General features: G+C 41.6%; 12 protein-coding genes, 2 long non-coding RNA genes and 2 pseudogenes across 18 annotated transcripts; 9 read left to right on the top strand and 7 right to left on the bottom strand.

Annotated features, from left to right (window-relative positions):
- Positions 1-1,567: 1,567 nt before the first annotated feature.
- Positions 1,568-3,613, top strand: LOC130140579 (uncharacterized; annotated as a pseudogene).
- A 2,459-nt stretch (positions 3,614-6,072) lies between these two features.
- On the bottom strand, positions 6,073-14,117 carry LOC115683689 (GDP-mannose 4,6 dehydratase 1-like; annotated as a pseudogene).
- Positions 14,118-21,839: 7,722 nt separating this feature from the next.
- On the top strand, positions 21,840-25,387 carry LOC115683688 (uncharacterized). Its single transcript, XM_030608267.2, has 5 exons — positions 21,840-22,423; positions 23,793-23,945; positions 24,056-24,197; positions 24,496-24,737; positions 25,028-25,387. The coding sequence occupies exons 1-5, from the start codon at positions 21,959-21,961 to the stop codon at positions 25,232-25,234; spliced, it is 1,209 nt and encodes a 402-aa protein (XP_030464127.2). The 5' UTR covers positions 21,840-21,958; the 3' UTR covers positions 25,235-25,387.
- Positions 25,388-27,911: 2,524 nt separating this feature from the next.
- On the top strand, positions 27,912-29,233 carry LOC115683731 (FCS-Like Zinc finger 17-like). Its single transcript, XM_056320527.1, has 4 exons — positions 27,912-28,107; positions 28,351-28,647; positions 28,746-28,903; positions 28,989-29,233. Exons 2-3 carry the CDS (start codon positions 28,391-28,393, stop codon positions 28,879-28,881), a joined length of 393 nt encoding a protein of 130 aa, XP_056176502.1. The 5' UTR covers positions 27,912-28,107; positions 28,351-28,390; the 3' UTR covers positions 28,882-28,903; positions 28,989-29,233.
- A 2,528-nt stretch (positions 29,234-31,761) lies between these two features.
- LOC115683709 (GDSL esterase/lipase 5) lies at positions 31,762-35,130 on the top strand. Its single transcript, XM_030608298.2, has 5 exons — positions 31,762-32,144; positions 32,409-32,530; positions 33,327-33,557; positions 34,070-34,325; positions 34,562-35,130. The coding sequence occupies exons 1-5, from the start codon at positions 31,835-31,837 to the stop codon at positions 34,804-34,806; spliced, it is 1,164 nt and encodes a 387-aa protein (XP_030464158.2). The 5' UTR covers positions 31,762-31,834; the 3' UTR covers positions 34,807-35,130.
- Positions 35,131-35,605: 475 nt separating this feature from the next.
- On the bottom strand, positions 35,606-36,506 carry LOC130140614 (uncharacterized). The gene is made up of 2 exons (XR_008818624.1): positions 36,128-36,506; positions 35,606-36,022 (listed from the first exon to the last, which is right to left on the bottom strand). It is a non-coding gene; the product is annotated as an uncharacterized LOC130140614 (long non-coding RNA).
- Positions 36,507-42,702: 6,196 nt separating this feature from the next.
- On the bottom strand, positions 42,703-46,103 carry LOC115666592 (mediator of RNA polymerase II transcription subunit 6). The gene is made up of 5 exons (XM_056320452.1): positions 45,781-46,103; positions 44,265-44,439; positions 43,932-44,001; positions 43,617-43,726; positions 42,703-43,120 (listed from the first exon to the last, which is right to left on the bottom strand). The coding sequence occupies exons 1-5, from the start codon at positions 46,029-46,031 to the stop codon at positions 42,965-42,967; spliced, it is 762 nt and encodes a 253-aa protein (XP_056176427.1). The 5' UTR covers positions 46,032-46,103; the 3' UTR covers positions 42,703-42,964.
- A 9,043-nt stretch (positions 46,104-55,146) lies between these two features.
- Positions 55,147-64,224, top strand: LOC115683721 (phosphoinositide phosphatase SAC2-like). Of its 3 annotated transcripts, none has more exons than XM_056320372.1 (16): positions 55,147-55,626; positions 56,054-56,258; positions 56,343-56,508; positions 57,187-57,409; positions 57,859-57,935; positions 58,295-58,479; positions 58,563-58,660; positions 58,814-58,947; positions 59,042-59,176; positions 59,361-59,721; positions 60,782-60,903; positions 61,041-61,127; positions 61,681-61,860; positions 62,089-62,265; positions 62,594-62,687; positions 63,664-64,224. In XM_056320372.1, exons 1-16 carry the CDS (start codon positions 55,540-55,542, stop codon positions 63,763-63,765), a joined length of 2,433 nt encoding a protein of 810 aa, XP_056176347.1. In that variant the 5' UTR covers positions 55,147-55,539; the 3' UTR covers positions 63,766-64,224. The 3 variants fall into 3 exon arrangements, with proteins under 3 accessions (XP_056176347.1, XP_030464172.2, XP_056176348.1); XM_030608312.2 differs by having other exon boundaries at positions 55,148-55,626; positions 59,042-59,170; positions 59,355-59,721; XM_056320373.1 differs by lacking the exons at positions 55,147-55,626; positions 56,054-56,258 and having other exon boundaries at positions 56,365-56,725; positions 59,042-59,170; positions 59,355-59,721.
- A 1,483-nt stretch (positions 64,225-65,707) lies between these two features.
- On the bottom strand, positions 65,708-68,287 carry LOC115683722 (40S ribosomal protein Sa-2). The gene is made up of 5 exons (XM_030608314.2): positions 68,007-68,287; positions 67,024-67,286; positions 66,692-66,889; positions 66,219-66,420; positions 65,708-66,041 (listed from the first exon to the last, which is right to left on the bottom strand). The coding sequence occupies exons 1-5, from the start codon at positions 68,164-68,166 to the stop codon at positions 65,920-65,922; spliced, it is 945 nt and encodes a 314-aa protein (XP_030464174.1). The 5' UTR covers positions 68,167-68,287; the 3' UTR covers positions 65,708-65,919.
- A 204-nt stretch (positions 68,288-68,491) lies between these two features.
- Positions 68,492-78,743, top strand: LOC115683720 (protein SLOW WALKER 2). The gene is made up of 16 exons (XM_056320289.1): positions 68,492-69,304; positions 70,407-70,482; positions 70,829-70,948; positions 71,485-71,560; positions 71,931-71,999; positions 72,123-72,203; positions 74,052-74,123; positions 74,645-74,737; positions 74,909-75,061; positions 75,155-75,238; positions 75,357-75,504; positions 75,985-76,070; positions 76,486-76,568; positions 76,673-77,032; positions 77,386-77,608; positions 77,760-78,743. The coding sequence occupies exons 1-16, from the start codon at positions 68,569-68,571 to the stop codon at positions 78,432-78,434; spliced, it is 3,135 nt and encodes a 1,044-aa protein (XP_056176264.1). The 5' UTR covers positions 68,492-68,568; the 3' UTR covers positions 78,435-78,743.
- A 267-nt stretch (positions 78,744-79,010) lies between these two features.
- Positions 79,011-79,740, bottom strand: LOC115683732 (auxin-induced protein 15A-like). The gene has a single exon (XM_030608328.2). The coding sequence runs from the start codon at positions 79,625-79,627 to the stop codon at positions 79,202-79,204; it is 426 nt and encodes a 141-aa protein (XP_030464188.2). The 5' UTR covers positions 79,628-79,740; the 3' UTR covers positions 79,011-79,201.
- Positions 79,741-80,487: 747 nt separating this feature from the next.
- LOC115683737 (probable complex I intermediate-associated protein 30) lies at positions 80,488-84,271 on the top strand. 2 transcript variants are annotated; one of them, XM_030608338.2, is made up of 8 exons: positions 80,494-80,951; positions 81,055-81,131; positions 82,295-82,408; positions 82,648-82,698; positions 82,798-82,889; positions 83,037-83,117; positions 83,242-83,340; positions 83,773-84,271. In XM_030608338.2, the coding sequence occupies exons 2-8, from the start codon at positions 81,080-81,082 to the stop codon at positions 83,959-83,961; spliced, it is 678 nt and encodes a 225-aa protein (XP_030464198.2). In that variant the 5' UTR covers positions 80,494-80,951; positions 81,055-81,079; the 3' UTR covers positions 83,962-84,271. The 2 variants fall into 2 exon arrangements, with proteins under 2 accessions (XP_056176207.1, XP_030464198.2); XM_056320232.1 differs by lacking the exon at positions 83,242-83,340 and having other exon boundaries at positions 80,488-80,951.
- Positions 84,272-88,973: 4,702 nt separating this feature from the next.
- LOC115683744 (uncharacterized) lies at positions 88,974-92,015 on the top strand. 2 transcript variants are annotated; one of them, XM_030608346.2, is made up of 6 exons: positions 88,974-89,565; positions 89,911-90,004; positions 90,133-90,206; positions 90,527-90,583; positions 90,666-90,917; positions 91,499-92,015. In XM_030608346.2, the coding sequence occupies exons 1-6, from the start codon at positions 89,449-89,451 to the stop codon at positions 91,649-91,651; spliced, it is 747 nt and encodes a 248-aa protein (XP_030464206.2). In that variant the 5' UTR covers positions 88,974-89,448; the 3' UTR covers positions 91,652-92,015. The 2 variants fall into 2 exon arrangements, with proteins under 2 accessions (XP_030464206.2, XP_030464207.2); XM_030608347.2 differs by having other exon boundaries at positions 91,495-92,015.
- A 3,467-nt stretch (positions 92,016-95,482) lies between these two features.
- On the bottom strand, positions 95,483-96,315 carry LOC130140674 (uncharacterized). Its single transcript, XR_008818654.1, has 3 exons — positions 96,182-96,315; positions 96,008-96,075; positions 95,483-95,931 (listed from the first exon to the last, which is right to left on the bottom strand). It is a non-coding gene; the product is annotated as an uncharacterized LOC130140674 (long non-coding RNA).
- Positions 96,316-99,889: 3,574 nt separating this feature from the next.
- On the top strand, positions 99,890-101,864 carry LOC115665051 (dormancy-associated protein homolog 4-like). Its single transcript, XM_030586934.2, has 3 exons — positions 99,890-100,196; positions 100,935-101,031; positions 101,440-101,864. The coding sequence occupies exons 1-3, from the start codon at positions 99,938-99,940 to the stop codon at positions 101,465-101,467; spliced, it is 384 nt and encodes a 127-aa protein (XP_030442794.2). The 5' UTR covers positions 99,890-99,937; the 3' UTR covers positions 101,468-101,864.
- Positions 101,865-102,163: 299 nt separating this feature from the next.
- LOC115665050 (uncharacterized) lies at positions 102,164-103,074 on the bottom strand. Its single transcript, XM_030586933.2, has 4 exons — positions 102,970-103,074; positions 102,639-102,743; positions 102,385-102,504; positions 102,164-102,289 (listed from the first exon to the last, which is right to left on the bottom strand). The coding sequence occupies exons 1-4, from the start codon at positions 103,072-103,074 to the stop codon at positions 102,164-102,166; spliced, it is 456 nt and encodes a 151-aa protein (XP_030442793.1).
- Positions 103,075-110,091: the final 7,017 nt, after the last annotated feature.

The raw sequence follows: 110,091 nt of genomic DNA, 5'->3' as shown, positions 1-110,091 counted from the left end.
CCTTCACTTAGATCTATCAATTGGGTGGGTTGCGGTCGCGATCGGGTCATAAATGATCCGACTTAAATTGACCAATTTAATTCGTTTATGACCCATTTAGTGCAATGCAAATTTCTCTACCCATACACAATCCAATTCAACTCATATCGACCCGACCCATATTACTAAAACACTTTTATATCTAATCAATTATAGAAAAACTTATTTCTTATGATTTTTCAAAAAATCGTATTACTAAAACAGTTTCATGCTAGTTGACAATTTTATAGTTTTTTTTTAGTTTTTTGAATTTTTTAGTTTTTTTTAATTATCATATTTCTTTCTTTTTCTTTTTCTTCTAAATCCGGCGAGGGCCCCAGAGACCGGCGATGGCGGCCGGAAACTGGTGACGGAGACCGATTGTCGGCAACCGGAGACAGCGGCGACCCGGATGATCGGCGATGGCAGAGACAAGGGACCGAAGGCGGCGGTGACAGGTGATGGCTGTTCAAGTTAATAAATTATATTTGTCCAAAAAAAGCTAATAAGTTAAATGGGTCTACATGAGTTTGTTAAATGAATTGAGTTGCAAACCCATATATACTTAGACTTTAATGTTTCAAACCCATGTTGACCCATATTTAACTTGAGCCCACTAAATTTGAGTTAATAAATGGGTTTGTAACCCACATTGCCACCTCTGTCTTCACTATCCCGTTCGGATTCCTTCGCCTACGTCGCCTCCTAGCCGCGTCGGCCGAAGCAGCCTCTTAAGTGGCAGCCGCGGTGGCTCGAGATCGGTAAGAGGCCATGGGCTTCTTGGCATCGTCGTCTTGCTTCTGTGCGAGGCTTTAGCAACTGGCCTCCAGGTTCACGTCAACCCGTGAGCTCCATATTCTTTTTTCTCTTTCAATTTTTTTCCTTTTCTTTTAAGTTTTTGAGCTCTTTTTTGCTGACATGGCACTTGGTGGGCCCACATGCCACCCAAAAATAATAAAAGAATTACCTCAGTGTGGACAAAAATTAACAGAGGAACTTGAACGCATCAATTTGATAATTTTATGGCTTGATTGTATTTTCTAAAAATGACTCAATTGCATTTTAGCGTCAAGTTTTAGGACTTTCGACAACACTTATCCCTTCTTTCAAATATCAAAGATAGAATTTACGTTAATTGCATCCTCTAAAAGTAAGAGTTACTCTTGATCAAGGGGTCGTCTAGTCCAAGAGCCCACACGACGGAGTTCTGAATCACGACTTGCATCGATAATCTAATCTAGAAAAATGGAGAACTAATCGTTGATCCCATCTCGAGCTAGCCCGAAACTAAATCGGTCGGACTGGTTCCGATCCCCTCCTCCCTGGTCAAGTTGGTCCTGATTGGGAGCCGCGGCTAACATTAGCCAGACAAGCATACGATCCGGTTCCTCGGACGGTCCATGCCTTTTCGTTCTCCAACTAAAACGTTCGGAACGAACAGAACAGGATGGGGACAGTGAAGTAGGATCGTCGAACCTAGTCATGTACTGAGGCTCTTTGCAGGAGCTATTAAACTCCTCCGTTAACCCAATCCCGTAATCCGTCCCGTAATCACAAACCCCCGTTTCCACCGCAATCTTTTCCCCCACGGGAACCGCCACTTTCCCTTCCGCTTTCTCTCGGAAACGAGAAAATTTTCTCGCGAAAGTGCGACGGAAAATCTTTCGGTCGCCCTCGCCATTGTTAAATGTGGCAGAGATCGGCGTCCTTCATCCTCGACAAGGGGAACGACGTCGCGGCGCCCCACATGCCCGAGTCCCTCGCCCTCTCCCCGCCCCCGACCAACCCGTCCTCCTCCATGGCGGACACCCTCCAGAACCCTAACCCTAATGTCTCCGCCTACTACCAGACCCCAGACCCGCGCCGCCCACCACGGCGTCGTCACCAGCGACTGGCTCGCCCAGGCCCAGGCGGCGGTGGGGCCCCACTCGCCCGAGGGCGGCGACAGGTCGAGCTCCGCCGCGGGCTCGGGCGGCGGCGGCGGAGGCGGCGGGGGTCCGTTCAGCGTGATCGACGAGTTCAACAACTGGAGGCAGCAGCCCGATTTGGCCGAGGCCGTGGCGGCGATCCGGGCGCTCGCGGCGGTGATAAGGGCCAGCGAGGCGACGACCATGATGGAGCTCGAGATTGAGCTCAAGAAGGCCTCTGATTCGCTAAAGGTGCGTGCTTTCATTCGCTAAAGCATCGTTTTTTTTTTAGCTTTTTGGTTTTCTTCGGTTCAATTTATGCGGGTTGAGATGTCTTTTGCCCTCTTTCTGCAAGAAATGTCAAATGTGGGATTAAGCATCGGTTCCATTTGGAAAGTTTTCCTCTTGTGTGCTTCATGTCGTGTGATTCTCACCTAGTAGAATGATGGTTCCCCGTGACTATGTAGTTTGTTTTTCTGGGCTACATGGAGGGTTCTTTTCAGACGATACTTGCTTTGGTATCCTCTCAGAACTCGTGGAAGGCATTTGGATCAGTTTCTGCTTTGAAATGCTAATGACCACTCACACTCTGCAGCATTTTGATCTAAGCGGTTGATTACGCCAGTATTTGTTTTCCTCTTTGATACTCTGTTTCACTTCACAATTTGGATAGTTTGGTTTCTTGGGCCACTGCAGCACGCAGTTATCTGTTAGAACTCTTCTCCCATTTTACCTTTTACCTTTCCTTATAAATCCACCTGGAAGCTATATCTTAAGTTAAATGCTTTGCGTGCTTTTATAGTGTTTTGTAGGCCTTTTATGCACTGAATGGGCCAAAACTGATGTCTGTTCTCAGCCAATGTTTACGGTAATGGGAATAATTAATATCACAGTTTGTCATAGTCTTTGCCCACAACCTCGAGAAAAGGGGGGGCGGGGGATTAGAAGACAAAGTATCGAGGATCCATTTGATGAGTTTATGAATACAACCATGTGAAACGATAGTCAGCTACTTATTGTAGTTCTCTATCGAGGGGTAGGTGGCCTAAGTGCTTAGCTTAGCTGGATTCTCGTTTTTCTGGCTTGATGATGTCATAACAATATGTATTTCACCTTAAAGCTTGTGTATTAAGAGGCCAAGGTATCAGCAGACTTCTTAGCAGAAACATGAAGTCAATTTGTGATGGCTTATTGATTCTCGAGCACCCTTGCTGAACTTCAGCTAAGTTTGTTAGCTTATATTCTTCTCCAAAGAATGTAGTTTGTTGGCTGATGCAGTACTCTTAATACCGAAAAATGATATAGCAAGTCATTACTACATGTACTGTTCATGAAATATTTGATCTAAATGGTCATCAATGTGGTGTCCCAGGCATTCATAATGTATCTTTAATCATACGAGGCCAATTTTCGTCGAATAAGATAATCACAAATGTATATACTCTGCATTCTTTACCTATTTTTGTTCCGCTTTCGGATTATTAACACTTTACTCTTGCCAGTCATGGGACACAACCTCTATCTCTTCGACAGCGGGCTGTGATCTCTTCATCCATCATGTGACCAGAACTTCAGCCTTGGAATACGAGGAATTCAACTCAGCCAAGTCACGATTGATTGAGCGTGCTTAAAAATTTGGGGAAATATCTCATAAGGTTGTTGAACAGATATGAGAAAAGAATACGGTCTTGCTGATTCGGAGGTAATGTTTTAGCAGAGCAATGGCCGGTTGGTCTTGGTGATGACGACTCATGCATGGGAATTGACGACTACTAGGTCCAAAGTTCTTCATATTATATGGGAAAATTTTTTCCAAGAAAAATGCTACATATGACATGTACAGATTAAATGTTTGTCTTGGCCCCCCAAAAAGCATTTAGCGTTGTTGGGGAGATGAGTAGGAACTTTGGGGCAACAGGTCAGTAGTATTCGGGGTCTCAGTACTGACGATGTTCTTATGTTGAATCAGTCGTGCATCAAGGTCTATGATGAAATTGGGAGAGGAAGAAATGGCACCACTGTTTTTAGAGAGTGAGCAATCCGTGGCATTGATAAAAATCCCTCCTGGTCACGTTGTCATTGATAAAAGGGTTCTGAATATTTTATCTGGGAGACAACATTCAAATGTTGTTCACAATTTTGCTGCCTCCCATTACAGGGGATATGATTACATGGTTCAAGAACTCTGTCTATGTAGCCTACAGATCTGATCGAAGCCCTTTCGACTTTGTTAGATCATAGAATCTTAGATACTGATCTGCCCCCGTTTCGGCGTACAAGAAAAAAATTTTGAATTTAAAGAACAGGGTGAGGGATGAGCTATGGACACATGTCGAACAAACGTCGTGCACGTTGATAAAGTTGATGAGGTAAGCTTACATATGTCTACATGGCTTAATTGTCCTGATACAGTAAATTAATTTGTTACTTGTTTAATGACACAGAGATATTGTTCTGGGAATTGAACATTTGCACGAGCTAAATATAATTCACGGGGATATTAGACCAGAGAACATCATGATCGCTGAATCTAATAAGGGTCTAGTTGCAAAAATTTCAGATGTGGGGATGACGAAATGCATGCATGGACACAAGGCATGCCTAGGAAACATGACTCCCAGTAAGTGCTCGATAGCTAGCATCTATACCTCAATCTGTTTTTGAAAAAAGTAATCTGAGGGCTTTTTCGTTGATCTTTGTCTTGCAGGTCGTGTAAGTTTTGGGTGGCAAGCACTCGAATTGTATCTTATTGGTCGGCACCCTACCAAAGAGACTGACATATTTAGCTTGGGATGTTTGTTGTTTACTTGCCTGGAGGTTTATCTGAGCCACCAAACCTCTTCACTTATTGCAGAAAAAATTTTCGGTGTTGCATATTAGGTAGCTTATCCCTATTATGCATTTGCTACTGAGCAGGGGAAATGTTGTTTCATCTGATTTTAAGGATGTAGAGATATCGCTCCAGTAAGGCAAGTAAACAACAAACATCCCAAGCTAAATATGTCAGTCTCTTTGGTAGGGTGCCGACCAGTAAGATACAATTCGGGTGCTTGCCACCCAAAACTTACACGACCTGCAAGACAAAGATCAACGAAAAAGCCCTGAAGATGATTACTTTTTTCAAAAACAGATTAAGGTATAGATGCTAGCTGTCGAGCACTTACTGGGAGTCATGTTTCCTAGGCATGCCTTGTGTCCATGCATGCATTTCGTCATCTCCACATCTGAAATTTTTGCAACTAGACCCTTAATAGATTCAGCGATCATGATGTTCTCTGGTCTAATATCTCCGTGAATTATATTTAGCTCGTGCAAATGTTCAATTCCCAGAACAATATCTCTGTGTCATTAAACAAGTAACAAATTAATTTGCTGTATCAGGACAATTAAGCCATGTAGACATATGTAAGCTTACCTCAATTTTATCAACGTGCACGACGTTTGTTCGGCATGCGTCCATAGTCCCTCACCCTGTTCTTTACATTCAAAATTTTTTTCTTGTACGACGAAACGGGGGCAGATCAGTAGCTAAGATTCTATGATCTGACAAAGTCGAAAGGGCTTTGATCAGTTCTTGTAGGCTGCATAGACAGAGTTCTTGAATCATGTAATCATATCCCCTGTAATGGGAGGCAGCAAAATTGTGAACAACATTTGAATGTTGTCTCCCAGACAAAATATTCAGAACCCTTTTATCAATGACAACGTGACCAGGAGGGATTTTTATCAATGCCACGGATTGCCCACTATAAGAGGCTCTAAAAACAGTGGTGTCATTTCTTCCTCTCCTAATTTCATCATAAACCTTGACGCACGACTGATTCAACATAAGAACATCGTCAGTACTGAGACCCCGAATACTACTAACCTGTTGCCCAAAGTTCCTAATGATCTCCCCAACAGCGCTAAATGCTTCCTCTTCCGTCATTTTCTTTTTGTCTGGCGAATTTTCAGTCATGGTGTCTTCCTGGTGGAGCAATGTTTCAGGTGAATTTTCAGCCGTGTATCAACCCGCTTCCTGATGATCCCCTTTCTGGTGAATTTTCGGCCGTGGTGTGTTGTCGGGCGGAGGAGGAGGTGGAGGTGGAGCGAGAGAGAGGGTTATGATATGATTTCAAAAATAACAAGAGCGGGTGCTTTATTCATAAATGCTCTTGTGTTAGTTATTTATCGGTTAGAGAAAATAGTAATTGAATATTTCAATAATCTCTCCGACCTTGAGCGCTTAAGTCGCTGAAGTCGCTCCCTCCGAAACTTTCTGCATCTGTCCTTGCCCAAAAGGACCTGCAGCAGTATTAAGAGTTTGTGAGATTATATCGCGATTCCTTGTCATGCTACACACGGAAGAACGTCACGCAAAGTCCTTTTCATTCCTTCAATCCTCTTTTCTTTTTCTTATGTTTTGGTTTTTTTGGCAGAGGTAGGTAGATATCTGACGGTGCAAAGCCAGGAATATGAACCTAACTCACTTCACATGAAGCTGCAGGATATTTTACCAGAAGAAAATGTTCATCAAGGCATGTTTACACACTACTGTGAATGCACAATGGAAAGAAAGTAAAGTCAAAAGAAAGAAAAGCAGGGAAAAAATGTCTCGATGTTTATAAAAATTACTGAGCACATTGTTGACTCCGATTTGTTAAAATTAAAATTCAGTATAAACTCATGTGCATATCACCCTGTCCAAACCACATGGGTCGAGCTCTTGATGAAGTACCGAGGAGCTGTCCCTTTAATGCGACTGTCAACTTATGTATCCATCCCTCTTCATCTGAAATAGTAATGGGGATCTAAGAAATTTCTTGCCACTCCTAAACAGAACAAGGAAGTGCAACCATTTCAAACATCCTGTACATTAGCTCTTTAGGATAACAAAAAGAGAGGGACACCGTTAATATTCGGTAGAATGCTCAACACTGCTTAGTAATTTTAGGGTGAGATGGGATTCTCCAATAAGTTTCTCTGTTATTTTGCATTCTTGTTTGCATCACATTGATTTAGTACAAGAACACATTCATCTTTTCTTATGCTGTCCCCGACACTAAATATAGATCAAGGCCAGGCCAAACACTATTCCAAGTACAAGAGCACATTCATGTTTTCTTTACAGTGTCCCCACTAAATATATAATCAAATTCACGCCAACTAAAACTATTCCAGGTACTGCATATATTGTGCAATTCACCCCACGGCATAAATTAACTTCTTCGCAAGAAAAGCTAATCAAATGGAAGAATCATTGAAAAGGCCAAGACAGTAACTAAGAAATTTCTCAAATTCACCATTTAAGGTGTAGTTATAGGTCTGACAAAAAAAAAGGTGTAGTTATAGGAACGAGGAAAATAAAGCGTTAAGTTACGGATTATCATGACATAACAAATAGGTTGGGGACTCAGATTCAATAATTTTGGTGGCCTTCCTGAAGAAACTTTTCGGACAAACACTTTCTCAGCTCGCCAGAATTTAAGCAGATCTAAAGAAAGTAAACGCACAGGCTTCAACTCACCCGAAGCTCATCCGAACTTGAACAAGAAGGCAGCAACTTCAAATGAGGCAAACCAAAGAAGATGAAAAAAATCTAAATGTGCTAATTGAAAGCGAATGAATAGGGTATGTTGCAACAAATCTAACAGACATTTGAGCTCATTGATCGACCCAACAAGATAGACATTTAACTGGTGCAGAACTTATTACCCATCCCAAGAACATCTCAAACCCCTTAAACCTTAAAAAACAAAGGATGACACTGGTAATAGCTTGGAAACAAGAATTGTGTGAAGGTTGTTTTTAATGGTTTGACGAGAGTGGAAATTTTTGGTTTAACTTCGGTGAACTTATACTCCATCCCAAGAACATCTCAAACCCTTTAAAACCTCTAAAAAAAAACAAAATATTTACTTGCGTCCAGCTGATCTTCTAATGAATAACCAAGAAAGAGCACGGGGTTAAGAAACAGAGCGGCAAGAGATAAAGAAGTACCGAATTCTCAGGGCTGTTGCTGACATCAATGTACCCAGCATCAACAAGATCCTTCTCTCGCTTAGCCAATTCAATGTCCTCATCCACCATCATCTTCACCATCTCCTCAAACCCAACCTTGGGCTTCCAACCCAACTCCTCCTTGGCCTTACTGGCATCTCCCATCAAGTTGTCGACCTCCGCCGGCATGACATACCTCTTATCCATCACCACATGTTCCCTCCAATTCAGCCCCACATACCGAAACGCTGTGGCTGCGAAATCCACCACCGTGTGCCCCTCCTCCGTCGCGACCACGTAGTCGTCCGGTTTCTCTTGCTGCAGCATCATCCACATCGCCTCCGCGTAGTCCCCAGCGAACCCCCAGTCCCAGGAGGCATCCAGGCTCTCCAGATTCCCCAGGAACAGCTTGGTCTGCAGCCCCATCTTGACCGCCCCACAGCCCTCGTGATCTTCCGGGTCACGGAGTTCTCGCCCTGCCTCGGGGACTCGTGATTGAACAGGATCCCGTTGCACACGAACAGCCCGTAGGCCTCGCGGTAGTGCACGGCGTACCAGTACGCGGCGCACTTGGACGCGGCGTAGGGGGATCTCGGCTGGAACGGGGAAGTCTCGGACTGCGGCTGCGGGTCCCATTCGAGCGGCTTCACCTCCCAAGGATAATATGTCTCAGAACACCGCGGCGGCCGGCCAGATCCGAACATCTCCGAAGACCCTGTTGAGGATGATGTCTTGTATTCTGTTATATGGAAAAGCTAAATATTTTATGCTATGTGGGCAATTTTGTAATTTGTGTCATGTAGGGTTTCGCTATATATGTTTAGGGCGAAACAGGTCTCTAAGAAGAAGAGAATGAGGGAGTGAGAAAGAGCGGCTGTACACTTTTCTACGTTATTAGTGAAACAGATCTCATCTCCCCGTGGACGTAGGTAGGCGGAACATCTCCCCTACTGAACCACGTAAATTCTTGTGTTGTGCGAATTTCCATTACTTTTCTTGCATCATTGATAGGATCGAATTAGATATTCGACAATTGGTATCAGAGCTTGGTTCGGCAAGCTATCAAGATGGCAGGAAAGGGTTCGAGTGTCAAGTACGACATCAAGAGGTTTAATGGAAAGAACAACTTCACTCTCTGGCGACGAAGAATGATAGATCTTCTGATTCAGCAGGGCCTGTCAAAAGTGCTGCTGGGGAAAGGGAAGAAACCAGAAACGAGTGATGAAGATTGGGGGGAGATGGAGGAAAGGGCAGTAAGCGCCATTCGATTAAACCTATCTGATGAGGTTCTGCAGTATGTGGTGGATCTCAAGTTGGCTCCGCAGGTGTGATCGAAACTTAAGAGCATCTATATGACCAAGTCCCTAACGAACAAACTGTTTTTGAAAAAACAGTTATACTCTCTACAGATGGAGGAAGGCTCAGATCTGTTAGAACACATCAACACGTTCAATCAGATTCTGAGTAAACTTGCAAGTCTGGAGGTTTTAATGGAAGATGAAGACAAAGCCCTATTACTGCTATCGTCGCTACCAGCATCTTATGATCATCTGGTGACGACACTCTTGTATGGAAAGGAGACGCTTGAGACAGATGAGGTCATTGCTGCCCTATTATCTAATGATACGAGAAAGAGGGTTAACAGTGCTACGGCACAGGGTGAGGGTCTCATCGGAAAAGTCAAGGAGCAGGAACGGGGAAGAACAATCCAGCGGGGATCCGAGAATAAGGGTCGATCGAAATCAAGAGGGGGTAAAACAAAACTCTCTTGTTATTATTGCAAGAAGGAAGACCATCTGAAAAGAGACTGTTATAAGAGAAAGGAAGACTTGAAGAAGCGCGAGAAAACTTCTAATCAAGCAAGTGTGGCTGATAGCTCAGACGGTGATGATGGACATCTTCTCTCTATATCATCAGGTAAGAATCAGTTCGCTGATTCATGGATTTTAGACTCTAGATGCTCTTATCACATGTGCCCGAATAGGGATTGATTTGATTCATACCGGTCATACAGTGGTGGATCTGTTCTAATGGGGAATGATGCGGTTTGCAAAACCATTGGAATAGGGACTATTAAAATCAGAATGTTTGATGGTATAGTCAGAACTTTAGTGGATGTAAGGCATGTTCCAGATCTAAAGAAAAATTTGATATCTTTGGGTGCGTTTGATGTGAATGGGTGCAAGTACGCAGCAGCAGGTGGAGTTCTCAAAGTCATCAAGGGAGCTATGGTTGTCATGAAAGGAGAGTTGACTAGAAGTTTATACAGGCTCATAGGGAGTACAGTAAAAGGTGGAGCATCTGTGACTACAGCTGTAGAGTCCAATACAGATGACACTCATCTGTGGCATATGCGGTTAAGGCATATGGGTGAAAGGGGTATGATGGAGCTTCATAAAAGGAAGCTGTTAAAAGGTGTCAAAAGCTACAAATTGAACTTCTGCAAATATTGCGTTTTCGGGAAACAGAGCAGGGTTAGTTTCAGAACTGCGAAGCATACGAGCAAGGATGTACTTGATTATGTACACAGCGATGTATGGGGTCCTGCACCGATCAAATCAAAAGGTGGAGCCGAATATTTTGTGACCTTCATTGATGATTACTCAAGGAAAGTCTGGGTCTACTTCATGAAGCAGAAGAACGAAGTCTTCTCCAAATTCAAAGAGTGGAAGGCTGAAGTAGAAAGGCAGACAGGAAAGAAGCTAAAGTGCTTGAGAACGAGAAAATGGAGGGGAATACAGTACACACCATTCCCGGAACTATGTAAAGTCAAGGGATCACACGTCACTTCACAACATCGATACACCATAGCAAAACGGTGTAGCTGAGAGGATGAACAGGACACTTTTGGAAAGGGCTCAGAGTATGAAGCTGAATGCAGGGCTGAGTAAAAGTTTCTGGGCAGAAGCAGTTAATATGGCATGCTATCTCATTAACAGGTCTCCATCTACAGCCATTGAATGCAGAGTTCCTGAGGAGGTATGGACAGGTAATCCGATTGACTATTCTAGTTTGAGAGTATTTGGTTGTCCAGCCTATGTTCATGTACAAAGTGGACATCGTTCCAAGTTAGACTCAAAGTCTAAGCAGTGTATCTTTCTTGGCTATGAGAAAGGTGTGAAAGGATTCAAGCTCTAGGATCCTAATGCACGGAAGACCGTGGTTAGCAGGGACGTTGTCTTTGATGAATCTGACATGGTGAAGGCAAATAACAGTTCACATGCAGATGGCAGAAGTGAAGAAGGATCTACTGTGCAGGTGGAGTCAGATGAACCAGAAATAGCGGGAGGAAGGGAATCATCCAGTAACTCACCAGAATCACAGGAGACAGTAGAAGATACCTACACCATTGCAGAAGGTAGAGGAAAATGTACTCACAAAGCACCCGTGAGATACAGGTTTGAGGATATGGTTGCTTATGCCCTCACAGTAGGTACAGGCGATCCATCTTCCTATCAGGATGCGATATCTGATGCTGATAGTGATAAATGGATGTCAGCTATGATGGAAGAAATGGAATCCTTACAGAAAAATAGGACTTGGAAGATTGTGGAGAAACCTAAAGGGCGAAAGATAATTGGGAGTAAATTGATCTTTCGCAAGAAAGAGGCAGTGTCTGAGAATGAGCAGGTAAGGTACAAGGCTAGACTTGTAGCTAAAGGGTATGCACAGAAGGAAGGGGTGGATTATAATGAAATATTCTCTCCAGTAGTAAAGCACACTTCCATTCGGGTTCTACTTGTCTTGCTAGCCATGTTTGATTTTGAGCTGGAGCAACTTGATGTGAAGACGGCGTTTCTTCATGGAGACTTGGAGGAACAGATTTTCATGGAGCAACCTGACGGGTTCAAAGTGCCGGGAAAGGAAGATCACGTTTGTCTTCTTAAGAAATCACTTTATGGCCTTAAGCAATCTCCAAGACAGTGGTACAAGCGTTTTGACTCTTTTATGGTGCAAATTGGCTATTCGAGAAGTGAGTATGATTGCTGTGTTTATTTTAAAGTGTCAGATGATAATTCAATTATTCTTTTGATGCTTTATGTTGATGACATGCTCATTGCTGCTAAGGATATGCATAATATTGTCTCTTTAAAGTCCTTGTTGAATAATGAGTTTGAGATGAAGGATCTTGGTGCTGCTAAGAGGATCCTTGGTATGGAAATTCATAGAGATAGAAGTGCAGGTAAACTCTGGGTATCTCAAAAGAGGTATGTTGAAAAGGTGCTTGAGCGTTTCAACATGAATAAGGCTAAACTAGTGAGGACACCATTAGCTAGCTACTTCAGGTTATCTGAACAACAATGCCCCGCAAAACATGAGGAGATTGAGGAGATGACTCGAGTTCCTTATGCTAGCGCAGTTGGGAGTCTCATGTATGCTATGATGTGTAGCAGACCAGATTTATCTCATACAGTCAGTGTTGTTAGCAGATACATGAGTAATCCAGGGAAGGAGCATTGGAATGTAGTCAAGTGGATCTTTAGATATCTGAGCGGGACTGCAGACTTGGGTATTATGTTCAGTCGCGACGGAGGTTCGAAGGAGTTAGCGGGATATGTTGATTCAGACTTTGCTGGTGACCTAGACAGGAGGAGGTCTACCACAGGATATGTCTTCACATTAGCTGGTGGACCTATCTCATGGAGGGGCGATGCTCCAGTCCACAATTGCATTGTCTACTACAGAGGCAGAGTACATGGCAGTTATAGAAGCTGCTAAGGAAGGGCTCTGGTTGACTAGGTTGGTTCGTGAGTTGGGTTTAGAGCAAGGAGGTGCGGTGTTACATTGTGACAGTCAGAGTGCCATACATCTCGCCAAGAATCAAGTGTTTCATGCAAGAACAAAGCATATAGATGTGAAGTTTCACAAAATCGGGAGCTTGTGTCGATGGCAATTCACTTGAGGAAGATTCACACGAATAGCAATCCTGCATTGTTTTACCAAGCCGCCACTATTGAGAAGTGTGGGTCCTGTTTGGGCTCAATTAATATAACTCGCTGTTGAAGGTGAGGGACGCACTCAATAAGTGCGGGAGTGTACCTCTTATGGAGGTACGAGGATGAAGACATCTATATTTCATATTCTTTCACAGGTGACTTTACAGAATCCAAGCCAAGGTGGAGATTGTTGAGGATGATGTCTTGTATTCTGTTATATGGAAAAGCTAAATATTTTAGGCTATGTGGGCAATTTTGTAATTTGTGCCATGTAGGGTTTCGCTATATATGTTTAGGGCGAAACAGGTCTCTAAGAAGAAGAGAATGAGGGAGTGAGAAAGAGCGGCTGTACACTTTTCTACGTTATTAGTGAAACAGATCTCATCTCCCCGTGGACGTAGGTAGGCGGAACATCTCCCCTGCTGAACCACGTAAATTCTTGTGTTGTGCGAATTTCCATTACTTTTCTTGCATCGTTGATAGGATCGAATTAGATATTCGACAGACCCAGCCTGGAAGTAACGGATGTGGCGGCGGCCGGTGGTGGAGACGTGAGAGCGCACGGCTTGGAGGAGCCGGAGGGCGACCGTGGCGACGATGTCGGCGTTGTAATCAAGGATGATCTCGAAGGAGACCGCCACGTCGTACTGGTCGGCGAGGTTGTAGACCTCGTCGGGGGAGACCGCGTCGATGCGGCGGCGGAGGTAGGAGAAGTCGGTGAGATCGGCATAGCGAAGCTTCATCTGGGCGTCGTGGGGGTCGATGTAGGCGTCGTTAATTCGATGGGTGTTGAAGTTGGAGGAGCGATGGATCAGGCCGTGGACCTCGTACCCCTTGTGGAGCAAGAACTCGGCGACGTACGACCCGACCTGGCCGGTAATGCCAGTGATCAGGGCTAGCTTGCTGCGGCGGCGGCGGGGCTTTGACGTTGTGGGTCGCCATCTTCGCAGAGGATGGCGGCGAAGCGGGGTCTGCTCGCGAGACGATTGATGGTGGTAGTTTTCGGGGAGGTTTTTCAGAGGTTTAAGTAAGAGTAGGGGACAGGGACAGTTCAGGCGAGGTAAGATATCTTCCTCCCCCTCGCGCTTTACTTTAAAAAACTGACTAATGAGATCGCGCCACGTGGGTGGGTATGGGGAGGTCGGTATGGCCAATCTCTCTGTCGTGTGGTGAAGTTCAAGTCGGTGAGAACTCCGGAGATGTCCTGGAGATGTCGGGGATGATGCACATGCTCCTCGCGGACCGGATTTACCGTGCGACGGCAAGTGCGGTGCATTGTGAACCGTCCGATGAAGGCCCCTCGGTAAAATAATGGCCTAATACACTAAAAATAAGCCCAACTTTGGATTCATTCCTAATTTTACCGCATGAAAAACCCCAGACTTTAGGTCATGTCCAAATTCTACTGTCCAGTCCTAAAATTTATTCCGTTTCATAAAAAACAACCAATTTTTATTTTAATCACAAATCTATCCCCGTTAACTTTCTGTTCGAAATTTTTCGTTGACAACCGAGAGATAGAAAACTCTCAATCACGAGTTATTCGAGTGTCCCGTGGGCGAGCTCTCTGACCGCGAGAGATGGAATATTCCAAGCACGAGAGGTTGAAGACCGAGCGAAAAATCAAAGATCCCAAGCGAGATGGAGGGAAAACTCTCCCAAAAGTAAGAGCAATTGATAAAATCCAACCTTGATTGCTCTAATTTTTACCAAAATTTCATATCCAAGAAGATGTTATTTTCGCTAACAAGGGACTGCTCCTTGGATTTGAAATTTGGAGTAAAAACTATAGCATTGACGTGAAAATGTCACGTAAGATTACCAAGGGTAATTTTGGACGGAGGATTAACGGCAAATTTTGGACCTAAAGTAAAAGTTGGTGATTTTTTTATGAGACGGGAAAATTAGAGTAAAATTGGAACTGAACTTAAAGCTAAGATTTTTTACGAGACAAAAAAAGTTCAGCATAGAATTGGAACTAGACCTAAAGTTTATGATATTTTATTAGACAAAAAAAAGTTTAAAGTAGAATTGGGATTTGACCTAAAATTGAGGGTTTTTTATGAGACAGAAAAAGTTTAGGGTACAATTGGTACTGGAGTTAAAGTTGGAGGTTTTTTAGGATATTAGGCCGATTCCAAAATAGATAATTAATGTTTATCTAGTACTAATTAATAATTAATAGCAATTAATATTGCCTATGCAATTTTTTTATTAACTATTTGGTTAAAAAAAAGGAAAACGGGAAGCCCGTTCCTTTCAACCAAACTCCATGTTTGTAGTTTTAGAAACAAGGTCAAGTGATTCTAAATAGATGTTTAGCTTGTATTTGATGAAAAACCAAACTTAGATTCGAAAGTTATAATTGGAATGAAAAATATATAGTTGCGCAAAACAATGCTTTCATTCTTACGGCGCACAGGTATAAAAATCAAGCTTTTCAAACTTCAAGAAGGTATGAATTTTCCCTGAAACTCGAATTTCAAACAGATTAACGGGTTTGATCCTTCTCTTGTTCCAATATAAGATGATCCTTAGTTGATTTTGGTAGACTAATTTAGGACCATGCAGGAGCATTTCATACAGGGTAACCCCGAGCTGAACTCAACCGAAAAATCAGCTTTTTAAACTGCAGGTTTTGGCCTTGTTGCTAAGCAATGACATGAATGCAGATGAAAGGACTGTATTATGGGTTGGCTCCGTTTGAGTCCACGAACATCATGATAGAGTTTCTACACTTTCTCGGCAGCTCTGTTTGGTCAGAACAAGATGGAAAGACTCGATTCCATCTTCATTTTCTTGCCATGAACTGCAAGCAGTAGTTATGTTATTTGCCATCAGAATGAAGTTATAGTGCTTAAGAAGATTGACTGCTTAGCTTTTATTGATCTAGTTCATCGTACATAAGAAAGCATACTCTCCCGCTTTCTCTAGAACTTTAGGCCCTTTAATCTTCAGGCGTATATTTCCAACAAACACAGGCACTGATCCAACTAAATCTTATACATATTCTTAAGCTGGCGCATCGCCTTGATCTTAACAGAGAAATATGATTATCCAGATCATATGATCCAAACCCTTAATTCACTACCCTGCAGTCCTTCCTAACCTCCTCTCCGCCTGTGATGCTGCTCATCTTGATCATGGACTTGACAAACGTGTCGGCAAATTCCTCATGCGAGCTCGCAAACTTCTTGACCAGACCCTTCGTCTTGGGCACCGCAGGAGCACCCGGTCCGAGGAGAACAGGCCCTTCCCCTGGAGGATCAGCTTGTAGTACGTGTTGTCGAAGGTGGTCGAGGAAGGGTCCATGGTGGTCCCCGCGTTCTTTGGCCTGTTCTCGCTCGGGCACACGCCCCTCAGGCTCGCTGCAAGGGATGGGTCGACGTCGTGCGTGGCGTTGAAGTTGCGGATCCTGCCCACGAAGGAGGAGCAGTGGGAGAATCCTAGCGTGTGGCCTCCTACAAGTGGATAGAAGTTGAGATCAGAATCATCACTAGTAAAAAAACAAAAACATTGAATAAATCTAGCGGAGTGAATTTGTCAATGAAACACTGTTATATATTGGTATGTGTGATCATTTGCCTTACCCGAAAGAGCCACGAGATCTTCCATAGAGAGACCTCCCTGGGAGAAGCTCTGCTGGAGCTGAGAAATGTTGAAAACTGGTGCTGGGAGCTGTGTCGACTCGCTAGCCTTTGATGTTTTCTTCCATCCTTCCTTCCCTTGGGCACATCCTAGGTCGAACCTCCGGACATTTTTTAAAGCATCAGAAATGAAGAAAATCACAATCAGATAGGCAATATGCTGTGCAGAAGAAAAGTTTCTTGTCGAGAAATTACGGTAAAATTGCTATTAGAGGAAGGGATCTGTTCAGTGGTCATTGATCCGGTCATTGACCCTATCCATGCACGTATCGAGTGAATACATTTGTCTATCCAAACACTTGCAGTGGAAGCATACAATCCTTATAGTCGGTAGTTTAACACGGTCCTGTCTGGTGTCTGTCGGATAGAACTATGATATGGCGAAATATTTTCCAGGATCAAGACTTGCGTCAGGATTGTCCAAGACATTGCGTACTAAGCTCGGGATTGGACAGTAATCCTACACTTGACCCTAAGATGTTTCCAAGATATTAACGTTTAGGCTTTAACTGGTTAGGGTTGGAGCCACCTCCTCAACTTTCGAGGGCCACCTTAGATGTCCTACTTACCTGGTCGTTTCAGCGTTGCGGACCACCTCGGTGCTTTTAGTACGGAGCTTGTAACACCTCGACTCCCATATCGAATAGGACAAAGCTTGCGAAATGGTTCATAAGTACAAAACCGCACCGTTTGGTTTAGCTTTGGAGAAGGACTTTCGATCTCAAAATGTTGAACCATTTGATTCAACTTTTCGAATTTGAAAAGCCAAATGACAGCATTTAGGATGCCGGATCAGCTTTGGCCTTTTGACATTCCCAAAATACTGAATTTAAATTTTTTGCTCCCAAACTACTTTCACTTATTTTGGCTTATTCCTTTTATGCCCCTCTTATTACTGTTCATCTTCTTCTTCGTGAGGGCGGCCGACACCTGATCGGGCCGGCGAGGTCGCACGACCCAAGTGACGGCTGCCTACGTCACGCGACTCCAAGCGACAGCTGCCTGGGTCGCGCGACCCTTGCCAAGGGTCTTCCAACTTAGGGCGACGGCCGCCGGCGGCAGATCTAGCTCACCAACGGTTGTAGGCCTTCACCGGCTACGGTGAAGGGTAGGGTAAGTTTTTTTTTAATAAAAAAGAAATTCATAAAGCCCTTTTGCAAAAAAAATTTACCAAACATTAATTGGGCCAAAATAGCTTTACAAATGATTTGTTACCAAACGCCACTTACATTTCTCCAAGGGACTTTAACCTAAAGGTATTTGCATTCCCCCAAATAGCATTTCCAAAGTTGAACAAAACGGGCCGTGAATACTCCTTTCAGGGACTTGGCTCACGTGCAAAAAGGATCGGATCCTTTGATGGAAGATTTTTAGAAGCACCCAGCTAATCTCCTTGCTATTTCTCGCAATTCCATTTTTGTTGTTAAAACAAAAAATTAAGTCCATGATAACCCCCTCCGATAAGCCCAGCTTGACGTCTGTCCTCTCTTTGTTAACCTTATGAACAAAAAAAAATGCATGATCTATCTGGAGAAACCATTGCATAATAAAACAGGTTCAACAGATTCACATTTAAACTCCTGCAGTTTCCAGTTAGCACATGGTTTACGCATGTCAAGGGATCATCTAAAAATGGCGCAATATTGTAAATTCCCCAATACCAATTTACAGCATTAGATGCTCTTTAGTTTCTCACTAGAATATGGTAGAATATTAGAGGGAAATACGAAATATAAAAGAGATAAACGAAAAACTGCAGTATTACCTCTCACGGCGATGTCCAGATGCTATGCATTTTACTTTCACATATCCCCCAGGGTCCATTCCTTCCGTTTTGCTCATATCAGGCTTTAACAGTGTTGCAGCCTCCCATGACGGAGATGAAATTATCTCCAACCAACCATCTTCACTGTTTTCCTCGTCTGTATGAAGGTTCTCTACTTGCAGTAGCTGAGCTATCAAAGCTCTAGAATGCCCATAAACCACGTCCTTCATGACTTTCTTGTGCTCCTCACCTGATCGATCTTTAGCACGATACTTGCTGCTTCCAAAACTGCCGGAGGTATGTCGATATCCCCACTCTCCCGCAGCATCCCCCTCATCATCATCATCATCGAACAGAAGACCTTCCTTCTCATCTTCTTCATCTTCTGGTTCAGGAGGAAGCCAAAGAAGGCCATTGTTCTCAAAATCCACAGGCTCAGAAGCGACATCTTCCGCAGGATATAAGGAGGACTCTACCTCACATTCATCACTAATTAAATGCTCGTCATCCTTCTTATTGAGCTGTGGGACTTCATTTGATCCCTGTGAATCAAAACTTTCATGCAGAGGGGAGACACTTGAACCTTCTGTTTCAACTTGTTCTCGATGAAGATCCACCTCATATGAATCCACAGTATTGCCTAAACCGTGGAGATTAACTTGACTGTCAGTGTCATTCTCCAGCGGCAAGTGCCTTGCCTCATAGTCAGATTGGTATAAATCATGCCAATTTTCATCGTCATCACTCCTGATGCCAAAGCAAAAACAAACAATAAAGAATATTAAGCACACACATTCAGTCCAAAGCCTAACAGAAACATGCAAAGAGCGGACAGGTATCTACATAGTACAAAATAATGATGCTTGTGTACAGAGATCGATCTTTAGCACGATACTCACCGCTTCCAAAACTGCAGTTTTGGAAGCACTTTTGGAAGCGGTGAGTATCGTGCTAAAGATCATTTTAGCCTTATCATTCATTTTTAGCCACGTTGGCACCACGTGTGAGGAAAAAAAAAAAAAGAAGCGACGTCAGCATTTTCTGTTAGCCAATTGGATAAAATTAAAGGAATGACTTGGTTTTATAAATTTAATAAATTTTATGATTTGATTGCACTTTTCAAAAGTTTTATGATTCAATTACACTTTCTTAACAAGTTTCAAATATCATACTATTTTTTTTAAGACTTGGGTTGAATTTAAGCCCATCTTTCTTGGGCTTTGTTCTGTAAAACCCAATATGACCTATATTTTAAGTTTAAACTGACTTATATACGACCCATTTATATAATTGTGGGTCCAAATATGGGTTTGTGGCCCATTTTAATAGCCCTAGGCAACAGTTATGAATAGAATAATTATCTAGTAAGACCGATATTTAGAAATAATGTATTGGGTTATTATCGAGTTCTTGTTTGATGTTTGAATACAATTCGCCCATTCAAATACTCATTTGAGTTTGTCACATTGTGTCCAATTTTGCGTGCGGTTCTTAGAGGCCTCAGCATTTTTGGGTTGATTGGCTCCGGACTAGACTAGAGAAAGGAATCAACGGTCTTTGATTTTGAAAAAGAAAAAGAAATCAAGAATTGAATCAACTGGTTTAAGAACGTGCTGATTCTCGAACTGATGCTTTCCGGTTTCTACCGAGAATCCATCAAATTTGTTTTTGGGGACAAGTATACCAGAAATTCTAATAGTTTCAAAAATGCAATCGAATTTTAAAGTTTGTCAAATCGATGCAATCAAGTCCCTTTATCAATTCTGTTGAATTCTAACTAACAGAAAATACCGATTGACCGAGACACGATCGAATGTTCGAAATTGTTTCTTTTCCTGTGTTCATATTTGTGTAGTCAAATGTTAGTTTGTGTCTTGCTAGAGCTTTTTAGGAAGGTGGGAGTGGTTGCTGCAACAAAGTTGTTGAAGTTGTAGAGAGATCACTCTTGCCGCTGATAGGAGGATAGTTTTTCAAGTAGCTGAGGTTCTCCGAGCTCGCGGCCATGACTGCTATGCCCTTCACTTGGATTTATCAATTGATCAGGTCAGGTCAGGTCACAAATGGTTCGATCCAAATTGACTCATTTAATGCAACGCAAATTTCTCGACCCATACCCCGCTCAACCGAACTCATATCGACTTTATCCATATTACTAAAACACTTTTATATTAATCAAATATATAAAAACTTATTTCTTATGATTTTTCAAAAAGTTGTATTACTAAAACAGTTTTATAGTTTTTTTGAGTTTTTGAGTTTTTTGTTTTTTTATATTATTATATTTCTTTCTTTTTCTTTTTTTTCTTCTAAATTCGGCAAGGGCCCCAGAGATCAGCAATGGCGGCTGGAGACTAGTGACGACAACTAGTGATGGAGACCGATTGCCAGTGACCAGAGACAGCGGCGACCCGGATGACTAGCAACCAGCAAAGGCGGAGACGGGCAACTGAAGGTAGCAGTGACAGGCGACGGCGGTTCAAGTTAATAAATTATATTTGTCCAAAAAAAGCTAATAAGTTAAACGAGTCTATATGGGTTTGTTAAATGAGTTAAATTGCAAACTCATATATACTTAGACTTTAATATTTCAAACTCATGTTGACCCATATTCAATTTGAACCCACTAAATCTGAGTTAATAAATAGGTTTGTAACCCAAAATTGCCACCTCCGCCTCCACTATCCCGTTCGGATTCCTTCGCCTGCGTCACCTCCTAGCCGCGTCGGCCGAAGCAGCCTCTTTAAGTGGCAGCTGCGGTGGCTCGAGATAGGTAAGAGGCCATGGGCTTCTTGGCATCGTCGTCTTGCTTTTGTGCGAGGCTTTAGCGGCTGGCCTCCAGGTTCACGTCAACCCGTGAGCTTCATACTCTTTTTTCTCTTTCAGTTTTTTTTCCTTTTCTTTTAAGTTTTTGAGCTCTTTTTTGTTGACGTGGCACTTGGTGGGCCCACATACCACCCAAAAATAATAAAAGAATTACCTCGGTGTGGACAAAAATTAACAAAGCAATTTGATCGCATCAATTTGATAATTTTATGACTTGATTGCATTTTCTGAAAATGACTCAATGGCATTTTAGCGTCAAGTTTTAGGACTTCCGACAACACTTATCCCTTCTTTCATATATCAAAGATAGAATTTACATTAATTGCATCCTCTAAAAGCAAAAGTTACTCTTGATCAAGTGGTCGTCTAGTCCGAGAGCCCACACGACGGAGTTCTGAATCGCAACTCGCATCAATAATCTAATCTAGAAAAATGGAGAACTAATCGTCGATACTATCTTGAGCTAGTCCGAAACTAAATCGATCGGACCAGTTCCCATCCCCTCCTTGGTCAAATCGGTCCTGATTGCGAGCCGCGGCTAACATTAGCCAGACAAGCATACGATCCGGTTCGTCGGACGGTCCATGCCTTTTCGTTCTCCAACTAAAACGTTCGGAACGAATGGAACAGGATCAGCAAGGGGACAGTGAAGCAGGATCATTGAACCTAGTCATGGCCTAAGGCTCTTGCAAGAGCTATTAAACTCCTCCGTTAACCCCAATCCCGTAATCCGTTCCGCATTCACGCACCCCCGTTTCCACCGCATTCTCTTCCCCACGGGAAGAACCGCCACTTTCCCTTCCGCTTTCTCTCGGAAACGAGAGATTTTTTTCTCGGGAAAGTGCGACGGGAAAATTTTCCTCTCGCCCTCGCCATCGTTAAATGTGGCGGAGATCGGCGTCCTTCATCCTCGACAAGGGGAACGACGTCGCGGCGCCCCCGAAGCCCGAGTCCCTCGCCCTTTCCCCGCCCCCGACCAACCCGTCCTCCTCCATGGCGGACACCCTACAGAATCCTAACCCTAAGGTCTCCGCCTACTACCAGACCCGCGCCGCCCACCACGGCGTCGTCACCAGCGACTGGCTCGCCCAGGCCCAGGCGGCGATGGGGCCCCACTCGCCGGAGGGCGGCGACAGGTCGAGCTCCGCCGCGGGCTCGGGCGGCGGCGGCGGGGGCGGCGGGGGGCCGTTCAGCGTGATCGACGAGTTCAACAACTGGAGGCAGCAGCCCGATTTGGCCGAGGCCGTGGCGGCGATCCGGGCGCTCGCGGCGGTGATAAGGGCCAGCGAGGCGACGACCATGATGGAGCTCGAGATTGAGCTCAAGAAGGCCTCTGATTCGCTAAAGGTGCGTGCTTTCATTCGCTAAAGCATCGTTTTTTTTTTTAGCTTTTTGGTTTTCTTCGGTTCAATTTATGCGGGTTGAGATGTCTTTTGCCCTCTTTCTGCAAGAAATGTCAAATGTGGGATTAAGCATCGGTTCCATTTGGAAAATTTTCCACTTGTGTGCTTCATGTCGTGTGATTCTCACCTAGTAGAATGATGGTTCCCCGTGACTCTGTAGTTTGTTTTTTTGGGCTATATGGAGGGTTCTTTTCAGACGATACTTGCTTTGGTGTCCTCTCAGAACTCGTGGAAGGCATTTGGATCAGTTTCTGCTTTGAAATGCTAATGACCATTCACACTCTGCAGCATTTTGATCTAAGCGGTTGATTACGCCAGGATTTGTTTTCCTCTTAGATACTCTGTTTCAATTCACAATTTGGATAGTTTGGGTTCTTGGGCAAATGCAGCACGCAGTATCTGTTAGAACTTCTCCTGTATTGGAGTATACTCTTCTTTCAATTTACCTTTTACTTTCCTCATAAATCCACCGGGAAGCTATTTCTTAAGTTAAATGCTTTGTGCTCTTATAATGTTTTGTAGGCCTTTTATGCACTGAATGGGCCAAAGATGCACACTGATGGCTGTTCTCAGCCAATGTTTATGATGGGATAGTGTGAATAATTAACTTCACAGTTTGTCATAGTCTTTGTCCACAACCTTGAAAGAACCCGGACAACCTTGAAAGAACCCGGGGGTGTGGTGTGGGATGGGGTGGGGGTGGGGGTGGGGGTGGGGGTGTTGTTTATTGGAGAGAAAAAAAAGAGGAGGGGGGTTGGTTCCAATTAAAGAGAAGACAAAGTATGAGGATCCATATGATGAGTTTATGAATACAACCACGTGAAACAATAGACAGCTACATATTGTAGTTCTCTATCAAGGCAGGTGGCCTAAGTGCTTAGCTTAGCTGGATCCTTTTCTTTCTGGCTTGATGATGTCTTAACAATTTGTATTTCGCCTTAAAGCTTGTGTATAAAGAGGCCAATGTATTGGCAGACTTTTCTTAGCAGAAACATGAAATCAATGTGTGATGGCTTATTGATTCTCGAGCACCCTTGCTGAACTTCAGCTACGTTTGTAAGTCCAAAGAATGTAGTGTGTTGGCTGATGCAGTACCCTTAATACCAAAAAATGATATAGCAAGTAACTACTACCTGTACTGTTCAAGAAATATTCGATCTAAATGGGCATCGTTGTGGTGTCCCAGGCATTTATAATGTATTTTAATCATATGAGGTCGATTTTCGTCAAATAAGATTATCACAAGTATATACTCTGCATTCTATACCTATTTTTGTTCTGCTTTCGGATTATTAACACTGTACTCTTGCCAGAAATGGGATACAACCTCTATCTCTTTGACAGCGGGCTGTGATCTCTTCATCCGTTATGTGACCAGAACTTCAGCCTTGGAATACGAGGAATTCAACTCAGCCAAGTCACGATTGATTGAGCGTGCTGAAAAATTTGGGGAAATATCTCATAAGGTTGTTGAACTGATATGAGAAAAGAATGCTGCTGTTTATCTAATGAGTTAATTCTTAAACCATATACTATTTACCCATGTATAAGCAGGAGATATTACTTCGTATTGCAGGCACGGAGGATCATCGCAATGCTTAGTCAAGATTTTATTTTTGATGGTTGTACTATTTTGGTTCATGGTTTCTCCAGAGTGGTTCTAGAAGTTCTGAAGACAGCTGTACAAAACAAGAAACTCTTCCGAGTATTCTGCACAGGTCATTTTCGAACTCTTTACTGCATCTTCTCTGACCTTTGGCATGCAGAGTCTACTATAACCTTGACATTCTGTACATCCAAATTTGAAATCACTGTCTTTTCTAACCGTAATTTTGAATATTGGTTTAAAACATGTGAATGAGCTTTTTCATCAAGTAGTATAACTAGTATCTTCATTTGAGTATTGTAGAGAACATACGGGCGAACAGTAATTTGGTGTTTGCTACCAATTAACCAGAATTTTCCTTTTTTCCCAAAATGTCTCCAGATTTTAAGTATCATGTTCTCTGCATGCAGAGGGAAGACCTGACAGGTCAGGGATACGGTTATCGAATGAGCTTGCCAAGCTCGATGTTCCTGTGAAGCTCCTGATTGATTCAGCAGTGGCGTATACCATGGATGAAGTTGACATGGTCCTTGTGGGTGCTGACGGTGTAGTCGAAAGTGGTGGCATCATCAACTTGATGGGGACATACCAAATTGCATTGGTGGCACACAGCATGAATAAACCTGTATATGTGGCTGCTGAAAGTTATAAGGTACTCTTGATTTTATGCTTGTGTAACTGCATCGTGCTTAACTATCCTGCTTATTTTGAACTTACAAAATGGGAACAAAGTGAGAATTATCTTCTCCAGTGAAAACTAGTCTTAAGTTGCAACCTGCCAAATACATTCTGCACTAAAAGCAACTGAAAATTGTTCTGCCTTTTGTAAGGAACTTTGAATTTTTTTGTTCCCAAAAACATGTTTCCAAAATTATCTCCGCCTCACCTATCTTCATATCTTGGTTTATACACATCATGACTAATCGATCTCGTGCGACGCAGTTCGCTCGCCTTTATCCTTTGGACCAGAAAGATATGGCCCCGGCCTTACGACCCATTGATTTTGGGGTGCCAATCCCATCTAAAGTTGACGTTGAAACTTCAGCCAGGGATTATACGCCGCCCCAATACCTGACATTGCTTTTCACTGATCTGGGAGTTTTGACACCATCTGTGGTCAGCGATGAGCTCATTCAGCTATACTTGTAGCCATACTTGGAGCAAATTTTGTTTATGTATGATATATTTCCTATTGCAGAAGGTGGTAACAATGAGCTATATTATTGCCTTTTGGCAGTGCATGATTTACCTGGAATCAATCAATAACTAGTGCATGAGTGCTTTTCTTGGTTGGAGAATAAACCAGTTGATGAGTTTTTAGGGGACAATATACTTGATCTGGTTCATTTAAGAAGTTGTTGTGAATTATTCTGTCTTGGATCACAGCACTAACAAAGTGTTTTGCTAACAGGATTAGTCAGGAACTCAATTTAACCTCTTGAGATCATGTGTAAGATTTGGTTGAAAATGAAATGTGTTGGTCATGTACCGTAGTTCGAATAGAGTTAATTTATCTCTCTATATTGAGTGGTTTCTAATCTAACATATGAAATCTGTATCCCTTTTCTTCCTGCAACTCATTAGACTAATCTGCCTGGTAGCATGCTTAGTAGGGGTGTCAGAAACCGAAACCGAAACCGAAACCGAACCGAACCAAACCAAAAATTCATGCATTTTCGGTTCGGTTTCGGTTTCGGTTCGGATAATAAGTAAAAAAATTTGGTTAGTTGATGATTCGGTTCAATTCGGTTCGGTTCGGATCGGATCGAATTTCGGTTCCATTTTGTTTTTTCTTCTCTGAGTACTTTCTCTCTCTGCCGACTCTGAGTCTTTGACCGTTCATTATTGCTCTGCTTTCACTCTCTTTTCTTTCTCTCTCTTTCCTTTTTCTGCTCTATTCTCTCTCCCCCTCTATCTTCGCAAAACTCCATTTCCATCTCTCCCAGATTCAATCGTCTGGCTCAAAGGCCAATGTCTCATCCTTCCCCTTTCCTTCTTCGATCTCATTTTGGTGGATCGTCACTGAACGAGAAGGATACCGCGACGAAGCTGGAGCCCTCCTGATCTTGGGCCTTGAGCTCCACGCCACGGCGGAGTTTGAAGTCGTCCAGCATGGCCGAGATCTCGAAGGCCTCCAGAATCGTCTGGTGAAGAATCGTCTTTGTCCTTGTACTCGGGGAAGCTCGCGGCTTCAGCGAGCGACGACAGCGAGCTCGTCGTGGCCATGTCGCCGGTCTGGGTCAAGGAGGGGAGGGTGCGAAGGGAAGAAGCGCAAAAAAGGAAAAAAAGAGGAAAATCGAAAACCGAACTAATCCGAACCGATCCGAACCGCATTTTTGGTTCGGATCATACCCGGTTCGTGTGCCTTTCGGTTCGGATCAAAGCACACCTCCAAACGGTTCGGTTCGGTTCGATTTTCCTAAAAATCCGAACCGAACCGTTGACACCCCTAATGCTTAGTCCGATCGAGGACATTTACCTTAGAAGCTTCTTCTAGATACTTTCATGGTGTTTGTGATCGGGCGGTTTCCTGAGTATATAAGTTTTAGTGTATTGAACCAAGTCTATTCGGACAAAGTACATCCCTCGCAGGTCGTTGACGTCGAAACTCTATCTTGTTTGTTTAGATTTAAAAGTGGGACAAGTGCACTACAAGTCTTAAAACTTGTCATAAAAGTGTATTTGAGTCCTAAAATTTGCAAAAAGTGTATTTGAGTCCTAAAACTTGTCAAAATGGTTCAAATGAGTCTTAAAGTTAACACCGTCAAATTTACTAATGGAAAATGCTAACGTGGCGCTTACGTGTTTTATTTTATTAATTTTCTTGAGACACGTGGCGTCCAACAAGCGCCACGTCAGAAAAAGTTGAAAAAAATGTAAATTAAATTAGAAAAAGCTATAAAAAAAATAAAAAAAAAGGAAAAAAAAACCCAAAACAGCTGCAACGGTGGCCAAGCCTTAGCTAGTGACCGCCGCCATAGTCGCCGGGAAGGACCGGCAGAGGTCGCTTGGGCCTTCCCGAAGCCCGGCGACCCTCGCCGGCCCCGGGCGAGTCCCCGGTGAGGGCCTACAGCCCCCGATCTGGGGAAGGGCGTGACCCTCGCCTCAGATCTGAGAGAGGGTCGCCGGCCCTTGCCTGGGGCTGGCGATGGCCGGCGAGACCTCACCTAGGGTGGGCGACCCCAGGCGAGGCCTCGCCGGCCCCTCCCGGCAATGCTGGGGCGGTGGCGGCGGCGGCGGGGAGGGCAAGCCCCCCCACTCCCCACGTGTCCTTCTCTCCTTTTTTTTAATTTTTAATTTTGCTTATTTTTTATATTTAATTTAAATAAAATTAATATTAAAAATCAAATTTGAGCCAAAACGACGTCGTTTTAGCTATGTAAGAGAGAGAAAATATTAAAATAAGCCACGTCAGCGTCACATCAGTATTTTTCGTTAGTAAATTTGACGGTGTTAACTTTAGGACTCATTTTGACGAGTTTTAGGACTCAAATGCACTTTTTACAAGTTTTAGGACTTAAATGTATTTTTGTGACAAGTTTTAGGACTTATAGTGCACTTATCCTTTAAAAGTCAAATTGTGTTCATAGCAGAATTTAAATCAAGGAAAAAGCGAAAATCTATTCGGATATGCTCATAGGACAAGTAGAAATTGAATATGAGAGCCGGCAACTTCATGTTTGCTAACTTTACTTACATAAAGAAGATATGTCTATTTCTTTTTCTTAAGGGAAGCTCTTACAAAAACTTCAATCCAATTTGGATGAGTCTCAAGCGGCAAGAGGAGATGAGAAGATAAGAGTATCGAAATATTATATGCAGTGAATCCTCATCCTTGAGGATTCGTTAGTACAATGTTTTCACGTTTCTCATGTTGGATTGGCCCGACATAAAGGTCCTTCCATCCCGTGGGCCAAAGCAACAATAAAGGTCGACCAAGGTACTTCTTCCGTGTTATCCACAACCAACACGCAGAAAAGGCAAACCAGCAAACACCCAGAGGGAAATAGTGCCAAGCAGAGGTAAGAGGATCATTGGATGAACGGGACATGCAGATGTGATATGTCGTAGGTGGACATGTATGTCCTGTAGTCTTTGTACGAGGAAATGCACATGATTGATGTCGTTTTCTCGTGGTCGACTTGAAACTTACTTCCGAATGACCGCGATGTGAATCTATTGAGATGAGATGGGTTGATAGTTCTGGTCGAAGTCAGCATTTCTCTTAGTGTTCCTGATATCCATCTCTCTCTGTCTCTTTTAAGGGGAGGAAACCAACTCATCAGGACATCTTCAAACAAAGGCATGGCTTCAATGGCTGAAGTAGGTCTCAGAATAATCCTCACTCAGATAATTTCCAAGACCAATCAGTCCAACCACATCCTTGTGAAGTCCACGCTCATCTCGACTCAAACCGGTAAATCTTCATCGCCACTGCCGCCGCCGTCATCGTTAACATCAAACACGACCTGTTGTTGTATCTGCGACGCGGATTGCTTCCTCAAATCATGTCATCTGTGCCGGAAGAAATTAAGCCCCCACAAGGATATCTACATGTACAGGTGAGTGAGCTATTCATGCAACTCGGGTCCTCAATCCTCATGCTTCACTTTTGTTCCCATTGTTCGATTTCAAATGCACAAAGAACATATACATGCAGGGGCGATCAAGGCTTTTGCAGCGTGGTATGCAGGGACAGGCAGATCGTGATTGACGAAATGGCAGAAATGGAGATGATGGTGAGAGCTTCATCTGCTTCTTCCACCAACTGGAAAATTCTGCTGCGACGCTCATGATCGTGTTGATCAAATGACAAAGGTCCACCAATTTCCAAAGAACCTATCGTGGCCCTTAGTCTTACAGATCACCACCAACTCTTATCCTATGCTCATTCCTTTTTCAGGTCATGCTTTGTAACGCAAGCCCAGCTCTGACGAAACTATCTCACCTACTACTCACAAATTTATTTTTCGAAAAAGGGTTTTTTTTTTTTGGCATTCGCAATTTTTTTTTAAAATTTATGACAAGCAAAATCTACATTAGATGAACAAATTTCGAGCGCATTAATGCATCGCGAACTTCATGGATTGTATAAGACGCGAGCCAAAATCCGATTAAGTAACCCGAATACAGAACGTCTCTTTTACACGCACGCAAGTTCGGTTCTTACCCACCGAGCGAGTTGATTTTGGCTTCCCATGTTATTCACGACGAGTAAAGTTCTCTCTCTTTCTTGCACACGCGCGAGAGAGCACGTTCGCGACCGAAGATCATGGAGATTTGAAAGCTTGGCATGAACTTGGAATGTAATTTGCTGAGGATGACTAGATGAGGCTTTAGAACTTTAGTTAGTGGCCGTCTATGCAGATGAGATATTGGGCGAAACGTCTGGCGTACGTCTCCATGTAAGTTTGCTCCATGATCTGACGGTAGTGATCTTTACCGGTTCAATGTGATTCGAGGGCTTTTTTCCACGGTCACGGCCTTCCCATGCTCGTCAACCAAATCCATTGCTACCACCGCTTAATGCGAATGTATGTACGGATACCAATTCAATTCTAAACTGTTCGGTCTGGCCAATTTAGTCTTAGACATTTTTACGATTTGCAAATGTATTTCTTCAGGCCGAATTTGACCCGGGAAATTTTTTATATGGACGCCAGCTGTTCCATGTGACACGGCCAGTGCCGGTGCTGATGTGGACAATTTTTACTTATCGACTAAAGATTTCCCATGAATTGATAAGTTATGTTTGCTAAATGTATTCTTCTCGACCTTTTTGATTTATCTTATGCAACTCGAGAAATTAGCCAAGTTGGTTAAGACTCAATGCCAAATTATACCTCGAGGGATGTTATTCACGTGTAAGAACGTTGTGAAAATCAATTCAATTACGGATGCAACACGAATCTTAGTCGGTCTCAATTGGAGAGAACGGATCGATACATGTTGCTTATGATTTCTCATGAATGCAACCCAATTCGAATATCAACAACCCTCAAATCAATCCGGCGCTCCAGATCTAGGCCCCAAAATTCTCGTAAAAAAAGGATCAGTATCGCGTGAATCGCATTCATCTACATGTAACTCATCCGACTGCAACTATTCAAAAAGTTTTTTGTATCGATAGTGAACATTATAAAAATTCAAAAAGTTATTAGATTCATCCACTTGTCTCTCGAAACTTAATAGACTCCAAAACAAGGGCACGTTTTTTGAGACCCCCAAAGGTGGACAATTAACAAATTGTCTGGTTTTTCGAACCCTAATGGTCAGATCCAAAATCAAGTGGTGAACCCCCAAGACCTTGCATTTCAATCATCAAAAAACCATAGAAATCCGTACCCTAAAAATAATTCTCTCGATCTAGCAAACCAGAGCAAAAGGAATTTTATATTTTTTGCCAATAGCTCTCTAGATTCCCATGCTCCCTTGTCTCATTCTCTAACGCCAAAAAAAAAACAAATTCAATTGGAAAGAAAATAATTAATTATTGAATTAATGCCACCAAAAATCTCAAACTGATAAATCTATGACAAATTTACCTTAAACTAATTTTTTTATCACAAAAAACCCAAAATTGATACTTCCGTGACAATTTTACCACGAACTAATTTTTTGATTACGAAAAACCCTAAACCGGTACACATGTGATAATTTTACCCCAAGCTAATTTTTTGACCACCAAAAACCTCAAACTGGTACATTTGTGACAAATTTACCCTCTATTAGTTTCCGTTAAATTTTCCTGTCAAATTGCTGAGTTTGATGACACGTGGTAGTTGATGGGTGTACCAGTTTAGGATTTTATTCCTCTCTTTGTCACAAGTTTACGAATTTGTGATTTTTCATGATATTAATTCAATTTAACGGAGAGTAAATTTGTTACAAATGTACCAGTTTTGGGTTTTTTGTGGTAAAAAATTAGTTTAGGGTAAAATTGTCACAAGTGTACCAGTTAGGGGTTTTTCGTGATCAAAAAATTAGTTCGAGGTAAAATTGTCACGGATGTACCAGTTTGGGGTTTTTAGTGATAAAAAAATTAGTTTGGGGTAAAATTATCGCAAGCGTGCCAGTTTGGGGTTTTTCGTGGTCAAAAAATTAGTTTTTGGTAAATTTGTCACAGGCGTACCAGTTTGGGATTTTTCGTGATATTAATCCTTAATTATTTTCAACTAAGCTAAGTCAATGATATCGTTGTCTACACCAAAATAAATAAAAAATAAAAAATATTACGTGTTACTATCAATATACTCCCTTAATTCTTCAATTCCTCACATCTTGCAAGATTATGCATATATCTTCCTTAATTGCACGTGCCCAATTGATTGTATCTGACATTATAATACATAATTGTGTTAGATAGTCATCTTGTGAAGTTTACACATACTCCATGTACTGTTCTTTGCGATACACGTAGAAATTATACGATCCTCTCTTCTTTCGCTTGCTTTTTATTTCGCTCCATTTATAAATACGAAAAGTTTCTGACCAAGCACAGTCAGAATATAATTGACTTACTAAATTCATGCAGACACTTCTGGCGCCAGTGAAATCAAACCTCAGATCTGCATTTATTGGAAAAAATTAAGGATTCAAAAGCGATTTTAATCTAAATATTTTTTTCAGGTAGCAAGTGAAACAGAGTACACGATGCAGAAAGACAAAATAATTTAAAAGAACCCCTGTTGCAGAGAAGTCTGAAAGCATGTACATTTTGATAGGCCCCTACAAGCAAAACCAAAACACATGCAACATAAACAAAGGCACTACCTGCAACCGAAGTCAGCCATGGCTGGCCTCACCACTTCCTCCTTCTTCAACCTCTCCCTCCATCTCCTCCTCCTCCTCCTCCTCGCGACCGCGACCTCGGATTGCCGCGCCGAGCCCGACCGCGGAGCTCTCTTCATCTTTGGCGACTCGTTCCTCGACGCCGGCAACAACAACTACATCAACACCACCACTCTCGACCGGGCGGATTTCTGGCCTTATGGAGAGACCTACTTCGAGTCCCCGACCGGGCGGTTCTCGGACGGCCGCTTGGTGTCAGATTTCATTGGTAACGAGAGTCGCATTACTTATGAATTATTTCTACACGATGAATATACCCTTTTCTTGTCCTTTCTTTCTTCTTTTTCCCTGGTGGGTGTTTCCATGTCCTTCTCTTTTGTCCAAATGCAATTTCTGGTTAACCAACAAATATTCTGTCTGCCTTTTGGCTTAACCTTCCTGTCTAATCATGTACTATGAATGCTTCACCTGGTTTTACTTCTTTACATTAAAAAAAGGAAATTGGGTTCTTTTCGTCTGCATCATGTTGCAGCAGAGTATGCAGAGCTGCCATTAATTCCACCGTATCTTCAACCTGGGGTCCAACAATGGAGGTATGGAGTGAACTTTGCATCTGCAGGCGCTGGTGCTCTAGTGGAAACATTCCAAGGGTCGGTACGTAAATGGTCAAATTCTTGATTATTCCCACTAGGGTTTTGGTCTCAACCACAAGAGATGAGATCAAGATTACTGTTAAATTCGCCTCATCCTCGGCACTTTTTTCACTAGACCAATGTGGAGGTAATGGTCGTGACACACATGTTGTCGATTCGTTTAACTTTTTTTGGTTTTTTTGAAAGTTTTTGGCTTCATTGCTGGGGTTTTTCCTTGTCCTGAATGTGAACCCGCGCTGCGCTTGGCGACTGTCAATAAAACAAAAGGGCGATTTCTGGCGCCATTTGCGATTTGTGGAATCTGTTGTTTTGACTTTTAGCCTGCCATTTTTTTTTGCTGTTTATTTTTCTTTTTATTGGTTCGATGAAGGGTGGGTCCACAGGTTTGATTACTTTGATTTGTCAATCGTTCCAAGGTCGAGGGACTTATTTTACGCACATTTAGGATATAATAAGTATTTGGCAAAAGAAGTTTTTCGAGGCACTCGTTAGGAAAATTAATTGAAAAAGTTTAAGATTTTCACACGACATTTTTTTGGTGATGCATGTGTAACTTGGTATTTTAAAAATCGAATCTCTTTTCATTAAGTATGAGGCACATGTTCATACGAATCTTTTTAATTTTACATTTCACCCCCGGTGGTTAAGACTCGGTTTGGCAATAGCTTTTGATAAATTACTAGCACGTGGGTCCATGAAAATACAGTGCAGCCACTTCCTTCAAGGAAAGATCTACAACCACTCACCTTTTCAATGCCTAAATTACATGTCCTAACTCACTTTCTCTTCTTTTTCAGGTGATTGATCTCAAAACGCAATTGAGTTACTTCAAGAAGGCAGAGACCCAATTGAGACAAGAGTTGGGCAAAGGCAAAGCAGAGTGGACAATATCAAGAGGAGTTTACATGTTCAGCATAGGAAGTAATGATTACATGAGCCCTTTCTTGACTAACTCCACCATCCTGAGCTCTTACTCCAAATCGGAGTATGTGGGAATGGTGATTGGCAATTTGACAACAGTTATCAAAGTAAGAGGTGCAATAATTTTGCTTTCTCTGATTGCTAGAGCTTGGCAATTCTAGATCTCCTTTAGGCACCCTTTTGGTAGTTGATAGCTTGGTTGGTGAGGTAGCACTGATTGGAATTTGACGAGGGACACTGTGCTTGGCATCGGTTTCACTTTGGTGGAGAGTATCATAACAACTCCTTATTACGGGGGTACGTTGAGTTGCCTCCTCATTGTCCGGAGGAGCTACCGTGACCACCATATCCGAAATCAACTGTCTATCGATGAACGACCGAATGGTCGATTTGATCTTAGGAAATTGAAAAGCAATTTAGCATAAAATAGCTGATTTTAGACCAAACAATTCTTTTTTCCTGTAACATAAAGAGTTTCACAGAAGAAGAGGTTCTGGGGAGATTTAAATTGTTGACTTATAGTAGGTATTAATGTAGCAATGCAGGAAATGGTTTTTTTCTCTTTTTTGGGTGTGTGTGTGGTGGGACTGAGAGAGCGGTTTGTGGTGAAATTTGTCAGGAGATATATGGAATAGGGGGAAGAAAATTTGGGTTCATCAACCTACCTCCATTGGGGTGTCTTCCAGGAATGAGGATAATCAAAGCAGAGAAGAGAGGGAGGTGCTTGGAAAAAGCTTCATCACTAGCAAAGTTGCACAATCATGCTCTCTCTAAACACCTAGTGAAACTTGAGCATCAGCTCGTAGGTTTCAAATATTCCCTCTATGACTTCAACAGCAATCTCAGAAAGAGAATGAATCACCCCCACAGATACGGTGAGAATCATTGTACCCAGTGTTCCAATCCTGATTTGCTCATGGACTGCTTACATGCAACTAAAGTTTGTGCATACCGGAATGTTTCAAAGAATTAACTGAAGGATAGTTGTAGTTCAAAGAACTTTCTTTTTCTTTAGAATGGAGTACTAATCAGACAGTTTCTTTCTTTTTCTTTTAAAAACAAATTGGCTGCAAATATTTCCTTATGGTGGAATTTCTCCATCTTGATGAAGGTTTCAAGGCAGGGAAAGTGGCATGCTGTGGAACAGGAAGATACAGAGGAGTCTTCAGCTGTGGAGGGAAGCGGATAGTGAAGGAGTTTGAGCTGTGCAAGAGTCCCAGTGAGCATGTGTTTTGGGACTCTTTCCATCTAAGTGAGAGGGCTTATGAACAAGTAGCACATCAGATATGGAGTGGAGATGGCACTCATTCTAGTTCGAGCCCTTATAGTCTGAAAAATCTCTTTGAGGGCCTTTGATTGAAGGTCTTTGACCTTAGAAGGTGACCCTTTATTCCATCTTAGATCATTGACGCCTCAATCTAGCTGCCTTCCAATGGCAAAGGTTCAGTGTCTCTGTCAGATCAATGGGGGGAAAATGTGGAGGGCATAATAGAGAGAGGGGGAAATTACAGATAAGGAAATTAACTTGTAGAACCAATTAGATACTTATTCTTGATGTGTTGAAATAGGCCAATTATTTCTCGCAACTGTTATAAATGAACTGTGAGGGATAGCTCAGTCGCGAAATCTTGCATCAATCTGCTTCCGCAATTTGTTTTAGAACACTTTGTTTGCGAACAACAGCATGCATACTGCAGTTAAGTGCACCCTGTTCTGCTTCTTTAATGCCGAAAAAAGAAGAGAAGTTGGTTCAGTGAGCAAAAAGAAAACCACACTTTCTTCGGGCTGTTCCCCCAGTTTAGTGTGTTTTCATGAGGACCACATAATCATATTCTTATCAAGCAAGACATAATTATCTGTTTATTTCCTAATAATGCATCGCTACCAAAAGACAGCCGTCCAAAAATCTGATTCAAACAGACAGAGTACAGAAGCATTAGTATAGAATCAAGTCTTCAGACATCTCTTGCTTCTTCAGCCTGGAATGATAATATAATTGGTCATTCGACAACACTTCAAAGACTCAGGTGGCGAAAAAACACTAATTATAGATCCAGGAAATTTGGTAAATATCAAGGAAAGAACTAACTTTTCATTATTACTGTGGAATTGCAGTCTGAACTCTAAACCCTTGGCATGTGAACTGGTGAGCGACTACCAATAATCATCCTTTTCCATGGATCAAATTAAAACTTGAGCTTGTGTCGAGTTGATCCACCATACAACGAATATACAAGATAAAACAAAGAATGAAACCAAAAAGACTTGTGCATTCTTTTGTCTAATGCAAGAGCTGAGCGGTTCACTCTAACAGACTTCTTCCCAAGTCATTGTGTGGTTCAGTTGATGGTCACAAGAATGGCTTTTCTTCCGAGGTTTCTATGTGATGTCAATCTGGGAGCACAGCTCTTCATTTTTCAAAACTTCATCCGTTTAGCAGGGCCTTGATCAATTATGGGATCAATGGGAGTTACTGATTCTGCTGTTGCTGAGTCTCTGCACCTTTCTCCGCTTCTGTAGTTGGTGGAGTATAGCCCTTGGGGAATGGTGGCGGCGGAGGGGCTGGTGGTAGCTGCATGTAACATTTAGAGAGGAAACAATCAGAAACCAAATTAAAGAGACTCTGTTAGCAGTTAGATTATACTTCTGAAAGAGAAGCGAACCAAAACAACAAAACCTTTGGTTCTCTCCAGAATTGACTGTTTGGACGGAGATTCCAAGATGGTACTTATCTATTTTTCTTCTTATGACAACAGTGCCAGATCGTAGGAAGACGTAACATACTGCAATACAAGAATCGGGGTATTCATAGTAGATTTCTTTTCAGAACATTGTCCGAAGAAAGCCAATTGCCAGCATCCTAGAGAACAAGCTCCAATTACAATCCTAAAGATGGTCATGGTCTCTTGACCATCTTTACCGTATTCTCGCACTACAACAGAACCACAACAAGAGCATGATCCAATCAAAGATATCTAGTGGTTGTCTTTTAATTACCACATTCTCACGAGTACATTCATTGTTCACCTCACAGATCCTCAGCAGATATCAAGTATATATAAATATTACCCTGGGCTGTAGTGCTGCAAGAATGTGATCTATCCGCTTAACTTCCTTGATGTCTATGGTCTCCTTGGTGACCTTTGAATCTGATGCTGAACTCTCATCTTCACCATCTAATGCATCAGGTATGACAGCAGAATTATTTCGTCATAACTCGTGCTAGAGAGATAAAGCTGCATAGATTGATGCTGATCACACTTTTTAGTCTTAAAACAACTCCAGATTCCAATGAACAGAAACATATTTTATAAGTAACAAAACTAAGTACTATTTTTCCATCACCATACGAGTAACAAAAAGAAGGGAACGGATTTCAAGTACCATAACCAATCTTCTCCAACTTGGAGGCAGCTGTAGTAAAAGCCTTTGATATGTAGTAAAGAGCCCTCCCCTGTAATGAGTGCAAACAAATTAAGTGATATTGGCATCCATAGCAAGTACAGTAGTATGATGGCACCATCAGCAGACTATAAACCAGTAGAACCTATGAAACAACCCAGGATCAAAGGAGGCTTGCTTTTCTACACATTGCACTGAAATGGTAATATGAAAATTAGTTACGAACGCGTGAATGGTACACTAACCTAAGGAGTTGCAATAGTAGGAGAAGAAAAGTTGTAACCGCTTACTATCCGGGCAGCAAAGACACTGGATAACTGTGGTGCTTGGTATGTTGAACCATCCAAGACATAGTAAGTTAGCATATGTGTCACTTTATCAGGACCATCCCTCCTTTGCTTACGCATAACGAAAAGGTTAGGTTCCAATACTTCACTCAGCGCGTATTCAATGCCTGTCATTTTCCTGAAAGAAAAAAATCAAACGCTAGTCTCATTTTCCAATCACGAGAGTATCTTGTATCATAATTGGTTCCAGCAACTTGCCAATCAGATGTATTTCGTATTTAAAGCGCAAGATCTCAATCATCCCGACGTCAATGTCAACATATTGAGGCAAATGAATGCATTGATTTATAGCTGACAGTTGTTCTGAGGACCCTAGAAGCAAAAAATATGTGCTCCGATGCAATGGCGGTCTTAATTATTTGGAAAATAATGAGGAAAAGGTATGATATAACTTCGTGAGATAACATGGCATAGTAGCTCATTCAGCTGTTATATTATCCGTAAAAGCAAACCTATTCACACAAATGCAGGCACTCGGCATTCAGACGAATGGGATCATAATAACCCGGATACGTTAGTAGAAATCATCATCTTAAAAAGTTCGCAATCATATTCGGACATTAAGGCTGTGAATGACAACCATTCTGTTTCAGAAATCAATTTCTGGCATTTTCTATTTATGTTCTTGGACGAGTTTCTGAGAAAAAAATACGTTTGATAATCACACAAAATTTTTGTTCCCTAAACAAAAATTTGTTTGATAACAGCACAAAATTTCTCCCCCGGCGAGTGGACGGTGAGCGGATAGCCGTGGCGGACGGTGGCAGTGGGCGGCGGGGGGAGGCGGCAGCAGACGGCACTGCGGCCAGTGCGGAGGACAACGGCTGGAGGCGGCCGGCGTCAGGTAGCGGCGGGAGCGGGAGGCGGGCAACGGCTGGCGGCAGGAGGAGGGCGAACGGTGATGGTGGGAGGTGAGCGGCGGACGGTTGGGGGAGGCGGCGGTGGACGGCAACGCGGCCAATGCGGAGGACGGCGGCTGGAGGCGGCCGGCATCGGGCAGCGACAGGAGGTGGGCGATGACCGACGGCGGGAGGGGGGAGGCGGCAAGAGGAGGGCGACAGGAGGCGGTCGGCTGGCGAGCGGCGACGAGAGACGGTGGCCGGCGGACGACGAACAGCAGAGGCAAGTGGGCAGCGATGGTGATAGATAGGCGACCGACTAGTAGCAGAGGCGAACGATGAGAAGAATTTCTTATTTTTGTTCCAGAAATAAAAAGGTATAAAATTTTTACTTCCAAACCTATTTCTGAAATCAAAATTTGTTCCAAAATTTGAAAAATGAAATTACATTATCAAACGGATTTTTGTTCCAAACTTATTTCTAAAATAGAAAAATAGAAACATAATGCTTATCATTCGCCGGAAAGGGGATCCTTAGGAAGCATTCAATGCTGTTGGGTTGATACATGACTGAAAATTCGCTTGAAACATTGATCCAAGATTGCTCTGCCCAACAAGACACCATGGCTGAAAATTCGCCAGACACAAAGAAAATGACGGAAGAGGAAGCATTTAGTGTTGTTGGGGGATGATAAGAGATTTTGGGCGACAGGTTAGTAGTATGCGGGGTCTCGGTACCGGCGATGCTCTCATATTGAATTTGCTGTGCGTCAAGGTCCTTGATGAAATTGGAAGAGGAAGAAACGGCACAACTGTTTTTAGAGTCTCCTATCGTAGGCAACCTGTGGCATTGATTATCATTGATAAAAGGGTTTTGAATATTTTATCTGGGAGACAACATTCAAATGTTGTTCACAATTTTGCTTTCTCCCATTACAGGGATATGAATACATGGTTCAAGAACTGTGTTTATGTCGCCTACAAGATCTGATTGAAGCCCTTTCGGCTTCGTCAGATTATAGAATCTTACATACTGATATGCCATCTATTTTGGCACACAAGAGGAAAATTTTTAGTATCAAGAACAGGGCAAGGGATATGCTATGGATGCATGGCGAACAACTGTCGTGGACGTTGATAAAGTTGATGAGGTAAGCTTACATATGTCTATATGGCTTTATTGTCCTAATCCAGCAAATTAATATGTTACTTGTTTAATGATACAGAGATATTGTTCTGGGAATTGAACATTTGCACGAGCTCAATGTAATTCACGGGGATATTAGACGAGAAAACAACATGATCGCTGAATCTAAGGGTCTAGTTGCAAAACCTTCAGATGTAGAGATGACGAAATGCATGGACACAAGGCACGTGTCATGGGCTGATAGTTTGGGAACAACCCCTTGGATTGTTGGCGTTGGAACGCCTTAGAACGCCTAGGCCAAGCCTTTACTCACTCACTTGGATCGTAGAGAGAAGATATAAAGAGAGAAGCTCTGAGAAAGAATGTAAATGCTTCTTATTGTTTGGATGCTTCAAATCAGAAGGAGCACACCCATTTATATAGTAAAGGATCTCGGATTACAACCATTGATCGATTTCTAGACGAGTGGCCGAGATCGCATCGTACCCGTCTACCATCTCCTGGCATTTATGCCGAGAACTCTCTAGAACCCAACATAATTACCGTTTTGCCCATCCCTGGGAATGTTCCGGAAACTCCATTAGGGTTTGGACGAGCATTCTTTGATGGTGTACGGTTTTCGGTGTCAGAAAACCTCTCGACCATGACAAATGCCTAGGAAACATGACTCCCAGTAAGTGCTCGACAGCTAGCGTCTAGACCTTAATCTGTATTTGAAAAAAGTAATCTTTCGTCTTGCAAGTCGTGTAAGTTTCGGGTGGCAAGCACCTAAATTGTATTTGACCGATCGACACCCTACCAAAGAGACTGATATATTTACTTAGGATGTTTGTTGTTTACTTGCCTGGAGGTCATCACGCGTACGGTTCCCTTTTTGAGCGCGACAATAATATGAAGTTGAACAATAGAAACCTGAGTTCAGTGAAGTGGAACAAGGAAGCGTATGATTTGATTGACACATTGCTATCCCGGTTTGCTGGGGATAGGTGAGAGTATTATCCCCTCTCATTGAGCTAATGCTCAATTTGATGCTTATGAATTTGTGATGCTTATAGAGATTTGTGATGGTTTTGATTGCTGGCAGGATGATGGCATCCCAGGTGGTTATGCATCCATTTTTTTGGTCTCCAAAGGCAAGGATGGAGTTTCTTAGTCACGTGTCCGATACAGCACAAACGTCAATGTCGAACAATGCCAATTCCTGTTTTGTTCAGGCATTGAATGAAACTTCTTGTCTTTTCTAAGAACTGGAAAAGCTACGTAGATGGAATGCTTTTGGATGAGGCAAAGGCAACGTGTAACTATGAGACTGTTGCAGGCCTATTGAGATTAACTAGGAACTACTGGACTCATAGGAATTAGCTTTCAGAAAACATAATGGTATGGTGGTATATGAAGATTATGACTGGTATGAATTTTGTGATACCAAGTATTAAGTCAGTATTTCCTCTGGCAGGCCTTGTTCGATCCAACTCCTGTGGGTTTTGAGAGATATTTCAGCAAACGATTTCCCAGACTTCTGCTAGGGTCATATCAAGTGGTTTCTGCTTTCTACGATGGCGATCAAACCTTTAAGGAGTATTTTAAAAGAGATGTGTCTTTATCCTCCCAGCTCTTTGATTAGTTAGGGTGATGTGGGTCACCCAGTTTCATTAACCCCACCATTGAACTCTCATGTAACTGCAACTGATGAACGTCTTTTCTAAAGTTGCATCGGGAATTTTCAAAATCGTCCTTATCATTTTACTGCCTATCAAGGGATGTATCAACTGATGAGAATAAGCCGGGGAATGTAGTTTTCTTATCAGTCATGCCAGTTTGTGATGCCTCTTGAAGTGAACTGTGTTGGGGTCTCGGTGATATAAGGAATTAGGCATGTGTCCTTGTTGCGGGCTCCTACGTTTGATGGTCTCTCTTGAATCTTATGCTTGACCATTGCCTTTTTTTACATTTACAGGTTCATTTTCCTCTCCTATTTGACACGAAAGCTATTGGCCCAAACCAATTAAAATAGGAAATTTGACATTTGATAAGGAAAGGTTTATGTATTCTTGTTGCCGATTTTCCATGGAAATGACATGCATTTCACTCTATAAAGTCCACCCGGTTTGAACCCAAGAATTTCTTTTGTCATAACTAATTAAGCCGACGAAAAATGAATCGAGAGCATCCAAAATATGTCACTGCGCGAGTTACGATCATTATTGCACCCTGTCGAGTACATCAGGATTGATCTCATTATCGACATCTCTTAGTTGGTCTCAAGGGTACGTGCTCAAAATAAGGAATACTAATCACCCCTTGAGGATTTCGAATAAGCGAGATAACCGAACATTTTTACATCTAAAACAATACCAATTTTTTAAAAAAAAATTCCAGAAAATCGCCTGCCAAGGTTAAGTCTATTTTTTTTCCAGGAATATGAACCAAAACTTTATTAAACTTTATGATATTTGGATATAATCCGAATGTCGGAAATAGTAAACGCTTGTGATGGATCCAGTTATGCAAAAGCCCAGCCCATTCCGAACTTAGTCCCATCGTTCTCTTAATGGGCCTAATCCGAATCATGGGCCATGTGAGCCCATCATTTGGGCTTCATATTAGACAAAGTGATATCTCATGATGGATCCAGTTATTCAAAAGCCCAACTCAATCCGAGCCCGTTTGTTGTCGTTGAATGTCCGTCGCAAATGAGAGAAATATTTAGTGGTATCAGAGCACCGCGCCAAACATGCCATGCATATATTCAGTATGATCAGCTCCTGGATAAACACATTATAATTAAATAAAACAACGTGAAGCATCGGTTGAGTGGCGATCAAATTATGCTCTTCGTTAGTTTCGAGCGCACCTTCAGACCGTACTCAATAGAGGTTTCGAAGCAAAAATGGAAGAGAGGCTTGCTTTTCTCTAATGGAGTCCATCTGAAAGCACAAAGGTTGTCTCTCTCCTCATAATGAAGGGAGGGCATTCGATTTTTTTTTCCCAAAAAACCCCCTGCATTTATGGCTTGCATGGTCATATTTTCATATAATTTTATTTAATTATAGTACGGTCGTCACATGTCAATCCGTGAGTGGATCTGACTAGATATATGCGTGTTACGTCAATTGCTTATACGTCAATTGCTTATATCACGCTTTGATACTACTGAATAATTTTCTCTTTGCATAATTTCTCTTATTAGGCCCATGATTAATTCGCCAATTGGCCCCAATTATAATTTTTATGGGCCTCTGACGGAAGTCTCGATATAGGCCCAATAAGTTATTTGGGCTTTAGATGGGCCCATCATGTGAAGCCCGGCTCGATCTTGAGACATCTCTTTCTTCTTCAGCCTGGAATGATGATATAATTGGTCATTCGACAACAATTCAAAGACTCAGATGGCGAAAAAACACTAATTATAGATCCAGGAAATTTGGTAAATATCAAGGAAAGAGCTAACTTTTCATTATTACTGTTGAATTGCAGTCTAAACTCTAAACCCTTGGCATGTGAACTGGTGAGCGACTACCATTCATCATCCTTCTCCATGGATCAAATTAAAACTTGAGCTTGTGTCGAGTTGATCCACCATACAACGAATACACAAGATAAAACAAAGAATGAAACCAACAAGACTTGTGCATTCTTTTGTCTAATGCAAGAGCTGAGCGGCTCACTCTAACAGACCTCTTCCCAAGTCATTGTGTGGTTCAGTTGATGGTCACAAGAATGGCTTTTCTTCCGAGGTTTCTATGTGATGTCAATCTGGGAGCACAGCTCTTCATTTTTCAAAACTTCATCCGTTTAGCAGGGCCTTGATCAATTATGGGATCAATGGGAGGTACTGATTCTGCTGCTTGCTGAGTCTCTGCACCTTTCTCCGCTTCTGTAGTTGGTGGAGTATAGCCCTCGGGGAATGGTGGCGGCGGAGGGGCTGGTGGTAGCTGCATGTAACATTTAGAGAGGAAACAATCAGAAACCAAATTAAAGAGACTCTGTTAGCAGTTAGATTATAATTCTGAAATAGGAGTGAACCAAAACAACAAAACCTTTGGTTCTCTCTAGAATTGACTGTTTGGACGGAGATTCGAAGATGGTACTTATCTATTTTTCTTCTTATGACAACAGTGCCAGATCGTAGGAAGACCTAACATACTGCAATACAAGAATCGGGGTATTCATAGTAGATTTCTTTTCAGAACATTGTCCGAAGAAAGCCAATTGCCAGCATCCTAGAGAACAAGCTCCAATTACAATCCTAAAGATGGTCATGGTCTCTTGACCATCTTTACCATATTCTCGCTCTACAACAGAACCACAACAAGAGCATGATCCAATCAAAGATATCTAGTGGTTGTCTTTTAATTACCACATTCTCACTAGTACATTCATTGTTCACCTCACAGATCCTCAGCAGATATCAAGTATATATAATATTACCCTGCGCTGTAGTGCTGCAAGAATGTGATCTATCCGCTTAACTTCCTTGATGTCTATGGTCTCCTTGGTGACCTTTGAATCTGATGCTGAACTCTCATCTTCACCATCAACTGCATCAGGTATGACAGCAGAATTATTTCGTCATAACTCGTGCTAGAGAGATGAAGCTGCACAGATTGATGCTAATCACACTTTCTAGTCTTGAAATAACTCCAGATTCCAATGAACAGAAACATATTTTATAAGTAACAAAACTAAGTACTATTTTTCCATCACCATACGAGTAACAAAAAGAAGGGAACGGATTTCAAGTACCATAACCAATCTTCTCCAACTTGGAGGCAGCTGTGGTAAAAGCCTTTGATATATAGTAAAGAGCCCTCCCCTGTAATGGGTGCAAACAAATTAAGTGATATTGGCATCACCTATCGAATTAACATCAAGAAGACATAGCAAGTACAGTAGTATGATGGCACCATCAGAAGACTATAAACCAGTAGAAACAATGAAACAACCCAGGATCAATGGAGGCTTGCTTTTCTACACATTGCATTGAAATGGTAATATGAAAATTAGTTACCGACGCGTGAATGGTACACTAACCTAAGGAGTTGCAATAGTAGGAGAAGAAAAGTTGTAACTACTTACTATCCGGGCGGCAAAGACACTGGATAACTGTGGCGCTTGGTATATTGAACCATCCAAGACATAGTAAGTTAGCATATGTGTCACTTTATCAGGACTATCCCTCCTTTGCTTACGCATAACGAAAAGGTTAGGTTCCAATACTTCACTCAGTGCGTATTCAATGCCCGTCATTTTCCTGAAAGAAAAAAGTCAAACGCTAATCTCATTTTCCAATCATGAGAGCATCTTGTATCATAATTGGTTCCAGCAACTTGCCAACCAGATGTATTTCGTATTTAAAGAGCAAGATCTCAATCATCCCGATGTCAATGTCAACAAATTGAGGCAAATGAATGCATTGATTTATAGCTGACAGTTGTTCTAAGGACCCTAGAAGCAAAAAATATGTCCACCGATGCAATGGCGGTCATAATTATTTGGAAAATAATGAGGAAAAGGTATGATATCCCTTTGTGAGATAATATGGCGCAGTAGCTCATTCAGCTGTTATATTATCTGTAAAGGCAAACCTATTCACACAAATGCCGGCACTTGGCATTCAGACAAATGAGATCATAATAACCCGGATGCGTTAGCAGAAATCATCATCTTAAAAAGTTCGCAATCATTTTCGGACAATAAAAGAGAGGAATCGTACTCACACAGCAGCGTCGATGTCAAGCAGAACGATGATGAACTAAAATTAAAATCGAAAAAGCAGGAAATTAGAACAATAATTTACATGGTCTGATCGCTGGGCCTCCATTCACAGGCAAGGGAGAAGCAGAGAATTGCTTGAACCAAATTTGGAGCACACAGAAGAGAAGCTCTCGGACCCTAGCCCCTAATTCACCCTAATTTCTCCCTCCTCAGAAATGTGAAAAGGATGGTATTTATATCTAAACCCTCAAAGAGGATGGAGAACAACCCTCTAGGCCTCTGACCCGGGCCTTCCGCTCCGCCACCTCATGAAACATTCTTACACAGGTCGCAACGAAGTTTACCTTACTGGTTCAGAAAATCGGCAGATGCCAAATTAACAGTTGACGAGCACTCTCGCCGTTTCACGACAAAGCGCAGCGCAACCCAATGAAGTTGCAAAAAAAAAAAAGCACTTTTCCGGCTAAAGATACTTAATTCAGTGCAACTTATTGGATCAAAAAGCTAAGGCAATTCGAAGCATCTCAAGCTACTTTGCCATCTCAACCAGGAAATGGCCAAGCACCAGGAGGAGCCTCCCGCCTGTCACAAGACCGAAACAAGTTCTCTATACACGAGGAATTACGCCCCAGACACCGCCATACATCGAGAATTAATAGGATATCTATAACTTATCAAAAAAGCTGGCAACACCAAGCTCTTCTTTTTACGCACAATCGCAATCAACCAATCACATAACATCAAATCGACCCCTTTCAGTTTGCAAAACATCGACACATCAAAACGGCGGTGCCATCCAAACAATTGGCGTTACCGACACGAACTGCTTACGAGGAAAAGCAAGACAAAAGAGTCGGTAAGGCATCGATCGTCTTACGAAAGATGGGACATGTCGAGCGGGTGAATGGATCGCAACCGCAGCTGCTCGTTGTTGCAGGTGTAGTCGTAGAAGGGAGAGAGGGCGAAGTAGTCGAAGACGAGGTTGCGGTCCAGCGGGTAACTGTTCAGCCACAGCTGGTCCCGGAAGCATATGCCCGTCATGTCCGTCGCCGGCGGCGCCGCCGCGGCCATCGGATTTCCGTCGAAGCTTGCGTTCATCTGCATTGCTCCCAGTGGCGGGGTGGCCATTGAGAGAGAGCAGAGCTAGGTTGAACTTTGCTTTGACGAGGGAAGAGGATCGAGAAATTTTATTCAGCGATCTAACGGAAAGAATTCCTCTTAATTTCCGAACAGAAAAAATAAAATAAAATCTACAACTCCAAAAAAAAAATAGTCCGACGTGCTATATTTTATTTCTCTGCAAACAAAAAAAAGCAAGACAAAGTAAAGAAAACTTTTGCTTAATTTAAATTTCAAAAAAAAATTAAAAAAAATATGTAAGTTTATGTGTCGATATACTGCGATTGTTAAGTATTTTACACTAAATTAAGGTGCTTAGAAGTTAGATCGCACGAGTTAGGATTGATTAAAGAAATGATTAGCATTCACCTCTGGTTTGTACTCGAAACAAATTTGAAAATGGAAAAAAAATGTTTTTGATTAATGAAAATTAAAGAAGCAATGTGTAATCGTATTTATATATTTGGAAATAGTTTAGGTACTTCACGCATTCGATAACGACGAAATTACACGAGACTGTCCCAATTTGAATGAATGTAAAGATAAAAATTGAATCTTTTTTTTTTGGACGTATAAAAAAATGAATCTAGACAATTTTTTTTTTTTTACATTATAAGTTTAAGGTTCTCTCTTACTAACAAAATGCTTTCTGGGCCCATTGAGCCCAGCCCATTAAGGAGTCTTATCAACTGCCTTGTATTGGGCCACATTTGCAGGATGCAAGCTTTCTTGGGCCTTGAATGGAGGAGGGGTTTCTTTTTTTGGGCAGAGCATAACCGAAGGAAGGTTAGATGAAAAAGAAGAACGAAAAATGACATAAATCGTCTCTTAACTCCTCTCATCCTAAATTCATCATCATCTACTTTTTTTTTCTATATTTGTATCGAGAAACACCCCAAGACAAAAATCCCACCGGGCTGTCATGAGCCGCTCGAGGACTGGGCCCGGCTGCACACCGCAAAGCGAAGGAAGTCTGGCTAAACTTGATTTCAGGAGGACCCTCCGATGCTTAAATCGGTGAACGAGAGATATCAGGAGATAAAAAGAGGGAAGCTTCGCAAGAGAATTTTCTCGTAAAAGAGGAATCCAAGCAAGGTTAAGAAACCCATGATGGGCTTCGCCCGCTTAGGGTTTCACGGGGCTAGAGAGCCGCCGGGTGTTTGACAAGAAAGGGATTTGGGTCGACCCATAGACATCGCTAGTCGGCTCGACTACATCGCCATTGGGTGAAAAGGTCAGATATGCCTTTGGTATTTTTTTCCTTTGATTTAATGCGAGATATAGGAAGCAGAAGAGAATAACACGGACCTGAGCAATGGACAGTGACGAAGCACGAATATAATTTCATAGACGACGCTATTTCAATTGGACTCCATGAAGATTCTATTAATAATTGTACAAAAAGAGAATCTAGTCTTACACGGGAAAAGAACCTTTGTTCACTTTAGAATCAAACCGAGAGTAACTTGCATCTCTCTTTTCTATCCTTTCCTAAATGACCCAGATTCCTTTTTTGCTCCGTATAGCACTCCCTCTCTCTTTTGTTCTATTTTTGCTAACATATGATTAATTAATTTATCTAGTACTAATTAGTCCTCAAAGTTTCGTACTTCTTTACTATGCTTTTTCTTTACATTCCCTTCCGCGTCACGAACAAAAGTCTAATAGCATGGAGTCGCGCGAGTCCAATTTAGCCACAAGACAATCGTAATTACGTTCCGATAGGGACGTCGAATAATAGAGAAGAGTTAATGAAGCTGAGCTACAATGGGGACACACGTCTTTCGATCACCTGATAATGGGGAGAGGCGATCGAGACATGTTGAAAATGACGGAGCGGGAAGCCAGCAATTCGAGAACTGACGTTAGCAAAAGCCAAGGCGGGCAAATCAGTAATGAGTGCAGTCCTCGGGGACATAATTGCACGCAACTCGCTAGCAAATAAAAACGACCTTTCTCGGCTTCAATAATTGAGACGACTTCCCTGCCAAATTTTGGACCCAACGCCCACCGCACATAACCAAATCTGGATTCGAAAAGTATTTCCCACATGGTTATCGCATGCCGCGTCATCGGCGGGGTCATCCGCGAGACGATTGGTGTACGGATTCGAGATCCCGTAATTTCAAAGGCGTGAAATTCTAGCCGATTGTTGAGGGGGCAACCACGGTGATTGGCTACCATTCTATTCAGATCATTATCTTACAATCGAAGTTTCTTGTTTTCCCTTTCTTTCTTATGCTATCAACTTCGCCGACGACGGAAGATCGATTTGGATATGTAAGTCTTCGCCCTTCAGGTCCTCTCAAAGGATCATATCATCAGCCGACGATATCTTTCATAAAAAAAAAATTCCGAAAAATGCACTTAATTTTATAGAAAAAAATCGCTTGTGATACTCAAAAAAAAGATAGTTTCTAGGAAATAGGTGTAACCGAAAAAGAAGCCGTGGGTGTGACTGATCGTTCCTACACTCTTTTTTTTATTTCTCGAATTTTTTTTATTATTTCATTTTTCCGATAAACATCGTTGATTGTTCCTTAATCGGACATGGCTTGTCGTTTCTTCCCAACTACCGCTCGCGAAAACTTGAGGACGACGTCGTTTTGGACAGCTTTTGTGGTGGGAAAGAACAAGGGGGGAGAGAAAGAAAAGGGAACCTCTTCTTTTGACAATTTCCAACCTCCCCCTTGGCGCGATCTGCGTTTCCATTCATTATTAGTATTATTCCTTTGCCTTTTCAATTGGGCTTAAAGCCTATCCAAGCAAACGTGTCTTTCGAATCGAACGAGAGATTTCATCGGATCGAGATAGCACGTTTCTTGATTGAACAAAGTTTCCAATTATTCACTCAATTATCGAGCGAGGAATCCGGACGCACACGTGCGAAAGAGATAGGGCGGAGGGACCATTGCCGGCCGGTCGCTTTAGAAGATTACCCTCATAGTTGGAACGAGATTGTATGAATATGAATAGCGTAGATGACCCGTTATCAAGCGATGTTGGATAATATTTCGATACCCAAATAATTCTAATCAATCGATCAAAAACTTATTCGATGCGATGGAGTCTGCAATCGAAACTCTCACTTGCGTCGATAACGGGATACTGTCCGATTCGGTAGCGTGATGTGAACGACGCGGCAATGGCAAGTTGCATACATGATTACTCATCTCTCTTTCCTCATACCATACCTAAAGTAATTTGAAGCATATATTCGCATTGACTATCATTTTGTGGTCAACGTGCTCCGGTTCCACACGCAATTCTCCATGGCCCTTGTGCCGCTCGCTTTAGTTTTTGGAGAAAAGATATGGAATTTACATCCTCCACGTGAGATGGCGACCTTTTTGAATAAAAATCAAATTTCATTCGCCGAAATCCCGAAAACCACTCGAACCGGCTCTTAACTCGAGAAATTCCATTGTCGATGCGATTTTTCCTGCGAAAATGATCACATCTCGACGAAAAATAATTTATCGATATGTTCGTCGCATGTTAAGATTATTTTGGCTTACCACCGTAATTATTATTCTATGTGTATAAACGTTGTTTATCAAATTTGCATCTTTTATTTTGCCCTCCCTATTTTCCGCGCTCCGAAAGTAGAAGGTTCAATTTGGATTAAACCTGAATTATTAATCGCTCAAATTGATCAAAAAGAGGTGCTTTTTTGCGCCCGCCGAGCCGAAAAGAAAAAAACAGGAAAAAAAGAACGCGGAAAGGTTGACGGACGAGAGAGTACGGGAGCGCGTGGGAGACGAGCGCGTGGGGGATATTGGGGGGACGCTCGCGGGGCAATTATTGGTTTGACCGAATGAGGAGGGGACACGTGGAGTCGCCGTCGGCGCAAGGGAATGAGAGTGCCCCCGCACCTTTCACGTGGTCGTCAGCGATCGGGACGTCTTGGGCGCGCCACGTCGTCCCGTCCAGCTGTCTCCAGCTGTGCCTCGCGTCTGGCCACGTCAGAGGCCATCCAGAACGTCGAGAAGCCGGATTTTTCAAAAATCTTTTCTTCTTTTTCTTTTCTTTATATCTGGCAAAGCAAGGAAAAATATATATATATAATAAATAAAGATATCGAATTGCCATACAAAACATATGATTAATGTCGTCCGAAATCCACGCGGGAAACAAAATTTCAACGTGGGGCCTATACCACTTTCTTAGAGATACCAACATAGACTTTGGTGACCGATTTCATTTACCAGAGTATTTTTTACTTCGGCTAAACTGTTTACACGAGTTTTCTTCTTTGTTTTTTTTTGGGGGGGTCGAAAGTTTACACGAGTTAGAACACAATTTTCTTGACGTGACATGATACGTCTCGATGTTGGACGTGTCGTGCACCACGTTATGCTCGAGAGGTGTCTTGGGTCGAGCATCTCACCGTAATTTTAATTGAAATGAATAAAAGAATGGTTTTGATATTACAAAAGCATTATTGCACGACGCGTCGGCTAGAAACAATTTTTCCAAGTAACCGTTTTCCACTTTTATTCTGTAAATACGATTAAATTCCTAAGCTAAACATTTTGTAATTGTGGACATATGGGAAATTACGTACATTCAATTTTATTTAAACTCTCCGTAGTATGCTCTATTTAGATTTATAAGGTTAAGAGATTAAAATACAATAATCGAGAAAAATTTAATTCTTCTAGGATTAATGCTACGAAAAACTAAAATCGGTATATCGGTGATAAATTTATCCAAAATTAATTTTTGAGTTACCAAAAGTTCCAAACTAGTACGTGCATGACACATTTACCATCCGTAAGTTTTTGTTAAATTTTATGAGGAAATTACTGACACAAGTTCCCGTGGAACACAACTCTCTCCGTCTCCCTCCCTCAAAGCCCTTTTATTCTTCTTCGTCTTCCTCTTCATCGAGCACACTCGTTCACCGTTGTCTTTGTCTTTGTGATTAGACGTCGGAACTCATTTGAGCACGCTTTTATCTCTAATAATCTTCTCGCCTTCAATTTTTTTTTTCTGGGCTTGTTTGGCTAACTCATCCAAATCACCATATTAGAATAGTCAGTGGTTTTAATTAGAATTGGTTCAAAGAGAAACGCGTCATCTTGCAGCTCTATCAACGAAGTTCGTCGGAAGACGATCTATGGTTTTTTGTGCTATGAGGGAGATAGAGAATGAGCCCTTGTTTTCAAATTAGGGCTAATTGAAGAAACAAAGAGAAAGAGTTATAGATTCCACGTGGACTTGCCACCTTGTTATTGTCATGTGTCATCAACTCAATAATTTCATGGTAAAATTTAATGGAAATTAAATGAGAGTAAATGTGTCACTTGTAGTTTTTTGTGATAAAAAATTTAATTTTTTGAAAATTTGTCACATGTGTACTACTTTAGGATTTTTTGTGATCCGAAAATTAATTTCGAGTAAATTTGTCATAAGTGTACCGATTTAGTATTTTTTGTGATATTAACACATTCCTTTTGCCGCTTGCTCGTCCCAAGGTTGCTCGATTGATAAGTGTGTTTGTCTTCCTTTGTGCTTGTTAATGTATTTACTCAATGAAAGTGTCAGAGCATAACTCCCTTCAATAGATGTGCGGTTTGATCATAAAACTAGGCTTCTTAGATTTGAAGAGAGTAGGAACCGATCTAATGAGAGGGTTTGGACAAAATGTGACTTCGAACATCCTTTTAAATATGAGGAAAGAGGTTGGAATTATGGCCGAATCACGAATCAAATTGGGGAAGTATCGCTAGACGATACGAGACGACGCTAATAAGACTCCTTAAGGATTTGATCACGTGAGAAGGATTGTTTTATTTTGTTTGCTATAATCGCAAAATAAATCATCAAATTTTTTTTTTTTGATTAACAAGGAGTTTAATAAGAGGGGAGGTCACCCATAGCATATTTACACATCACCTACCAATGGGGATTGTTGGCAACAGGAACCGAACATGGGCACGGTGTGCGGAGTATCCGACTCTTGCCGGATGACCCAACTCACTTTGGCTTACATAAAAAAGGAAAGATAATTTCGAATCTCGCGCATCTTAGCGAAATCCAAGATTTTCGATATGTCCCGTTGACTCGAAGGATCTTCCCCAGAGATCGATAAATCTCCCAAAAAAAGACAAGATCCATCCGTTTGTAATTTGGCTCTATCCGTGGGAAATAAATCTGCAATCGAAAGTAGTTAAAGGTAGATACATCTAGAAAGTGTTGGGGGGTCTCGATTTCATGCCGCGATAGGCCACCTCAATTCCGTGCGTTCTGGTTGGTTGATGGGTGGGTGGGCGGGTGGGCAATTTGGGCATGCAAAAAGCGTCCGAATCCCAAATCTCAGTGCGACCGAATCGATCGATGTTCGGAAAGCAGAATCATCGTCGCTCGCTCATTAATTGCGAGTCCCCCAAGTTGTCCTACGTCATTCATTGTGCCCACCACGCCCTTTTCACATTGGACCTCCAAAAGGGCGGAATCTTTCCAGTGGCGTAGCGTAATAAGCAAAACAACGCCGTTCGAATAAAATCCTAATTCTTAGAGCAAGTAGATCTCGGAGGAATTCTTTCCTTCGACGAAATTGCGCGCGGCATTTGATTGACTTATCGAACCCACGAGAGATTTTGGCAAAAGGGGGAAATGAAGGGGAAAATTAGCGGAAAACTTGTAAATTTATTGCACGTGTGCTAATTTCAGTAATAAGCTTTTCGATTCTTTGCAAATATAGTTGTAAATCTTTTGACAATTTTGGCGCTGGCCAGAAAATTGCAAGACTTGTCTATGTCAGCACCGGTGCGGTCACGTAGGACGACCATCGTTTATGTCGGCGATTTCCGGTCAAAAGCGACGGAAAAGACTCAATTGAAAAAATTGTTAGAAGTTTAGGATTAAATTGACAAAATTAGAAGGTTTACGATTGAATTGGCACAAAGTGCAACGGGATTTGTATTTTTTTGGTAATTTTCTCGGAAATGAAAAGCAAAGGATCAATTAAGCGACAAAAACCACCATGATCTTGCGTTTTGAGGAGCGTGAGGTCCTATGTTTAATTGGTATTCAGCGCAAAGATTTACAAATTAGGTCGTCGGAAAGTGATTTCTCGTAGACTTTCTAGTCCCAGTGTGAATAACCGAGTTCTGATCGGATCGAAGATTCTAATATATACCCTTACGTTGGAATAAGTTTGTTACTATTTCAAATGGCGCCAGAGAAGCAATGGATGAATCTAGCCTTCGGGATGAAAAATCACGAGATCGTCCGTAGAAAGCTATATCAACTCGAAAGAAAATAATTAAAAAAAAATCCCAAATAACGTCGAAAAATCGCACGACATTTCATACGTCGAATATTTATAAATATTCCGAAACACTTCTTATATTCAAATTGACAAAGAGCAAAAAGAAAAAAGAAAAAAAATGGATTTCATCCAATTTTGCAAAGGGTCAAAAAAATCGCTCTAGACAAACATTTCACAAGCCGGACACGAGAATCTAACAACAAACAAGGAAACGAAGAAGAAATTGCTGCTTGCTTGCCTGTCAAATCCCAGTTGTCCATCGGCACGAACGAGTCAGCTTGGAAATTTCCACGTATTGTATTGTAATTAGCGTGCAAGCATCGCTCTTTAAAATGGCCTTATTGAAATGACACCATACCGATAATATTATTTTTATTATTATTATTAATTTTTTTTAGGTGGGAAACGAAGATTCCGCTGTGCAAATTTCCCACAAAAAAATTCCAAAAATAAATATCAACCACGGAATATGAAAAAATAACTCGGCACGTCATTTCGCCCACTTGGCTTATACATGGAAAGTGTTGTCGAGCATATTCGCATTTTTAGCAAGATATCGCGTCAATAATTAGGCCTAATTTAATGACCCACGAAGCAAATGGGACCTTGCGCGACGACGGGACTTTTAGCCGTCGTGATAGTAGAAAATATAATATAATATAATATAATATGATATGATATAATTACAAGTCACCATATAATATAAGCTACAACGACGGGAAGGCCCCCCTAAAAGGAGGGGGGAAAGACCAAACTTCTTTCTTCCTTTTCTTTCTTTAATTAGCCATATTTATTATGAAATCTATGTGATTTTTTTTGTTTTTATTTATCAAACTTCTAGCAAATTTAATTTCGTACGGAAAATGTCATGATGTGTCTCTGTTCGCGATTTCGCTCTGGGATCGAGTCGGTCGATCCAGTTCGTCGAATCAATTCCAGATTGGATCGGGATTTCGTCGATAAAAAGAAAAAGTAAGTTTCGCCCGATATGGTTTGTGATCAATATCGATCGCTGTATGTTTGATTGTTCACGGGAGTCGGATCGCGAAATTTTTCGCGAGTCCGTGCTTGTTGCCGTGACGATTGTTATCATATTATCACTAGGATAAATTCATTACGTATTGTGAATTTAAAATCGAAATTGCTATCGTTTTATGATAGTTTTTTGTTTCCCGATAATTCAAATCTCATGTTTATTTTTGCAGCAAAAGATGTCTTTTGGACAAGGGTTTACCGATTACCCTTTGAAACTCTTTCAAATAGGAGCATATCGGGAGATCGATAACTCACTCTTCTTTCCGCATCTTCTGGGCTCTCGGTGAACCGTCTCGATTCCTAATCCTGCAGATGCCGTCGAGCATGGCAAATGAATCGATCACGATCGAAACATCAAAGCACTATTTAAATCCACTAATTTATCACTCTTTTTCGAGCGATTGAAATTCCATGTCGTCCTTTCATCATATTATCAAGTATAAACCGGTAGGTAGATAATTGAAACGATCCCGGTCCAATCGGCATCGCGCGAAAGAGTTAGCAATTTCGACTTGGGCGAGCCATTGACTCTGGAAATTACCGGCTACGCAATGTTATCTGCCGTAAATTAAATTTACGAATTAATTCAAATTTTTTTCTTATCTTTTTAAAAAAAAACAAACAAATCACGAAATTTCCAACCGATTTAAAAGAGAAAAATCGAACCAAATGGAAAATTCTAATTCTCGCTCTCCCTCTCTCTCTCTCTCTACATTTTCTTTTGCGTTTATTCGTGTGGACACAGTCGCCGAAGCTGTTCCTCTCTCCCACTTCTCTCTCTCTCTCTCTCTCTCCTCCACCTCCCTCCTCCTCCGCTGCCGCTGCCGCCGCCGCCGTCGTCGCCGCCACCTCAAGCGGCGGCTCGCCTGTTTCCCGCGCTCCGGTCACGCTCCATCTCGCGCGCTCCGCTCCAGCGAAGGACGGCGCGTATGCGTCGGATTCGCCGCGTTACGTAGTGTTTCTCTGGATTTCGCCGGCGATTAGAGGCTCTGTTTTCCTAAGCTTTTTCCTTCCCTTCTGGCTTGCGGTAAGTGCGCCTGTAATGCGCGCGGTTCCGAGCTCGGCCTCCGCGTCGTGGACACGGCATTGCGTGCGTGAAGATTCGAGCCGCGCGGCCAGCTCCTCGTTGTATGCTTAGCTAAGTCAACCCCCCGCCCGCCCGCCCGAGCCGCGCGGGGTAGCTCGGGGGAACCGGAGGCCGCCATGGAGGCCGGGAATCGGTGCCGGATCGGCGAATCGGAGCCGAGGAGTTACTATATGCAGAAGTTCAGGCTCTACGAGACTCGCTCGGTGCGTCGCATTTTGCTCCTTCGCGTGTCGCTTCCTCGCCGCGCGTCTCGATTGCCTTTTCCGAATCCCCCTTGTTTCCGAAGCGCCGCGATGCGGTTCGATCTGGTTTTTCCCGCAGTTTGAATACGCATCGCGTTTCTTTCTCGCCATGATAACGATGCTTGTTCGTTTTTTTTTTTTTTGAGTTTCGCATTTCGACGGAGGTGCTGTGTTGAAAGGTTGTTCATGATTTCGTGAGCGGAAGCTTTCGGTTGATGCGGCGTGATCTGTTTTCCTGTTAAGGCTCGGTTACGCCGTTTTTTCCCTCTCTAGAAATGACTTCAAACTCAAATTTTGCGCGTTCGGTTTTCTGTTTCTGTTAAGTTCGCGTGACGAAGAGTGTTCGAGACAATTCGGTGCTTGTTCATCTGATCTTGGCTTGTTGCAGAGATTTTACATGATCGGGAGAGACAAAAGCAGGAGTTTCTGGCGAGTTTTGAAGATCGACAGAGAAGGCGCCTCCGACCTTAACGTCGTCGAGGATTCCGCGACCTATACGGAGAAGGAGTGTTGGGAGCTGCGGAAACGGATACACGACGGGAACCTGAAAACGGGCGGCCTTAAATTCGTCACCACTTGTTATGGAATCATTGGTATGTCGGGGAGGGGGGCTTTCGCATTTCATCGACTTCGGCGGTGCCATTCGCAAACTCTCAGGCTTTACTTTCTCTTTGCAGGTTTCATCAAGTTCTTGGGACCCTACTACATGCTGCTCATAACGAAGAGGAAGAAGATTGGCGCCGTCTATGGCCACACGATATATGCTATTGCCAAGAGTGAAATGCTTCCAATTCCAAATTCTACTATTCAGTCCAGTATGGCTGTTTCTAAGGATGAGAACAGGTCTTTTGTCCATTCTGCATGTAAATGTAACAAACGTATTAACAGTGCTGTGAAAGGACTAAGAGATTTTGCATTCAGATACACTTGTTCTCTCTGTAATTTAAATTCTTGATGGTGCTTTCTGGTTAATTGCTTGGCCTTCAATTTAATTTACTTTGCTGTTCTCTGTTCGGAGTTTGGCATTTGTTTCCATCCTAGAGAAGCTATACTTCATGAGGTAAACTATATATGCAACTTTATGGCATTTAATTTGTCAGTTCGGTGGTGGTATGTATATATCCAACAGTCTATTTCCGCCCGATACTCAATACTCATTTATGTGTTAATAGGCTAGATTGCTAGACGCAGATCTTTAACGATCTCAGTAGAGCAACTTAATGGCGTGATTATGTTCTACATAGTTAATCCAGTATTCCAGTTGTCTAAGGCCATTGCCAGTTCATTTTCCGCAAATGCACAGGGGCAAACCTCATTGCTGTTTTGATGTTATTGTAACATGTTGAGTGAGACAAGGTATCATCATGGTCTTTGAGGGGAACCACTCTTTCCTTATTCCTCTCGTTGTTCTATTTTTATTCTGAAAGTTTAATAGTTGCTTCTGAGAGTTGTTCTCCTCTATGCTCTCTTCTGGATATGCTTTAACACGTTTTAGATTTTGTGTTTTGCCTTTTGTCGTAGATACAAGAAGCTCCTCTGCACGATGGATCTCAGGAAGGACTTCTTTTTCAGCTACTCATATCATGTTATGTGTAGCCTTCAGAAGAACTTTGGTGACCTCGAGAGTCAGCGGAACTTGTATGAGACCATGTTTGTGTGGAATGAGTATCTAACGCGTGATATTCGGAATAACCTCAAGAACACTTTATGGACAGTCGCATTGGTATATGGTTTCTTTAAGCAGGTGAGAGAAAATGGTAATTCATGTTAGCAGAACAACTTAAGGTCCGCATTTTTGTATGGGCTCCTTCATGCATAATGGGCTTATACCATTTTGTTTTTAGGAGACTGGAATAGACTCCTCACACTGGGATGACTGGACATAGCGGCCTTTATTTTTATTTTTATTTTGCATAACTTCGATTCCAAATCTATTGTTGAGCCATCGTGAATTTATTTGGCATCTCTTGTCATCAAGCACTTGTTACCACATCGAACCCCTCCTCAGGAGGTTTAGAAATGGCAACCTATATGATTTCTGCGCTCAACATACATCATGGCTAAATTTACGTAGATAGATTAAGGGTGTTAATGATAGTATAACTACTGTCTTATGCAGACTATAAAGCTGCTAAGATGAGAAGTTTGGTGCTTGAAACTGACAATATGGTCTTTCTCTGCTTGAACGTGCAGGTTAAACTTTCAGTGTTGGGCAGGGGGTTTTTGTTGACTCTAATTGCCAGACGCTCACGCCATTATGCAGGCACCAGGTATGGGCATCGCTTATCATAAAAACAGGAGGCCAAAAAACGCAATGGTTTTGTCAACTTTTGGAGGCCTTCTTTCCTTAAAGCGCGTCTTAAATATAACTTGTTCCTGTATTTCGTTTTTTCTTCTACATGTGAAGCAATGAAATAAATATGGAGCATTACAACTTTCCTGATGTTAAACTTGACTCCTCAATTAGTCAATGACGTTTGATTCTTTCACATCCTTTTTCTTTCCCTTTTTACTATAAGTCGTAGAGCAGGCCTTTAGCTCTTACTTTATTGGCACGAATTGAAACCATCTTCATTCTTCTCTTACTGAAAACAGAAGCTTATCATTTGCCTTTTGTTTTTCTCCCTAGATATCTAAAAAGGGGTGTTAATGAGAGGGGTAAAGTAGCCAACGATGTGGAGACGGAACAAATTGTTGAAGATCTTCCTGGAGGGTGCCCAATTCAAATAAGCTCTGTCATTCAAAACCGGGGCTCTATCCCCCTTTTCTGGTCCCAGGAAACTTCAAGATTAAATCTCAAGCCTGACATTATTTGTATGACAAGGACATAGCTGTTTTATTCTGCCCCTGCCACTGTTTTTAACCTGTATCTTTTTGACTCGACCGGTTGTATGCAGTATCAAAGAAGGATCACAAGTATGAAGCAACAAGACTTCATTTTGAAAACCTTGCCATGAGATATGGGAATCCGATTGTAATATTAAACTTGATCAAGGTAGCCATACTTCGAGAATCTTGCAGTATTATGATTCATTTTTGTTGTCACTATTAAGTGCTTGAACTTCCTTTAATAAGCATTACGGAGCTCTCATAATTTTCCATTACTTACTTTTTATTCTCCTTTTTCTAAAACATTAATGTCCAACAGACGTATGAAAAAAAGCCTCGAGAAACCGTTCTTCGTACCGAGTTCTTGAATGCCATCAGATTCATCAACAAAGGTTTGACTGAAGAGAATCGCCTGAAGTTTCTACAGTTGGATCTACATAAGCACTCAAAAAAGTAATTAGATATTCACTTTCTTATTGTAAGGACTTTGATTTTCTTCTAATAGTGCAATTGGCATGATCCTTTTTACCCATTTTTTCCATAACAGCAAAGGTACCAATGCGTTGGCACTTCTTGGCAAGGTGGCCAAGTATGCTCTTAACCTAACTGGCATATTTTATTGGCAAGTAGCAGCAAATTCAGAGCAGGAGGGAACAATAATCGCATCAAACCTAGGGCAAGTCTTTTTTACTTATTTTGCGAAGGTTGCTAGAATATTGGGTGTTACTTTTCCCAAATTTATGTAGTTTCGTTCGTTAAAACCTGTTCTGGCAGCTAATATGAGAATGGAAAACCGCTTCTTTTTCTGAATATGATACCTATGTATATATATGCTTTTAAAAATACTATTTTTGGTGCAGGAAAACTGAAAAGGATGATTGCACTTTACCAGAACTTTCCAACCGAATTGAGGATTCTCAGTCTCAGAGCAAGCAAACTCAAATCGCTGGTGGCAGTGGCAGCTCTGGAGGAAATTCCAGTCTGAAACCTCCAATATTACAGAAAGGGGTGCTGAGGACCAACTGCATTGACTGCCTGGATCGCACAAATGTTGCCCAATATGCATATGGACTGGTTTCCTTTGGAAGGCAGCTGCATGCATTGGGAATTCTAGACTCTCCCAAAATTGATCTTGATAACCCTTTGGCAGAAAATCTAATGGATCTCTATGAATCAATGGGCGACACCCTTGCATTGCAGTATGGTGGTTCTGCAGCACACAACAAGGTAACTTAATCTACATAATCTATTTGATCTCTAGGAACAATTTTATTGGAGTATAATTTGGTACCTTTCTTAGTAGTTGTCATGGTGTTGGATTAAGCGAAAAGGAAAGAAACAAAACAGTCCAGGAACAAGCAATATCTGAATTACATCGACCAATTAGATGTGTTAAGATAGAAGAGCACATGTTACATTGTCAAAGCAGAAGTTTCACAATTCCAAACAAAATTGGCCAAACAAGAGAGTATACATCTGCATCAAGTGTGAATAAAGCAACCGAACGTGTTTGTAGATTTTGGTTTTCTGCTGCAGATATAATTGTTTCTCCAGGTTTTATTACTTCTGAAAGAGGGTTGTGATGGTTATACCTTGGATGCAGGGAAGCTTAATCACAAACAATGCTGCATTTTATTGACATACAGGATCTTAGTGTTTCATACATTGAGATTTGGGAATTGGATGTATCCATGCTTTTCATAACCGGGTTTAGATCCTATATTTATTCAGCTATGAGCATCATAACCATGAATTTTTATTTGCATATGCTTCTTCTACCTGTGAGGTTAGTTCTGTGAATTTCTCCTTTATTCGTTATATCAAAGGGTGTCCAATACGTGGACCTCGTGAAATTTGGCTTTATAACCTTTGACTTGGGATTTCTTCTGAACAATTGTTTATGTAAGCATAGACACCATTGACTGACTTCTTTGATGAAAACACCGAATATAAAGAACGAGAATCTCGATCTTTAAATTTGATTCTCTCATTTTATTTCTCCCCATTTCATCCAATGATCTAGCATATCTGATCCAGTGCCGAGGGGAATGAGGGTGGCGACGGAGACCAGGGTTTCCAATTCGCTTACTTGCTGAACTTACGCAGTAAAAAAAGAACTTGAAATGGATCACTAAACAGCAAAGAGCAGATCCTTTAGCTTTGACATAACCAAATTGGTCAGCAAATTAACCATGAAATGGTCCATGGATATTTGTTGATTTTATTAAATTTCCACATGCACCACCTTATTTTCCAACTTCTCAATCATGTTGGTGATTATTGACAGATATTTTCTGAGCGAAGAGGTCAGTGGAAAGCCGCAACGCAGTCCCAGGAGTTTTTCAGAACTGTACAGCGGTATTACAGCAATGCCTATGTGGACGCCGAGAAACAAGCTGCCATTAATGTGTGAGTGTCATTTTTTCTTTCATGAACTCTTACTTTCACATACGAGCCTCAGGTACTTTTCAAACTGTATTTTGAATGTGATGGGTGTACATAAATGTTATACGGCTGGTGTAATATTTGGCTGATTTGTTGAGCAGGTTTTTGGGATATTTTCAGCCCCAACCGGGTGAACCTTCATTATGGGAAGGAAGGCGCCATCTTAACTATGCTGACGAGAACGCTCGGTACGTAGAGTTATCTTTTTTTATTCTCAAATTCTGTTAGGTCCATGTCATCGACTATCCATTGACTGGATCACTAAACTATATACGAAGGGATCATATTGGTTCACATTCCTTTCAAGTTGCATATTTTTCTAATCTTTTGAAATATGTACTGTACCCGTGATGGAGCTATTGTCAGCTTAGTTTTAGATTTTTCTGGGATACATTCCTTTAATGATAAATGTTCAATGTCCGAGATATTTATGGTTTTTGTGTAATTAATCTAACATAAAGTCTAAAGGGACAAAAGTTTGTGAATAGTTGATTGAGTAATGCGGTAAGAAGCGCTGGGCATCTCCCTCATGTCTTAACTATGTCTGATATTCACTCAATGTTTCTGGTGATTAAGCACAAGTGATGAATTAGTGCAATTTGAACGTGGATGTGTTTGTTTGAACTGAATAAGAAGGAAAATGAAATATCTTCTTCTTCCATACAATGACAGATCTTTTTTTTTTTTTTGAGATCTGAAATACATATGCTAGAAGGTAATTGTAACTTTTGTTATGTGTAGATCATTTATGAAAAGATCACTATCTGCTGGAAACATTCCCTGCGAAAGCGATATGCGTGTAGCAACCAAAAATCTAATTTACAATCAGCCTCTCAATGGACAAGCACAAGGAGGTAATAAAGGTTTTTCAGAGTCTTCTCCAGAGATCTCAGCCAGTGAAAGTGATGACTCTAATTACAGGTCTCTCTCCCAGATGATGATTTTTATGTTCAATCCCCTATATGCAGTTTCATAGATTTAAGATCCTTCTTTTGGTGCAATAAGAACTTATGCTCATGCTTGAATTCTGAGAATTGTAATTCTTTCCAGGGATAAAAATATGATGTTTACAATTTATCTCTCTTCTGAGGAGGGCTGTCCTTGCAGATTATCTGCTAATTTGCTAATGGATATCAGTCTCTGTTGCAGATATACCCCGACAGTTGCTTACAGGCAGCTCCCCAATAGTATCCAAGAGGATGGATGGCAAGAAAGTGATGACATCTGTTATGATGGTTATGATGATGAATGTAATTTTACGCACTTTCTGGATGTAGATGGGCTATCTTCCTCGGCAAACTCTTGCGATGAAGAAGTTTATGAGAGGTGTGAAATGGTTGACAGCTTTTTACCTTGCAGTACTTTGCAGTATTACTTCTTGTAGGAGACTTATTTTCTCTTCTTGTTTATTTTAAACACCCACTTTACGCTTTCTTAATTATGGCAACTGCATCCTGAAGTTAACTGTAAAGCAACATTGATGCATGAGATGAAAAGGGAAGCACTCTGATTTTGGTTTTTGTCTTTTTATCTTCTTTTGTAAAATACAATAAGATCCTCTCAAGTGGTATACACTTCTTAAATAATCGATGAAATGGAATATATGTTAACGTTATCTGATATTCAAACTCATTATTGGGTTTAATGCTTGCAGGTCATCTATTGCGAGTGTATCTCTGGGAAATTTTATCAGTGGACCGAAAACTGATATGACCGGGCATGCAAGTGCATCTGGGATCAAGTTGGAGGTTTGTTTACTTTGTTACTAGTAAATTTTAGATATTCTACTTTTGCTTTAGTCATTTTAAGAGATGTTTTGAGCACAAGCACATAAAAGAATTTGAATTTCAAGCAGAATTCTTGTTCCATAGCCTTAATGCTTGAAACGAGGAATTATTAATGTGATGTAAGACACCTTAGGCTGCGTTTGATATGTTGAAATCTGGTTGGACTGTAAGCTAGATTGCGGTTCCCATTCCCGTTACCCTCTTCGGTGGCAAATTTTTGTAGCACATGCCTGGTGGAACTTTCATGGTTATTCCATCCATGAGGGAAGGATGACCAGCTACTCATTTCCATAGACAACAATAATAAAAATCACTATCATAGTCTCAGCTTCTCTTTCACATGCTTCGAGTTCAGGGACTTTCTGATGCTACAATCCATTGAATCAGACACTATATAGCAATTTGCTTTTCCATTATAAGCATAGATTTGTTTTGGTTACATTGAAAAAGAAGGATAGTGATGCTGTTTCAGTGTTTTGTTCAATTCCATTCTCTTCTGTATACCCAAAAAATACCTTTATTCCTTTCGTACCTGTTAACACTCTATACCACAGTAGAACAAAGATAAACCATAGATCTAGTTAAATGTATATTACTAGGATATGGTCACTTGTTTTGTTATCATTGTGAGTTACGTGTTGCACATCATGCGGTAGTTGTGTGATTCAAGATCTGCTGCTCAAATAACTTTAAATGAAGCGCTTACTGCATTTCTTGATGTGCATCTAAATGAACTTAGATAAACATGATGGAACCGGATTTTCTTTCCTTTGGTTAGACTAGATTTTCATTTTTAAAGAACCACAATAAGTTGTTATAGAGAAAGGGTGCATGAAGTTGAGTTTTGACGGCAAAATCGTCATCATCCCTCGCTTTTGAAAATAGCCTCTTTCTTTCTTGCCTCTGATAAGTACATTTGTCTCTTTTTTCATTTTAGAGAAAGAAACAGGCTGGGAGTGACCTCGATGATGGCGGCACTGTCGAGTACACTGATGACTTCAAGCGCTGGGTGACTGATGGCGGAGTGTTGTTCCATTGATGACTGCTGACAAATTATACAAGAACCAAACATGACAAAACTCACAAAATCTTCGATCCAACCCGTCCCAAGGATTCGGGTTTCTTGTAAATAGGAATAAACGGCACGTCCTTGACGAAGTGTGGAAAAAAAAAGCCGAAATGATTCCATGAGAAGTAGAAGACGATAATTCCCTCCCTTAGAGCGGAAATCGCGTTGGGATCGTGTAAATGTGCAGCATTCATTCGGCCGTGCAAAGTCAGTTATATTCGTTGATTAAATTCACTAGGAAGGATAAATTTAAGTCGCTAAAATCTCTTTAGAGCTGCTTAGCAGGAAACAAAAATCTCCGTAGACTGTAGAGCTCCCACTTGTAACCCAATTTTCCCAACTCTCCTGTCCAATTTTTGTAAATAATTTTTAGTCTCTTGCCCCTTGGGCTTCAAAAATATAGTTACAGGTTTCATTTTTGATTCAGTATTAATTAATCTCCATTCTAGATTCGCACAAGTCCTAAATTTTCGCTGTTTTTCGAGTAGCAGGATATTGAGACTTCAGCTCGTCACAAATGCAGGCCACGCAAGAACTGAGAGACCAATTGCTTTCGTTTCGACGTGATCTGTAAATAGTCATAGCACATAGCACAGAAGAAAGCACGACAGACGGATGGATCGAAGGGGTTTTCTCGTCGGCGTTATGTTTTGAACATGTTTTCTCGTCCGCATGGAACGTCACCTATACAGAGGGACATCGGGAGCCCACATGAGCTTCAACATCTTCAACCTTGAATTTGCCATTTATAAAAGGGAAAAAACCACCAAAAACCCCAAACTTCGCTATCTGCACACATTTACCCGAACTTTTTGTGACACCAAACTTTGACTTTGCTTTGACACATTTACCCCAATGTATTTAGTCCATGGGCATTTTCGTTTTTTTGCTTTTTCTTTTTTTTTTTTTTTTTCCTTTCCGCGAGGGGGACCTCGCCGGCCGGCGAGGGCCGCCTCGCTCGCCCGTGCGAGGGCGACGCTCGCCCGACGCCGGCGAGGGTCGACTCGCTAGACGGCGAGGGCCGCCGCTCGCCCGTGCGAGGGCGACTCGCCGACGCCGGCGAGGGTCGCCCTCGCTTGGGCGAGCGAGGGCCGCCCTCGCTCGAGCTCAGTGAGGCGACGACCGCTCGACGCCGGCGAGGGTCGACCTCGCTCGAGCCTGGCGAGGGCCGCCCTCGCCGCCTGTGCGAGGGCCGCCTCGTCGCCCAGCGAGGGCGAACCTCGCTGACGCCGGCGAGGGCGCCTCGCCGGATCCGGCGAGGCCCCTCACGGAAGGAAAAAAAAAAAAAAACAGTAAAAGCAAAAAAGACGAAAATGCCCATGGACTAAATACATTGGGGTAAATGCTCACAAAAAGCAAAAGTCGATAAATACGTCGCATGCAAAGTTTGCGGTTTTGGTGGTTTTTTCCCGTTATAAAACTTTACTTTCCTTCAGGATTTTGGTATTTCGTACATCCGTTGAAAAGCATCAACTTTTTGTAATGATGGTTGCGCCTTTCTCGAGAAGATGGGTAACACCGAACAGGTGCTGAAATCGCAGGCTATTTCGATGTCTCGTGCGGGGGTCTATTAGGTTTAACCAAGTCGTATCGTGAACTCACCTCCGACCGTATATACGCCCTTAGAGCCACCAAATGTACTATTCTCTATGTCCATGCTGGTTTGAACCCTATCTCTGAGCTGAAGAAAGAAGCCATCGATGAAAGACTGTTTCTGAGAAGTGGCGATACAGAATAAGATGAGAAATCAGCATGCCAGTTAACTGAGAAATTACTTTGTTGGCTTCATTCCCGGTAGCCAATAACAAACAGTCTTTGCAATCATGATTGATGCTTTTACCTCATCAGACGGACACAACATACCGGAGTCCCTGTCAAAACTAGTGACTGTATGCCATCATATATCGTGTCGTTCCACAAATTATCATTCCATTAAGTTCATCTGTGCGTTCAAATATCCTTACGACTACATTGTCTGACTTCATTAAAGAACAGAAATAAATTCTGACTCAAAAACATCCATTGATATCCAGAGCACTGGTATAGTTGAATGGTGCCCTCCATAAAAAAGAAAAATTCTCAAATGAGTGACGTCTACAAAAATGAGGAAAGACAGATCACACGTTATTCCCAGCCAGCATCATTTGCCGGTGCTGGTGCTGGTGCCGGTGCCGGTGCCGGTACAGCAGGCGTTGCACCTACTGGTGCAGCCACAACATCCCATCCATCAACTGCCACTGCGGCGCCTGGGAAGAGGTCAAGTAACAATCAGAAGATAAGAAGCACAGTAAACAAGAATGCTGGATCCAACAAGCAATGTCTCTTCTGGGTTGTTGGAACTGCCGTGGATTAGATCAATAGAGATTGGCCCAGCTTCCATATGCTAATCTAGAAAAACTAAGATGTTTGCCCACAATCAGTACCTTGCTCTGGTGCCCAGGTTGCAGCTGGCATGGCGACCACACCTGGGGTAGCAGCTTCACCGGCCCATGAAGCATCGGGGATTTGAGAAGTCCATTGGTCACCACCAGAGTAATCTGGTAGTCCATATTCAGCTGGGGCGACAGCGTCCTCTTCCTCCTGTTGCTTAGTCTCCTCTGGCTCTCTATAGAAAAATAAATCCACCTATGACAAAAATTATCCCTAAGTCAGAATGAATGTCTGGAGCGTTTTGAATAAAGATTAAGGTCACATTCCATCCATGCTAGTCTAATGGGGATGACACGGTAAAAAATGTATGTAATGCCATTCCTATTAAGTTCCACATGTTGCAATGCCAAACATATGTTCGGACTGCCTCATTACTCTCCCTCCAGAGTACTATAGCCACCATTTTCCTCCAAAGCCTCCAGAAAAAAATACCAAGGAACCATAACAGAGATAATTTGAAATTTACCATCACATCCCACTTATGACCCAGCGGAATGGTGCCACGCATCTGTAAGACCATCCTCGCCAACAGCCAAAAGAGACATCCGATGCTGTGTTTTCCCTTGTTATTAGCAGGGATGCCAATATCCACATATCGCATCGGTGAATCAGTATCACAGAAAGCAATAGTTGGAATGTTTCCAAGAGCTGATTCCTTGATTGGCTGCAAAAATGAAAGGCATTGAAATTTACGGAGGACAGAATATGGAGGTGCGTTGCCACCATGGTACACAGCTAGAAGCTAACACAAAACAAAGAACTTGCCAAACCACGATACTTGTAGAGAGAGAACTCTACCTGGTGATCAGTTCTTGGATCGGTGAGAATGAGCAGACGAGGCTCACAAAATGAGGTCTGGAGCTGGTTAGTGAATGTTCCGGGAGTGTGCCTTCCAGCAATTGCTTGAGCACCCGTATATTGCGCAAACTTCAAAATGGCCCGCTGACCATATGGTCGAGCAGACTGAACAATGATATCCTGTGGGTTCTCAATTGCCACGATGACTCTAGCAGCCAGCTGAAGTTTCTCCCATGTTTTACCAAGATTGATAATGTATATACCTGAGAACCCGAGAATGAAATAGTCATGCCTATTCTTTTAGCATACTGAAATGCCATTACTAATCACATTGCAGCGAACTCCCAAGACAAGCATCTGTCCAAAGCATAGCATAACATTGCATATAACTGGGGGGGAAATCTCAGGCGAGCCGATTTTCAACAAAGCACGATGCTACAGAATGTCTTGCTATGAAAGAATTGGAGCTCCAATTTCAACATCAACAAGCGTAGCCAACTAAGCTCCAATGTTTTCTTCATTTTTTGGAACTTTCAAGTTGAGAAGTATCTACAAAATATACTGAATAACACACGGCAGACATGTAATTTCCTAAATCTGCACCAAATGATCGAGGGTGTGGAATGGGATAGGAAGGAACTTCTCCTAACATCTCAATGTGCACGACTCAATGACCAGAGCACCAACCAATTGAACCCAATGGAAACATTCTAGGATCCCAAGTGACATAAGCACACAACCAATAACTTCTTCTCCTAATAACACTACGCAGATGCAATCATATCGAAAGAACTCCCAAATAGAACACCGTCTAAGCAGCTCAAATGCCAGCAACCACATGCATCCCATGGAGGCAAGCGCGCATTTGCCAATCGAAATACGACAAATTTCACATCGCATCGAGCGCGAGCAGACAAAAGAAAGAGCATAATCCCCCCACCCCGGAGCGACATCCAGAGAAAGAGAAACTCCTGGGAACGCACCGTCGTTGCGGCGCTTGAAGACGTAGCGCTCCATCTGGAAGTCGCAGTTCTTGGTGCCGAGGTGGACCTCCGCGGCCAGCATCAGCTGGATGTCGGCCTCCTTCTGCGACAGCTGCTTCGCCGGCGCGGCGGCGGAGGTCGCGGCGGTTCCCGTCGCCATCAGGGGGGAGGTTCCGAGGGGCTTCTTCTTTCGCGAGGAGGATCGGGAAGCAGCTCACCGCGCGGGGCTCTCTCTCTGCAAGTGTGGAAGCTGAAGCAAGTCTGGCTCTGGACATGGCGACGGAAGGTCTGCATATAAACGAGCTCGAACCCGACGAAACCCTAGCTCCGCCGCATTGTCGATTTTGCCCCCCGCTCGAACCGGATTATGACCCAAATGCCCTTTGACCTTTCGGATCGGCTCGTTGACGGGCGGGCCGGGCTGCACTCGACCCGCCCGAAATCCGCGCCCGCGCCGCGAGCCAAAGAGCTTCGTCTCATCTCTAAAACCCTCGCCACCGTCTCTTTCATAAACCCTCTCCCACCTCTTCTTCTTCTTCTTCCTCCGAAACGCCGTGCGAAGATGGTGGCGATGTCGTCGAAGCCCAAGAAGCCGCCGCAGAACGCCGGCGGCTCGCAGGACGTCGAGCTCCTGAAGTCGGACGTGGCCTCCTTCGCTTCCTCCCTCGGCCTCTCCTCCTCGCTCCCCTCCTCCGGCTTCAACGACGCCGATTTCCGCAGGAAAGGCCCGCTCAAGCCGCGCGACGCGGACTCCGGCTCCGCCGGTCGCGGCGGCGACCGGAAGAGCAAGGGCAAGGGCGGCTCCGGCGGCGCCCGCCGCGATAAAGCCGCCGCGGATGTGGAGGACGATGGGCCGACGCGTAAGCCTCCACCCAAGGCTAAGCATAAGCCTCCGGTGTTGTCGGTGGATGGGAATGACGGTCGCCGCGGTGTGAGCTCGTCGTTTGATAAGTTCAGGAACTTGCCGAAGCTTCCTCTGGTGAAGGCGAGCGCGCTGGGTGTCTGGTACGTGGAGGCGGAGGAGCTGGAGGCGAAGGTGGTTGGAGAGAAAGGGAAGAAGTTGGAGGTGAGCAATGTGGATGAGTGGAAGGCTGTTGTCGAGGAGAAGAGGAAGCTCGGGGAGAGACTGATGGCGCAGTATGCGCAGGATTACGAATCCTCCAGGGGGCAGAGCGGGGACGTCAAGATGGTTGTCACGACGCAGAGGTCGGGGACAGCTGCAGATAAGGTGTCTGCCTTCTCGGTCATGGTTGGGGATAATCCGATCGCGAACCTGCGGTCGCTCGATGGGCTAATTGGTATGTTATTAAGGAGTTCTTCTCTTCGGCAAATGGATGCATTGACTTTGGTTTCTTGGGTTCTACATATGCTTACTTGTTCTGTAATTTTGTGTTGTTGTACTTAAATTTGATGTTGGATTCCCTTTTAATCTTTATAAAGTGCTTCGGATGTTGTCTCTTGTATAATCTTCTAAAGTTGTGAAGTTCAAAATGGGCAAGCTTTCTGAGTTTCTCTCTTTAGATGAACTTTTAGCTGTTCAAGTTGAATGTTTTCGGGAATCCTATTTGTCATTGGGAACGATCTCATGCTGTGTTGAGATGGTAATGGACTCAATAGCTTCTTGTTTAGTGTGAGGAGCAAGACTCATTTTTAAGTAGAGATGTTGAGCTCGCAACTAATCAAACCATGTTTAGATTATTGATAATGCATACAGCCTCTTGAATTCTTTTTTCTACTTTGCTGGAGTTTGCCCCAGCAACTTCATCATGCGTGGGGTATGATGTGCCTATGGCCCATTCAAGGCTTAGCTTGTCAAGCAATATGTAATTGCATCTCTCTGCAAGTTATGTTGTTGAACCAAAGTCAGTTTTGCCTCCCCCCCCCCCCCCCCCCCCTCCCCCAAGAATTCGTAATATGTCCTCCTGCCTCAAATGTCGCCTTTTGTTATCATCCTTCTACAGTTTGTAAGAGTTCTCATACTCAATTTCTGAATTAACTTTTGACACAGTTCTCTAGGTTTGTTTTGTAACCTGAATGCCTTTATCTTTCAATTCATAGAGTTAGCCATGTTTGTCTATATTACCTTTCAGTGTTTCGTTTACCAGTTCTAGACCCAAAAGGGTGTATTTGAGTAAATTGGCCTGTTTTGGCATCTGCCTCTTCTTCAAATGTTGTGATTGTGTGTTGCATGCCTGCCGGTTGTTTTTCTGAATAAGTGCTTTTCTGTGTTAGACCATGGGGCCATTGACTGAAGTAAGCCTCTAAAACAAGAACATATGTCCGTTAATTCCACTATATTGCAATAGACAGGCATTCAGGTCATCATAATGTAACTGGTTGCTGATGAAATATCTGTGCTAGAGTTTGAATATTTTATATCTAAACACTTTCTATTTTTAGGAATGGTGACTTCAAAAGTGGGGAAACGTCATGCTTTAACTGGCTTTGAAGTACTGAAAGAATTGTTCATTTCAAGGTTCTCTCTCTCTCTCTCTCTCTCATGGTGAACTCCCAATTCTGGCTACTGCTTTGCTGTTATTCTTTGAGAAGAGCCTTGTGTGGGTGCCATCTGCCTGATGTAGCTTCTGTGCATTGCATTTGTTGTTAACCTGCCATTCCCATCTTTTTGGGCGGAAAAAGAAGAAATCTGGCATTCCCATTTCAAGTGGCTTTGAGTCACTGATTTCTCTTGAATCCATGTATGCCCTGGCATGGTGCAACTCTGGATGATGAACTACTGTGATCTTGCTTTGACAAAATTTATGCTAAAATTTAGTGCGTTCATGAATGATTATTAAAACACTTTTCCTACTTCTTGTTAGTCTATTACCTGAACGTAAGCTGAAGACCCTCTTGCAGAGGCCACTAAATCATCTCCCAGAGACAAAGGATGGCTACTCCCTCCTACTCTTTTGGTACTGGGAAGACTGCTTAAAGCAGAGGTATGCATTTATTAAAGCCTTAGTAGTCTGCAAATGGATGCTACTGCTAGCACTAACTAGTCTGCATGCTTCATCTTTTATTAGAACATTGATACATGTAGATATGCTGTTGGCAAATCAAAGGTATTCAAGAAGCAGGTTCCTGAGATGCAGGTGGTCATGTGTGAAGACCTATCTAGCTTAATGAGAACAGTAGACTGGAAAGAGAGAGAAGGAACGAAAGAAAACCTTTTACAAAAGGATGCCTTTGATATGATATATTACTGAAATATGCTATACATAATTGAAAAACTGAAAAATTATCTTTTTCATCTAGTGATAAGATGAGGCTTCTCATTGGTTTCTATTAAAATCTAACATATTTACTCAGTTTCTATCTGTAGGTAAAATTGTTCCTTGCACGCTGGACGTGCTTTCAAGGAAATCAAGAATGAAAAATGTTTTCAACATCATAATGCAAGCTTAAAATTGCATTGATTAATTGATTTGACAAAATGCTTCAGCTAATTAAATTTTGGATTGCATGACTTCTTTAGGTATGAGCGTTTTATTGTTGCACTTGAGGAAGCATCAAGGGATATGCTACCCATTCTGAAGGACAAGGCCTTGAAGGTAAGTTTTTTCACTCTGTTGTGAGATTTGTTAGCTATGCAATATGCACATCTTCTTATTCGAAATAATCACTCTCTCAAAAGTTTCAATTGGGTGTGGAGTTAGATATGCATGAAATTGCTCTTCTTCATTGGACAGCAATTATTGCTGGCATATGTGATAGTTAATAGTTATTCTGCCTTTAAACTTGATCGACAGTTTCATGTAGTCTCCACTACCTTTTCCAATTATATTTGTCAAATATACCTCTTCTGTACTTGTGGCTTGATCACCAATTGAGTTAATCTATTGGCAATACTTTTTTTACCTCATTCTTTTCTGAAATGCTTGTATAAATAATCTGATTGGTTTTAGCTTTTGGTGCTTGTAGACCATGTATGCACTCCTGAAGAATAAATCAGAACAGGAGCGTCGATTGCTCTCAGCTCTTGTCAACAAAGTAAGTTGAGATTGAAATTTGGCCATTTTTCTAATCGATTCTTAATTGTTCATGTATCCGGATTCTAGTCGACTTTTATAGCAACTGATGGTGATAATATGTGTTGTCCTTGTCTATATGCAGCTCGGGGATCCTCAAAATAAGGGTGCATCCAATGCTGACTATCACTTATCCAGCCTTTTGTCGGAACACCCAAACATGAAGGTATATTGTTCAAGCAGTGGCTTTTTTTATGACTATGCGCATAGCAATCTCATGATCATGGTTTCCTGGGTTTTCAGTTGATTGGTTAGGGCTATTCTCATGACATTTAACACAGAACAGGACCAGTGCAGATCTGTGGAAGGTTCCTTCCATATGGAGGGAAGAGGTTGCATGTATGTCCACATTTCTGTAGCTCATGAATGACCATCTTAATGTATAGGAAAGTTTAGTTTTCCATAAATAACAATCTGCTGAAGCTAGTTGAATGTTGGATGGACATTTAACTATACGATTAATATATAGTTCATTTGTTTAATGAAAGGACACTACAAGATTAGGTCATAATTACTTCTCAGAGGATTGCCCTGTAATTTACAAATCTCCTTTTGGATTCGTTACCACACCATTTAGCGTATCTGCTCCTTGAACACATTATATTTTGGCAATCACCTCAGTCGGTGGAGCAAATATTAGAATTTTTCGCGAGTTTTACGAAGGACTCGTGAATGTCAATGTGATTTATTTCCTGATGTTATGGGATAAGTGCTTTGTTAGTATCTTAACAAGATGGAAATTAGAAATTATAGGTTTCTTTCATCCAGGCTCTTGTATCAACTGGCATTAGTGAAAAATAACTTGTAAAAATCAACAAGAAACTGTAAAATAGATGTGCATGATTTGGTTGATGTGACCTATTTTTGTAGGGTTATCGGTGAAATTCACTAGGTTGAATGGGGATTATGCACTGAAATCTCTCAAACCCAATCTCTGATTAAACCATCTTCACAAGCTTTAACGTAAACATATTGATGGCTACTCTGCGAAAAAGAAGCTTAATGTAAACCCTGAAAACCTTAACTGAAAAATCGGTGTCTAAAGGATGGGCCTCGCTGGCTAAAGGTTTGGACCTGAAATTGGTAACCGATCTGATACTGCCAAAAATAATCAATCATCAAATAGCGGATTGAACTAGCCGTTACTCAGTCCAGCCGGTCGAAAAGGAGTGATTGAACTTTGTCAGAATTCGTCAAATCCGGTTTTTTCAAGGTGAATGAAAATTTCAGTCTGTGTCTCAAATCTGGGACCTCATATTTTGCTATATAATATTCCAAATGCAATTGCCATTAACCAAACAATCATCCTTAGTGTTTGAAGGTTACAACAATGTTGTTTATTGTATGCCTCTATCATGGAATGATACATGAAAGAAAATGTAAGCATGGGTCTAGAACTTGCAACATAGGGCTCTTTTCATAATATCCTCATCTACTGAGCTGAATCTACTGTGTGAGACATATGTTGACAACAGAATTATCTATGATGTTAATAGTCTACTAGTTAAATCTGTTGTATCATTCAGTCCGGTTGAACTGCTAAGTAGTCTCTTGACAGATTCATGCTCCTGTCTGCTTTTGCAAGCACCGCTAGAACAGCCACTAAGAAGAATCTCTGTTCAAAAAAAATAAAATTCAAATGTCACTCTGCACCACATATGTCCTCCTCAGAAGTAAATCAACATTGATGGGGTTTAGGCTATGAAACAGATTGCGGTTCAATAGAACGGCAATTGAGCTTTAAACTCAAGGCCTATTGAATAAGAATCTTCTCGATGTCATATAATCTTGAAAGTACGAATGAAGGAAATTGGAAAGCAATACATAATATTGCCTCCATAAAATTTCAGGTCGTTAAGGTGCTGGCTTAAATGATCTGTGTTGGATGTGAATCTGTTGGGTGCAACTGGCCATTTCACCTATTATTCTGTTACCAATTATTAAGTTCTGTTTATGATGCACAACTTTATTTGTTTGGGGCAACTGTCATTACAGTGAGTTCTTCCTTTTTCAGGTGGTAGTCATTGATGAGGTGGACTCCTTTCTCTTTCGCCCACACCTGAATATACGGGCGAAGTATCATGCTGTACGTCTTCTCAATCTTTTATTATTGTCATTTGTCTTAGTAATATCATTTGCTGGGCCTTTGATGATCTTTTTCAAGAACTGATTAATGTCAGTTTTAGCACCTTCCACTGTCATCGTTTTTTGATGAGTCCTTGCGTTGCATTGTATTGTATAATAATGATTGGTGGATAGATCAATGCATCGGCTGTGCCACCATACCCCAAATGGTGATGAGGCATTTGTGTGCAACACGAGTTTATCATTTTTAAAAAATCTTTCTTTCCAAGAGGAGTAGGCTGATCGCCTAGGTATTCTTCTGCAATATTTCTTTCTTAGTTCCTTTTTATGCAATTATATCTGAAATTATTTCTGAGAGAGCTTGTCTTTGAATTACCCTAAATTGCGACAGTCTTGCAGATGGACTTTACTCTAGGATGATTGCTTCTTGGCCATGCATGTTTCCTGATTGTGCAAAGTGAAAGTGTGTTTCTGTTAGATTTCTATTTTTATTCACTTCAGTTAGCTATTGTACATATGCAGATTAATTTCCTTAGCCAAATTCGTCTTAGTAACAAAGGAGATGGACCAAAGGTGGCAAAAAGATTGATAGATGTGTACTTTGCTGTGTTTAAGGTACTATTACATTATATTAATTGCACCTTTTGTACGATTTCCTGGTTGCAAAGGAAGAGGTCTCTTTTCCTTCCTAGATCTCCAGCAGAGGCAAACATTTTTGTTATGATCTGATTACCTAGAGATTCCATTTTGAAGATCTCGGATGTTTATTTTGGTGGACAATGTCAGGTGTTGATTACTGAGGCTGGTAGTGGTCAGAAAAAAGCTAAAAGCAGCAAAAAGGAGCGAAAGGGGGCCTCTGGTTCTGAGGGGGAAAAAGAAAAAGATGCATCAGAGGCTCATGTTGAATTAGACTCAAGGATACTATCAGTCTTGTTAACTGTCAGTTTCTCTTGTTCTTTCCACTGATTTGTACAATGTGTGATAGTTTTGCAATTTCTCTGTTGACCTTATTGTATCTTTTCATTTTTTCAGGGGGTGAACAGAGCATTTCCCTATGTTTCAAGCAATGAGGCTGATGACATTGTTGAGGTCCAGACACCACTGCTCTTCCAACTGGTAAGCTCAGAGGCACAGAGTCACTTGAGATGAATTGCTTGCGAAGGGAGCTATATGATTGGTGCAAGAGGGAAATAATCTTACTATGTGTTCTGATATCTGCACTCTTTTTTTGCAGGTTCACTCAAATAATTTTAATGTAGGAATACAAGCTCTGATGCTTCTTGACAAAATCTCATCCAAGAATCAGATAGTCAGTGACCGGTTTTACCGTGCCTTATACTCAAAACTTCTACTTCCTTCTGCCATGAATTCTTCCAAGGCAAGTGACACTGATTTTTTGATGTCTGATTAGACATACTATATAGAATGCTTACGGCCGACTTGAGATACCGTTCATCAGGGAAATTTCTCAACTGGAAGCTTGACATGCTTCTTTTAGTTCTCTCTATGCAAATGAAGTCAAGTGTAGCTTGAGTTTGAAGGGGATGATCTTAATAAGTTTCATTTCTTATGGACATAAAAGAAAAGTACTCACTGTAAAAGATTAAATGACTTGAATTTGATATTGCTGAGTTTGGGGTCTTGGGAGGATGAGATCATAATGTCAGATTATCATATAAATTGCTTGCCATGTCCCTATCCCTATCGTTTTGTCCTGCTTTTGGCACTTGAAATCCCCCTCTCAAGAACAAGAAAGCTAACAAATACTTAAGAATAGAAAGAAGAAACAAGGAATGGTTTGTGCATCTCTTATAGTTCTCTCTCTCTCACCTGTTTTGGTTTTTTTGGCATTCTTCAGGCAGAAATGTTTATTGGTCTACTTCTAAGAGCCATGAAAAGTGATGTGAATTTAAAGCGTGTGGCTGCTTTTTCAAAGCGTCTTTTGCAGGTGAGGATTGTTTTAGCCTTCTTTTGTTCTTTATCATGCTTGCTAGATATCTCTCTTTGCTTAAATCCAGAGATAATCCTGCAAAAATGTCCTTAAATACTCCTAGATGAGTGTTTGCTTGCCTCTCTTCCTCATAAGTGCATGCTTGGCACATCTATTTCAGGCAGTTCCTGGTTGAAAAAGTAGAATGTTAAGCTAATATTTCTTTTCGACCCAAAAAAAAAAGCTAATATTTCTTATTTACAGAACGTGGCTTATTGTGCTCCTGTTAGTTATAATTCTTTATATCTATTATGCTACTTCTAGAGATTTTAACTTATAAAAATTTTCTGAGAAATGAGAGTCAATAGATGGATAATGGCAATGCCCCTCCCGGTTTGTTATTTTCTAATGCAAATTCACTGATTTTTGGCAGGTTGCACTGCAGCAGCCACCTCAATATGCCTGTGGATATCTTTTTCTTCTCTCTGAGCTTCTTAAAGCCAGACCTCCTTTGTGGTGAGGACGGGTTGTTCTTTGGTTTGTTTTGATGTTTAAATGAAATTACTGGAGGATGAGGGTTTCAGATGGAAATGTCTTGAACAATACATACTATTGTGCAGGAATGTAGTACTCCAGAGTGAGTCGGTTGATGAAGAGCTAGAACATTTCGAAGACATTGTTGAAGAAGCTGACAACAAAGAAATCAATGATTCAAGAGAAGAAAATAATTTTGCCTCGATTGTTGATGATTCTGTGAAGGATGATGATTCCTCAGAGGAGGAGGAGGATGGCTTGCCCATCTCTTCTGATGATGATGATGAACTCTCTGACGAAGCAGCTGAGTTGCTTATAAAGAATGTATCTTCAAATACTCGGGGAGTTGAATTATCTAAAAATAAAATTGACCAGTCTGGAGTAAATTCGACAGGTTCGTTGCTTCCTGGAGGGTATAATCCCAGGCACAGAGAGCCGTCTTACTGGTAAGTTGACACCCCTTTTTCTTACCCCGGTAGTTTCCCTGTAATGGACTGTTGTATTGTTGCCAACTCTAATTGTGTTATATGATCTCTAGATCGTTGTTTTAGGAGTATGTTATACTTGAAGCAAGTATTTACTATACGTATAGAATAATTATTTTCTCTAAAGAGGCTATACTTTAATTAGGTGTCTACAATTCTTCGTCTAACTTGTAGCCTGCTCTTTTTTTATTTTAATATGGCTAACCTGTGGTTGTTGCCAGTTTCTGAAAGGCTCGTCATTTTCATAAGCCCTTGCTGATTTATGTTTCAAAAACTCCCAATGATTTGATTTCATTCCCATTTGGGAACTATAGCAATGCAGATCGTGGAAGTTGGTGGGAGCTCACGGTACTTGCTTCACATGTTCATCCATCAGTCGCTACCATGGCTCGGACACTATTGTCTGGGGCCAACATTGTGTACAATGGAAACCCATTAAACGACCTCTCACTTCCGGCCTTCTTAGACAAATTAATGGAAAAGAAACCCAAGCAAAGCTCATGGCATGGTGGTTCCCAAATTGAACCTGCCAAGAAGGTGAGTCATCAAATTTTGTTTCTTTGCCCTAGTATGATAGGTTCTCTAAGTTGCTTTCCCTCTGTCTGTGACCCATCGACCTTCCTATTAGTGGTCACTGCCTACTGTGGAACGCTCTAAATTTGAGCCTGCTCTTGTTTTTTTCTCTCAGCTTGATATGAACAATCAGTTAATTGGGCCAGAAATTTTGTCACTGGCTGAAACGGACGTTCCCCCTGAAGATCTAGTTTTTCACAAATTTTATATAAATAAAATGAATTCCTCAAAGACACAAAAGAAGAAAAAGAAGAAAGGAGCAGAAGAAGAAGCTGCTGAGGAGCTATTTGATGTGGACGATGCAGAGGTGGATGGCGGAGATGAGAGCGATAATGAAGAGATTGAAAATATGTTGGACTCTGCTGACATTTCCTTCGATGGAGATGGTGAATATGATTATGATGACTTGGAGAGAGTTGCTGCAGAAGATGATGATGATTTGGCTGGTGATGCTAGCGAGGAAGAGATTGATCTTCCGTTCGATGTGGATGAGGAAGAAGAGGATGATATTGGCCCTATCGAAGATGACAGAAGTGACGTTGAACATGACAACGACAACGACGACGACGACGTGGCAATTGGGGAAGCAGATGATGAAACTGACGAAGGAGAAGATAGCCCCCACCAGAGAAAAGGGAAGAGGAAATCTAGTGGGAAGACATCGGCATCCCCCTTTGCCAGTCTTGAAGATTACGAACATTTATTAAATGAGGATACCGAGGATCCTGGCTCGCAGAAGTTCACCAAAAAGAAGTCAAAATCACGAAAGAAAGCTAGGTCATCCAAGTGATTTTTAGAAGCCGATTTGCAGATGCAGGGGATGAACATTGACACACTTTCAAAATCTGTTAAACGGTGGCACGACTGGCGACTCTCTTACAGTTGCGCATGGATATTAATCAGAGGGAGGGAGGATAAGGGGAGCAATTGAGGTAGCAATCACGCTTTTCGGTTTGTTTCTACCTCCTTCCTCTCGTGTTTTGATTAATCTGAGGAAAGATGAATTATCACATTTTTTTCAATGTTTGTGATAATTTTTGGCAGAGTTTGTATCCCTGATTTAGTACACACCAATGAAGAAAAAGTATCCTTTCTTCTATATCTCCTAGTAGCGAGATGCAATCGGGTGGCACAATCCTGATCTTCGTACAGAAAAGAATCACAAACAAATTGTTGATTGGAGTTTCATCGATTACTCTACACGAATGAATTACTTTCTTATGGTCATGTAAGTCACTGGTCTTCCATGCTCTTGACCATAGAAAAGATCGTCTGTTCATTGGAATCGACGAGTCGAAATAGCGTAATGCGTATTGTAATGTTCACGAGTCGTGTCCGTTCTCCGAGAGATGCGTGCTAGTAGTTGGATATAGCTTATGACCCGTTGTTCTGTACCATTAGCCTCATGAAAAATTTTGAGTAGTTCAGCATAATCTTCTCCATTCCTCTTGTATAATTAGCTATGATACATCCATTTGTATGCATCACTATGAACATGGCCCATGCTAATGGGTTTATGATACGGATAAACAGTGACAACGCGAATCTTCGACCTGGTTAAGCCGGCTTTGCCCTCAAGATCTTCTTCATCTTTGAAGCTCTCGCGACCCAGTCTTCAAAATCATCGGCTGCAAACGGTATCCTCAAAACCCCTTCGCTGTGGAACCCGAATTCCTCGGCCGACTTACGCAGCAGCTGGCCGAAGTCAGCATCCGCGAGAGCTCTGGTGTGGACGATGAACCGCTTCGTATCGTCATTCACTCCCACGCATACCGGAACATATCCTCTCGGGGGCATCCGGGCGCCCTCTAGCCACTTCGCTCGTCGCTGCCCGGCAAGCTTGCTCGGCTTGCTGGCTCTTAATCCCATTGGATTTGTTAACTCAACAAAGCCTGATCTAAGCTCCCCCCATTTGAGCACCGGGACAGACAATATAAGCAAACACAAGGACTGTTGTACTTGGTCTGTCCTTGCATGTCCCATTGGAAGATATTTCTCCACGTTTTTCCCGATAGCGATGCGTTAATCGCATCGAGCCCTATCATCTTACAATAACATTAATCGTGGTCTAATCCCATGCCCATTGTCCCGAGAGCGAGTTTGTATGCCGTGATGACAAAGTCGATTCAATTTGACCTTTGTTTAATCCGGATACTCGAATTTTTTGTCCGACCGCTGTAGCGAACGTGAACATTCGACGCCATTTCTTCATCGATCAGGTGATCGCGATGTGCACACTCTGCTATGATCAACCTATTTCTTTTATTCTCTTCTTGTTTGTCCGACTCTGGAACGCTGGGAGAAATGTAAGGGGGTCCTTTTTTGTCTGCAACTGCAAGGAAGATCCGGACACGTTCAAATGTCTCTCTCTTTGTCCATGGATTAGTCCTGAAGCTGTACTGGTAGATCAAACAGGTACAAAAATGTGTACTCGGATCAAGTTTGCTCGACAATAATTGATAAAATCCCAGGGTTGATGGTAGCGGATTATCATAAACTAATGAGATTTATTGCTAGAAGAAAATCTCACGTTGGCAAATTTATGTGTGAAATGGCCTTAAGCAATCGATCAAAATAATTGAAATAAAATAATTTTCTTTATGTCTGGCATTTTTCAATTTGTTTCTCTATTTTATTTTTAATTTTTTGGCCTTTTTTAGAGCCTAAGCATGTCATGACAAAGGCCAAGTAATAGCTGCTGGCTAGGTGGCGCCCGTTCATTGGTGCTCTTATTGTGCACCTGTACAGTCAACCGCACACAAATCCCTTCTCTTTTTTCTGTGTTTTCCCCATTTTGCCCCTCCAGCTTCTCTCCCTCGCTAACGCACGAGCTGACCGCAAACGGAGTCGATACCGAAGAACAGATAGGGGTTAGAGATGAGCGCCGCCGGGGATTCGCCTCCGACGGCCGAGGGGGTCGCCGGCTACGGGACGGCGAGAGGCGACCGGCGGCGGAGGCACGCTTGATCGTGGATTGGGTGAGGAGCATCCGGTGGGAAGGAATGACGGCCGATATCTAGTGACGACGAGCCATGTGAAGTCGTAAGCTTACGTCGTCGTTTCAGGGTGCAAACTGATTGACATACACGTGTGTCTCCGAGCCGCTCCCAGTCGCAGAGAGTGTATAACCTCGCCGCCGAGCTTCCACCCAGTTCCCACAGCGATCGGCCGGCGGCGGCGGCTGCTCCGATACCCGCGACTGCGAAGCGCTGAGCCGCCTCATCACTCCGATCGACCGGCTTCCCTCTCCCTCTCTCTCTCTCTGCGTGCTTCTTCGATCAGTTCGAAGTCATTTTCTTCCTATACGGTTCGTCATTGTGCTAGGTTTTTCTGGATAGACAAAGCTTTCAATTCACGCGAGCGGCCTTTCATGTTCCAGATGATGATCTTGCTTCCCTTTCTTGATTTAGGACAAAATTTTGGGGAAGAGCGAAAATGTCTAGGTTGCGAGCGCTGTGGCAGGCCTCTCTAAACGCCACGAAGAGAGGTACTTGTGGTGTTCTTCGTATTCATCGAAACTTGGTCAGATTTGTTGGTGCAGTCCTCAGGCCTTGTGTCATCGTCAGTGGTGTGATTTACATGTTGAAGCTTTAGATATGACATGAGTGTTGTTTGCTGCTATTTTAATTACGTTGTGGAATGAAGAAATGTTTCGGTATGATTGATTGGTGACTAGCAGTATATTCGGGGGGGATTTCTTTGGTAAGGGAAAGGCCATGGCAATAGTGCTTGAGGGTTAGCTTCCTCTATAGAGACATAAGGATACAGATGTGGGCTCATTTCTAAGGCTGGGTCATCATGGTGACTTGGGCTAATTCATTTTTGCAATGGGTTGGAACGTGTCGATGAATTCTTTGTTCAGTTTCAGTTTCTATTAGTCCGTCAGTCTCGGCTGAGATATAAATGAAAAATTTTCATCAGCTGTGACCCCAAAGGCATCCAATTCTAGTGGTATGATTCTTTGGCTGGCTGGTATTTACCATTTCCTTTGTATTTAGCTCTTCGTGATGAGTCAGTTTATTATTTTTTTGTGCCAGACTTTTTGAGTAAGTATTCGGGGAATGCTATAAAAGAGCATTTCTTAGCCGGAGTCCGTTGCTGGATGATATTGTTCAGACATGGATTTTGTAACCTTCATCAAGCATGACAGTGGATTCCCTCTCTTCTCTGATTGTATAATAAAACATCATCTAATCGTGATATGAATTGCCATGTTTAAAGTTGTTGCATAGTAAATTTACTTTGTTATTTACTGGAGCATTTATTATTGCATCAGCAGCATAATGGTGGTCACTGGAAAAGGAGTTGATGCGAATATCCTTGATGTGTTTCTCTCTTTGCATGACTTGAAAATGTCCTTTCGAATAACAATCTGCTTCCCTGGTCATAAAATGGGTTTTCCGTCCTTCAGTGGCTTTTTGGCATGTTTTAATTGTCTATCTGCTTGAAGAGAATTTGATCTTTTAATTTTTGGCATTTGTTATTTACTCTCATGTTCAGCATAGTTGGCTGAGGTCTTATACATATATTTTCTGCTCCATAATGGTTTAAACTACTTTTCTAGAAAATAGAAGAGATCGACACTTATGTAATTCATAATTACACTCTCTACCTTTGTTAATTGTTGTGTTGATATTCTCACATGTGCAGCTCTCACATGGAATGTTGATGACTTGATACCTCCAAGCGAGAAAAGCATATTTAATTTCAACTCAAAGGAAGAGTTGAAAAGGTGGCATCTCTACTCAGATTCTGAATATGGGGGTATGCATGTGTTTTAGATAATATTCAGTTGGTGGATCAGACAGTTTACCAAACAAATGAAAAGAAAATGAGGTTAAACAGGAAATAAACGACCGGTATTTTGCACACTTAGAGTATATCGATTCAATTTTGTGTTTCTCTAGATGGAAAGACCACTTTCCCATCATGTTGTACTGGCAAATGGTGATTTGACTTTTCATCTCATTAATAATATCTTTACCACTATTGTGACTTTTCAGGGCTATCGTCTGCCTCTTTGGAGATCAATAATGTTGGGAATGGACTAAAGGGTATTGCTCAGTAATTATTCCTATAGTGACTATATTGGCATAATGACTCATGATGATTTGAGTTCTGAACACTCAATAGCTTCCCGGTTTCTTGCATAGGAATTTTTTCTGGCCACCTCTCACTGGATGTTGCGGAGGATTCAAAATGGAATATCAGAAGGGGTGGCTTTTGTGGAATGCGGTCCAAGAAGGTTAGTGATTTTTGCATGTTCTAGTAGGATATTGTTCATTGCTGGCACTAACAAGTTAATTTCCATGTCTTACTGAGTGTTTCTTTAATTCTTCCCAGCATCAGTATTTAGCTAGTTTCCTTGTTCAATTTTTTTTCCCTTCTGCAGTTTGATGGCTTCATCGATTTGGATGCATATGATTCCATAGCTCTAAAGCTTAAAGGAGATGGTAGATGCTACATATCCACTGTAAGTATCTATCTATCCTCATTTCAGCTTTTATAAGAGTGGTTGTCCTCTGGTTTCCCCTTTATTTTGAACATTTTAGCTGGCGTACAACTTGCTTTTCTGATATAGTTGACCTCTGATCTAGATCTACACGGAGAATTGGGTGAACTCACCTGGACAGCATGAAGATAATTCATGGCAGGCTTTTGTCTTTGTGCCGAAAGACAATTGGTATATTGCAAAGGCAAGTCTTGTCATTGTTAGTACGGGGGTTAAGCAAGTCGAGCTTCGGTATCTTATTAGTAGCTCGACTCATTTAGACCTTTATTTTGGAATACTATTTTCCGTCAAGCCTGAAATATTGGTCCTTCCTGTTTTCCGTCATTCTTGTTATATTGGTCGTTTCTGAATTCAAATCGTCACAGCAAACTGATGGTGATCTCTTTTCTATTCACCATCAAGAGTATCTCATCGATGAGCATTTGAGGATTCCTTCTTCTCGAATGGGTTGGTCCTTATGCTCGTTTCTGCCGCTGAAGATTTTTTTAGGCTTTATTACTTTGGTTGAAACTTGAACCGACTAGTAAAAAAGGACAACATGCATAATTACGCATTATGTGTATCAGCTCATATGTGAGAAAGCTTTTTGAATCCGTGGATTTCATGGCCTTTTCAGATTCCTCTTGCCCGATATTTGCCAACTTGGAGAGGGAATGTCATAGACGCAGAGTTGGAAATGAATCCATCTCGAATCCTTGGCATGTCACTGTCTGTTAATGCGGAAGGTGGAGTCCCCGGCGCGAAATCTGGGCCCGGTGATTTCAGAGTCGAACTCGAATGGATCAAGGCGCTGAGGACAGAGTGAGCATCTGTACATTACGTTGGCGGGAATTAAGTCCATTTTCCTAAAGTTTCGATCGAGCTTGATGGTGCGGTTTTCTAATCTTTGCTAGCAATTCAAAATTTTGTTCCTTTTCAATCGTGTGTTCTTGAGAAGCTTTGGATATGGCGAAAAGGCTCAGTTCTTTCTTTCTGCACCAGCACACCATGTTTTCATGTACGTTGAGTACGTTGGAGGAGTGTCAAAGAGCCTCTTCCAAGTCCCAACGGTGCACAACACAGATATTTCCTAGATGCTTTTTGCTTGTTAGTTATAAAAGATTTATGTTACTATATGCATCCTGTATTGATTGGATCGGGAACGGAACTGGGTTGGACTGACTCGAACCTCATAAGAAATCTGAGATTTCTTGATCAGGGTCGAGTCTAGAAAGTTGCACGGTCGGGGACCGCCCCGCGGCTGACCGCAGCGACCCGACAAAGAAAAAAATAAAATTAAATAAATTAAAAAATAAAATAAAAAAAAAATGATGAAAAAGTTGTTAGGGTGCTAAGTGCCGGATTAATTTGTTTTTCGGTCCGTAAGAATCTTGAAGTGCCTGAACCTATTGACCAAATATTGCATGCACCGAGAACATGCGGGCCAATTCTATCTCAGCCATTAGAAGTTACCGGCCCATACCATTAAAGCAGGTCCTCTGTGTGCCCACAATATCCAATAACTAAGATGAAGTGGGCTTATATGACCGGTATATATAGTAGGGGAAGTACTTGTATTTGTTCAATTCAAGTACGACTAGCTGATGTCCATTGATGAACCACACCACACAGTCCATTGATGTCACTCTTAGGTCAATGAGTACGCACTGTTGAATCTTCCAGCTGGACTTAGCTGGGCCTTAGCGTGCTCAGACCCACCAAAATAAAAACCAAAAGGACCAAATGGCGGTAGACGACAAAAGAGCAATCAGATGGATTGTGCATATCAATCAAACCCTAAAGAAGAAATCCCAAATTGGGTCTTTCACTGTCAACCCCCACTAAACTTTACACACCCACGTGACGGTTCTCACTCAAATGGCCCGCCCTCTCCAGCCCGCAACTTGCAGCCCTAATGGTGATGATTAGCATAACACGAAAGTCAATCAAAGCTGGCGTCCGTACGTCTCACGAATTCCCTCCGGGGTTCATCTCCACCCTGACTCTTCTTCAATCCAAGTTAGCTACGCACCCACTTTTCGCAAGTTGCTGTCCGCCCGCAAGCGGGTGTTCCTGGAAAGTCATCCCACTTTGAGATATCACATAGGTTGGAACACACATCTACACTTAACACAAACTGCATAGATCCATTGATATGCGTCGGAATGGGTATAAAGTCTTGGATTGGACATGTTTGACGAGAGGCCTAACATGCGACGGCGGCTGCATATGTCGAAAATGGACCCAGGAATGGACTAAGCATGAGGCATCAAATCAATCTCTATATTCATCCATACATATGTATCTGTATGTACAATGCGTAGGGCCTAGGAACTTTATGGAAGGGAATCTATAGCTGACGCGGACAAATCACTTTCTAACAAAACCGCACTGAAACTATCTCACCGGAGAGGGCCTGCACTTGGACTTGCGGCACAGCCCCCAAGTTCCATGCGTGCCACTATTTTATTCATGTGGCGTCTACTTGCACGACATTTCCAGATGCTAAGGCACCATCCTCTTATATAAAGCCATGGATGCTTCTCGCATCAATCGATCCATTCCTATCCCCCCCCCCCCCCGGAAGCCAAATTGCATTATAGAAAATTACACATCGATATCGATCCCAATCCCTAAAAAAAAGAAATCGACGATGACCGCCAGCCACACGTCCTCGAACAGCATGGCCGCTTGGCCATCAAAAGGGTTACAGAAAAGGCCGAATTTAGCGGCGGAAATGGGAATTTGGGGCATGATATTTTTGTACGTTTGAGTGGTTCGGACATATCATTGGAGGAGGTTCGTTTGGCCTAAACCCAAAAGGGTTTCCTTGGCTTTAGGGATGGCGCTTTGTCACATACCCGCCCCCCAACCCCCCCACCAATGTCCCTTTGGCTTTTTTGTTGGGTCATTGTCCTTTCGAAAGCAAAATGAATGGCCGAATGTGGCCAAGAGCTTTGATTTTTGAGAAGCTTGCGGCACGTGATCTTGTGGAAATCCCAAGGCAAGATTGCCCCCCAATTCACGTGGCCTTGTGTTTTTTCCTCTTTTCCTCTCCCTTTTTTGTTTTGAATTTTTGGTTTTTGGGTTGGCCTTTGGACCACATGAGAGAGCTAGAAGTCACATGGGTGGCTACTAGGTAATAGAGACTATGACAAATTGTGATTTCTTGATTTTACATTTCGACCCTCCTTATTCGAGAAAACCACCCCAATAAGGGCACAATGGAGATGGGCTAGAGTTTGAGAATCAAAAGCAAAGATTTGGTCTTTTGTAACTTATGAATTCACTGTGAAAAAGAAAAAAATCCAATCACCAAGATAAAAAGGAAAAATAAAATAACGGAATAAGTGTACTGAATATCTTAAAACTTATTACGAAAGTGCAATTGAGTCCTAATACATTCAAAAGGTATAATCAAGTCCTAAAACTTGTCATGAAAATACAATCGGGTTCTGAAGCTTTCAAAAAGTGCAATTAAATCCTAAAACTTGTCATGAAAGTGCAATCGAATCCTAAAATTTTCAAAAAATTGCAATCAAAGGAATCTCATACAAGTTTTTGGATTTGATTGCACTTTTTGAAAGTTTTAGGATTCGATTATACTTTCGTGACAAGTTTTAGAATTTAATTGCACTTTTTTGAAAATTTTAGTACTCAATTTTATTTTCTTGATAAGTTTTAGGACGTCCAATGAGATAAACTAGTCCGTTGATTTTTTTTTTCTAAATAATTTAATTTTTTTTATCATTTTAATAACGAAGGTCGGCGACTAGAAAATGGACCTCAGGATATCACTCGATAAATGCGGGTATAAACGTGGGATGGAGAACAAAAATGCATTGACATGCGAACGAGGCACATGATCGGAATAGAAATCGTATCTTGCTATCCAATGGAATCTCCCAATCAAATTCAGGGTTGATAATGAAATGATGAGAAGAAACCGAGGACATAATTAAGTGGGGCGGAAAGATAAAATATAAATTAATGTTGCTAGTTCCATAAAAAGTAAAAAGATGGGGCACCTAAAAGAGAGAAAGCAAAATGAAGAATGATTGGTGTGATAGGGCCAATCAAATTGATGTAAAGACTGAGGCTGGACCAGACTAATAGACGCCAAACAAAAAAAAATTAATTAATACAACAAAAAATATCAAACTGATATATTTATATCGTATTTAACTCAAATTAATTTTTGTATCAGAAAAAAAATCGTAAATGAGTATATCTGTGACACTCTTACTCCAAACTAATTATTGTGTCATAAACAGATCCTAAATTGGTATACTTATGATAAATTTACCAAAATTTTACGGTGAAACTAGGGATTTTAATAGACTTTTGAAGAGTAAGATAACTCTTATGACATAATTAGATATTTTAGCAGAATTCCTAATCTCAATTCATTTTCTTCATACCTGGCCTCCCTAATATGATATTATTTAGAAAACCCATTTTTATGTTAAATTTCAACGTTTAATCCACATTATAGGCTGACCATCCGAATTGTGTTTCCATGTGTGTTTTCGCGCAAGCAATTTAAAAGGGATATTGGACGAAAGTTAACGGATGGTAAATTTATCACGAGTTTACTAATTTGGGATATTTTGTGACACGAAAATTAGCATGGGATAAATGTTGCGCCAATTTAACACTTTAAAAATTTCTGTGACGCGAAAATTAATTCGAGATAAATATAAAACGGGTGTATTGGTCTCGTGTTAGACCTTTGAAAACCAAACAGTCTTGCCCGTCATCATCATTGAGCTTTAGGAATAAAATAATCAATTCCGAGTCATCATTTTGTGGTCACTAAAATTAAAATATTTCAGCTAAATCTTCATCAATCTCCCATGGCGTATACTTTACAATGTCGGGTCCAAAAGACATTCCATGGTGGTCTGCAGCTGCACAAGAAGCAAGCAGCAGCGTGGCCAGAGACAACGAAATTAATATTAATCAATTGACCACAAATTTGTGTTCATCGTCTTATATTAAAATATCCCAAAAGGGCATTATTGAAAAGATTGGGCCAATGAGGGATGTGATTTGTGAAGCCACTTATCAAATATAAGGAATAAATCTCTCTGCATCTTGAATTTGTGACATTTGAGTTAGGTGTAAACATTCTTTACATAATTCTAGAAGTTAATGCCATTTTTCCAGGCATTACAATTTAGCAAACACGAATTTTTGGCAATGACAAAGTTAGCCAAAGAAAAGCAAGTGCTTTTTAAGAAAATATGTCGTCTACGTATGCGTCAGTAGTAATCCAGGCCAAATCTCAAGATATCCTAACTTTTCAAATGATCCAGAAAACTCGTGGACTTCATCAATGTGTCCAAGGTTTGGTCAATCTTATCATTCTTCGAACGGGCCAATGCCGGGGCATTGCCCCGGCACCGCCCCTTGCCCGGAGGGGTCGAGTCGTGCCATGTCCGGGTCGACATGGCCCGGTGGCCATTGCTAGAAACGAAGAACAGGGAGTGGCAGTGCTGAAAAATCTTCCCAAAAAAGTGGGGGATTCTCTTTTCCTACCGCGGGCCAAGCAGCAACCTTTTGTCCCTCCCATGAACGAAAAAGGCCATGGCTGCTCCTGGGTGGGGACCGGCCTTCGCCACTGCTGCTTCTGTTGCCGTCAATCGTTTTTTGACAGACAGAACCTTCTGGAGTGGAGAGACATCATCTTCCGATGATGATGATGACGCCGATGATGGAAAAATATCTGCCTCCACATCCAATCTCAGCCCTCCATCTTGGAAAGCCGCCCACAAAAAAACAACCCTGATCTCACCACACGCGTTCACCAACTTGTTATAATATAACGAGAACCAGCAACTTGGCCAGAAGAACAAGGCAGTACAACATTGACACGGCCCCTTTTGACTCCGTTTCGCACCAAACTGTAACTTATATAAATGGCCCCGTCTCTAGAGCCTTCTTAGACCCCTCATCCTTCATCAGAGGCTGATCATCATCGTAATCATCATCATCATCAGCCCCTTCTTCTTTTCAGCCAAATTTTATTCTGGGACATCCTCGCTTTCACCTCCTCTTTACCTCCAGGAGACAATGCTAGAGCCTAGAGGTTCCGTGCGGGATTGTTTCGTCGTTTTGCCTTCGAACTCGGTCACCCATTTTCGTCATACGAACATGGGTTCGGAGTTAAATTCGTCGACATAGCAATTGCGAGCTTTTGTCATTGGGGCCTTGGTGGATTCGGAAAGGACGGATTTTTTTTGTTGAATTTTCTTGGGTTTGGATCAAAGAGAGGAAGAAGCGAAGGCGTAGATTGAAGTGAAGAGAATCAATGGCGAGTGGAAGAGAAGAGAAGAAGAAGAAGGCGAAGGATTTGTACGCGGTTCTGGGGTTGAACAAGGAATGCACGGCTTCAGAGCTGAGGGACGCGTATAAGAAACTCGCTCTGGTTAGAATTCCAACCATCTTTTCATGCTTTTCTGCTTTCGAACTAAATGGGCTCTTCTAATGATAACTTAAGATGCAAGAAACAAGATCCTGGAATACTCAAAATCATTCTTCATCGTATTCCCATCCCAGTGAAGAAGCCAAGTATGGTGATTTGGCAAAACAGAAACATCCCTCCAACCATTTTCCCAGTTGAATTATTGTTCTGAAGTGAATTGTTGTCTGATGTATACTTGAATAAAAGGAGAAACTTTTTGGGTGAATTTGATTTGGAACTTCGAAAATGAACAAAAGATTTGGCCAAAACTAAACAAGCTTATAATTTTTCATCTTGGGTTGGAATTAGAGGTGGCACCCAGATCGATGTTCAGCTTCGGGAAGCTCCAAGACCGTGGAAGAGTCCAAGAAGAAATTCCAGGCTATTCAGCAAGCCTATTCGGGTAGATAATCCTGTTTTTTCAACTGTCCATCTATATGATCTCTTACGCTTTTCGCACTTTGCAATAAGAACTGGGGATCGAGGAAATGAGGAGCTTTTTCTTTCTGTTCTGGATATTTGTTGGAACAGTGTTATCTGACGCGGACAAGAGGTTCTTGTACGACGTAGGAGTCTACAACGACGACGACGACGGCGATGACCTCGTAAGCAGCCCCCACTTCTCTGCCCCGCGGCGGCCTATTCTTTCTCTTCTCCGGCACCTTCACGTCTTATCATCACGAGCTTGACTGGTTCTCCTCCTCTCACACCTTAGTCCCCCCCCTCGTTTGACTTATTCGCAATATGTGGTTGTGGTGGGCCACGTAATGTTTGTTTGGGGAGTTTATATGCGCACCGAAGGAGGGTGTTCCTTCTGAGAATTTGGTAATGTACTGTGGGTTGAATCTTTCACATCGGCAGAGTAAGAGCTCCGAAAAACTTGCATTGTGATTAATGGAGTGCATTTTGAATGGCCTCGTGGCAGGGGATGGGCGAGTTCTTGAGCGAGATGGCCGTTATGATGAGCCAAACCCAGTCCGGTGTATGTTCTCTTTGAATTTTGAATTGGTCGAGCGATGTGCTTAGTTACACGAGTCTGGTTTGAGCGATATGAATGCGTGCAGGAAAATGGGGAGGAGACATTGGAGGAACTTCACGACCTGTTCAATGAAATGTTTCAGGCCGACATCGAGGCGTTCGCTTCCGACTCCCACACTCTGACCCCTAACGCGTGTTCGACTTCGTCCTCGTCTTCGTACTTCTCTTACCGAGCGAGCTCCGGCTCAAGTAATAAGCGGGTTGCCCCGGACATCAGTAGAGTCAAGGCGGAGGGCTCGTCTGGCTTCGATGCCCACTTCCAGAGTTTTTGTTTTGGGGTAAGTTCTCTCGCTCGCATGCGTGTGCCGGCCTTCGCTGTGCAAATCTTAAAGTAAGCTGCTTGAGCACGATTGGATTGCCTTGGAGTGCCAATCAACTTGGTTTTTACTAGCGTATTGATTAGTGTCATCTTTCGAGAGAGTTTAGCTAATGTCACTAGACAAGATGGCCCATATGCCTAATGCGGCTGTTTCGCTGATGTTTTGTTTCATTGCTTTCTCTTGAAATGCATCGCGGAGGTATGCGTTTAGGATTACGGTTACGCTTGAGGGACAAAATGAAGGTTAGATTCATCATATGTCATTGCAAGAAGAGAGTAAGTCCTCGTACTCAGTAATCTGTAGTGTCTTGATGATTCTCTCTGCTTTCTCTTTTTCATTTGCAAGCGCGAAATGACTGTAGATGATCAGTACGGTGTCTGTTAATGTTCGCGTCAATGTTAGCATGAGGTTATTAATCTCTTCATCCACATATGCTATGATCACTTAAAATTATGTTGGGGTGAATGTACCTCGAGCTAGTGAAAACCGATGCGGCTCTTTCTTAGGCTGATGAAATCACTTGTGTGCAATGAAGACAGATGGAGCAGGAGGAAGAAATCAGGATAGGAAAGGGGGTCGCAGGAAGAATCGCCGTAGCAACCAGCGGCAGTAGGCGGAGGCAGGGCAGGAAAAGGAAGATCTCGTCTGGCGACGTCTCGTTGCACGACTTTTACGCTGTCTCTGCTGAATGACAGTAAGCGCCAATTCGCCGTTGCCAATAATCTCTGTCCAGAAATTCAAGGCCAGCTTTTAGCACGTCGAACATGAAGTTCAGAGCTTACAGGCAACTGCGAGTGGAATTTCGATCCATGGTGGGAGTGGAAAGAGTGTTTTTGTGCGTGATCCATTTTAGGTCTGCGTTGAGACGAAGGAATGTCTTTAGGATTGCATTAGATTGTGTATGATCCATTTGAGATTTGCGTCGAGACGAAGGAATTTCTTTAGAATCGCGTTAGTCACGACGTGCTTTGTAATCTTGTGATGGTGGCTGTTCTCCTAATCAATGTTTATTGGCTTAGTAGCACTCACGCTACTGAGAAGTTCCATTTCCTGGAAGATCTGGCTTCTCACCTGAAGTTGCATCACCTTGAGTACTTTATTTCACAACCTGATTTATGGTAATATCCGAGTGAAACATGGGATCTAAAGATAGAAGAGCAGAGCCTAGACTATGTTAGTAACGTGGTAATTCTTTGTATTATATGTAAAAAGTTTCAAGATAATCTGGAGATAAAGATCAATTGTAAGGTCTGAGATGACCCAAAAAGCACTTAGAAAGAAGGAAAGAAAAATATCAATAATGCTTGCCAGCATTTTTAGCCAAAAAAAAAGGAAAATGATTAATTTTTCATTTGTTTTGTTTGAAAAAATATTTTTTTAAAAAAAATTGTATGTATTGATTAAAATAATTAGTCAATAAAAATATTTTCGTTATTATTTATATTTAAATATTTTTGTGAACGATGAAAATATTTTTCATCGATATATTTTTACAAGCGATCATATTCAGAAAATATTTTTTAAATAATTTATATTTCGAGAAACAAATGCAGTGGACTCATATTACACGGATATTTTATGATGTCAAAAGACATGTGTGGAGTATTAAAGCAGTCTCCTTTTGTCATACTTTACCGTCACTGATTGGGTTAGACTTAATTTAATAGAACGAGCCTTTCGAGACTCGAAGTGGGTCCTCGAGCTCGACTCGAAAAAAAGTTCAATTCTTAAGCTTTTTGGCTTGACTTTCGAGGTGCTCGTGAAGACCCCACTTGATTTTAAAAGTTATTTAATTCATCTCTTTCTAGTTTAAAGGAGGATATGCACACAAGTCCCATAGTCCCATAGCTCCCCATGCAAGTTGCTATGAAAATTGAAGTAGGTAGGTCCCTGGCATTTCACTTTCAATCCATGGCCTCATCGGACCATCAATTTTGGGCCAACTTGAGCTCATTGTGGAAGATGCACAACTTGCACCGACTTTTGTCTAATCATTGTGAATTCGAATGATGCGGCGGACAATTTCAACTCTAGGCATGCATTCTTCGTTCGAGACCTGAGTTCGAATTGTCACACTCGAACATTTTCTAGGGCTTTCCCTAGAGGAAGCACAGACATATAAGTTCTTTAGTAACTATTTAGTAAGTGCGAGATTGGGCAGTTTGCACTCGCAAGGAAAGATCGGTCGGGTGCTCAAAAGGAGGAAAAACAATTCTTCAAGGTGTTGATGATGATCCTTCTTGGGCAAACCGTCTTATAATTTTTAATTCCGGAGAGATCAATTAAAGCTCCCGTGTCCGACAGGAATGGGGTCGAAATCGAGAAATATATAGTATCCCATGATGGAAGGGTCAATTTCTATTTGATTAAACACATTTGAAAATGGAGTGCATAGAATATGGTTTTTTAGCCAGCCAAAAGTGGCAATCTTTGACTAGGTCTCAAACACTGGCAAACGACCTCAATTTGCTTCAACAGCAGCAAAACTATGCCATGAGGAAAATATTGAAACAAGTTGTTGACAAAATAACATGAGACCGTGTTAAAAAGGAAAGCCCACTTTCCTTGGATCCGAAAGAGAGTACTTGGGTCCTCTCAGTAACGAAAAAGTGAATCATGCCTGAATCTAATTGGGGTTCGCAATGGTGAAGGATCTGTTAAGACCCTATGAATTGATTGAAACCTCATATTCCTTGTGTTATCTAGACTGCTTTATTCTTCAGAAATATCTAAAAAAGAAATCCACCAATCAAAGCAGAAAAATAAAAGATTCTACATTAAGATTTGATCATATTATAAAAGTCTCACGAGTATAATGCATTTGCTGCAAGTTGATACAAAAATATGTCCAGGAAATGCATTGGGATTTGGTTAAAACGTGGGTGGAAATCATGATGTCTTGTGATGCATAAAAACAGAAAGAATAAAGATCGTTTTCTGATTTTTCTGTATTGTGCCGCAACTTTTTTACCAGGAAAAACCCATTTTTTTCTCTCCCTCTAAACAGTTTTTTTTTTTTATCTCACTCATCTCTTTTGTGTACATACATGTGCGGTGTTCGTAAGAATCGAACCCGAGATCTAATACTCTTCGGCCTCACCTCCCAATCCCTTTACCAAGAATTCTGCATGCCTCATGGCTAAATGGAGATTGTGACTGTGTTGAAAGCGATTATTTGGTTAATGAATATGAATACGACGTGGAATTTCGAGTTTAGATCGAGGACATCTTTCCTATGTTAAGGTTATTGTGAATATGGTAAATATCGGTTGGATTCATGTAGTTCTCTCGCGCGAGTTTGCACCTGTTGAATAGACATTTCACGTGATGATCCAAGTGTTGCACATAGAACGACATTGTAATTGTTGAGCATTTATAGCAGAAACTCGATACTTTCATGTTTATCTGAGGAGATCGCCAAAGGAGAGTTCATGTCCGAGTCCTTCAATATATCCATTTGACTCAACTTCATTTAAAAAACTTAAACCAATGAGTTATGAACTAATTAAGATATATTAACTATCCCTCACGTGTGAGTTCAATGTTAGGTCTGCTCATTTTTAATTCAGCTCAACTATCCCTCTAACAAGATATCTCAATCTGAGTTTCTAACGCCTACCTTTGTCCTTAGTCTCTTTTGTCATATTAAACCATGAAGGCTGCAATCGGGACTGCGCTGGTTATGAAATTCATTTTTTTTGAGATATTCACTGAACATCAATAAACTATTAGCTCTCATACCATTATATAAAGTTCCAGTAGAAACTCGATATCTTCACTCGGGAGAATCACTAAGAGGGAAGTTTAAGTCCAAGCACGTCAACATATTTAGTTAGACTCGGCTTCATTCAAAATCTTAAATTAATGAGTTATGAATCAATTATGATATATTAACCACACCGCATCGAACCACACTACACCAATTTTTTGATATGGGATTTTTCTAATGCAATTCATGTGTGCATCCTCACAATAATTTTACTTTTATTCGGAAACATCATTCGGAGAGAAATCAAACGGAGGTGATTGGCCCATGATCCAAAATGGTAGCTGGGTGGAGTGACGATGAATCAATTTATGACTAACCAACTAAATTGAAAAGAAAACTGCGTCTTTTTGGTGGAAAAATGGTGAAACACAAGCTGGACTACATTGGAGGAAATGGGATGTTCTGAAACGAAGAAAGGATAATGGAGGACTTGGATTCAGGGGTCTAATGGCTTTTAATGGGGCTATGTTGGGAAAACAAGCATGGCGAATTACCCAAAACCCTTCCTCATTATGGACTCAAGTATTGAAAGGGTTGTTTTTCCCTAATTGTGATTTCTGGCATGCGGGGAAAGGGACTCGTCCATCATGGGGGTGGCTTAGTGTTCTGATGGGGAGAGCCTCTATCCATCCTTCCATTATGTGGTCTGTGGGCAATGGGAAACAGATTAACATTAGAGAAGACAAATGGCTTCATAGGGGAGTTATTGGGGGTCCACCTAATCGTGAGGAGCCTAAGAGCGTAGCTGAGTTAATTTTGTAGGAGGAGTCGAAGTGGAATGAATCGATGCTACAGCAGCTTTTTGATGAACAGATTATCGATGAAATTCTTGCAATCCCACTGAGGTCACATGACACTGAAGACAAACTGGTTTGGTTAAATACCAAATCAGGATCCTATACAGTCAAGAGTGGCTATAATAGAAATAGAGACCTTGCATTGAAACCAAACCCAAATTAGGCTTCTTCTTCATTTCAAACCCCCGAAGCATTGCGGACAAAAATTTGGAAGGCAAACACAGAACCGAAGATCATATTTTTCCTATGGGCGATATGTCAAAATGCATTACCAACAAAGGTAAATCTATTCAGAAGAAGTATTGTACCAGAACCGATGTGTGAGCTATGTCACCAACATCCCGAAACTATTGAGCATCTTTTTCTCCTCTGTCCATGGACGAAACAAGTCTGGTCCAATCCTTCACTGCAAATCAAGTTTCCCAATCAAGGTCTCCCAAGAATTGAAGAATGGCTCTGGAATTTTAGCGTCACAACTATACCTTTTGAGCTACTTGCGACTGTCCTTTGGCTTATTTGGAAATCAAGGAACAATTTCATATTCCGAAGACTGAAACCAAACCCAAATCAGCTGGTGAATTCAGCTCAGTTGAAGCAAAATGAAGCACGAGGAAGCAATTTAGGAAAAGGAAAAGCTGTTGAAGGCCAACACTTACCTCAAATTTGGCGAAATCCGCAACAGGGAGTCCTAAACATCAATATTGATGCTTCCTTTATTGAAGGTTCAACGTCGGGGATAGTAGCTGCTGTGATGTGAGATAGCTATGGAAGAATGGTAGATGGTTTTGCAAAAACAGCTCGAGCCGACTCTGCAGCTCGAGCCGAGGTCAGTGCTCTTCTAGAAACGCTAGTCTTCTTCTCTGAATGGGCAAAGGATTGCCTTCTACTAGAGTCGGATAATTTAGACTTGGTTAAAGCTGTCACATGTGAAGATTATTTCAAGTGGGATATACATGTGCTTATCTTGAAAGCCAAAGATCTGTTGGAAAATTTTACTGATATTAAGTTGGCCTTTTGTAATAGAGAGTCCAACAAAGTGATAGACTGGATAGCGAAGGCTCAAAGAAAAAATGTTCTGCCACAGAATTGGAAACTCTACCCCCCTCCCGATCTTTGGAGTCTACTTTGTGTCAATGCTTTGCCGTTGTACTCGCAAGCTAAGTCGTGAGAATTGTATGAATATGGTTCTTCTGATAAAAAAAAAAAAAACTAAAAGTTGTCTCGGTTCATATTATCATCTTGCTCACCGTCGTGCACTTTAGAATTGTGCATCACTTACAGTCCGTTTATTTACAGGAAAAGTATTATTGATAAATTATTTTCCTACTTTCCAGTATCTGACTGATGAAAAACTAATCGGTCCACTGAATAGATCGGGGGAAACCGCTTTCCCTTGTAGCAAGAAAGAAATTACTTTCCCTAAAATCATCAAACAAATGAAAACTAACTATTTTCATTGAAAATAATTGTCATGAGAAATATTTTCTTTTATCATGAAATTTTCAGTGAAACAAATGCCCCGTTTGCGGTAAGAATTTCCCCTGTGCATATCGCAATTTGACCATTCTTTTTATCAATCTATAAGGGGTTGTTCAAAGCTTGGGAATATTTAGGTGAATTCGGCAGGTCAACGGCCCATGGTTTTCTGGGCCAATTTCAGTGTTCCGATTGGCCCAAGGAGCGGAGGGCCTTTGCGAAATAGGGAGCCCAATTAGGGGCGAATTATATGCAAAACACAGAGAATCAGAATTAGCATATGTTGTAGCGACAATCTTATAGGTCCATACAATTTGATGTACGTACGTACGTACATACATACGTACATCGTGCAATTTTACCTAACCATTCTAAATTGTCGTTACTGTTGGTGCAGATCGGCTGATTGTCGATTGGTGCCGGACACTCACCGGCGTGTCAAAAAAGAGGAGACTTCATGTGCAGTCGCTAAACTCAGGCGGCAGGGTCGATTGGATGCCGTGCTAGATCCACGTGGTCTTCATGTTGGTACTTCGCCGGAAATTTGGCAAAACTTTTCGAGGTGAAAGAATGTTTCATTATTCGCAGATTGAAATCAAAATTTAGTGAGTTGATTGTAAATTCCGAGCACGCGGGAGATCGCCCTCCTTCTAGTCCCTAAGAAGTAGTCTGAGTGCTGATAAAATAAAATAAAATAAATAGTTCGAGTAGTATTTATGGAAGTCAAAACCCCAGTAATTTGGCTCACGCGAAGTACTAATATAAATATATTATTTTAAACATTTTCATAAAAATCTCTAAATTTTTGTCACGCGTGCTCGTGAGATTTGAGTATAGCATTTCTCTCTTGCAAGAAACCATCGATCCATGCCAACGAGTAGTTTAAGGAGAATGCTGTTAACCGGGCTACCACGGACACTCTGTAATATCCGTCACAAAGATCGAATGTAAATAAAATTACAAGTTCTTTCAATGAGTAACGGTTTCGCAAGATATCATATTGGTAATTTTTTAATTAATAAAATAAATACCTAGAAAAAAAGAGGAAAAATATCGCAAATATTTAGTATTTTTTTACGAGCATTTGAATTCGATAGGCGTGATGTGCGAATATAGCGTGTAGTATGTTTTTTTTTTTTTGGTCGGATAGCGTGTAGTATGTTGGAAAGCTCAAATTTTATACGAAGTCAAAACTGAGGTGGTGACACACCAACTTATGTAGTTTCATAATTCATCGACGCAACAAATTTGCGTTGATCTCAAATTTAGAAAGCTCTTAAAATATTTGTCGATTTGCATCATTATGAAAACGACACCCTCTTTGTTTATATGGAGTATGAGAAGATGGGGAAGGGAAAATGACACGAATAATATTAGAATTTTGGCTCAATACGTAACGTGGTTCATGAACTTTTAATTTGTCTAATATAATCCCTTTCTTTTTTGTCGGTGCGTGGTGTAATGTGGTCCATGAACTTTTAATTTGTTCGATGTGATTTCTAGACTTTTGGTACATGTTTAACTTAGTCCCTAAACCACGTGAAAATATTTGATGTTGCTCTTGAACTTGAATTAATGGAAGGACAACATTGAATATTTTATATAGTTCGGGGATTAAGATGAACATGTACCAAAAGTCTAGAGACCACACTGAACAAGTTAAAAGTCCATGGACCACATTTCACACTGCGCAAAAGTTCGGGGAAAATGGGGAAAACTGACATTAGCTTTCGCTTTAATTTAAGTAGAGCCGTATAAAATCCAAATATCATCTCATGAAAAAAAATTTCATTATAACTCTGCAGCTTTTCGTCCCGACTGTAAAACCGAACCCTTATCAAAACATCGGGTGTTGAATTCGACCGACGTGCACGAGAATGTTGAATTTGACCGACGTGCACGAGAACCCACTTCGGCGAAAGTAAAGACAGTGAAATGGATACGGATCTTAGGGAGCTCACTTGGGATCAACATACATGGCTTTCAATCGAGATACGATTAGACGCATGTGTTATACTTACGTAATGATTTCTTAATACGGATAATGACCCAAACAGTCCATGAACTTCTAATTTGTCCAATGCAGTCCTTGAATTTTAGCTCAATGTGTAATGTGATCCATGAACTTTTAAGACATGTACAATGTAGCCCCCGAATTAGGACTGCATCAAATATTTTCATATGATTCAATGACTAAATTGAATATGCATTAAAAGCTCAGGGACGATACTGAACAGATTAAAAGTTCAAGGGTCCACACTGCACGTTGGAATAAAGTCCGGAGATTATTTGGGTTATTTTCCCTTCTTAATACGATCGGGTCCATTCACAATCTGCCACGCAGCGCCACGTATCGATTCAGTTTTTTTCCTTCTCTCTCTTTTTGTGATGTTGTTGGTCGAAATAGATATATATATATATATACCAATGGAGTTTGAAAATTCACCGTTGGTTGTGGGAGAAAGGAACCGATCGCTGTCACGTGACCTGGAGACGTGGGGGCCGAGCGAGAGTTTTGGTCGGTAAAGTAACATGGCGTGAGGAGGGGAGGGGGGGACACGACCCATTCTTATCCGGTGACGTGTACTAAGGTACATAGCTGGGTCCCACTTCGCATTCCCTCTTTTTCTTCCTTTTTTTCGTGGGGTCTCCCGGGCTTCCGGCTCCGGCTCACCGCGAGCCGCGTGCTCGGCTTCGCCGTTGCAGCAGTTTGCCGCCACGCCATGCCATCCATGGACCGTCGTGATTTAGCCGAGCCACCGTCAACTCGCCAGCGACCGTTCAACAAACCCCCTCCACTCTCTCTCTCTCTCTCTCTCTCTCTCTCCCTCCTATATAGTTGTACTTCTTTCTCTCTCCGCTGGGCTCCTTCGCCTCCCGTTACGCCGTAACAGTCCGTCCGCACGGAAGAAGTAGCGAGCGAGCCAGTGAGCGAGATGGGTCTGCTTCACATGCTGTGGGACGACGCGTTCGCCGGCGGCCCCCCGCCCGATTCCGGCCTCGGCAAGCTCCGCTTCTCCGCGGCCGCCGCGCCGCCGCGATCGGCCGCGGTCCCCCGGGGCGCCGGCCTCGTCAGCCGGAGAGTCACCATCGTCAGGACCGGGAGCCCGGGTGGCGGGGCGGTCTGCCCGGATTCGGTCCCGGAGCCTCCCGCCCGGTGCGGCAGCAGTGACCCGGGAACGCCCCCACCGTCACGTATGTTCCGTTGACTTTTTTTTCTTTTTTTTTCCGTTTTCGCTTCGTAGCTTTTCGCAAGGTCCGTGTCGCATGAAGGAGAGGGCGAAGGAATGCTGAAAGAAAGGACGCATTTTTTGTTTCTATATATTTTTTTCCACCTTTTCAATTGCTTGAAAGCTCGAGCTTTCTTGAGAATGTAACGCGATTTGATTCTTCTTCTCAGTTAATTCACACTAGACTAGTGGAAGAAAAACAGCGTTTCCGATGTTTTGCTTGGAGATCTTGTCTGAAAATGAAATGGTTGGAATGATGGGTTCTTTCATTTCAAGGTTTGCTCTGTGCTTGTGTGTCTAGATGTCCCATGATCAAGAAAACTTGACCCCCTAGGATTGTTAGTCTTCAATTTGGGAGCTCTGTCTAGTGTTTATGGCTTCAGAAATCATCCAAAGTGAAGGCTTTGTTGTACTTACAACGTAGTAACACATGAAACATAGTGAGTTTACAAGGTGGGACTTGCTCATACATTTGTCTTCAGGCACTTTAAGAGCCAAAGTGGATTCATTTTTCCCACCCATTTTCTACTAGCTAATGATCAAGGTGTATGCTGTATTAGGAGCCTCGCCTAGTGCATGGCGATGCGGATCTGTTCTGCTCGCCGATGGATGAAACGGGGGTGTTTTGTTTGCCACTATCTTGCTGTAGCGAAACCCCTGAATTTTGTGACTGATGCTGTGTTTTTCTGGTTTTAAATGCCAGCCGGTACGCAGCAGGGGGATTTCAAGAAGTTCACGAGGAGAAAATCCTCCCAAGCGTTACAAAAGGCAGAGCCTAGAAGTCCTACGGTTTTCGATTGGTAAGTGCCCGTCTAGTGTTAATGACCTGCATATTGAACATTCGTGTTCCTGCAGTGTAGGAATAGTGAGTTTTGCACGAATTTATCAAGAATATGCCCGGGCGATTGTAGCATGAATCGATCTGATCCCCAATTCACCATTTAGAGACGGGACAGGCCTATCTTCAATGATTTCTAGTTTAAGTTTTGTCCATCAGAGTAATTCAAATATGTTTAGGCGTTCATGATTTTGGGATGTGAGTACTTTCTGATTTTTCTAGGTTAGCGTATCTACTAATCACTACTCTAAAGGTTTTCTATCAACACAGACTCGTTTCTTTTCAGGATTTCCCGTACGGCTTATTTCACTGAAGTCTTTGCCTCTCTCCCATGTAGTTGTGCTGATCTATGATCTCTAATCTGTTTCAGGATCTTGATCAGCGCTTTGGATCGTTGATGGATGGAAGGAAGGGCTGATCTTCATTCAAGAACGCCGCATAGACATCTATCTACTAGAAGATGTTTGTCAATGCCGGAACATAGAATGAAATGAGCTGAGAGTCAGACAGAGAGTATTTAATCTCTGAAGCAACCCGATCCTTGTCAACGTTTCTTAGATGGCCGCTTTTTTGGTTTTTTCCTTTTCTTTTAGCTTCGCCCTTTTCGCCTCTGGATCTCCTGTCAATAGGGCTGTCCCTTTTTGAAGACTTCTGTTTGTTTTTCTGGTTCTGTAAATTCTTCAACTCCGAATGGCCCTTTAATGGCATTAAGGAAATCCGTCTTAAGTTTTTATTTCGGGTTTTATATCCTACTGTTTGCCTATGGTTACTGTTCGAAAGGTTTATTCTGTTTCAGGTTCTTGTTTTAAAAGCCTCGTGATATCCTCCTAAGAAATCCCAAACAAATGGTACACTGTCTCGAAGTAATCGTCTTCATTATTCGACTGAGTACCAATACGGAAAAGGATGAATTCAACGACCGTGTCTTCAGTGGTCTAGCAATGACACAAAACTCAGGCAGAATTCAGATTATAGTAAGGACATCGAAATTGGAAACTTCTGAAAATGTGGCAAAAAAATTCTTCCTCCTGATCTTGAGCAGGCTCTTCATGGCTGGCTAGCTAATGTTGGGTACCAGCGGAGTCAACTTTGGCTTATGCTGAGGCTGCCTTCATCTTCTCAATCAGATCGGCAGCATCCTGAACGGTTGCGATGTTCTCAGCTCCTCCTTCGCCGATTGACACTCCAAACTTCTCTTCCAATGCCATCATGATTTCAACCTGTGAAAAAAGTAATATGATAATCAAGAACCAACCCAATAGCCACATTTAGGAAGGAAACAGTCGCTTCGTGAACTGGGGAAGCTGGAAGATACAGTGTCAAGAGAATCAGCTCCCAAATCTACAAACTTGGTCTCAGGAGCCACAGTGCTTTCATCGACCGAGAGCTGCTTCGAGATGACGCTCTGGACAGTTTTAAGAGTCTCTGGCTGGGCCTGCACGGAATGTTGGATCATCAAACCATTGATTACCGAAACCCGTATCCAGGATAAAGTCCAGATTCTGGTTTTGTTTCAATGACTAGACTGCAGAGATCGAGAAAAACAGTAGCGGGGAGGGATAATCTTACAACAGAGCATGTGATTGTGGTCTTGGAGTAACCTGGTGCAACTGGCAATACTCTTCTTGCTGCCTCAGTGATTCGGATCTTTGGCATGAGTCTTAGTCCGCCACCCTGCAAATAAGATCATAAACACGTTCATTTGTACGATGAACCGGTCCTCGGTACTCGTTGTTGTCAGCATTGTTGCCTCTTTGTCTATGATAATACACTCAATACAAAGGCATGATACTTTAATTCACTAATCCTCCCACATATCTGTACTATCACATTGTTTTTCTAACAAGAACCATTAGGCATGAATTAAGACTAAAATACACGAAACAGGATTGGCACGCACAATGGCCGAGAGGCTGCCGAGTTGGTGAGAGTTGCTTATGGCCTTGGGAGCGCAGCAAAAGGTGGCCACAGAAGACGGAGAAGCCGAGAGAAACGTGGCGGCCATGGATACTCGGCTAAGAGTGGAAGATAAGCTAATGATTAAATTCACACAAAACCTTCAATAAAGCAGATGTAGAGCTTTCAATTAGGCTACAACGCAATATATAATGTTGTTCTTGGGTCTCTCCAAAATGGCTCAAATTGGGGTTGCGATGTTTACGATGATTTTACGCAGGCTTTTTGATTGTTTTTCAATGGCATTGGGCGGTTGGTACCATGCGTTGTGTCCTTTGTGCGCATTAAGTTCCAACACAACTTGCCAAACTGTTACAGCTTGTGAATAATTTCTAAGTCTTGAAGAGCTGGCATCATTTTCCCGTTGGTTGTGGCTGAAACTGCACATAAGCATACACTTAAATTAGAAAAGAATAGGATGGAATTGATGAAATGATAAATGCATGACTAAAATAACCGCTGCATGCAACGATTTTTCTCATGTTGTACTCATTTCGAGTGCCATATACGAATATCTATTAAGTATTGTTCATCCTAAGAAACAAAATCACAACCTACGTGAATTTCTAACCATAGAAATGTTCTAAAAGGTCTCGAACCACTAAAAAGCACTTGAGAGAGAAAAAATGCTTTAAGTGGGTATTTCGAAATCAATTCTTGCTAAGTTTGTCTTGCATATATATAAACTAAGGACCTGAATGAATATTGTATTCACAAATTATCTCTTTCCTGATGAAACTTTGGCAGATCCAATGAAATCGCACCAATAATGGAACATCTATGTTGTCAGTATCTGCCATCCCTGATCAGTCTTGCTTTACGTAACCCTTTTCCCCCAAGGAAAAATGAATCATGCCTAACCAGTGGCTTCTGATGTTTTTCATCTTTGTATTCAAATTATAAGAAACTGAAGATGCATCTTTGAGTAACTCGCCTGTACAATTTTTCATTTTCGTACTCTGATCCGAATTTTATTGGTGATATTCTTAGAAAAAAGAACATTAAATATGAGAAGCTGCGCTGGTTTATGATTCGTCAGAACTACGGGCGAGTCAATGTTGGTGAACTGAAGTTCGATGTAGAAAACCTCAGGGCGGTCATTGTCTCTCTTGTGACTGAGGCAGTGAACTGTCTGTAAAATCCTTGGTGCAGAGATTCTCTATCTTAAGATCTTGCAGGTGAGCACTGCTTGGGTTTTCTGCCCTGTGAAAAAGAGTATATGCTTAGCGTCTCACTTTTTCACTTAGTGAATTGCGTGACTTGCATGTTCGGAAGGACAGAGGAGGCTGAAGCTTGCATAGATCAGATTAAGTTGTTTCGGTTAGGATAGATCGAATCCTGTAGGAAACCAGGATACATTTTCGTATTTTCAAGCCTCCTTCAAGTGAACAATTCTCTTTTACGTTTGTATTCACATAAGGATGGTGTTGCCAGTGCCAGATGACAAACTTTGATGCTTGAGAATTTTTGCTGGTGCAATATAGTTTCCCTTCTCCAGACTGAAAAGGAAATGGAAGCTTTTTTCACTTTGTTTAACTGAGCTTCTAGTCTTTTTGCTTTACTGACTCGTCTTAGAAGCATCTCGAACTTTTTACAGCAGCTGCCAGCGGTACACTTGAGGAAGGAAAAGAGACGTAGGTTTCGCTGTTATCGTTTTCTGATGCGAGTCTTTTATGATTTTTTGTTTAAGAACGACTGTTAGTTTCTTAAATAACCTTTGTGAAATCTGATGTCCAATCATATCAACCTGACCATAAAAGGTCAAACGGAGAAGCCTGCCGGTGGGCGAGAGGTTAATTCATTCTGTTCAGCTTAATATGGATGTACTGCTGTGGAAAAGTGGCTATTTCGTTTGTTTATTCGCAGTAGTTCTGTCACATTTAGTGAGACGGATGGAGAGGAGAAGCATATAAAGTTGCCTGTTGGAATGCCGATGCTGGAAGCTGCCCATCAAACGACGTAGATCTCGAAGGTAAGTAGAATTCAGGTCTAGGCATGCTATCCAGTGACATGAAACTCGCATCATCTTTGTACAATGGCTAAATGCTTTCTCCTCTTAGCCTTGTCCACATCAGTGGTTATTGCGTAGCAAGTGAACGCTCAGATAAAAGTACCTTTACGTCCATTTGTCATGTAACCAATGGCTTTTACGTGAGCTATGCTCAAGACTGGATGCATGATGCAGAACCTTGAAAGGGTCGATGCACTTTTCAACTAAGTAAATTTCCCTGATGTCTGTTTAGGAGCCTGTGAATGAAGGCGCTTTAAGACAAAATTAATGGGCTTTGGGCTGGGCCCCTTTATTACAGGGGTTATACAGGACAGCATGTTTTTGGTGTGTAATATATTCACCATAGGCACAGAGCCTAGACGATGCAGAAAATGGCCATTCAGCAGCTCGGTCTCTTGAAGCTTTCTGCCACTGAAATGCGAGGTTAAATGGTGAGATGGAGGCAAAACGTTTATCTGGTAATCTAATGGTTGTGGGATTGAAATAATTCTAGTCGTGTAGGACTAATTTGTTTGATTTTTCTCTCTCTCCCTCCTCACATGATAAAACAAGGCAAACTAGCCATTTATCATGGACTTCTTGATTGGTATAATCTAATACATGATAGTAATTTGTGCAGTGTATTGGTAATATCAAGTAACTAATATACTGTTACTGGTTGGTGGTTACTCCATCATGTCCTTATAAGTTACCAATAAGCATTTGAACCTATCAACGCCCAGTTAATCCTAAGTATGAATTGCAACGATGCCCGTTGAAAGTTATGAGTATCGTATTGGATATGTGTGTTCGTGGTTTGATTTGGTTCAGGTTGGAGGTACTTTCCAACCCAAATTGAACCTATCAGTTTGCGAAAATCTCATTGCAAACCAATAAAATTACTATTCAACCAAATCAATAACCAAGGCTCGTTATCGGTTTGGTTCGGTTTTAAACGTTACAATAAAGTCGATTTACAAGTAAGGAATTCAATGCATATATAGACTATCTAATTTCAACGTGGAAATGAAGAATTAAAAAAGCACCTAATTCTACACACTTATTTAAAAAAGAAAGAATAGAATCACGGTTAATCATATCAAACTATTGAATCCTTCAATGATATAATTTAAATCAACGGAAAAATACAAAAAGTCATAAACAGTTGGGAAAATGACAGAAATACTCCATAAACTTTGGCCTAATGGGTAATGTCATCAATGGATTTTTAATTTATTTAATGTGGTTCTTGAACTATTCCTAGATGTTTAATTTAGTCCATAAACTTTTAATTTGTTCAATCTAATCCCTCATTTTCTATAACAAATTAAAATCAATCACTCGGTACCATTAACAAGTCTTCATAATTACACCATTATCCAAATTTTAAGGATATATTTTTATTTTAATCCATTTCATAAAACTACAAAAGAATTATATCATTTTATTACCTTTTTACCTTTTTGATCTTTATAAGTATTACTATAGTTCCATTTAAACATATTTTATCTTATGATTTTTATGATATTTAAAATATAACCTCATTTAAAGTTACATTTATTCATATTCCTTTTATTTTAAAAATAAGTGTTTTTGAAATAATATCTAATGACGATATCAATTCATATATAGACTTATCATACTTATATGTATCTAAATCTTGTTCCTAATTTTTTAAATAGCTAAAATTTTCAAGTTTTTGTGTTTTCTTAATTAAATTAATTTAGTTAAATCTATAAATTAGGAAATTGAAATAGCAGTGATATTAACTTGATACAATCTTAAATGAGATTCTACTTTTACACTATAGAGATTATAAGATAAAATATACTTAAATGAAACTATGATAATATTTATAAAGATATAAAAGGTTAAAAAAAAATAAAAAGATAGCCTTATTTTTTTTTGTTGATTTAGGAAATGGGTTGAAATGAAAAGATATTTTAAAACTTAGGCATTAATGTAATTATAGTAACTTTTGACTTTTTTTTTTTTTGAAAAGTTGAAGGACTAAATGGAACATTTAGGAATAGTTTGAAAATCACATTCAACGAATTAAAAGTTCAAAGATGACATGGCACATTTGGCCAAAGTTTATGAACTATTTGTATCATTTTCCTTAAAAAGTTTTTTCAAACATATTATTTGAAATTAAAATCAATCAATAATGGGCAACTTGAGAAGTAGAAATCTTTCATATAAGAGTGTAGAGCAATCTTAGATAGGAAAAACTTATTTGATTAAGCTAAACTACAAATTTTATTTGTCAAAAAGATAATATTTTTTTTATAACATTTATCAGTCTGGTTCGATTTTATCGGTTTCCGAATTTATAAACCAAAACCAAACCAATAAACTAAAAAAAAAAATCGAAACCATAACTGAACATATCGATATGGTTCGGTTCGGTTTGGTTCAACTCAGCTTATGATTTTTAGTTTCTTATGGCCACCCTTAATATTGGAGGCTAGGAGCTGCAATATTCTGATTTGCCAACATGTATCATGATATGCAAGTTACCAATTCAAGTTAAAGTATAAATTAGTCGAAATATGCAACTATCATCAATAACAATTTATCGTAAATATTTGGTAGAGTCATCAATTTTAAGTCGAATGCCCATCGCAAATTTACCGACTTGTCATGTATGAGAAAGAGCATCCGGAATTTCTCGCCTAAATCGGGATCCACGGGATTTCACGTGAAAATTGTCAACGGCTGTGATTTCAATGGATCAATTGATTCCGGTCCCGATAAGAATTTCCCCTCATAGCGGCAGTCATTGATTTTCAGCCGAATTTGTTGTGGTGCAGTCCATTGCAAATTTACTAACTTGCTGTGTATGAAGAAGAGCGTCGGGAATTTCTTGCCTAAATCAGGATCCATGGGATTTCACGTGAAAATTGTTGACGATTGTGATTTCACTCGATCGATCGATTCCGGTTCAGGTAAGAATTTCCCCTTGTCGCGGTAGTCATCAATTTTCAGCCGAATTTGTCGTCGTGCAGTCCATCGCAAATTTACCAACTTGCTATGTATGAAGAGGAGCATCGAGAATTTCTTGCCTAAATCGGGATCCATGTGATTTCACATGAAAACCATCAACGGCTGTGCTCGATCAATTGATCTCGATTCAAATAAGAATTCTCCCTCGTCACTGCATTCATTAATTTCTAGCCAAATTTGTCGTGGTGCAGTCCATCGCAAATTTACCAACTTAAGAAGAGCGTCGGGAATTTCTTGCCTAAATTAGGATCCATAGGATTTCACGTGAAAACCATCGACGACTGTAATTTTACATGGTCAATTGATTCCGTTTCAGGTAAGAATTTCCCCTTGTTGCGATAGTCATCAATTTTAAGCCGAATTTGTCAAGGTGCAGCCCATCACAAATTTACCAACTTGCCGTGTATAAAAAAGAGCATCGGGAATTTCTTGCCTAAATTGGGATTCATGGGATTTCATGTGAAAACCATCGATAGCTGTGATTTCACTCGATCAATTGATTCCGATTCAAATAAGAATTCTCCCTCGTCACGGTAGTCATCATTTTCGAGCCGAATTTGTCGAGGTGTGGCCCATCGCGAATTTACCAACTTACCGTGTATGAAGAGGAGCGTCGGGAATTTCTTGCCTAAATCGGGATCCATGGGATTTCACATGAAAACCATCAACAACTGTGATTTCACTCGATCAATTGATTCCGATTCAAATAAGAATTCTCCCTCGTTGCGGTAGTCATAAATTTCAAGCCGAATTTGTTGAGGTGTAGCCCATCGCGAATTTACCAACTTGCCGTGTATGAAGAGGAGCGTCTGGAATTTCTTGCCTAAATCGGGATCCATGGGATTTCATGTGAAAACCATCAATGGCTGTGATTTCACTCGATCAATTGATTCTGATTCAAATAAGAATTCTCCCTCGTCACGGTAGTCATCAATTTCGAGCCGAATTTGTCGAGGTGTAGCCAATGGCGAATTTACCAACTTACCGTGTATGAAGAGAAGCGTCGGGAATTTCTTGCCTAAATTGGGATCCATGAGATTTCACATGAAAACCATCGACGGCTGTAATTTTACATGGTCAATTGATTCCATTTCAGGTAAGAATTTCCCCTTGTTGCGATAGTCATCAATTTTAAGTCAAATTTGTCGAGGTGCAACCCATCGCAAATTTACCAACTTGCCGTATATGAAAAATAGCATCGGGAATTTCTTGCATAAATTGGGATTCGTGGGATTTCATGTGAAAACCATCGATGGTTGTGATTTCGCTTATCAATTGATTCCGATTTAGATAAGAATTCCCCCTTGTCGCGACAGTCATCAATTTCTAGCCGAATTTGTCAAGGTGCAACCCACAAAAAATTTGCCAACTTGCCGTGTATGAAGAAGGGTGTCGGGTTTTTATTGCCTAAATCGGGATCCATGGGATTTCACATGAAAACCATTAACGGTTGTGATTTCACTCGGTCATTTGATTTTGATTCATATAAGAATTCCCCTCGTCGCGACAGTCATCAGTTTCCAGCTGAATTTGTCAAGGTGCAGCCCATTGCAAATTTACCAACTTGCCGTGTATAAAAAAAGAGCAACGGGAATTTCTTGCCTAAATCGATATCCAAACCATCGACGGTTGTGATTTCACTTGATTAATTGATTCCGTTTCAGGTGACAATTTCCCCTCGTTGCGACAGTCATCAATTTTAAGCTGAATTTGTCAAGGTGCAGCCCATTGCAAATTTACCAACTTACCATGTATAAAAAAGAGCGTCGGGATTTTCTTGCCTAAATCTGGATCCACGGGATTTCAAGTGAAAACTATCGACGGTTGTGATTTCACTCGTCAATTGATTTCGATTCAGGCAAGAATTTCCCCTCGTCGCGGGGTCATCAATTTCCAGCCGAATTTATCAAGGTGCAGCCCACTACAAATTTACCAACTTGCCACGTATAAAAAGGAGTGTCCGGATTTTCTTGCCTAAATCTGGAACCATGGAATTTCAGGTGAGAGCAATCGACGGCTGTGATTTCACTTGGTCAATTGATTCCGGTTCGGGCAAGAGTTTCCCCCTCG

The sequence above is a fragment of the Syzygium oleosum genome, unplaced genomic scaffold (assembly GCF_021117445.2).
Source record: "Syzygium oleosum isolate NSW1041296 unplaced genomic scaffold, Sole_v2.1 Sole_v2.20, whole genome shotgun sequence".
In the NCBI taxonomy this organism is placed as follows: domain Eukaryota; kingdom Viridiplantae; phylum Streptophyta; class Magnoliopsida; order Myrtales; family Myrtaceae; genus Syzygium; species Syzygium oleosum.
Note: the sequence above shows the minus strand (reverse complement) of the source record. Positions and strands in the feature narration are given on the sequence as shown.

Excerpts from the sequence above, each read along its gene's own strand:
- LOC115683688 (XM_030608267.2), top strand. The coding sequence starts at position 21,959 with ATGTGGCGGAGATCGGCGTCCTTCATCCTCGACAAGGGGAACGACGTC. Across the intron at positions 23,946-24,055 it reads TTGGGGAAATATCTCATAAG|GCACGGAGGATCATCGCAAT; the intron begins GTTGTTGAACTG and ends TTCGTATTGCAG. Across the intron at positions 24,738-25,027 it reads TGGCTGCTGAAAGTTATAAG|TTCGCTCGCCTTTATCCTTT; the intron begins GTACTCTTGATT and ends CGTGCGACGCAG.
- LOC115683731 (XM_056320527.1), top strand. The coding sequence starts at position 28,391 with ATGGCTTCAATGGCTGAAGTAGGTCTCAGAATAATCCTCACTCAGATA. Across the intron at positions 28,648-28,745 it reads AAGGATATCTACATGTACAG|GGGCGATCAAGGCTTTTGCA; the intron begins GTGAGTGAGCTA and ends ATATACATGCAG.
- LOC115683709 (XM_030608298.2), top strand. The coding sequence starts at position 31,835 with ATGCAACATAAACAAAGGCACTACCTGCAACCGAAGTCAGCCATGGCT. Across the intron at positions 32,531-33,326 it reads TGGAAACATTCCAAGGGTCG|GTGATTGATCTCAAAACGCA; the intron begins GTACGTAAATGG and ends CTTCTTTTTCAG. Across the intron at positions 33,558-34,069 it reads ATTTGACAACAGTTATCAAA|GAGATATATGGAATAGGGGG; the intron begins GTAAGAGGTGCA and ends GAAATTTGTCAG.
- LOC115666592 (XM_056320452.1), bottom strand. The coding sequence starts at position 46,031 with ATGGCCACCCCGCCACTGGGAGCAATGCAGATGAACGCAAGCTTCGAC. Across the intron at positions 44,440-45,780 it reads CTCGACATGTCCCATCTTTC|GAAAATGACGGGCATTGAAT; the intron begins GTAAGACGATCG and ends TTTTTCTTTCAG. Across the intron at positions 44,002-44,264 it reads GTGTCTTTGCCGCCCGGATA|GGGAGGGCTCTTTACTATAT; the intron begins GTAAGTAGTTAC and ends CACCCATTACAG.
- LOC115683721 (XM_056320372.1), top strand. The coding sequence starts at position 55,540 with ATGGAGGCCGGGAATCGGTGCCGGATCGGCGAATCGGAGCCGAGGAGT. Across the intron at positions 56,509-57,186 it reads GTTTCTAAGGATGAGAACAG|ATACAAGAAGCTCCTCTGCA; the intron begins GTCTTTTGTCCA and ends CTTTTGTCGTAG. Across the intron at positions 62,688-63,663 it reads CATCTGGGATCAAGTTGGAG|AGAAAGAAACAGGCTGGGAG; the intron begins GTTTGTTTACTT and ends TTTTCATTTTAG.
- LOC115683722 (XM_030608314.2), bottom strand. The coding sequence starts at position 68,166 with ATGGCGACGGGAACCGCCGCGACCTCCGCCGCCGCGCCGGCGAAGCAG. Across the intron at positions 66,421-66,691 it reads GTCATAAGTGGGATGTGATG|GTGGATTTATTTTTCTATAG; the intron begins GTAAATTTCAAA and ends TTTTTGTCATAG. Across the intron at positions 66,042-66,218 it reads AACCTGGGCACCAGAGCAAG|GCGCCGCAGTGGCAGTTGAT; the intron begins GTACTGATTGTG and ends ACCTCTTCCCAG.
- LOC115683720 (XM_056320289.1), top strand. The coding sequence starts at position 68,569 with ATGGTGGCGATGTCGTCGAAGCCCAAGAAGCCGCCGCAGAACGCCGGC. Across the intron at positions 70,949-71,484 it reads GAAGACTGCTTAAAGCAGAG|GTATGAGCGTTTTATTGTTG; the intron begins GTATGCATTTAT and ends TGACTTCTTTAG. Across the intron at positions 72,000-72,122 it reads TCTCAGCTCTTGTCAACAAA|CTCGGGGATCCTCAAAATAA; the intron begins GTAAGTTGAGAT and ends GTCTATATGCAG.
- LOC115683732 (XM_030608328.2), bottom strand. The coding sequence starts at position 79,627 with ATGGGACATGCAAGGACAGACCAAGTACAACAGTCCTTGTGTTTGCTT.
- LOC115683737 (XM_030608338.2), top strand. The coding sequence starts at position 81,080 with ATGTCTAGGTTGCGAGCGCTGTGGCAGGCCTCTCTAAACGCCACGAAG. Across the intron at positions 81,132-82,294 it reads TCTAAACGCCACGAAGAGAG|CTCTCACATGGAATGTTGAT; the intron begins GTACTTGTGGTG and ends TCACATGTGCAG. Across the intron at positions 82,699-82,797 it reads TGTTGGGAATGGACTAAAGG|GAATTTTTTCTGGCCACCTC; the intron begins GTATTGCTCAGT and ends TTTCTTGCATAG.
- LOC115683744 (XM_030608346.2), top strand. The coding sequence starts at position 89,449 with ATGGCGAGTGGAAGAGAAGAGAAGAAGAAGAAGGCGAAGGATTTGTAC. Across the intron at positions 90,207-90,526 it reads ACGACGACGGCGATGACCTC|GGGATGGGCGAGTTCTTGAG; the intron begins GTAAGCAGCCCC and ends GCCTCGTGGCAG. Across the intron at positions 90,918-91,498 it reads TCCAGAGTTTTTGTTTTGGG|ATGGAGCAGGAGGAAGAAAT; the intron begins GTAAGTTCTCTC and ends CAATGAAGACAG.
- LOC115665051 (XM_030586934.2), top strand. The coding sequence starts at position 99,938 with ATGGGTCTGCTTCACATGCTGTGGGACGACGCGTTCGCCGGCGGCCCC. Across the intron at positions 100,197-100,934 it reads GGGAACGCCCCCACCGTCAC|CCGGTACGCAGCAGGGGGAT; the intron begins GTATGTTCCGTT and ends TTTAAATGCCAG. Across the intron at positions 101,032-101,439 it reads AGTCCTACGGTTTTCGATTG|GATCTTGATCAGCGCTTTGG; the intron begins GTAAGTGCCCGT and ends AATCTGTTTCAG.
- LOC115665050 (XM_030586933.2), bottom strand. The coding sequence starts at position 103,074 with ATGGCCGCCACGTTTCTCTCGGCTTCTCCGTCTTCTGTGGCCACCTTT. Across the intron at positions 102,744-102,969 it reads TCGGCAGCCTCTCGGCCATT|GGTGGCGGACTAAGACTCAT; the intron begins GTGCGTGCCAAT and ends TCTTATTTGCAG. Across the intron at positions 102,505-102,638 it reads CCACAATCACATGCTCTGTT|GCCCAGCCAGAGACTCTTAA; the intron begins GTAAGATTATCC and ends CATTCCGTGCAG.